General features: G+C 45.5%; 2 protein-coding genes across 6 annotated transcripts in view; one reads left to right on the forward strand and one right to left on the reverse strand.

Annotated features, from left to right (window-relative positions):
* The first annotated feature begins 6,812 nt into the window (after positions 1 to 6,812).
* Positions 6,813 to 113,224, forward strand: COL11A2 (collagen type XI alpha 2 chain). 5 transcript variants are annotated; one of them, XM_075259551.1, is made up of 67 exons: positions 6,813 to 7,075; positions 38,995 to 39,162; positions 39,238 to 39,448; positions 39,585 to 39,747; positions 57,830 to 57,961; positions 59,315 to 59,428; positions 62,878 to 63,087; positions 63,844 to 63,990; positions 64,227 to 64,415; positions 65,301 to 65,360; positions 65,763 to 65,804; positions 66,743 to 66,805; positions 66,889 to 66,963; positions 67,256 to 67,342; positions 67,432 to 67,488; positions 67,632 to 67,685; positions 69,590 to 69,643; positions 70,439 to 70,492; positions 70,581 to 70,634; positions 71,635 to 71,688; positions 71,775 to 71,819; positions 74,864 to 74,917; positions 75,000 to 75,044; positions 75,140 to 75,238; positions 75,325 to 75,378; positions 78,023 to 78,067; positions 78,680 to 78,733; positions 79,122 to 79,166; positions 79,262 to 79,315; positions 79,488 to 79,595; positions 79,682 to 79,735; positions 79,827 to 79,880; positions 82,592 to 82,636; positions 82,934 to 82,987; positions 83,772 to 83,816; positions 84,040 to 84,093; positions 86,386 to 86,439; positions 86,552 to 86,605; positions 86,696 to 86,803; positions 87,428 to 87,517; positions 91,209 to 91,262; positions 92,041 to 92,148; positions 92,453 to 92,560; positions 93,010 to 93,063; positions 94,259 to 94,312; positions 95,415 to 95,522; positions 96,408 to 96,461; positions 96,555 to 96,608; positions 97,078 to 97,131; positions 97,262 to 97,315; positions 97,459 to 97,566; positions 98,571 to 98,624; positions 98,746 to 98,799; positions 101,066 to 101,119; positions 101,316 to 101,369; positions 101,492 to 101,599; positions 103,161 to 103,214; positions 103,297 to 103,350; positions 103,771 to 103,878; positions 103,961 to 104,014; positions 104,183 to 104,218; positions 104,319 to 104,372; positions 104,462 to 104,711; positions 111,633 to 111,745; positions 111,825 to 111,893; positions 112,217 to 112,450; positions 113,071 to 113,224. In XM_075259551.1, the coding sequence occupies exons 1-67, from the start codon at positions 6,973 to 6,975 to the stop codon at positions 113,215 to 113,217; spliced, it is 5,613 nt and encodes a 1,870-aa protein (XP_075115652.1). In that variant the 5' UTR covers positions 6,813 to 6,972; the 3' UTR covers positions 113,218 to 113,224. The 5 variants fall into 5 exon arrangements, with proteins under 5 accessions (XP_075115652.1, XP_075115648.1, XP_075115649.1 ...); XM_075259547.1 differs by lacking the exon at positions 59,315 to 59,428; XM_075259548.1 differs by lacking the exon at positions 62,878 to 63,087 and having other exon boundaries at positions 6,814 to 7,075.
* A 25,291-nt stretch (positions 113,225 to 138,515) lies between these two features.
* The window catches only part of LOC142184805 (rano class II histocompatibility antigen, A beta chain-like), a 15,577-nt gene continuing 9,913 nt past the window's right edge, over positions 138,516 to 144,179 (reverse strand). Inside the window, exons 4-5 of the mRNA XM_075259892.1 lie at positions 141,462 to 141,575; positions 138,516 to 139,068 (exon numbers count right to left, since the gene is read on the reverse strand). Coding sequence (XP_075115993.1) covers positions 139,055 to 139,068; positions 141,462 to 141,575 — 128 coding nt within the window. The 3' untranslated portion in view covers positions 138,516 to 139,054. The remainder of the gene's footprint in view (positions 139,069 to 141,461; positions 141,576 to 144,179) is intronic.

Below are 144,179 nucleotides of genomic sequence, written 5' to 3' on the forward strand. Positions count from 1 at the left end.
AGTGACATCACTTGTCCTATAGGTCCGTGGTTATAGCAACGCAGTGTAATCAATGGGGGGAATAAATTCACATACCAGACCAACAAAGCAGAATTTCTAAAGCAATATATTTAGTAAAAGTCTTCATTTTGCATGAGCTACCAGTATAGATACGATCCTTGAGATGGGACAACACATTTCAGGCCCTTAGGAGACTGGTACCTGGCAGTATTGGTTCTGCACATGTGCAGAGAAGACAGTAACCTCCACCACAGGGCTTATACACAGGGGGCTAGGAAGTGAATATTTATAGAGAGGAGCATTTACAAACACAGTATAATATATAAATCTCTATTGATTAGATATAAAACCTTTCAGTTATAATTCTTTAAGGGCTAGTTCACACGTGAGTATAAGGGGAGGTTTTTGACAGCGGATTTCGCGTCCAAAACCTCCCCTTATAATGGTGGTCTATGGAGACCGCCGGGCTTCTGTTCTCCGCTAGCGGCGAGCTGCTGCTAGCGGAGAAAAGAAAGGACATGTTCTTTCTTCAGGCGGAAGCCGTGCAGTCTCAGTCGCGCGGCTTCCGCCCCCCGCAGCTCCCTCCTATGTCGGCTCATTCATTTGAGCCGACAGCAGAGGGTTAAGCCGCGACAGCGATGGTCGCGGCGGGCGGGTTTTGACAAGAGAGAGACGCGGCTCTGTATCAAAACCCGCGCGGGCAGTTCACGTGTGAACTAGCCCTAAGAGGGTTTATTAAAATAGGTTTTCTAAAATGGAAAAACTCTTCATAGACAGTCCAGGACTCGTCGTCATCCATGTTCATCCCATGATATGTATTCTGTCTTATTCACCAAATAATGACGATTCCAATGAAGGACCCAAGTTCTGGTGTCTGTTCACACGGCTGTGTTATCCCTGGATCCCCCCATCCTGGTTTCTTCGGCCTTTGAATCTTCAGTCAGAGTTCTTTATTGTGGCCGTCCTGGGATTAGACAATCTGTGCTATTGTAGTTGTGTACAATGAAAGGAGGGCGGCCATGTCAGCAACCACAGTAAACAGCGCTGTCTGAGCAGAGTCAGAGGCAGGTGGAGAAGGAACAACATGAATAGTCCCTGAAAGATTTAGGTGAGAAGGTGCAGACCGATGAATTGCTAATGTGAACATGGACTTACTTGTATGTATTAATACCCCCAAATAATATTATTATTATTATTGTTTATTTATATAGCACCATTAATTCCATGGTGCTTTACATTTGGGGGTTAATAATATGAACCCTCTTATTCTTTACCTTTAATCCCACATGTTGAATATCTTTACTACTACTCCCTAGCTGATTGTTCTCATATCTTCTTCCCAGGAACATTCATGTCTTCTCTCAAGCTGCCCCTACTGTCTCGAGCACTTTACCTTTCAGACTGTCACATACAAAGGTGAATCTATGGTAGAGGCAGTCCCTGGTTCGAGTACACCAGAGAGGCCACGTCGGTTCAGGTCTGCGTATGGTTCCCAAAACTTACACAGTGACTTTGTCCTCCAGTGTCTACAACATAAGAAGCAATGAGATGATAACAATGCTGGCTTGACTCAAGATGGCAGAACTGGACTCCCCCTACATTAGTCCCCTCTACTAAAAGTGTCGCCTGATATTCACTTATTCCCAGGACTTACAGTAAGGTAGAATCATAAGAAAATGGGAAAGTGAAATAAACTAGTAATATGAATTATGTCTGACAACACTGGTAAGAAGATACAGGACGGTGATGGTAGTCAGATGACGGATGATAGTCATGACAGGGACACAATGGAGCAAATGGATGACAGTGACGGTGATAGTGATGGTGACAATGAAAGTGATAGTGATGGTGACAGTGATAGTGATGGGGACAGTGATAGTGATGGTGACAATGACAGTGATAGTGATGGTGACAGTGATAGTGATGGGGACAATGACAGTGACAGCGATGGTGACAATGACAGTGATGGGGACAGTGATAGTGATGGTGACAATGACAGTGATAGTGATGGTGACAGTGATAGTGATGGGGACAATGACAGTGACGGCGATGGTGACAATGACAGTGATGGGGACAGTGATAGTGATGGTGACAATGAAAGTGATAGTGATGGTGACAGTGATAGTGATGGTGACAATGAAAGTGATAGTGATGGTGACAGTGATAGTGATGGTGACAATGACAGTGATAGTGATGGGGACAATGACAGTGATGGGGACAGTGATAGTGATGGTGATAGTGACGGTGATGGTGACAATGACAGTGATAGTGATGGTGACAATGACAGTGATGGTGATAGTGACGGTGATGGTGACAATGACAGTGATGTGACAATGACAGTGATGGTGAGAGTGATGGGGACAGTGATAGTGACAGTGATAGTGATGGTGACAATGACAGTGACGGTGATGGTTACAATGACAGTGATGGTGAGAGTGATGGGGACAGTGATAGTGATGGTGACAATGACAGTGATAGTGATGGTGACAATGACAGTGATGGTGACAATGACAGTGATGGTGAGAGTGATGGGGACAGTGACAGTGATGGTGACAATGACAGTGATGGTGATGGTGACAGTGACAGTGACGGTGATAGTGACAGTGATGGTGATGGTGACAGTGATAGTGATGGGGACAGTGACAGTGATGGTGATGGAATGGCCAATAGATAAGTACACAAACCGTTTAGGACTGACCCTGATATCTAATGTGCAATACTGATCCTAACACAGATAACAAGACAGCACTAGGACCTAGAGTGAAGAAAACCAAATTAAGCAGACCAATATACCAGTGAGTAGACAGGGGACATATGGTTTCCTTCTACCTATGGATAGGGGATAACTTGTTTAGATGGGAAAGCCCCTTTACGTTTGACTTACATTCTAGAAACTTACTAAGTCTAGAACAATATTTCCTTCCATAACTACAACTTGTCAGGTATTTTCCTAAGACTCCTAAATGTTTCAGTTCTATATTTTGCATCTATTTTCTGTTAGATTTCGGGGCCCCTTTGAAGTGGTTCCCCCTCCCCAGGTGTCCGCCTATGTGTAGTCACCATACACTATCTATAGGAGCGGCTTCAGACACTACTAATTGTGTGGTTTGTATTATGACTGTTCTCGGCAGACTCTGTAATCTAGACTCCATATGTCAGAATACTTACACTATATTATATTATGTTAATTATGGAGAGTGGAGAACCACATGTGCCCGGTCTCCGGGATATTGCACTGGCATTGTCCTATCTGCTTTATCTCCATGATATTCCTCCGACCATCTGGTCTAGGTGACAATGACAGTGATTATGGAAGGACAGAAGTGCAGAAAGCAGGTAGCCCTGCGACACAACCCTGTGCCATATTGTAAGTGAGGACGCCCTGTCCCCGGGAGTCCTGTAATTTCATGTACTCAGAATAGCCTAAACCCCAGACTTCCAGAGAGCCGTGTCCACACCATAATTACCAGGAATCTCTGCTCAGAATACTGTCTCTTCTTCACCCTACATCTGCCCATTTGCTAGATCAGAGTTGCAGTAAAGTTAGCGGGCACCACTTGTGGTAATGAAGACGTTTGGGGGTCATCTCATGTATGCTTACAAAAGACATATGAAAATATTGATAGCCCTCCAAAGTAAAAAAACCCTATGAGGACCCATATGGGCCTCCTATATGTGAGCACATCATCCTCATACGGCGCTGTGATGTCATGTCACTATTATACTCACATATTTTGGGAGTCGGGGGGTGTCTATATTTATTTAGGGTGTCTGGTCTGAAGTCTGAATTGGATTAGAGGATTTGTATTCATACTAAGATTTGGTGCATTGAGTATAGTTGTCCGCTATGACTTATTGTCAGTCCATACGGTATTGTTAATACATATACTCACCAATTTTGTAGTTAGTAAAATAAGTTCCAGTCCTGGACTTGGCCACGAGGTGCCGCTAAATCTGCCCGGACCACCCACTTTGGGGGAGGCGTTTGCTTGCCATGCCCCCTTTTCCCATCAGGACTACCTGAAATTACCAGGATTGTTGCCAGAATTTAGGGACTGTCCTGGCAAATTTAGAAGAGTTGGTCATTATGGCCAATCCCTCCAGGCTCTTATAGTGATGGCCTCCTGTAGAGCTGGGACCTCCCTGCACCACCGAGCTTTTATGTAGCGGGGTTTGGTGCTTTGGACAATTCTTTAGATTAGGTCACCTGATAATCAGCAGATTGTACGATCCTCTAGTGATCAGCGGTAACCTGAAGAGGAAGTCGCCAATTCCTCTGCAGCGCCCCCACAGGGCACATGAAGCATCACACATACTGAATCCTCCAGAACAATATTGCAGTAGCTAATACATGAGGGTCCTGGACAGGGTGTTCTCATCCTTTAAATTAGAATCCCCTAAAATAGAGGTCTCCAACCACAGGTCCGCAGACCAGGACTGGGCCATTTGGTTTTCCTTGCTGGTCCGCAGGGTGGTCAGCGAGTTGACCTCAGTCTTAGGGCTACTTCACATGGAGTCAAATGGGCCGGATTTTGACATGGAATCCGTGTCAGAATCCGGCTCAAAAAACCACTTCCCAAAGGCGAGCTGCCCTTTCTTCAGGCGACACCTCTCTCCTGACTAGGCCCATTGATTTGGGCCTAATCCAGAGCGGAAAGCCGCGACTGTCGGAAGCCATGACAGTTGCGGCAGGAGCATTTTGGTCTGGATTCTGACGTGACTTCAGGCATCAAAATCTGGACCATTTTACTCAGTGTGAATGAGCCCTTAGCTGGATACTTCACGCTAGGCCCCATTGCTATGGTAAAGTGTAAACTATCAGGTAGCATGGCGTCCTGTAGCTGCTAAGGCCGCACTACCTGATAGTTTGCACATTACCAAAGCAACGTGGCCTAGCGCGAGGTATCCAGCCTCAGTGTCTAGTGATTCGTCATGTCCGCTCAGATGCTGGTGTCACGATTGCCTTCCCCCGCAGAGTATCCCAGTGGAGCGCCATCCCGTCCACATGGCGGAGCCCACCTCTAACCACACCCCCATATGACCAAAGCCCCACCCCCACTCGGCCAGGCCATGGAACAATGGTCATGCTTGAAGCCGGTCCCTGGTGCAAAAAAAAAGATGGGGAATCTCTGCACTTAAAGACTATAGAAGAATGGTCTTCTGTATCCAACAACACCAACGCAGTGAGATTCGGAGATATTCATCCTAGAAGAACTGCTCAGTAAGGCGTTATCTGACAGCTTATATGGACCTGTAGAGACTTTGCGTCCCGGGATCCATGCACATAATATTGCCTTCTGCTTGACTCCTAATTGCCGAAACAAGCTAATTTATAGCCCGCAGCAGATAGTGTGAATTACGCCACAATGGCTGCTTACCCCTCTAGTTATTATACCATGAGCAGGAGATATTTCAGAAGAATACAGAATGGTCGGTGTGAATACGGGAGGTTGTACGATGTTTGACGTGATTCTTCCTGCCCCCCTTCCCCGTCTCCCTCTCCCACATGCAGCACAACGCAGAATGATTGTTTTGTTTCTAAATATCACGGAACAGACGAGCACCTTGAAATATTCTGTGGACGACCAAAGGAATTTAGAGCCATAAAGAATTATTGTCCCTGTGCAGTCTGCTGCAAGTCTAACTCGCTGTCCTTGTGTGTTCCTTATATCCACTGTTACCTCCAACATATGGGGGGGGGGGAGAAGCAGTGCCCCTCTTATCCATGGGATGTGCCCGGTATTGCAGCCCTGCCCTATGTAGTTGAACTGCAGTACCAGATGCAACCATGGATAGGTGTGGCGCTGTTTACAGAGGACAGTAGCCAGCTTTTCTAATATTGGTGACCCTCTGGCCTCTTCTACGGCTGCTTTCACATAACTCAACCATTTTCAGAACTATAAAAAAAACCCCAGATGTTATCCCTCCTAATGTATATCAGTCGGTGGATCCGTGTGCACTCCATGTCCGGCCACCTAACAACAAATCTGTGAAAAATGGATGAAGCCTGGCCAGCATAAAGATGACACCAAAGGTCTGTCTATTTGTATTCACAACACCATAGACTTGAATGGCCAAGATGAGAAAAGAAAAAAAAAATAGCGCACGCTCCAATTTTTTTTCGCCCTGACTCTCGGACATGTACAAGTCTACGTCCATTATATTGGGTCTGTTTTCTGTCCCTCCGATGAATAAAAAAAAATATTCAGGTGAAAGAGTCAGAAAGGTCATAGCTGCTATAAATATAAAAAATCGCCATACTATTTCCTAGGTGCAACTCACGCCTGTGTTCAAGGATCTTGTGCCTACATGTGAAATGGGATATTCGTTGCTGGAAAGTGACCGATGGAATAAAAAGTCCTAATTAATGACAAATATTAGTTTGTGAGTCGCCCGATAAATGCAATTAACTGTTTTCTGTAGAATGTAAGTCGCCGCTGTGTCCACAGGAGGAATTGTGAGGAATTTCACACACTCCTGCGCCACCGGCGACTACAGCCGGAGAGGGTGAAGGTGTGTGACAGATGAGGGGTCACCAGTGACTGACCATGTGGGCTACATTGGAAGATGGAGGAGGAGGGCAGAAGGTGACAGCGAGGAGAAGCGAAAGGTAGACGTAGAATTGCTGAAAATTAGGGAGGGATATTATGAATTAATGACAAAAGGAAAGTTAGAAGGTGAGAGCGGAGGTAAATACGGGAGAAAGTGGGTGAGAGTGGGTGTGTTTAATGAAAGGGAGCTCACATAGGGTCTCACCTCAGGCACCCCCCTCTCCTCCTCCCCTCCCAGCGCTGGGCAGCCCTCCTCTCCCCTCCCCAGGCTGTCTGCACATGGTGTAAGTAGAGAGTTTTCAGCAGTAGCTGCAGCCTGTCCTCTGCTCTCCTGTCCTGTCCTGTCCTGCTCCCTTGCACCTCGCTCCTGCTGATCCTGCGGCCCTCCTCCTCTCCCCTCCCTTCCCTGTACCTGGGCACCATGCCCCGGCCTCAGCCCAGGAGATGCAGGGTCCCCGGGGTGCCCCCTCTCTGCAGCCTGGCGCTGCTTCTCTTCTGGCAGCTGGTGAGGACCCAGGCAGCAGGTAAGACTGGCATCTATCATGCCATTTTGGAGGAAGGGGGGCAGACTGTGCCAGGGGATATCATCATTAGTGACGGGATAATTGGGGTGATGCAAGTAATGAGTGCCCACTTTGGTGAGAAATGAAAAATTGCATTGCAAAAAATTAAGTTAATCCATTTGGGTCCATTGATTCGATTGCCTATTTGGCCAAATAGTTTCTGCAGGTACCTATTAGAAGGACGTTAATGTCTCAACCTGGGGCTATAAGATATTTTGGAAGTTGGAGCTGGGCTGTCAAAGTCATCAATAATGACTCAGAGCTCCTGATTGGCACAGATTCCCAGACAGACAGACAGACAGACAGGGAGGCGTCCAATCTGCACGAAATGTCACTGAACAAAAACTAAATGTCAGTTCTGGAAACTATTAACCGTGATAGAAATGAAGATTCAGCAGCTATAAAATATATAGAAAAGTACAAAATATCAGGTGCGGCCAGTTCATCCGTCAGCGGGGTACAATGTATCTACCTGTCTTTGTAGTCAGACAGGAGGGGCCCTGGTGCAGTTATTGGGACCGGTCCACTCTGTGCGCTGTCATCTCCAATTCATAGAAAAAAGCTAAATGTAAAGAATATTTTGTCACTGTTTGTCACAGTAGTGAAGCAGCAGGTGGAGTATAACCCTCAGCATCCCTGCACTAAAGATGTCAATGACAGATGAACTTGGCAACAAGTCCTGACCAAAAAGAAGCCACAGGGAACTTCAGTCCCCTAATCTTCTGCAGGTCAGCGGAGGTCCACTGGGTATATTTAGGGGTGTTAGCTGGATTACAGGGCGAGAATGAACCACCTGCTGCGGCTCATAGACAAATTCCTTCTGGTTTGGGGTTTGGGAGAATTGTGTTACTCTGCCAGTTCTTGCACAATTTTCTGCTGCGTCTTTATATGGTGTATACAATGTATATGTAATATATGACTATGTATACTATGTGAATGTACAGAAAAATATTGTGGTCATTTGTTGTAGTCTATGGCATGTTGTGTCCCTGTCCTTATCCGGGTTGGATATTGTCACAAGAGTTTGCAAGTTGCTATCTAAATATTGCTAATAAATGTGTAAAATGTTGATATATTTGTGTGTGAGTGTACGTAGTGCTGCAATGACATCTGTACATGTGTATCGGCATTGTCTAAGGGGAAGATGCCTGACACCCCTGCCCTCGCCCCCGTACATAGCAGTGCATTGTATCTATGTGTTTGTGTAAGGATGCCTGCAGTGTATGTATAGAATAGCTGTGTGTGTACAGAGGCGTGTGTGTGGTGTGCAGGGGATGCAGGCGCACAGGGAGCCCAGGTAGATGTTGGGGATGTGAGGTATGTCTTGGAGTGCAGCCTTCATACCACCCTCAGTGACACTCATATCTCAGAGCAAGTGGTGCATGCAAGAGGCAGGTTTGATAGATTTATCATTGTGCTGGTATTTGCAGCATATGGTCCTGAAAATGGGGGGGAGGGGTCACAGACCCTGTATGATACCTCGAGGGGGTTAGGGGTAGGCGTGTGCCTGGGTCAGGTAAACCCCACCTGTCTTTAATGGCTTCAGAGAGTAAAGGGTTAACCACATGTAACAATCCCAAAATGTATCCCAGTGAGAAAGTTGATAATTTTTTGGGATTCAGGTTATATTCTATCAGCACTGTGGACCATTTTTGATCTTTTTGCTAGGATTTGTTTCTGAGCTTCTGAGACATTTGAAGAATTTTTTGCTACCATGAGACAAGTTCTCCAAAGACCAAATGATTGATTGGTTTTGTCATATAGCGGGTACAAAATATTAAAAGTGACCCCCCTGAACTTTTGCTCTGACGTTCCTACGGGCCGGAGAACAATGGAGATATTTTATTGTTTGAGCAGCCAGATTATTTCTCTGCTCGCTTTCTTTGTAATGAGCTCAGCACTGGCGGATGGAACAAGAGCACTTTTTATAGTGAGGACAGAATTTTCCATGAAGGCAGAATGAGATTTGAGTTGCACGAATCCATAAAAAAAGGTGCTGGCGGTGATCTCTGGGAAGGAGGAAATATTTTTTTCTGGCTCTCAGATTTGCAGGAATGCAAAGAGCAGAACCCAAAAAAAGTGAAAAGTGAGTCACGCAATAACTTATAGCAAATCCCTGGATATAGGTGACAGTCTGAGTGTTAGGGGGGAAGGTACAGATCAGGACAAAGACGCTATTTACTGGGACACTGGAGTTTGGAGCGGAAACCTAGTTGACAGCGCGTAGGTCTTTGATCGAAAATATCGGACCAGGGAGACATTGAGGGCCGGCGGCGCAGCGGCAGCACTTGTCAGCCGCTGCTTTAACACTTCAGAAATAATTAGCCTTGGTGTAAATCCAAGATGAGGAAACCTTCTAGGCCGGGGACTAACATGAGAGTAGATGACAGAGGTCAGGCCAGGACAGGGATATAGCAGGTGACTGCTTGCTATGTACAGGTGGGAGATGAATTCTTATACGGCTGGTCTTGGTTCTTTGTTGTGCAGAGTATTAGTAACATCAGTGACTGGTTTAGGGATGTGAATCATTACTCGCTACAAGTAAAGTCTCTTCTAGAAAGCAGAAAACTTAGAGCTAATTTGTATTCTTGTTTCCCATGGAGCATTGCACTAGACAACAGAGTCTCCTCAATGAGTCTCACTACCTGCAATCTATATAAAAGGTTCCTTACAAACATGGAGGCGTTCAGGATGGAGTACAAAGTGCGTGACTTTACCACATTGGGATGATTAGTAGGTCTCTTTATGCCGCCCCTCCTGTGTGATTGTCGTGAATGCCGCCCTCTGTCCTCTACCTGCCATACTAAGTGCCAGGGAGGGCTGAGGTCTGCTGAATAGTTTGGGAGAGGTGTCAGTTATTTCAAGGGAAGACAGCAGGAGAGCTGGGAGCAAGGGATGAAAGCGGAGCTTGTTAGGGGCGAGCAGCGAATCTGGACGTTCTTATTACAGTAGAGAGCAATATGTCAATCACCCGGGTCCTGAGAGAACTAGTGAGAGAAACCGCAGCAGATCCTCTCCGCTACTCACTGCCTGAAGGAGTAATACAGTGTATGAGAGATAGATAGATAGATAGATAGATAGATAGATAGATAGATAGATAGGAGATAGATATATTTATTTATTACGCTTACTTATATAGCGCCATCATATTCCGCAGCGCTTTATAGACATTGTCAGTCACTGTCCCACACAATCTACATTCCCTATTAGTATGTCTTTGGTGTGTGGGAGGAAACCCACGCAAACACAGGGAGAACATACAAACTCCTTGCAGATGTTGTCCTTGGCAGGATTTGAACCCAGGACTCCAGCGCTGCAGTGCTGACCACTGAGCCACCATGCTGCCCATAGATAGATAGATAGATAGATAGGAGATAGATAGATAGATAGATAGATAGATAGATAGATAGATAGGAGATAGATAGATAGATAGATAGATAGATAGATAGATAGATAGGAGATAGATAGATAGATAGATAGATAGATAGATAGATAGATGATAGATAGATAGATAGATGGATGGATAGATAGATAGATAGATAGATAGATAGATAGATAGATAGATAGATAGATAGATAGGAGATAGATGATAGATATGAGATAGATAGATAGATAGATAGATAGATAGATAGATAGATAGATAGATAGATAGGAGATAGATAGATAGATAGATAGATAGATAGATAGATAGATAGGAGATAGATAGATAGATAGATAGATAGATAGATAGATAGATAGATAGGAGATAGATAGATAAATAGATAGATGCATAAAATATGATGTGATATTATTACGATTTTTCATGTTTTACATACATGTCACGTGAAGCAGTAGTATCACCCATTGATTGGAGCTATATATTACATGGATTACATATGTTACACACATGACCATCACCACAACGTACCAGGCAATGTACACAGTTACCAAACCTACTACACGAAACCATGTTAATAAAGGTAAAACTTGACAAACGTTCCTGGCGCCATATTGTGACAGGCCCAAGTAAACAGTCAGGCCCCTACTAAATTAAGTTTGGCCAACTACGGTCCCCAAGACTGAATTCTGAGCCATGAAAAGCCTTCAGGATATATTTACATCCTCTAATGGTCGGGAATTACATTTTGTTCTGTGTTACATCCATGGAGGCCTACATATAGGATGAGTCTAGTTGGTTTTCCATTGATCCTTCCTGCCATAGCATAGTATAGGTAACTGGTATATCCGCCGCTGTGGGTATGTTCTGTACATATATAAAGGGTATATGCTGAGGTAAGACATGTATACAGGATATAGCCACGTGATGCTTTATGGTGTCTCAGGCTTATACTAGTATATCTACGTGGTATTATACAGAGACATATATATATATATATATATATATATATATATTACCTTCTGTAGGGGAATGAAATATAAAGAGTTTCTGTCATGTGTAACAGGAAGAATTAAAGGCATAATAATAAAAGGCCGTGGCCATGGCCGACTGGGAAGTCTGTGGTCTGACCACTGGTTCTATGTCTACGTCACTGACAACTTCTGACCATGGGTTTCATACTGGACCTGTTGTCAGCAGGTTGTCTCAGTCCTTAGGCCCTTCACTTGTGTTGCCTCATGGCTTTGGCTATTACATTAATCCTAATACTGATATCCCCTAATATAAAGGGTTACACAGAGACGCCATAGGTAATAATAGCCGGAGCTATTGGCTGTAATAAGGCGAGACACCTGTAGGCAATAATGACTGAATGGAAGGTATATTATATAAGAGGGAATATTATTGGGATCATTGATGGTGGTCGATATAATGAATCACTTAGGAGCAGTCTATGGAGAATCATCAGGTGTAACCTGGTGATGTTATATACGTAATATCATACATGGCTGTAATATACGCAGTATACATTCATGTGTGACATCACATCGTGCAGTTATAAGAAATAGATTTATAGATGAAGAAAACGAATTATGGAAAATGAGTCTACGAAATATAATATGGCGCAATGAGCCTCACAGAAGGGACCTCTATAGGAATTCGCTGGACGTTCCAGGGCCTGGTGTGTATATAATAAGCGGTGGTCGCGGCACATGATGTCTGTGTTTTCATTCCACTTTATGACAGATTGTCGGTAACTCGATAGATTTCTCTGCTCTTTGAATTAATGACGAGAGAGATCTGCAATGTGAAACGTCACTTAGGAAATAGCTGTGGGTGTGATCCGGGCTCAGAGCGTTCCTTTCACACAAAGCATAATGTGCAGATTATACTCTGCGTGTTGGCTCTCCTACAGAAATAGCAATTAGGGATGAAATGCAAGATGGCGGACCCATGGCCCGCAGTACTAATGCCATATACACAGCCCATAGCACCTACTGCTCTATGCCCTCCTCTATATAGCCATATCCAGTGCTATTATATAGATAGACAGCACACACATGTCGCCATTTTAAGAGACCATTACCATTACCAAAGCATTCGCCAACACATTGGATTCCAGGCAGTGACGTCATCACTTGGTGCCCCAGGCTTATGGAATGCTAAAGTGACTGGTTAGAAGAGCTCGGCCCCAATATCAGGCCCCATTGTTGGCCCGTCTAGAGTCTGTCACTAGAACCCAGGATCACCCCAGCCCTGCACATAGATAGGTTAGGGTTATCTGAATCAGCAGTGGTTCCCCCTTGTGAATCGCTGCATCCGTTGCGGAGATGTTGCCTTGTATGTCAATCTTCAGATGAATTCTTTGGATCAAGGAGGGAGTTGCCATTGATCCAGAAAGGGAAGCGCCAACACCCTCATTGCTACTAAGAACTAATTTGCAAACTGACATAATTGTGATATCTTAGCAATGGAAGATCCAATTAACAAGAGGAAATCAGCATTTGATTGAGGGGACTCTAACCTAATTGTGTGCGGGGTGGGGGTGCTACGCTGGTTATGGGGTGGGGGTGCTACGCTGGTTATGGGGTGGGGGTGCTACGCTGGTTCTGGGGTGGAGGTGCTACGCTGGTTATGGGGTGGGGGTGCTACGCTGGTTATGGGGTGGGGGTGCTACGCTGGTTCTGGGGTGGGGGTGCTACGCTGGTTATGGGGTGGGGGTGCTACGCTGGTTATGGGGTGGGGGTGCTACGCTGGTTCTGGGGTGGGGGTGCTACGCTGGTTCTGGGGTGGGGGTGCTACGCTGGTTATGGGGTGGGGGTGCTACGCTGGTTCTGGGGTGGGGGTGCTACGCTGGTTCTGGGGTGGGGGTGCTACGCTGGTTATGGGTGGGGGTGCTACGCTGGTTCTGGGGCGGGGGTGCTACGCTGGTTCTGGGGTGGGGGTGCTATGCTGGTTATGGGGTGGGGGTGCTACGCTGGTTCTGGGGTGGGGGTGCTACGCTGGTTCTGGGGTGGGGGTGCTACGCTGGTTATGGGGTGGGGGTGCTACGCTGTTTCTGGGGTGGGGGTGCTACGTTGGTTCTGGGGTGGGGGTGCTACGCTGGTTCTGGGATGGGGTGCTATGCTGGTTCTGGGGTGGGGGTGCTACGCTGGTTCTGGGTGTGGGTGCTACGCTGGTTCTGGGGGCATACTCCCTTCAATGCTATAGATATGTAGTTTCAGTTTCATACACTTTAGATAGCTGTCAGCTGAACGCGCCGCTTTGCCCAACATCGCCACTCTACTCCACCAAGTACGGTAGGCCATGTACTCTAAGAGACAGGAACTTATCTACCCAAGAACAAAAGGCCTGGGCAACGTTACCTCCCCAACATCTGCGATCAGGGAAGTGACAGGAGGCTCACATACACGTTACATGGTCAACTGAGCCCAACAAAAAATAGTTGGTTCAGCCATTTATGTGCATGGCCAGCTGAAGCCTGTATAAGCTTAGATCAGGCGGTATAAAGATGCGCCTAATCTGGATATACATTTGGTGCATCTGTAGACACTGTTAACTGTTGACCACTATTGGTTGGATTACTTTGTGGTATAATTGTGTGCCCGTTGTGTTATATTTTTGGCATGTGTTGGTGCATCTTAAGTCATTCCCATTGTAACGAAACCACAGCCGCATAATAAATCTGGTGCACAGTCTATACACCTGGTTTTTTTGGTTCAGGTTCGGCCAGTTTTCTGGCATGTTTAGTTTTGTAAATCTTCTCCCATATTTTTACTAATCGTGGCCCTAAGGTGGAAAGGTCATGTCTTTATTACATAGCAGATCATTGCGTCCAGTATCACAATCCCAAGTGCTATTAATGAATCCTAATAACATAATAAGTAAATATATCATTAACCCGCGTCTCCCTTACAATACTGACCTGTACTCCGGGGTTATTTGTAGGAAAACCCAATTGGCTACAGAAAGATATTTGTCCTGTACTAACGTCTAGGTAATTGTATCTTGCATATTGCATGTACCTATTATATGTAGCCATCAATATAACTTCCATGCCTCTTTCTTTTGAAGGATCGGCCCCTTCTTTTGTACAAAGTCAGTTTTTCAGATGATGAATCCCTACCTAAGTGCTAGAAAGGTGGTTTGGATCTGGTTTGGACTATGAGATTTGTGGCGTCAGCTGAATGTTGTACTTGTATTTATTTGGAAGCACAATCTGAGCCCAATTGACTTAAAACTGACAATCAATAGCTGTTGGTCAATGATGGATGTATTCTGAACAGGAATAGAGGAATGAACCTCTCCTTGTCACCTCTGGAAGCAGGCGATCTCTCCGAGGAACATCTTTATATACAACAAATAGTTGGTTGGGGCCATTACTGTCACCTCTCTTGGCCAATGCTAATCTAATGGGATGATATCTCACCTATGTCTATGGCTCTCAGATACTAGCCAATTCATGAATGCTCAGCCTAGTCCTGTTGGGGAAACTTTGGGGGTATAAATCTGCTAGCAATAATATAAAAGGAGGCCTTGAAGACGATTCCATTGGTACAAAAGTTTGCAATGATCCAATAAATTCCTGTGCTCTTTGGTTTGAAGGAATATCAAAAATTTCTTGAGTAATGGATTGTTCCATTCTTATAAAAATAAAAGTGGATTATCGTTAGTTTTTGTCATTCTTCATGTTGCCTGTTTATAAGGAATGGATCCCCATGATTGTCGTCCTGTCCTTCATCTTCATGGCGCCCGGGCTGTCATATCCCAATTGCGGATGAATAATACGTTTCATATCTAGATTTCACTCGAACACTAGAGATGTGTGATCAGGGGGCACCTTGTGCTTGTATGGAGTTACAGAGTAAGGGCAATGAACTGCACCTTTGCCCCGGGTGAAGGCAAACCAAGCTCTGCGCTCATCATTACACCCTCTCTGTGATTTGCGCCGTCGCGGGCCGGTTTACCAGGCAGTCATGTCTATCCTGAAATAATACCTGCGATCCTAGATAAAATAGTTGGCCAGCTGTCAGTGGAAAGGTATTCGCTGCTTAGAGAGAAGACTGAATACGTCAAATAGCAATTCACATGAGCCCCATGCCCCATAACCGCACACGGTAAAACCATATGGATTTCATTCCACAGACACACACGGCTACTGTTTTCCTTTGAATTTTCCACACGCTGGTATTCGGCTATGTCTGGCCCCATAGACTGATGTTTCAGGAAAGGATTTCTAAATTAGTGACAGGAATGTGGCGCTAAACAATGCAAGTTTTACAAGCCAATCATTCTAAGTGTTCGGGGTCCCTCTGCGTCCCCACCCAGGGTCCCCTAAAATGGCCCCTTTGAAATGGAAATATATAGAATTTTCTTAGGCTGAGTGGCGGTGAGCGCTGAGGGCATCCTCTGTCTGAGCTGAAGGAAGGATCTGACAGAGAGCCCATTGTGTGGACGGATGCACAGAGCTCCTGTTTATAGAACGCCTTCACTTTGGGAGAAGCTGGGGGGCTGAACGCAGCCAGGGAGGGGAGGTCAATATTTGGTTTGGTTTTAGAAAGTATGTGTCACAAAAAGATAGTTTTCAGAATCTCCTTGGCCTGTCTGTGCTGAACACTACGGTCCATTCACTGCGCTCCAGCGCCATACATCAGATGGGAACATGTCTAGAAATGTTAAGGATAGTCACTAATTCTACACTTGTCATGTCTGTAGGGTCACAGGATTATAAAAACGAGAAATAGATTTATTTTTGTACATTTATGTCCACAAATTCTATCCACTTGCGTCCTGTGGGTTAAAGTAGGCCTCCAGTCACTGGCAAAACTATAGGGGTTATAGTGGTCACAGCTGCGAGAAGACCCAGCCAACTAGCCAAGGCCCAGGACCCTCACCACCATCTTTGACCTCTTCTCTGATTTCCTTTGATGGCTGACATTCTGCACATCCTAAATTTATTAGCCCTATACCATATTGGAGTGAGAAGATGTATGACACACAGCCTTCCTCTGTCAGAAAGGAAACTCAGAGAAATTGGCCATAGTTATAGCCACTCATTGGACTAATGTCTGCTGAACCTTCTGATTTTGGTGGAACGAGTTAACCATGTAATGTGTACTAGATATTTGGCTGACACTCATTCTGCACATGTCAAGGGGAAAAACAATTAAGCATGGTGGATTGCAACATGTCCATGATTTTATTCTCCAGGGACATAAGAAATCACTGGTGCAGTCTGGTAGCAAAATACGCCACTCCTGCTCATAACACATGCACATTAGGCCAGATCAAGTGTGCATGTGTTTGTGGGATTAGCGAGGAATTGCTGTTGGCTATTGGAGGTCTATGGACAATTTAAGGGTGAGACTTCATAGTCCGGTGCTTCATGGAGACCCCACCCAACTTTGGTGGCCATTGATGTAATGTAATGTAATTACCTGCAAATGTATAGCCACAATGTTTCTGTTCCTTTAAATACAGCGCTTACTACTGTTAATAACATAAAGCTAAACCTATGGTTGTATCTCCTCGCGTCTTCCACAGGGTGTTTGTAGCAGTTAATAATATATTCCAAGGAAAATCTGCTGCCGGTAACAAGTTTATCCGATGACCCTCAAAACCGCCATTCAGTGCCATTCTTGAGTTATATACTCCATATTACTTAACTTTCTTGTGAGTCAAAGGACATAAGACAAAACCCAAAGCAGACCCCCCATTCCTATCACTATTACACGTCATGCATAATGAAAGTCGTCTTATATGGGGTAGGAAGATCTTTTGGGTGTCCTCAGACATCTGCAACTGCGACCTCCGTGACCCCTATCGTCATGCCCCCGCTGAGGATCATCGCAAGGGTCACTTGTGGATGATAAAAATAATAATCATAATACAATTCAATTTGTGGACAAGTCTGTGTTCAATCACTGAGACCCTGACGTGATCCCCCTGACCCTACACTGACAGCTGGTTATGGCTTTGGATTTACAAGCCATGAAAAATACGACTAGTCTCCATAGTGAATGTTTTTACGCTGCATCAGATTTCATACAGCTCAGTGTCTGTTCACACCAAGTTAAAGCCTTCCACCCAAAGTGTAAATTGGGAATATTACCCCTATATGATGTTGCTGAAAGGCTCCATATACGGCAATCTGTAGTCATACAGTGGTATATGTCACCTATAGATGACATAAAACACCGTATATAAGGCAGTCTCTATGGTCACTACGCAGTGTATGCAGATGTCTTCTTCCAGCTCTGTATATCAGCGTCAGACTAGCCCACCAGAATACTGGAGGATCCTCCATCTATAACACATAGTGGTCCAGCAGAAGACACCCAAATATGAAGGGTACTGTGGTCTATTTCCTTGGGGAACTGGAATCTTTATCTGGTTGGCCCAAAGAACCTCAGGAACGCTCTTGTACTCGCTTTACTTCTGGCACTGGTGGCAATTAATATCGATGTCCTATTCTTAGGATACAGTATTATAATGTACAGGGCCTTGCTGGGTCAGCTGGGTGATGTACAGTGCCGCACCTCCCATGAGGAGACCTGAAGCGACCGCCTCAGGCGGCGCTATGCCAGGGCCCCAGGGAGGGCGGCATTTTTGCTTACCTAAGCCAGTCCAGGACAAGCTGTCCTGGACTGGCTTAGACTTGCTGGACGCATGTATATATATATACCCCGTAGAAATTAGGTGACTAGAATATTAACCCTTTCAAAGAAAACACACTAAACCATAAAGTACGTGGTATATGTGGGAAGGCCACAGCTTTATTTATTTAGTAAACATTGTAAATCAAAATAAACCAAAATTAGACCAACCATGCCCAATCTTCAAATCCGGATCACTTTAACCTGAATGCCCTGCTCTAACAGCAGGCATGTAGTACTTTCTGTCAGCTTCCTGGGCATGGTAACCCGCCACCCAGCAGGCAGTGTACCCCCTACACCTGGCTGCTGGCCCCCCCACGCAAAAGCACTAATGCCCTCTCAACACCATCACGCAGGCCCCACAAGAATATGTCGTTACCAATGGGGTTCAAGTGTACCCCATCACGCTGCAAAAGACCACCATTATCACCCTCAAGATCCAAATGCCGTATTGACAGCCCTCCAATGGAGCGCACAAATTTAGACACTCGTATATTAAGAACCTTCCTGGCCCGTTCCAGGGCGGCAAGGTCCCTAGCACCCCTCCACGCTTTACGGGGAACAACCTCGGACCATACTAAGACTACGGAATCAAAAAAGTCATAGACTCGTCTCAAGTCCTGTTTGATCATTGTAATGAGTTCCGCCAGCTTAACCTGACCGATGTCATTACCTCCGGCATGAATCAACACCACCGCTGGACCACTAGTAGATCTGCTAGCCGAAACAATCTCCGGAAGTACCTGACGCCAGCGAAGTCCTCGGAAACCACGCCAGAAAAAATCAACATCAGGGAAACCAAAGGTAACGCCACCAGGACGAGCCCCAGCTCTCTGTTCGGCCCAGTACAGGTAAGAGTGACCAATCAACCAGACCGTAGGACGGATATCTGGAAAGACAGAAAAACCAAACGTGAGATACAAACGGTGAAGAGCAATAAAACAGTTAATCAAGGCCGAATCAGCATACCCAAAATGCCCAACGGACGCCGGACATCAGGGAGTCATCAGGTCTGGCCTTATGTAGGATCTGTAGCAGTCGGACTTCCAACGACCCAGACGTTTCACAGCTTCCTCACCCAGACCGCAAGCATCTGCGGTGGTAGCTGCACCAATCCGAAAAGAATGGGTCCCGAAATCCCGAGGCTCCAGACCCAACTCCACTAAACAGGCTTTGAAAACAGCAGAAAACTGGAAACGGGTAAGGGGGGAACCTGTCTCATGCACCAAAAAGGCCGGCGCCTGCGGGCGCCTAGCCACATACCCCTGCAAAAGTACAACAGGGCAAGGCGAAGTACCGGATCTCCCAACCGTAATCCAAAAACCCCTACCATAACAATCGGTCTTGGACCGACGCACACACAGTTTAACGTCAGAATCGGAGACAACTACGTCGCCCGCCGACAAACCCCCCGGCTTAGCTTTGCTAGGACTAACAAGTTCCCCGATACGCAGGGCCGCAAAGAAAGCTAAGGAAAAAGCGGCCCTGAAAAGCAACACCTCATAATCATCCCCACAAACGATAGCCAAAACCCCCAATAAGCGTCCCAACAAACTAACCGAAACTGGACGTCTACGATCACCCCCACCCTTCTCCTTCTTCCAACCTTTCAGAACCTGACTGACGGCAAAATGTTTTGTTATGTCCACCCTCCCGAATAACTTCAGCATGAAAGCTACCCCGGCTAACCTTTTGACTACCATGCTATAAGAAAAACCCTGACGGCGCATAGCCGCCAAAAAATCTAAGGAAACAGCTAATAATTCGTCTCTGTCTGCGGGTACCAAACCGCCCGACGAAGACAACCAGAGGACCCATGCAGCAGAATGACTCTTCCACGTAGCAGCAGACACCGATGCCCGAATCAACTCTAACAATTGCTCTCTGCCAGGCGCCACAATATATCCGGGCAGCTCCAGCCCACCGGGTGCGCGGACGGATGGAGGGAGTGGAACACCTGAAAATGCGAGCGAGAAAGGGCATCAGCAATCTTGTTCTCCACCCCAGGGACATGGCGCGCCCGAAACCAAATGTTATGGACTAAACACATCAGAACTAAACGTCTCAGCAACGCCAGGACCGGAGGAGAGGAAGAAGATTGACTGTTGATCACCTGCACTACCGCGATGTTGTCACACCAGAAACAGATCCTACTGTTAGCCATCCTATTACCCCATAGCTCGATCGCAGCCACGATCGGGAATAGCTCCAAGAGAGCCATATTTCTGACTAAACCTGAATCAAACCAATGCCTCGGCCAAGATCCCCTGACCCAGTCATTGGCAAAAATGGCTGCGAACCCATCACCCCCCGCCGCGTCAGTGAACAGCGACAATTCAGCATTGCAGACCTCTTCCTGTTGACAGACGGCCCTGCCATTAAAACTAGACAGGAAAATCTTCCATACACGCAAATCCTCCTTAAGGGAGCGAGTAACGCGTATGAAATGATGAGCCTTCTGAACGCCCTTTGTCGCCAGCGATAACCGGCGACAAAAGGCGCGGCCCATCGGCAACACCCTGCAAGCGAAATTCAACAAACCCAAGAGGCTCTGCATCTGATGAAGTGTAACCTTTTTTGCCGCGACAAACTCATCAACCAGGGAAACCAAATGACTAAGCTTTTCAGGAGGGAGCCTAAAAACCATATCAACAGAGTCAATTTCAATACCCAAGAAAGAAAGACGAGTTGTCGGGCCCTCTGTCTTCTCTTGGGAGAGGGGAACCCCCAGCTGTTTCATCAGCGATTGGAAGGTAAAGAGCAGGTATGCACAAACATGGGTACCACTAGGACCGACAAACAGAAAGTCATCCAAATAGTGCAGCGCCGATGGGATGCCCGTCTCAAAACGCAAACGCCACTCCAGAAAGGAGCTGAAGAGCTCGAAATAATAACAAGAGATGGAACATCCCATGGGCAGGCACATGTCTACAAAATACTGCTCCTTTACCATACAACCCAGAAGATGAAAACAATCCGGGTGCACAGGCAACAAGCGAAAGGCAGACTCTATATCAGACTTAGCTAACAGTGCACCTGGACCCGCGCTACGGACTAGGAGGACGGCACGATCAAAGGAGGTGTACGACACAGCCGCATCCTCCTTTGAAATACCATCATTGACGGATGACCCGGGAGGGTAAGAAAGGTGGTGGATGAGCCGGAATTTGCCGGCCTCCTTCTTGGGCACAAGACCCAAGGGGGAAACCCGCAAGTTAGACAAAGGGGGCTCAGGAAACGGCCCAGCCATACGACCCAACGCAACCTCCCTAAGTACCTTCTCCCAAGCCAAATCCTCATCCTCCCTAACCGACTTCAGATTCTGAGAGAGGACCAAAACAGAGGAGGGGTCGTGAGGGATGTAGAATCCGTGAAGGAAACCATCAAGCAGAAGGCTTGCCTCCTGCCTCCTGGGGTACAGTGCGAGCCACTGTCCCAGCACCTGCCCGTTCACCGGCGTTCTCCGCTGCGCCGGACGCACCCAGCTTGCCTCCAGACCGGTTACGGCGGAAGCACCGCAAGGCCGAGTGCGTTCCCCCACATATGGAACACTCGTGTCGAAATCGACACGTGGCATGGAATCGGCAATGCCCCTCATTATAAAGCCAGCAGGCACCGCTAGGCTTCTGGGCCGCAGAGCCGGGTTGGCCACCCGACCCGGCGGCGCTGGCTTGAAAGGGGCGAGGAAGAGAAGGGCGCTGAGCTAAAATCAACTGAATCCATACGTCGGCGGCCTTAGTGGCCCAACCGACAGAGGGGTCAAGAGCCAGGCGGCGACGAAATTCTTCATCGTACCTCCACCAGGCCGAGCCCCCATGCAATTTGTAAGCATTGAAAATAGTGTCCATATAGACAAAGAGCTCGGGGCCCTTAGCCGGACACGATTGACAGACAATATGGGCAAAGATGGCGAAGGCCTGCAGCCAATTGCCGAAGGACTTGGCCACCTTTGATTTACGCTCAGCGCCCCTCTCAAAGGAACGCTCCTTATCCACAGTCAGTTGCTCAGCTGAAAGCAGGGACCAAATGTCTATATAGTCCCCGCGCACAATCTTATCCCTGATCTCCGTGGGAACATGAGTTCCCAGCGGAGCTACCCCACAGTACATGGAATCCCTCACTAAACAACTAGCTGCGAGGTCCCTGGCCGGCGAGGGGGTCGCCCCCCCGGGTGAGGCTGTAGAATCTTGGATTCTTCCTTCCGCTACCTCAAGCAGTTTTCTAAGCATAGAAGTAAACTCCCCTGAACTAGCGTGTGTTGGAGTATGAAGAGGTGCCCACGCCGGAAGGCAGGCGTACTCACCGTCCTTCGTCCCAGCGGGGACCTGAAGAGGTTCGGCCGCCGCAGCGGCTGCAGGCGGAGGCAGCGCCTCCGGGCGAGGAGCCATCGATGTCGAAGGGGCCCTCCGCTCCGAAGCAGGTGGCGAGGTTCCGCGACGACTACGGCCACTGGACGAAGGGGCACGCGACCCGCCAGACAGTCTCCGGTCCCTCTGAATCCGACAATGCCTTGATCGCGAAGACGAACGGCTGCGCGGGGTACGTCTGCGGCTTCTTCTACTATCACGGCTTCTGCGATCACGAGAACCTCTGGACACCTCCTGGTGACGCCCACTATGGCGGCGGTAACGACCATCCTCTGAGGAAGAAGAAGGAGAAGTCACAAAAGCGGAAGAGCGCCTCCCAGATGACGTAACGGAAGGACCCCTGTCAGCCCGGCCCCGCCCCCACCTCCGCCTACGAGACCCGACGCGGCCACCCGAAGAAACCCCAGGGCCCCCCACAGCTATGGCTGTGCTGACCAAATCCGCCGGAAAAACAGGAGGGAAATTAATGGCAGACCCCAGGAGCCCCCCCTCACGATCTAGCAAAGAGAGGGGCGGGGCCGGGGCGGAGCCAGCGCCGACCAAGGGAACGCCCCTCTCAGAGGTGGGCCGACCCAACACAGCCCCAAGAACAACATCCCCACCCGGGACTCGAACCTGCCGCCTACCTGGGGGGTCCGACGCAGACCCGACAGCAGCAGGGGGAAAGCCGGCAAGCGCAGCTCCGTCCGCGCTGCCGGCCATGGTAACGGGAAGCCCCGCCCCCGTAACTAGGGGAGGGGCCGGAGCAGACGCCGAGACCTCTAAGCCGGCTCCCACAGCAGAGAGAGCCGGCGGCAGAGGAGACACGCCGGGCGCGTCATCAAAGAGAAGGGGAGAAGCCCCGCCCCCCGCCTCAGACCCGGGAATCGCAGAACCAGGGGCTGCGCGCGGGCCCGAAGCGGACGCCATTTTGGGAACAGGATGAAGGACAGGTAAGGCAGCCGCCCCTCCCCCCGTGGCGCCGGAGCCCGCACCCCGCCGCCCGCCGCGACCCCGTCGCTCACCTGACACGCTGGGACTATCTCTAACAGGGGGCCTACCGCGAACCGCCGCACCACCCAGGCTAGGACCACGGACCCCCCCGCGCGCCGGCGGGCTGGGGCTCAGGCGAGATGGCGGGCGAGACACCCGCTGAGGCCTGCCGTCCACCCGAGAGGGAGCAGCCATATCCACCGGGGCACCGCTTCTATGGAGCATATCCAGGAGCCAGCCATTGCCCCGACTAGCCACACGGTCCAGAATCAGCTTCTCCAGAGTGTCCGCCATTAGCAGGTCCTGTTCCTCTCATCAGCCTAGGCTAAGCAGAAGGTTAGCACCCACCTACGTGCCCCCTTCTTAAATAGACCCTTAAAACAACTCCTCCTCTACCTTTCATTCATTCGTCACCTTTTCAAAATATTTACAAACATCTTCTAAACCCAGCCAGCAAGTCCAGAGCCCTTTCCCTATACGGTTCAGGGCATCCCAGCATCACTGTCACCGAGCGATGGATTGGGGAGGCCGCTGGAGCCACGCCCTATTCGCTCCGCCCCCCTTCGATCCGCTCCGCTCCGCCCCGTCCTCCCGGGGGGGGGGGGACGGCTTTCTGTCGTCCACCTCGGGCGGCGAAAAAGGTAGGTTCACCCCTGGTGATGTAGACCGCAATGTCATACACACACGGGTGTAAACCAGGTCGATCCTCTGAGTAAAGTCTGATATATTCTGCATCTTAAAGCCTAAGACCTTCTGTGTTTTTCTGATCCGTACAAAAAAAAGCCATAAACTCGCCGTTTTGTTTTGAAATTTTTTGATGGAAATGTGGAAACGGTAGCAAGCCAGAAGTGGATGAGAACATAATCCACCCCAGCCCTAAGAATTTGGCATTCAGGCCTTATTAGAACCATCAATGCCTGGCCAAGAGAGCAGGATTATAGACAGAAGTGAGGAAACTTCACACATACTTTGTGCCGTTGTTCCGGCTCTTGTTTGTATTTTTTACAACTTGGCGCTTGTACTTTTTCGATCGTGAGGCTTAAAAGGTTCTGATTAATTGGGCTCATGGCTGAATCCCCACAGCAATGTTAGTCCCTAGTCTAAATTGGGACACTTAGGTCCCACCACTTACATTGCTTTGGGAATGGCCACTTGTGTGGGGTTTGCACTTTTGCCTTTTATCGGGAGCTGCATTTGCTGGGATTATAAGGTAAGGTAGTATCAGTAGTGCAGTACTAGTGGGAAGGAGAAGATCACACATCGAACATTCATATATAATAATAAACATACTCATTATTTTTCCAGATTCTTGGTGGATTTTCTTGCAAATGGAGGTGCACAAACCCCATTCACTTGCAAGAGAGGTATGATGAGCATGGATATGATGCAGACTTCAGTGCAGGCTCCAAGTGGAAATCTGCATCAAGACCTTAATGTGTGAACTAAATTTAGAATACCTAGTATTACACTACACATGAATATAACAGTGTTCTTCACTTGTGAATCGGGGCCTCACTGTTTTTGTCAATATGCATATTAACTAATTGGAGCAATAAGGGCAGTGATATGACTTCAAAGAGCTCTTTTGTATATTGACCAAAATGGCGGTATCTTAGCAATGGGGATATTGATTCATAAGGGAAAAACACCATTTAATATGGGTGCCACCAACCTATCTATCTCTGCTCAGCTGTGGTGAAATGCTGGTTCTGGTGACAGTAACCTATCTATCTGCAGGGCTGGGGTGATATTCTGGATCTGGTGACAATAACCTATCTATCTGCAGGGCTGGGGTGATATGCTGGTTCTGGTGACAGTAACCTATCTATCTGCAGGGCTGGGGTGATATGCTGGGTCTGGTGACAGTAACCTATCTATCTGCAGGGCTGGGGTGATATGCTGGGTCTGGTGACAGTAACCTATCTATCTTCAGGGCTGGGGTGATATGCTGGGGTCTGGTGACAGTAACCTATCTATCTGCAGGGCTGGGGTGATATGCTGGTTCTGGTGACAGTAACCTATCTATCTGCAGGGCTGGGGTGATATTCTGGTTCTGGTGACAGTAACCTATCTATCTGCAGGGCTGGGGTGATATGCTGGTTCTGGTGACACTAACCTATCTATCTGCAGGGCTGGGGTGATATGCTGGTTCTGGTGACAGTAACCTATCTATCTGCAGGGCTGGGGTGATATGCTGGGTCTGGTGACACTAACCTATCTATCTGCAGGGCTGGGGTGATATGCTGGTTCTGGTGATACTAACCTATCTATCTGCAGGGCTGGGGTGATATGCTGGTTCTGGTGTCAGTAACCTATCTATCTGCAGGGCTGGGGTGATATGCTGGGTCTGGTGACACTAACCTATCTATCTGCAGGGCTGGGGTGATATGCTGGTTCTGGTGACAGTAACCTATCTATCTGCAGGGCTGGGGTGATATGCTGGGTCTGGTGACACTAACCTATCTATCTGCAGGGCTGGGGTGATATGCTGGGTCTGGTGACAGTAACCTATCTACCTGTAGGGCTGGGGTGATATACTGGTTCTGGTGACAGTAACCTATCTATCTGCAGGGCTGGGGTGATATGCTGGGTCTGGTGACAGTAACCTATCTATCTGCAGGGCTGGGGTGATATGCTGGTTCTGGTGACAGTAACCTATCTATCTGCAGGGCTGGGGTGATATACTGGTTCTGGTGACAGTAACCTATCTATCTGCAGGGCTGGGGTGATATGCTGGATCAGGTGACAGTAACCTATCTATCTGCAGGGATGGGGTGATATGCTGGTCCTGGTGACAGTAACCTATCTATCTGCAGGGCTTGGGTGATATGCTGGGGTCTGGTGACAGTAACCTATCTATCTGCAGGGCTTGGGTGATATGCTGGGGTCTGGTGACAGTAACCTATCTATCTGCAGTGCTGGGGTGATATGCTGGTTCTGGTGACAGTAACCTATCTATCTGCAGGGCTGGGGTGATATGCTGGTTCTGGTGACAGTAACCTATCTATCTGCAGGGCTGGGGTGATATGCTGGTTCTGGTGACAGTAACCTATCTATCTGCAGGGCTGGGGTGATATGCTGGTTCTGGTGACAGTAACCTATCTATCTGCAGGACTGGGTGATATGCTGGTTCTGGTGACAGTAACCTATCTATCTGCAGGGCTGGGGTGATATGCTGGTTCTGGTGACAGTAACCTATCTATCTGCAGGGCTGGGGTGATATGCTGGTTCTGGTGACAAACTCTGTTCAGAAGGGTTTTACCACTATTGAAGCTTATCCCCTTCTCTCAGTATAGGGGATATGTTTCTGACCCTGAGATTCCCAGTGATGAGAAGAACATGGGTTCTAAGAGCCCCATGTGTAAGCCATACTGGTGTCCATGTTCTACGATGTGACATGTATCTTCTAAGTAGTTAGGTAGGTGGCTTTCCAGTAATAATAATCTTATCCAGATTTCCATTATACCTTCAAAACTATAGCACAAAAATGGCGGGGACACCTCATTTGCCAAAAATCTTATGGTAGTGCAACACCTTGCAGTATTTCAGGGTGCTATTCCCCAAACCTTACTCAGTGTAATCTGTACTGATATAATTTAGCTTTTATCTTCCGATTCCTTTAATTCTTGCTATTTTCTCGGTGCAGAATGTGTTACCGCTCCAGACTCTTGGGACCTTTCCATCTGTTTAAAGTTTTCTCGGAGTGTATAAAGTGATTTTCCAGAAGAGGTTATTTGTGCAGCCAATGCAGAGCTGTGACGGACGGCTGTATATATTATGTGGACTGTGTATGAATTACTGGCTAATCTAAGCTGCCACCTCTTCAGTGTCTCTATTAATCTCATCCTGTCTATTTGATGTGCAGAAATCTCAGCGGGGCTTTGTGTCTGTGTATAGTCTGTGCAGCACATCAGTCACCGGCCACTTCTGTCATATACGATTCCTCCTGTGCTATTTGCTTCCAGTATCATCTAGTGGTGCCCTGGTCACTGATAGTTCTCTATTATAATCTCTATGGACGCATGGGGCTAGTGCTCACTGCGGGGATTATGCCAAGGAGGTTCATTGTAACAATATCACTAAGATAGGATGTTACTTTATATGAAATCTGTATCTATGTCATGGCACAACTCAGATCTAAGGATGGAAACCCTCAGATTCCTTGTCCACATCTATTACACACAAAAACCAAGAAATATTCCTATAAAACTCCTATGTAAAAATATAATTACTACTGTATAAGGCCATGTGTGCATATATGTAGCAATTGTAGATATTTTCACAGAAGCCATAAATAACCAGTCACGTGATTGTGATTATTCAGATAATAGTGTTTTCATACAATAGAAGCATGTCCTTTCTTTTTTTCACTGATGTAGCATGAATGAATCACACCAATGAAAGGCTATGGGTCTATTGAGAAAAAATCACTGACATTTGAATGAGGTCTAATACTTCCCCTATATTCTAATATAATACTGCTCCTATGTACAAGAATATAACTACTATAATACTACCTACTATGTACAAGAATATAACTACTATAATACTACCTCCTATGTGCAAGAATATAACTACTATAATACTGCTCCTATGTACAAGAATATAACTACTATAATACTACCTACTATGTACAAGAATATAACTACTATAATACTACCTCCTATGTGCAAGAATATAACTACTATAATACTGCTCCTATGTACAAGAATATAACTACTATAATACTACCTACTATGTACAAGAATATAACTACTATAATACTACCTCCTATGTGCAAGAATATAACTACTATAATACTGCTCCTATGTACAAGAATATAACTACTATAATACTGCTCCTATGTACAAGAATATAACTACTATAATACTGCCCCTATGTACAAGAATATAACTACTATAATACTGCCCCTATGTACAAGAATATAACTACTATAATACTACCTCCTATGTGCAAGAATATAACTACTATAATACTACTCCTATGTACAAGAATATAACTACTATAATACTACCCCCTATGTACAAGAATATAACTACTATAATACTACTCCTATGTACAAGAATATAACTACTATAATACTACCTTCTATGTACAAGAATATAACTACTATAATACTACTCCTATATACAAGAATATAACTACTATAATACTACTCCTATGTACAAGAATATAACTACTATAATACTACCTTCTATGTACAAGAATATAACTACTATAATACTACTCCTATATACAAGAATATAACTACTATAATACTACTCCTATATACAAGAATATAACTATTATAATACTACTCCTATGTACAAGAATATAACTACTATAATACTGCCCCTATGTACAAGAATATAACTACTATAATACTGCTCCTATGTACAAGAATATAACTACTATAATACTACCTCCTGTGTACAAGAATGTAACTACTGTAATACTACCTCCTGTGTACAAGAATATAGCTACTATAATACTGCTCCTATGTACAAGAATATAACCACTATAATACTACTCCTATGTACAAGAATATAACTACTATAATACTACTCCTATGTACAAGAATATAACTACTATAATACTGCTCCTATGTACAAGAATATAACTACTATAATACTGCTCCTATGTACAAGAATATAACTACTATAATACTGCTCCTATGTACAAGAATATAATTACTATAATACTACTCCTATGTACAAGAATATAACTACTATAATACTACTCCTATGTACAAGAATGTAACTACTGTAATACTACCTCCTGTGTACAAGAATATAGCTACTATAATACTGCTCCTATGTACAAGAATATAACCACTATAATACTACTCCTATGTACAAGAATATAACTACTATAATACTACTCCTATGTACAAGAATATAACTACTATAATACTGCTCCTATGTACAAGAATATAACTACTATAATACTGCTCCTATGTACAAGAATATAACTACTATAATACTACTCCTATGTACAAGAATATAACTACTATAATACTGCCCCCTATGTACAAGAATATAACTGCTATGATAGTGGATGGATCAGTATGAGTTCACTGTTAGCGCTATTATTCGGGTACTAGTTGCGTTATACATAGCAGGACATACTAGTAAACCACCATTCAGTGCTTGGCCTTATTGCTATACAGTATGTGAGTGTCCCCCTCCCTCTTTCCAGTCCTCTGTCTGGGCTCTTCTCCCCCACCGCTGTCTCGCTGTGCCCAGCACATCCTATAATAATATTGTTCCCCTCCTTGTTCCAAATGAGAACCAAATGCCAGCAGAGACTTTACTCCCCAAGTTTCCCATCTCTCACACAATCCCAGACAGACTCCTGCCTTCCAGTGAGTACACAATGTCCCCCTGACATGCAATATCCCATATACACAAGCGGTGGTATACAGGAAGAATCCAGAAGTACTGCACCCATGTACAGATGGTATATAGAGCTTTGTATATTCTGTGGACATTGATGCTTTTATTTCCGTGTATACTCTTTATATAGATATGGTGAAGCCATCGCTCTGCATCTAATTGTTCTTCACATCCCTTATACACACTTGTGTATGTGTCAGGACATAGAATAGTGATGGTGGGTTTCTAAGTTCCAACTAAATCTCATTTACTTCAGAGCAGAAATACAACAACATTTTTGGAATTTCTTTTTTTTTTTTAAACCCCAACCCCTTCCTCCTTGCCCTCAGGTAACCCCACCTGAGTAGGAAGCAGCTGTTGGGGTTGTCTACTTGGGACCATATATTTTCGTTCTAAGGTTCCCCACCAACAAGCTCATTAATCCCTCTGTGTTCAGTTCTGATGTAACAAGTGTGTGGTTCCTCCTGCAGCACCCCCACAGGAGATTTGAGACATTGCACATTGTCTACTGAAATCTAACAAGATGTCCATGTAGTAAATAGAGTATATGTTAAAGATCCCCCACAGCAGTGTCGGACAGAAGTTCCTTTAGCCCATCAAAGGAAAGGATTCTTAGGATTTACCCTTTCTGTGTATAAGATACACATATTTCCTATTTTAAAGAGGACCTTTCACCCCTTGGGGCACATGTGGTTTTATATACCGCTGGAGAGCCGACTGTGCGCTGAATTCAGTGCACTATCGGCTGTCATGTTCTGTGCCCCGGGTGAAGAGCTATTGGTGCTGGTACCATAGCTCTTCACCATCAGAAGGGCGTTCCTGACAGTCAGGTGCAGCTCATTATTGTAGATGTGGAGTTCCGATCAGGTTTTACTGCAATTCAAGTCAGAAAAAAAAGTTATTGCTTTCATCTCCAGCTTCAAAATAAAAGTATTGCTTATTATATATTATATTATACAAGTAGTAACATTGTATCATTAGTTACATAGTTCGATACATATTCACTTTCATAGGAATCAATGGCTGGCTTTTTCCTGAATTGCAGGATCTGCTTCTGACGGACCATGTCAGCCATCTGTGAGGTCGTAGTCGTAGTCAGGGTTTGGCCTACTGACTGCTCAGCCCTTCCTTTATTACCAGAATGTTCGAATAATATTTTGTAGACCAGACAATACTTATCAGAATATTGCAGATTCCCGGTCTATTGTCACTCCTCTTGCCTTGTTTATTGAGGCCACGTTACTGTCACACAGTCTGTATAATGCATCGTCTTCTGGCCTTAATACTGACATTACAAGGTAATATTACGATTTATCCTGCATTATTATTTGTCCTTTGCACCAGAATTCTCTTCTTCACACCTAACATACTCTTTGTAGGGATGTTAAATGATGCATTCACCTGCAGCGGCCATTATGGAGCCTGTGTAGGGGCTTTCAGCTTCTTGTATGAGGATGGGAAATGCTCCTTGACCCCAGACAATCTTCAATGTCTATTTGTCTGCTTGAGACGTCTTGGGGGGCCTGAAGGAAGTGTAAGGAGGAGTGATGTAGGTGTCCTGCTGCAGCATCTCCTCTGCCTTACACCTGAAGCTTCTCACTGAATCTATTTGTTTGTAGCCTCATTTCCCAGGTAGCAGGATTCTCTTCTGGACATAGTAATGGTGATACCGTCCTTGGACTATTGTGTCTGCCCATATAGGTGTGCAGCTACATCACAATGTATAGGATAGGTTTATGCACTCACTGCAATTAATTAAATTGATCAAAGTCCCTTGTCACATTGGCATTTTCCACCGGTTTAAACTTTTTGGACTTAATTTCTTAATTTTGATTTATATTGCATCTTAAATCGGTTCTAGATCATCTCATCCGCCATGAGCCGGGGAGGGTAAGCACGTGTGTGCCTAAAGTCATTTATATACATTGAGGGGGAAACATGGACAATACTGATGTTTCGTGCAGGTCCTGAGAGGTTGGAGCCTGACAAGGAGGTAATCCATGTATAGATCTTAAGTACAGTATACTGACAGGGGCATAATGTGAGGAGGTGCAGAAGTGTAGACGCCCCTGGGCTCAGGAGCCTTAAGGGGCCCATAAGGTGTCTCTTCCCAATGTGAGGATGTCAGTACTATATATGATACGTTATACGTGAGTTGCCTGTCACAGATTTTGCAGAAGTCTCTTGCTATGCCTCTGTCTATTGACCTGCTCTCTTCCATCAGTTTTCCTCATCCCTCTCTTCCTCTCCTCCTCTCCTTCTGTCTCTTAGTCCCACTTGGATTGAGATATGTGGAGGGTAATGAGTTTTTCCTCCCTGGCTTCTGGTTGGAAGTCCTGCAGACTGAGAGAGAGTCGTGTTACTGGGAGTCTGCCATTCACATCAGCTCCTTTCATTAGTCGCCCCCTCCCCAGCTCCTTTCTCTCCATCGCTGTCTGTGTCTTCATCTCTCTTGTCCCTCTGACCTTTCTCTCCAAACTTTCCTCAACTCTCATAATTCTGTTTATACAAGAAATAAGCAGAGATCAGTGTAAAACTGGAGACAGATCAGTCTCACCTGAGTGTACAGGATACAGGTGACACATCAGTCTCATCTGAGTGTACAGTATACAGGTGACAGATCAGTCTCACCTGAGTGTACAGTATACAGGTGACACATCAGTCTCATCTGAGTGTACAGTATACAGGTGACAGGTCAGTCTCATCTGAGTGTACAGTATACAGGTGACAGGTCAGTCTCATCTGAGTGTACAGTATACAGGTGACAGGTCAGTCTCATCTGAGTGTACAGTATACAGGTGACAGATCAGTCCCATCTGAGTGTACAGTATACAGGTGACAGGTCAGTCTCATCTGAGTGTACAGTATACAGGTGACACATCAGTCTCATCTGAGTGTACAGTATACAGGTGACAGGTCAGTCTCATCTGAGTGTACAGTATACAGGTGACAGATCAGTCTCTTCTCTCTGAGTGTACAGTAAGTAATTATTTTTTGTCAATTACCAAAATGAAGTGAATGAATGGTGTGAGCTTTGCCTTTGGAGGAGGTTCCTGGAAGTGATCATATGACCCCTACAGATATCGCCCTGATCTCATCATCCAGTCTGTTTGTGGTGACATGAAGAGACAGACGGATTGGACAAGCAACATCCATGGAAGAACTGGGCTTAGTCCTCCAAGATGGTGGCGGGAACAACCTCCCTGCTGAGATCTGCCAAAAACTGTCTGCAAGTATCGAGAAGAACTGATGGAGGGCAAAGGGCAGAGGTCACACCGAATATTGATGGGGTTTACATTTCTTTCATTCTTTCATTCAGATAATTTTGTTAACTATATTAACACTTTGATTTCTGAGAGTATTCTTACTTTCCAGCATTTTTATCCACACCTAAATAAAACTTTTGTACAATACTCTTTGCAGCCCATGCAGTGCCACATAGTGCCATGTTACTGTGTCTGCAGACATGACCAGAGACCGTGCCAACCAATGTGCCTGCCTATACATGGTGTAAACATCACAATCACACTTATAGACACCTGCAACATAAAAGTACGTCAAGTGCACAGCAGTAGATTCCATTCCAAGGGCCCTGTAGTGTGAGGGTTTCTGCTCAGTGGTTTCCATAGTCTGTGCTCGAGCATTCCCTATATAGGCCACCTCAAGTTCCGGTCCAAAATACAAGTAGCCGCGACTGGATGCCAGTGCAGTGCACTCTGCTCCGAAACCAACTGAAGAATGAGCATGTCTGTTCTTTTGATTTCAATGGGAGCCGTTTTTGTGGTCAGGTGAATTTGGCCTCAAAATCCTGACCAAAACACTACGTGTGAACTCAGCCTAAGCATTATCTTACTCTCTGTTCTTAGTCTCACCAAACTTCAAGGTCTTTCTCCTTGTTTGAGCTTCACATTGCTGATGTTCCTCGGGTTGAGCTCTTGGGTTAATTATTGTTATTATTGGTCTTGAGGTGGTGGATTGTATTTCCTTATGGATGTCACTCAGCGTACAAGGACTCCATTTGCACAAGCTCCCTACTTGCTGCACCTTTTGTTTGGGGACTTGTGCAAACACTTTACTTCTGAATGTTCTTCTATGCTTAAGTGTCTTTTTTCTTCCATGTCTTATATGGAGTCTTCTCTGTAGCTTTATCTGCTGATTTTTAGAAGACAGTGGGCTCAGTTTGCCCCATATGAATGGAGGAGCAGATCATACATGTGCACTGCTGCCCCGTTCATCTTTATGGGACTGCTGGAGATAGCTAAGCAGATTGTTCATGCTCGGCTTGGATCCCCTTGTATATAGGAAACTACTGTTCTCAGGATTGTGGGGGTCTCCAGCAGTTGAACCCCCTTGAGTAAGTCATTTATAAGAGACATTTACTGTAAGGGGTCAGCGATCTCCGGCACTCCGCTCCATTCACATTTCTATGTAATTGTACATGTACATTTGTATGTTCTCACTGGTCCACATACATGCCTATGTATCATGTCCGGGGCTGCACTCATCCAGTGCTGCTCATTTCTTCGTCATCATTGCATCACTTAATACATTTACCAAACGCTTTGGAGCTGGGTTATCATTGCTTTTGGGTCTCTATGCCGGTCCCACACATGAAGCCATTTGCTACGTTGCTTTTCTTTAGCTGTATACGCCATTTCCTTGCATTTCAGCTGATACGGTTCACCTTCTCTTCGGATAATATTGTCATCCATGAATATATCTACATTCTACCGTCTTGTGGTCTTCGCTGGCAGAAAGTTTCTTACAGGACCAGGAATATGGAGATCATTCCTTACTGAGATAGTTCTGGTTTGTGTTGGGGAGATCTGGCGGAGGAAATAACCTTCTACCATTCCCTCCTCAGAACTCATACACTGACTATTAGCCAAGATGATGTTTTTCTCATTTGCTTTGATAAAGGTTAAAGAAGAATTTTTTGTCTGGAATTGAAGGAGCTTCTGATATCAGTCACACATGGCCAAGATGGCGGCATGTGGCTGTGGTCAGGAGTTACAGAAACAGTTCAATGTGGCTTTTCTGTGCTGTTTCCATAACTTCCAGAGAGGTAAATAAGGGTTACAATATTCCAGTATTCCAGTTATGGAAACAGTGTAGTTCACTGTATTATGCTGTTTCTGTAAGCCCTGTTTACTCCTATGGAAGTTATGGAAACAGCATAGAGCAACCATGTCCATTTGTCTCTGTTATTCCCAATAAACTCAGGGAAGTAGAGAGAGACGTATTCTTATCCCAGCCTGAGGACACATGTAAACTTAATATCTAGGAGAGTGGGAGAGCACCCAAAATCTGGGACTGTCCTGCTGAATTTGGGTTGGTTGGGAAGTATTCAGTATATAGGTGACAGATCCATTTTTTACGGTATACAGGTGACAGATCAGTCTCTTCTATCTGAGTGTACAGTATACAGGGGACAGCGTCTTCTGAGTGTACAGTATACAGGGGACAGCATCTTCTGAGTGTACAGTATACAGGGGACAGCATCTTCTGAGTGTACAGTATACAGGTGACAGTGTCTTCTGAGTGTACAGTATACAGGTGACAGTGTCTTCTATCTGAGTGTACAGTATACAGGTGACAGCGTCTTCTGAGTGTACAGTATACAGGGGACAGCGTCTTCTGAGTGTACAGTATACAGGGGACAGCATCTTCTGAGTGTACAGTATACAGGTGACAGTGTCTTCTGAGTGTACAGTATACAGGTGACAGTGTCTTCTATCTGAGTGTACAGTATACAGGTGACAGCGTCTTCTGAGTGTACAGTATACAGGTGACAGTGTCTTCTATCTGAGTGTACAGTATACAGGGGACAGCGTCTTCTATCTGAGTGTACAGTATACAGGTGACAGCGTCTTCTATCTGAGTGTACAGTATACAGGTGACAGTGTCTTCTATCTGAGTGTACAGTATACAGGTGACAGCGTCTTCTGAGTGTACAGTATACAGGTGACAGCGTCTTCTGAGTGTACAGTATACAGGTGACAGTGTCTTCTATCTGAGTGTACAGTATACAGATGACAGCGTCTTCTGAGTGTACAGTATACAGGTGACAGTGTCTTCTGAGTGTACAGTATACAGGTGACAGCGTCTTCTGAGTGTACAGTATACAGGTGACAGTGTCTTCTGAGTGTACAGTATACAGGTGACAGCGTCTTCTATCTGAGTGTACAGTATACAGGTGACAGTGTCTTCTGAGTGTACAGTATACAGGTGACAGTGTCTTCTGAGTGTACAGTATACAGGCGACAGTGTCTTCTCTCTGAGTGTACAGTATACAGGGGACAGCGTCTTCTGAGTGTACAGTATACAGGTGACAGCGTCTTCTGAGTGTACAGTATACAGGTGACAGTGTCTTCTGAGTGTACAGTATACAGGTGACAGTGTCTTCTGAGTGTACAGTATACAGGTGACAGTGTCTTCTGAGTGTACAGTATACAGGTGACAGTGTCTTCTGAGTGTACAGTATACAGGCGACAGTGTCTTCTCTCTGAGTGTACAGTATACAGGTGACAGCGTCTTCTGAGTGTACAGTATACAGGTGACAGCGTCTTCTGAGTGTACAGTATACAGGTGACAGCGTCTTCTATCTGAGTGTACAGTATACAGGCGACAGTGTCTTCTGAGTGTACAGTATACAGGCGACAGTGTCTTCTCTCTGAGTGTACAGTATACAGGTGACAGCGTCTTCTGAGTGTACAGTATACAGGTGACAGCGTCTTCTGAGTGTACAGTATACAGGTGACAGCGTCTTCTATCTGAGTGTACAGTATACAGGCGACAGTGTCTTCTCTGAGTGTACAGTATACAGGGGACAGCGTCTTCTGAGTGTACAGTATACAGGTGACAGCGTCTTCTGAGTGTACAGTATACAGGTGACAGTGTCTTCTGAGTGTACAGTATACAGGTGACAGCGTCTTCTATCTGAGTGTACAGTATACAGGTGACAGTGTCTTCTGAGTGTACAGTATACAGGTGACAGCGTCTTCTATCTGAGTGTACAGTATACAGGTGACAGCGTCTTCTGAGTGTACAGTATACAGGTGACAGTGTCTTCTGAGTGTACAGTATACAGGTGACAGTGTCTTCTGAGTGTACAGTATACAGGTGACAGTGTCTTCTGAGTGTACAGTATACAGGTGACAGTGTCTTCTATCTGAGTGTACAATATACAGGTGACAGATCAGTCTTTTGTGAGTGTACGGTGTATACAGGTGGCAAAACCATCTTGTTTTATTGAGCGCAGTGTATATAGTGTATATAGTAGGTGAAGATTTGTAGGGGATAGGAATGATGGATTCAGTCTCTATCTCGGATGTAGTACTATATGGCGGCATCTACATTGTATCTGTGATCTGTTTAGATTTTTGTGGTGCACATACGGTATGTATTGTAGTGTTGATATATATATAATGTATATACTGTATGTGAAAAAATACAAAACAGCAGAACAGGAAAGGGTGTATGCGAAGCTTCTGTGGATGTGGATTTATAGGAATGGGTACAGGGAAAGTTGTACTAAGAGCTCGATGACTATAACAGACGCTGCTGGCATTTTCACTGTGAAATATTTACATTCGCCAATTTCCATTCTCTCAGCCGCGCAGCGTCCAGACACCTGTGAGACTCAACCTCTGAAATTCGGAGGCGTCGTATAGTGAGGCATGACTACTGTGCCTCTGCAATGGCATGTCCTTATATTGGTGCATGGATATACCTAATGGCGATACACCAGATCTGGGTGTCTTGTAGTATTATTTCGCATGGTTGTCTCATTGGACATCAGACAGTTGATGTTGCCAGAGAAGTTACAGCCCGCCAGGCATTTCCCCTGCAGGAAAAATGCAGGATGAAGCCATTCATGTCATCCAAGGACAGCATACATGGGACAGCTCCTCCATTTTGGTGCAAAGTGCAGTGTTGTGAGTGGTGGACTCTGGTCTCCAGCATCCATTCTCTAATACGGCCTATGGTCAGGCTTCATAAGACAATTCCTCCTATAATAGTGAAGATATTCTACACCATTGAGTTGCTTTGCAGTAATAGAAGTTATTCTTGGCAACTCTCCTGAAAGCTCCGAAAAAAGGGGTGAACTCCTAGACCCCCAGAAGTGCAGGCAAATCTCCCGGGCTGCCAGGGTAATAGTCACTTTATATATGATGTGGTCTCTTTGTGTACTGTCATTGGGCGTAGCCAGCAAATATACTGACCATAGTGGTATGGTAATATACAAAGGGGATGTATGGTGATGTCCTGAATGGGTGTAGTCACATCTAGAAGGGACACGGCTTCACCCACACCTTTGTGTAATGTGCTGCACGTGCAATCCCTACAGAATTGCAAGCCAAATGTTGCCAAGTTTGGTATTAGCGCAGTGCTCTGCAGAACTACAAGAGGGTTTCATGGGAGATAATATATTCTCACCCCACTAAATCCTTCACCTCCAACATACTGCTGCTTCTCGGGTCCACGCAGTTCTCCAATCCTTAACTCAATATTTGGGAAATGGCTAGGAATGTCCACGGAGCCTATCAATGGCTGAGGTGGGTCACTGTGACCATTAGGTGGGCCACTGTGTCACCATTAGGTGGGCCATTGTGTCACCATTAGGTGGGCCATTGTGTCACCATTAGGTGGGCCATTGTGTCACCATTAGGTAGGCCATTGTGTCACCATTAGGTGGGCCATTGTGTCACCATTACATGGGCCATTGTGTCACCATTAGGTGGGCCATTGTGTCACCATTAGGTGGGCCATTGTGTCACCATTACATGGGCCATTGTGTCACCATTAGGTGGGCCATTGTGTCACCATTAGGTGGGCATACTCTGTGCCCAGGAACTGGAAAGTAGATGGGATGTGGGCAGAGAAAACCAGGGATGTCGATAAGGTAAGTACTGGTAAAAACGTACATGGCTGGACAATCCCATTAGTTGGTTGCCGTCGGTCTAGGCAAGATCGAGTACAATACCAGTTTTAGAGAACGTTGAGGTTAACCTATGAGCAAAGTCACAGACACCACCATGAGACCAGACACCATTTTCTAGTCCCTCTAGTCATTCATTGTATATAAAACCTTCATGGATTTCTATGTGACTAGTCTGCTAACCTCTTCTTATAGCTGACCCCGTGGACGTATTGAAAGCCCTACAATTTCAAACACAACCTGAAGGTGTAAAGAGGATCCCTGGCTTTTGCCCAGCTCGACGATCAAGCACTGGTGGAGATGTGGCCTACAAGATATCCAAGCAAGCTCAGATCAGCGCCCCCACGCGGCAGCTCTTCCAAGGTAGGTTCTGGCACACGGCAATACGTGGTGAGAGGGGACATTGGTCTAGAGAGCTAACACTGGCCTTCTGTACAGGTAAATTCCCAGAGGACTTTTCAGTCATGGCACTGGTACGGGCTAAGAGTGGCTTGCAGGCATTCCTCCTGTCCATCTACAATGAGCAAGGAGTTCAGCAGCTCGGGGTAGAGTTGGGTCGTTCTCCTGTCTTTCTTTATGAAGATCAGAGTGGAAAACCTGCTCCTGAAGACTACCCAATATTCAGCGGGGTCAATCTGGCCGATGGAAAGTCAGTAAATATATCTTTGGTACATTTACACCAAATTACTTCTTCTGCTTCCTCCATGTCTTCAGCCTCTCTCTCCGCATCTTTCACCCTCCTTCTGTCGTCCTCCTGTTCACTCGTCTCTTCTCCCACCATGCAGATGGCACCGTGTAGCTCTGAGTGTACAGAAGAAATCAGTCACCTTAATATTAGACTGTAAAAAGAAGATCACCAAGCCATTACCCCGAGGAAACAAGCCCATTGTGGACACCAAAGGAATCACCGTGTTTGGGACCCGAATTCTGGATGAAGAATCATTTGAGGTGAGCGGGACACGGGATTAAGTTCTCCAATTATCTTATAGGGATTGTTCTGCAGGAATTCCTTGTATCATGTACGTTTTATATTCAGACTTAATTTCTTCTTCCAGGTTCTTTAGACCTAAAGTATATATGTATGTTTGGTCTGCAGTCTGTACAAATTGGGGTCTGGTATTTGATCTGTAAATAGGGGTCCAGATCTGTGGTCTGTATAGATGGGGTTTGGTCTGCAGTTTATATAAATGGAGGTCTGGTCTGAAACATTTGGGGTCCATGGTCTGAACTTGAATCTTTAGAAATGGAGGTCTAGGCGCTGCATAAATAAGGGATTGGTCTTTAGCCTTATAGTCTCTTTAGTCTTGTCTTGGATATGTAGGAAATAAAGATCTGCTCTGAGACCTTTAAGAAGATGGAACTGGTTGGTAGTCTTTATGAATGAGATCTGATCTGCAGTCTCTATAAATGAGGCTTATTCTGTAATATGTGTGAATGAGGAATCTGGTCTTTGGTCTATATCTATGGGATAGTCTATGCTCGGTATGGATGGGGTCTCTGCTATGGACTGTATAAATGGGGCTCTGGTCTACAATCTGTATTTATGAGGGTATATATAGTCTGTATAGTCTTCTGTGTATATAAAAGGGGTGTCTGATCTGTGGTCGGTATAAATTGAGGGTCTGTCTTGCAATATGTATAAATGGGGGGTCTGGTCTTTAGTCTGAATTAATAGAGGTCTGCTGTGGAGTCTCTTTATATGGGGGTCTGGTCTGCATTCTGTATATATAAGGGCTCTATATCCATTGGGGTGTCTGATCTGTGGTCTATATGGAAGCCAGATAGAGGAGAGTCCTGTCCTCCTGCTTGTATAGATGGGAGATCTGGTATCTGTATATATCTGACTGCTGTAATCCTGGAAGTGAAAGGACCATAGTGGTGTTTTGGTGCCCCGGCCAGTCCAGTTGGCCCCGTTCTCTTTTCTATCACAGTATTATTGTAGACATTTTGTGATTTTGCAGTTGCTGTGTAACGCCTATCTTGCAGGGTCTACTACCACCAAACCTCTTTGGATCCACTTATACAAGTTATAGGGGCAGTTATGGTGAACAGACCCTTTTCGTGTCAAATTGCAATCTTGCTGATAGAAAATCAACTTTTAATTAATATAGAAATCAGCTTTTTGGCGCACCCAGGGCGTGACTATGCTGCCAAGTGCATCCAGTTTTGCCTGTAGTTGCCACCCAGTGCAGTCCTCTAATATAAGATGAGAGATCCCAATACACAGTACAGGGACTGCAGGTGACAATGGACGCTCTGATAGATACCGCCACACCTCAGATCATTACATATGGATTGCAGTAAACACAATATACAGTCTAGGAGAGATTTTGGAGCTGGTAAACTCCCTTTAAGGACACCCTGTGATGGAGGGAGAGGTTCTCTAGAAGTCTGTCCTCCCATGCTGTGTTCTGAACTCGGAGCTGACACAAATTCTGTACACGACGCCTGCACGCGCCTGCTAACAATATCCCATCACAAACAAACGCCACATCTCCGGGCCCAGCTGGCTGTCGGGGGCCGCTTTCCTCAGAAGCTCAGCCAGGTGACCCCTTGAGTCCTCTACTGTACGGCATTGTGTCCAAACCTGGCGCCTTCACTGACTCCTCTGGAAACGTCTTTAGGGCGGCCAGTGTCCTTCTCCAACTGGCACCGACCAGTGCTAAATAGGAAAAACTACCAGAACCTCAGCCGGGTGTCTAGAAGGCCTGAAAAGCAGCGAATATACCAAAAGGTACCTGATAAGGCAGATCATTACATATAGAGGTGTATGCTGTGTGTTATATCATGTCAGACTACAAGTACCTGCCGCCGCCCGGGCTGTGAATAGTCCAGAGACACAGCAGAGCCCAGATCCATCCCCTGCACAGGAATCTACCGTGTGAATGGCGACTTACAAGAATATCTCGCATTCGTAAAAGCGCATTTCTGGTTTTATAGGAACAAAAACTCTTCCAAGATAATGAAAAGCTCTCGACTCTGCAATATATCCGTGGCTCTCCACTATATCTGCGGCTCTACACTATATCTGCGGCTCTGCAATATATACGCGACTCTCCAATACATCTGCGGCTCTACACTATATCTGCAGCTCTACAATACATCTGCGGCTCTGCACTATATCCGCGGCTCTACAATACATCTGCGGCTCTGCACTATATCCGCGGCTCTATAATACATCTGCGGCTCTACAATATATCCACGGCTCTACAATACATCCGCGGCTCTACACTATCTGCGGCTCTACAATACATCTGCGGCTCTGCACTATATCCGCGGCTCTACACTATATCCGCGGCTCTATAATACATCTGCGGCTCTACAATACATCTGCGGCTCTGCACTATATCCGCGGCTCTACAATACATCTGCGGCTCTGCACTATATCCGCGGCTCTATAATACATCTGCGGCTCTGCACTATATCCGCGGCTCTATAATACATCTGCGGCTCTACAATATATCCACGGCTCTACAATACATCTGCGGCTCTACACTATATCTGCGGCTCTACAATACATCTGCGGCTCTACAATACATCTGCGGCTCTACACTATATCTGCGGCTCTACAATACATCTGCGGCTCTACAATACATCTGCGGCTCTGCACTATATCCGCGGCTCTGCACTATATCCGCGGCTCTACAATACATCTGCGGCTCTGCACTATATCCGCGGCTCTACAATACATCTGCGGCTCTGCACTATATCCGCGGCTCTACACTATATCCGCGGCTCTATAATACATCTGCGGCTCTACAATACATCTGCGGCTCTACAATACATCTGCGGCTCTACAATATATCCACGGCTCTACAATACATCTGCGGCTCTACAATACATCTGCGGCTCTACACTATATCTGCGGCTCTACAATACATCTGCGGCTCTACAATACATCTGCGGCTCTGCACTATATCCGCGGCTCTACAATACATCTGCGGCTCTGCACTATATCCGCGGCTCTACAATACATCTGCGGCTCTGCACTATATCCGCGGCTCTACACTATATCCGCGGCTCTATAATACATCTGCGGCTCTACAATACATCTGCGGCTCTACAATACATCTGCGGCTCTACAATATATCCACGGCTCTACAATACATCTGCGGCTCTACAATACATCTGCGGCTCTACAATACATCTGCGGCTCTCTAATACATCTGCGGCTCTACAATACATCTGCGGCTCTCTAATACATCTGCGGCTCTCCAATACATCTGCGGCTCTCCACTATATCCGCGCTACAATTATAAACTATTTTCAAAATCTGTCTTTGGCCTATCAGTAACATCTGTATCCGCTATAAGGCCTTTGTGTTGTCGCAGCGTTTATGGGAGACCCTCTAGAATATTGTATTTGTCCGATAAGTTATACTTGGCATTACACATTATATATATGCACTGGATATACGGCCAGAAGCTTAAACTATGTGACCGCTATATGGGGAGGTGGGGTGGGGGTGGTTTGGGATATAACAGTCCATGGAGTCTCATCTTCCTCTTAGTTGGTGACCGCTATATGGGGAGGTGGGGGTGGGGTGGGGCGGGTGTATTGGGATAAATATAACAGTCCGTGGAGTCTCATCTTCCTCTGGTTTGGTGACAGCTGGACACGTATTGGGCAGCGATCTCCACAGTGGCCTCTTCTTCTCCCAGTAGGATGTAGAGTTTCCGCTTCTCGTCTGGGATGTGGGCAGAGAGTCTTTGGTAGTAGACGGCCCTCACAGCTGAGTATTTGGTGCAGTGTAGCAGGAAGTGGGTCTCGTCTTCTAGGACCCCCTGGTCACAGTGCTGGCACAGTCTCTTCTCCCGTGGCTTGTACGTCTGCCTGTATCGCCCCGTCTCTATCTCTAGGTTGTGGGCGCTCAGTCTGTACCGGCTCAGGGTCTGTCTGTGCTTGGGGTGGCGTATTCTCTCCAGGTAGGTGGCCATGGTGTAGTCCCTTTGTAGGGATTGGTACACGGTGAGTTTCTCGAAGTTATTTATTTCGTTTCTCCATTCTTCAATGTACCGCTCTCTGTTTGCCTCTGTGGTCGCCTTTATTTCGGCCTTGGTTATCACCTGTTGGTGTTTTTGGTTTGGTGGTTGGCTGCTGTTTGGTTGGTGAGTGTCTGGTTTGCTCAGGTGGCTTAGCCATGCTTGGTGGTGGTAGGAGTCGCTCCCCTGGATGTGTGCCTGGAAAGCTAGCGCCCTCTTCTGTATGGTGATCCATAGGGGGAGTCTGCCTAGCTCTGCCCTGCAGGCCATGTTGGTGGTGTTGCGATGGACATGGAGCAGGTATTTGCAGAACTCCAGGTGGAAGTTCTCTGTTGGGCTGGAATCCCACTTTGACTGGTCTGGGTAGGTGGCTGGGCCCCAAACTTCACTGCCATAGAGAAGGATCGGGGAGATGACTGCGTCAAATATCTTCATCCAGACCCTCACCGGTGGTTTGAGGTGGTACAGTTGTCTTCTGATGGCGTAGAAGGTTCTGCAGGCTTTTGCTTTCAGGGTTTCTATTGCTGCTTTGAAGCTTCCTGATTGGCTGAGCTCCAGCCCCCGGTAGGTGTAGCTGTTGGTTTTCTCCAGTGTGGAGCCGTTCAGTGTGAATTGTGGGGTGGTGGAGGCTTTATTGTGGCCCTTCTTCTGGAATACCATGATTTTGGTCTTCTTCTGGTTTATGGGTAGGGCCCATGTGGTGCTGAATTTTTCCAGCACTGACAGGCTTTCTTGGAGGTCTTTCTCGGTGGGGGCCAGGAGTAGGAGGTCGTCAGCGTATAGCAGGAACTTCACCTCCCGGTCGTTCAGGGTGAGGCCTGGGGTTGGTGAGGCCTCCAGGGCTGTAGCCAGTTCATTGATGTAGATGTTGAAGAGCGTTGGGCTCAGGCTACAGCCTTGTCTGACCCCTCGGGCCTGTTGGAAGTATGCGGTCCTTTTCCCATTCACCTTCACACTGCACTGGTTTCCGGTGTAGGAGCTCTTGATGACGTCGTACGTTCTTCCTCCTATTCCACTCTCTAAGTTTTAGGAGCAGGCCTGGGTGCCATACTGTATAGATAGGTCTGTAGAGATGGGGTCTGGGGTCTGTATGGATGGGGCCTGATCAAGGGTCTTTATTTATTAGGTCGGTCTAGTCTGTTTTAGTTTAAGGGCCTTTTATTGTATTTGTGGTTCTAATTCAGTATTTTGGGGGGGGCGTGTCCTGTAGAAGTGGGTGGGGCATGTGACGTTGCGCACCACAACGCCTCCTTCTATTTTATTCAGAGTCTATTAGAGATGAAGCAGAAACTGAATAGAAATAATAATTGGATTCATTCATAAAACATTTTTCATGAGATCAAAGTACAGAAATAACGGAAGGAAAGCGGCGATGCAGTGAGCGAGGAAATCCGCCATGTAGCTAACAATGATATTACGTGGCACCGCTAGATGGCGCCATCTCTCTAGCGATAATCCAGGACCAGTTTCCACCAGGAGAGGGCGCTGCTGACCAGGGATTTGGCAATAAAACGAAACAACTACAAAATGGCGCCTCCTATCTAATCAGTAATCTCCTGGTTATCACTATGGAGCCCTCAGGTGACAGATACAGGAGCGCCCCTGCTGGTGAACTGTGGACATTACCTTACTGCAACTAATGTGAGGAAAAAGCTCAGTGTGAACAAGGCCCTCCTGATACTGCCATTGTGATCCTGCGTGTCAGATGGAGGAGCGCCCCCATGTGGTAGATTATTATAGGAGCGCCCTCTTGTGGTAAACTGCTGTAATTCACTTACATTATAGAAATCATAGTGGAAAGGCTCCCCCTGGTGGTGAAACTCGGTAATGTATCCTATGTAGTGCCCTCCTGTGGTGGAGAGTATTAGCAACCGCATTAGAAAATAACTGATCCAGTGACAGATCATAGTAACACATTTACTTTAAACTGAATGAGGAGCGCCCTCTTGTGGATTATAGTCATTAACTCACACAGTACAAATCCTTGAGCAGGAGCGCCATCTAGTGACAGGATATTATTATTTATTCACGTTACAAAATAATTAAGAACACATGAACTAGTAGGAGCGCCCTCATGTGGTGGATTATTATAATACAGTCAGGGTAGATGAGTATAGAGGAGCGCCCCCATGTGGTGGGTTATTATAATACAGTCAGGATAGATGAGTATAGAGGAGCGCCCCCATGTGGTGGATTATTATAATACAGACAGGATAGATGAGTATAGAGGAGCGCCCTCATGTGGTAGATTATTATAATACAGTCAGGATAGATGAGTATAGAGGAGCGCCCTCATGTGGTGGATTATTATAATACAGTCAGGATAGATGAGTATAGAGGAGCGCCCCCATGTGGTGGGTTATTATAATACAGTCAGGATAGATGAGTATAGAGGAGCGCCCTCATGTGGTAGATTATTATAATACAGTCAGGATAGATGAGTATAGAGGAGCGCCCTCATGTGGTAGATTATTATAATACAGTCAGGATAGATGAGTATAGAGGAGCGCCCCCATGTGGTGGATTATTATAATACAGTCAGGATAGATGAGTATAGAGGAGCGCCCTCATGTGGTAGATTATTATAATACAGTCAGGATGGATGAGTATAGAGGAGCGCCCTCATGTGGTAGATTATTATAATACAGTCAGGATAGATGAGTATAGAGGAGCGTCCTCATGTGGTGGATTATTATAATACAGTCAGGATAGATGAGTATAGTGGAGCGCCCCCATGTGGTGGATTATTATAATACAGTCAGGATAGATGAGTATAGAGGAGCGCCCTCATGTGGTGGATTATTATAATACAGTCAGGATAGATGAGTATAGTGGAGCGCCCCCATGTGGTGGATTATTATAATACAGTCAGGATAGATGAGTATAGAGGAGCGCCCTCATGTGGTGGATTATTATAGTACAGTCAGGATAGATGAGTATAGAGGAGCGCCCCCATGTGGTGGGTTATTATAATATAAGGAAAATGTTTGTTCTCGTACCGTGTTAGCCAGTGGGTTGGAAATATAAAAAACAAAAAAAACTTGCTAGTCTTCAGTAGTTGATCCCTTTTTAATGGCTGACAGATTACAACGTTTCGGCTTCTTTCTCAGGTAAATTTAAAACCATTTCTGAAGGAGCAGATGTACAAGAGGACACTGGGAATAGAATTCCAGGAGGAAGGGGGGGGGGGGGTATTAGTTATTGGTAGAAACAATGTAAACAAATTCTAGGTTCTTATCAGGTCTCAAGTCAGTGATTTCTGTAAAATGCCATAAAACCATGTGACAGATTTAACTCCTTCTCCAGTGTATGAAGCAGGGTCATAAGTTTACACTCATAAATCCGTTGCTCTTTCTTTGATTTGAAATTCCCTCCCAAAACCAAAACTTTCATGTGATCGGTGATATTATGATCCTCATTGCAGAAATGTTTTGACACGGGGAGGTCCATTCTTCGTTCTCTAATTGTATGGCGATGTGAGTTCATCCGCATTCTAAGCTGCTGTCCAGTCTCTCCAACATACAGATTATCAGTGGGACACTTGGTGCACATTATTACACTCCATTATGTGTGTTATAGGTGAACGTACCTGGGACTTTATATTCCCTGTTAGAGTTTGGTATCTCTATCCTGTCAGTGGTCAGTATGTGGGGGCAGGTTTTGCACCTTTTCTGTCCGCATGGGAATGTTCCTGTGTTAGTCGGAGGTGACAGTGAGCTGCTAATCACCATATTCCTGAGGTTTGGTGGCTGTCTGTAGCACAGGAGAGGGGGGTCTGGATATATGGATATTAGACGGTTGTCTTTTTGCAGTAGTGGATGTAATTTGCGTGTGATTCCTCTCAGTGTCTCCAGGTGGGGGTTATATGTGACAACAAGGCGCACCCGATTGTTCTCCTGTTTGGTATTGTATTTTAATAACTCTGATCTTGGTATTCTGGTGGCCCTAGTGATTTGGTTATCAATTGTTCTTGGATGGTAACCCTGCCTCAAGAATGTGTTTTTGAGGCCTCCAAGGTGTTCGTGTCTATCTGCAGGGTCTGAACATATGCGATGGTATCTGATGGCCTGGCTGTAGACAATGGAGTTCTTTATATGTTTAGGATGAAAGCTATCCCATCCTAGGTAGGTTGGTCGGTCAATCGGCTTCCGATACAGCGATGTCTCCAATTTGTTGTCCTGTATCTTGATGACTGTTTCCAGGAAGTTTATTTCCGAGAAGGAGTGATTGAGCGTCAGGTTGATGGTGGGATGGAACTGGTGGAATTGTTCATGGAAGGTTTTCAGCTGTTGTTCAGACCCAATCCAAATGATTAAGATATCGTCAATGAAGCGATAGTAGGCCCGAGGCCTGGTGGTGCAGGTGGAGAGGAAGTCACTCTCAAGCTTGGCCATGAACAGATTAGCGTACTGTGGCGCCATTTTGCTCCCCATTGTGGTGCCGGTCTGCTGTAGATAGATGCAGTCACCAATGGAGAAGTAATTGTGAGTGAGGATGAATTTCGTGAGTTTCACCTCCGATTCAGCATTCATACCTCGCTTTTCCATGAATATCTGGCAGGTGTTTACACCGTCCTGGTGTGGGATGTTGGAGTACAAGGATTCTACATCCATGGTGGCCAGGATGCTTCCATCTGGGAGACGACCTATAGTGGATAGTTTATTTAATAGGTCTGTAGTATCCTGAAGGTAGCTGGCTGTATCCTTCACTAAGGGTTTAAGAGTCCCCTCCCCCCATCCAGAAATCTGTTCAGTGAGAGTCCCAACACATGAAATGCTCGGTCTGCCTGGGTTCCCAGGTTTGTGCTGTTTTGGAAGCATATGTCACCTCCAACTAACACAGGAACATTCCCATGTGGACAAAAAAGGTGCAAAACCTGCCCTCACATACTGACCACTGACAGGATAGAGATACCAAACTCTAACAGGGAATATAAAATCCCAGGTAACTTCACCTGCAGCACACCTAATGTAGTGTAATAATGTGCACCAAGTGTCCCACTGATAATCTGTATGTTGGAGAGACCGGACAGCAGTTTAGAATGCGGATGAATTCACATTGCCATACAATTAGAGAACGAAGAATGGACCTTCCTGTATCAAAACATTTCTGCAATGAGGATCATAATATCACCGATCACATGAAAATTTTGGTTTTAAGAGGGAATTTCAAATCAAGGAAAGAGCAACGGATTTATGAGTATATACCTATGACCATGCTTCAAACACTGGAGAGGGGGCTAAATCTGTCACATGGGTTTATGGCATCTTACAGAAATCACTGACCTGAGACCCTGAGAACTGATAAGAACCTATATGTGTTTACATTGTTTCCATCAATTACTAATAACCTCCCCCCCCCTTCCTCCTGGAATTCTATCCCTATGAAACGTTCTGAAACGTTGTAATCTGTCATCATTATTAGTTAGCCATTAAAAAGGGATCAACTAATGAAGACTAGCAAGATTTTTTTTTTTTTTTATATTATAATACAGTCAGGATAGATGAGTATAGAGGAGCGCCCCCATGTGGTGGATTATTATAGGAGCGCCCCCATGTGGTGGATTATTATAGTACAGTCAGGATAGATGAGCATAGAGGAGCGCCCCCATGTGGTGTATTATTATAGGAGCGCCCTCATGTGGTGGATTATTATAATACACCTAATACACTGTGCAGTGGGACAGGAACTATGACAACGGAGACAGTGAAAAAAAAAAAAAAAAAAAATGGAAAAAGCCATTGGCTACCGAAAACATGTGACCTCCCAATTCATAAAAACAGCCGCCGCCATATTCATGTCATTTCAGTGTTGGAGTGATAGGGAGAGCTTGGTCTCAGGGCGATACAGGGCTTTCATAGCTTTGGTTAGGCAAATAACAGATCTTATCAGAGCTTAATTACATGATGCAGCGTAGCAGCAGGGGACGTGGGCGAGGACGTGGATACCCAGCTGTATATCCACTCCACAGTCCAGGTACTGGAGAGAAGCTGCCAGCACCCAATTTACTCTTCCTCCTCATACTCCTCATCCTCCTACAACCCCAGCCCCTATTTCTGAATGTGAAATTTATTTATTTTTTATATAAAAAAAATATTTCCATTATCTCCCCCCCCCCAGGGGGTTGCAACCCAATTTTTTAGGGCCCACCCCAAGGGCCAAAAAAATTAAAACACTGCTGTTTAAAGGCTGAAGTCACCCAAAGCGCCTAAAACTCTGCAGGTAGAGGCTGAAGTCACCTGAAGGGCCCCAATCTCTGCTGGTAGCTCAGCTTAAAGGGGTTGTGCCACGTCACATACTCACCAGTCTTCATTGCTGAAAAATCTTCTGTCTTCCGGCTTTGTTGCGTCATTGGTGGGCGGGGTTTACATATGCAAAGCCAAGCGGTGAGATGCCGCCGGCCCTGCGTGCGCGCTCATAGACCAGTCTAGCCTTCACAATGCGAATACAGACCCGGCCTCCGCCTCTCTCTATTACAGCAGGGCTCAGAAGGGAAGGAGCACTGCGCTTTTTAGCTTTTGGGATACAGATTTAGAGGGACTTTCTGGGCGCCATGATGTTTTGCAGAGCCCTGGAGGTGCCAGTAAACTGGAATTCCCCAAGAAGTGACCCCATTTTGTAGGGGAAATTTTAGGGTCTCTGCAAAAGTGTCATGGCATGCAAAAACCAAACCATCTAAGTCTGTGCTCCAAAAACCAAATAACCTTCCCTTCTGTGTCCAGCTGTGCCCTAATATCAGTATATACCACATATGACATTACATGCGTTATCCCGGTTACACCAGTGTCATACATGTGTCATACACTGCAGTTTGGGCACACAGCAGGGCGCAGAAGGGAAGGAGCGTGATGCGGCTTTTGGAATGCAGATTCAGATGTTTGGTATCTGGACGCCATGTCATGTTTGTAGAGCCTGTAAGGTACCAGAAAAGTGGATTCCCCAAAGGAGTGACCCCATTGTGAATACTGCACCCCTCAAAGAATTTATCAGGGGGTGTAGTGAGTATTAGTATCCCGGACGTGACTGCACAGCGGATGGCGAAGAGGGAATATGTAAGCTGTGCGGAGAACATTGCAAACACCAAATTCCCTACTATGTCCCAGTAGCTCCTATGATTGGGGGAGTCACTCTGGGAGTCACTTTGGGGGTCACTTCTGGTGTCGGTTCCCTCATGAGCTGTAAATCTGGGGTGTCCCCTGATATTCGCTTGCACAGCTTATATATTCCCTTCCTGCCGCAGCCAGTTGTATTCTAATAATTTGGCAATTTTTTTTGTCTTCACATTATTAGATGTCTTTTTCTGGTGATGCGGCCATATAAGGGCTTGTTGTTTGCGGGATGAGATGTATTTTGTAATGACACAATCTTGGGGGCCTACAACTTACTGATTACATTTTATTAACTCTTTCTTGCTGGATTAAAAAAAATAATTCTGGTATTGTGTTTTACCTTTAAAATTATTCGCCATGCAGTGTACAGTATAAGTAATATGATACCTTTATTCTGCGGGTCGGTACGGTTACGGCGTGCAGTGTACAGTATAAGTAACATGTGACCTTTATTCTGCAGGTCGGTATGGTTACGGCGTGCAGTGTACAGTATAAGTAACGTGACCTTTATTCTGTGGGTCGGTACAGTTACGGCGTGCAGTGTACAGCATAAGTAACATGTGACCTTTATTCTGCGGGTTGGTACGGTTACGGCGTGCAGTGTACAGTATAAGTAACATGTGACCTTTATTCTGCAGGTCGTACGGTTACGGCGTGCAGTGTACAGTATAAGTAACATGTGACCTTTATTCCGCAGGTCGGTACGGTTACGGCGTGCAGTGTACAGTATAAGTAACGTGTTACCTTTATTCTGAGGGTCGGTACGGTTACGGTGTGCAGTGTACAGTATAAGTAACATGTGACCTTTATTCTGTGGGTCGGTACGGTTACGGCGTGCAGTGTACAGTATAAGTAACGTGACCTTTATTCTGTGGGTCGGTACGGTTACGGAGATACCTCATATATATTATTTTTTTATGTGATACTAATTCTGTAGAATAAAAACATTTGTGGACATAAATCAATGTTTTTTGCATCGCCATCTTCTGAGAGGTGTAACATTTTTATTTTTCGGTTGACAGTGTTGGTTGGGGGTTTATATTTTGCAGGACAATGTATGCATTTTATTGGCACTGTTTTGGGGTACGTGTGACTTTTTGATAGCACATTTTGTAAGGTGAGATGGCGAAAAATCGCTACTTCTGGCAGTTTTTTTCCCGTTTTTCTTTTCCACCGTTCATCGTGTACATTAAATATTGTTTCATAAAGAAAAATATTTTTCTGGCACTCAAATATGGAAGTATTATTTATTTATTATAAGCATCAAAGTTATAATTATTAGTGTAACTCTTGATGCTTATAATAAATAATACTTCCAATTTGAGTGCCAGAAAGATCTTTTCTTTATGGACTATGGCGGTGAGATGCCTTTTCTGAGCATCTAATCCCCTCATACCAAGTGACGGATCATTATATCCAATTTAAATATTGTTTCAGTTTTATTGTACAGATTGTTACGGACGCGGCGATACCAAATATGTATTGTTTTTATTAATTTTTTATATAATTCATTTTCTATAGAAAGAAGGGAATTTTTGGGGCTTGATAACTTCATTAATTGTTTTAAAACAACTTTTTTTCCACTTTATTTTTTTTACTTTTTCATGTGTCCTTATGGGACACTTGGATCAGTGGTGATTTCGTCACTAATCCTGTATTATGCAAAGTGAGACACAGCCTGCACATGTCTCCCACTGCATAACAGGAAGTGAGCTGTGCGGATGGCACAGACTCACTTCCAGAAGACCCGGCAGGATCAATCAGGTAACAGAGGCTCAGGGCTGCCTGGGGTCACTAACCAGACCCCAGGCTACTTAGTACAGATACTGGCACCTCCCGATCTAACCGCGGGAGGTGCCGGGGGGGGGGGGGAGGGGGAGAAACTCCAGGAAACTGCTTGTTTGCCGTGATCATGTTTGATCACGGCAATCAAGGGGTTGAACGTTTGATCGGTGAAAGCACCGAACGAAGGTTATGGAAAAGGGTGAGAGCTGTTGGTAACAGCTCTCATCCGCTTCCGATTCCACCTGCTCAGCTAGTGAACGGGCGGAATTACCATGACGTAGTATTACTTCATGGTGCACTAAGTACCTAGAGCCCATGACGTAATACTACGTCATGGGTCGCTAAGGGGTTAAAACCAAAATTTTCATGTCATTGGTGATATTATGATCTTCATTACAGAAATGGTGTGGCAAGGGAAGGTCCATTCTTTGTTCTCTAATTGTATGGTGATGTGCGTTCATTCTCATTCTGAGTTTCTGTCTGGTCTCTCCAATATACAGATTATCAGTGGGACATTTGGTGCACATTATTACATGCACTACATTAGGTGTGTTACAGGTGAAGGTACCTGGGATTTTATATTCCCTGTTAGAGTTTGGTATCTCTATCCTGTCAGTGGTCAGTATGTGGGGGCAGGTTTTGCACCTTTTCTGTCCGTATGGGAATGTTCCTTTGTTAGTTGGAGGTGACAGTGAGCTGCTGACAACCATATTCCTGAGGTTTGGTGGCTGTCTGTAGCACAGGAGAGGGGGATCTGGAAATATGGATTTTAGACGGTGGTCTTTTTTGCAGTAGTGGATGTAATTTGCGTGTGATTCCTCTCAGCGTCTCCAGGTGGGGGTTATATGTGACAGCAACCTTCTGGACACCACAGACCTATTATATATACTATCCACTATAGGTCGTCTCCCAGATGGAAGCATCCTGGCCACCATGGATGTAGAATCCTTGTACTCCAACATTCCACACCAGGACGGTGTAAACACCTGCCAGATATTCATGGAAAAGCGAGGTATGAACTCTGAATCGGAGGTGAAACTCACGAAATTCATCCTCACTCACAATTACTTCTCCATTGGTGACTGCATCTATTTACAGAAGACTGGCACCACAGTACGCTAATCTGTTCATGGCCAAGCTGGAGAGTGACTTCCTCTCCACCTGCACCACCAGGCCTCTAGCCTACTACCGATTCATTGACGATATCCTAATCATTTGGACTGGGTCTGAACAACAGCTGAAAACCTTCCATGAACAGTTCCACCAGTTCCATCCCACCATCAACCTGACGCTCAATCACTCCTTCTCTGAAATAAACTTCCTGGACGCCATCATCAAGATACAGGACAACAAAATGGAGACATCACTGTATCGGAAGCCGATTGACCGACCAACCTACCTAAGATGGGATAGCTTTCATCCTAAACACATAAAGAACTCCATTGTCTACAGCCAGGCCATCAGATACCATCGCATATGTTCAGACCCTGCAGATAGAGACAAACACCTTGGAGGCCTCAAAAACACATTCTTGAGGCAGGGTTACCATCCAAGAACAATTGATAACCAGATCACCAGGGCCACCAGGATACAAAGATCAGAGATATTAAAATACAATATCAAACAGGAGAACAATCGGGTGCCCCTGGTCGTCACATATAACCCCCACCTGGAGACACTGAGAGGAATCACACGCAAATTACATCCACTACTGCAAAAAGACAACTGTCTAACATCCATATTTCCAGACCCCCCTCTCCTGTGCTACAGACAGCCACCAAACCTCAGGAATATGGTTGTCAGCAGCTCACTGTCACCTCCAACTAACACAGGAACATTCCCATGTGGACAGAAAAGGTGCAAAACCTGCCCGCACATACTGACTACTGACAAGATAGAGATACCAAACTCTAACAGGGAATATAAAGTCCCAGGTACGTTCACCTGTAACACACCTAATGTAGTGTATGTAATAATGTGCACCAAATGTCCCACTGATAATCTGTATGTTGGAGAGACTGGACAGCAGCTTAGAATGAGAATGAGCGCACATCGCCATACAATTAGAGAACAAAGAATGGACCTCCCCGTGTTAAAACATTTCTGCAATGAGGATCATAATATCACCGATCACATGAAAGTTTTGATTTTAATAGGGAATTTTAAATCAAGGAAAGAGCGACTGATTTATGAATACAAGTGCATGACCCTGCTTCAAACACTGGAGGAAGGGATGAATCTGTCTACATCCTACTGAACTGAGACAGCCATAAAGACACTCTGAACTGATAAGAACCTGGGAACTGTGGAATTGTTTACTTGTATAACCAATAACCTTTCTCTCTTCCCTCCTAAAATTCTATTCCCAGTGTCCTCTTGTACATAAATATGCAGCCAACAGAAATTGTTTTTAAATTTACTTGAGAAAGAAGCCGAGAGCTTCAAAACGTTGTATTCTGTCATCATTATTAGTCAGCCATTAAAAAGGGATCAACTACTGAAGACTAGCAAGATTTTTGTTTTTTTATATTTCCAACCCACTGGCTAACATGGTACGAGAACAAACATTTTCCTTATATTATAATACAGTCAGGATAGATGAGTATAGAGGAGCGCCCTCATGTGGTGGATTATTATAATACAGTCAGGATAGAGGAGTATAGAGGAGCGCCCCCATGTGGTAGATTATTATAATACAGTCAGGATAGAGGAGTATAGAGGAGCGCCCCCATGTGGTAGATTATTATAATACAGTCAGGATAGAGGAGTATAGAGGAGCGCCCCCATGTGGTAGATTATTATAATACAGTCAGGATAGAGGAGTATAGAGGAGCGCCCTCATGTGGTAGATTATTATAGTACAGTCAGGATAGATGAGTATAGAGGAGCGCCCCATGTGGAGGATTATTATAATATTTTCAGGATATTTAGTGTTTATAGCATTATAGAATTTGGTAAGATTTTTAATTAGTCTTAATTATACATATACAACTCTACAGCAGGTAGAGCTCCCTCTTGTGATGATTTCTGTCACTGTATTTCTATTATATAAATTAGTTGTGTTGCATTTTGACAATATATTCAAGGCTTAACCCCTTCCCTCCATGGGCAGTTTTAAAATTTTTGGTTTTGCTTCCCCTCCTTCCAAACCCCATAACTTTATTTTTCCGTTGACAGAGCTGTATGAGGGCTTAATGTTTGTGGGACAGATTGTTCTTCCTAATGGCGCCATTAATTATTCTGTACAATATTATAGGATCCTGGAATAAAATTTGGAATGGGGTGGAACTGCGGAAACAGTGTATTTGTGCGACTCTCTTTCAGGCTTTATTTTTTTCTATGTAGATTGTGAGCCCCACATAGAGCTCACAATATACAATTTTTCCCTATCAGTGTGTTTTTGGAATATGGGATGGAAATCCATGCAAACATGGGGAGAACATCCAAACTCCTTGCAGATGGTTTTTTGCCCTTGGTGGGATTTGAACACCAGGACCCAACGCTGCAAGACTGCAGTGCTAGCCACTGAGCCACCATGTGGCCCCCAGGCTTTATTTTTACAACATTTAGGGCTCATTCCCACGAAGTAAATGCATACTCATTTTGGCACAATACACGTGTAAAGAATGTCATTGAAGTCAATGGGAGTCTTATTTTTACACGTGTATTGTGCCAAAACGAGCGCGCGTTTACTCCGTGGGAATGAGCCCTTACTGTGCAGCCAGAATGAGCCATCACCTCTACTCTATTAGTCGGTACAATCCCAGCGATGAACAACAACAAAAGCAAACAAAGGCTTAGATAAAGGTGAAAACCCAATTGCTGATCAGGTAAAATTGTGAAAAGAGACAGGGTCACCATAAAAATATTGGCTAAATATCGGAGGACAGACACACCACAAAATCTGGTGAGCGGCAGCAACAATAGACAGGAACATATAAACATGCAGAAGTGTAACAAAGTGTATAAAACAGTAATATAACAATGTGTCAGCGAGCGGATAAGTATATGCAGAATAATATATAGTAACAATCCCCCTGAATAGAGAGAGAAGTCAGTGCAGGGGCATCAGGGAATACACACATGTAGCCGTATACACAAGCGCAAGCATGGCAGCTACATAATGAGGGGAGTGCAAGGCTGGAAACACATTACAAGTGACGGCATGACACAAAGATTAACACATGGAAGACTATGAACACAATAGATTGCAGAAATAATAATGAATATGCCTACCAAAGCTCAGGACACCCATTTCACCACGGATGGCTTCGTCAGGGCACAACACTTCACTGTTTTGTGAGCTTTAAATAGTCTCATGCCTTTAATTAAAAAATACAGAACAGCTGCGAGCGCCGTCCTCATTGGTGGCAATGGAGACCGCAACTGGAACCAAAGTATACGAGTGCACCAAAAGAAAAGTCACACGGTGCAAGAGGACGGGATGTTACACTATAAGGGTGAATTCACACTGAGTAAACGCTAGCTTATTCTGAACGTAAAACACGTTCAGAATAAGCGGCGTCTAAAGCAGCTCCATTCATTTCTATGGGAGCGGGGATACGAGCACTCCCCATAGAAATGAATGGGCTGCTTTTTTCACTACGAGCGCTCCCATTGAAGTGAATGGGAAGTGCCGGCGTGTACGCTCCGGCATGAGCAGAGCTTGCTGTATACGCCAGCACTCCCCATTCACTTCAATGGGACTGCACGGAGTGAAAGAAGCAGCCCATTCATTTCTATGGGGAGTGCTCGTATGCCGGCTCCCATAGAAATGAATGGAGCTGCTTTATACGCCGCTGATTCTGAACGTGTTTTACGTTCAGAATAAGCTGGCGTATACTCAGTGTGAACTCACCCTTAGGCCTGTATACAAATGTAACGAACTACATTTATAATTTATTCACTTAAAAATAAAGATCCAAATCTTCACCAATTTTTTTTTCTCGGATTCGCCATATTCTGACCATCATAACTTTTTTTTATCTTTCTGTGTATCGGGTGTCTTTTTTTTTGAGGGGCAGATGTATTTTTTTAATTAGACCAGTTTGGGGAATATGTTTCATTCCTTTTTACTCGTTGTTCCCGGCTTGAGGTCATATTGAAGTTGTGTAGCAGTGCAGGGGTTAATGGCGTTGTCTTCTTCCTCCGCAGGGTGATATCCAACAACTACTTATAGCAAATAACGCTCAGGCAGCTTACGACTACTGTGAACACTACAGTCCAGACTGCGACTCGGCTCTGCTGAACAGTCCTCAAGCCCAGGACCCCAACACACGGCAAGATGTAAGTACGGAGCACAGGCAGCGGGGAGGTGCACCCAAACTGGCCCTATGTCCTCTATGTCTAGGGTATCTCTGCTGTACATAGACTCATGATATAGATCACTCAGGTTTCCATTCCTCTGTCTGCTGGGGGCGCTGTATCATACAGGTGTTATTTGTCCCCAGCATTGACCAAAATGCAGAATAAATCTTAGGTGGTTGCTTCTTGGGCTCTGTTCACATCTCGTTTTCTGCTTCTTTGGGAGTATTTCCTACTATACACCTCTAAACATGTCACCGTATACCGTTCCAAGGTATGCCCATGGACACTTTTGGCACCTGCGGGTTTTGAACACATTCAATGTCTGCGCCTGGCACTTAGCTAAGACGTATACCAAACAGGATAGTGTGAATTGTGCCTAAGAGATGCTCCGATAATCGCTCACCCCCCACACATTGACAGGGGCTTGTTTAGGGTTATAACTCTCCTCTACTCTGTGCGGATCATGTTCTATATCATAGTCCACTATGGCCAATGGTCATTGCCAATATCTTGACTGTATTCTCTACAATCTGGCAGAAGTTGGTGCTGCCATTTCTGAGGAAGTGACAATCAGGTGATGTAAAGCCCTTTGGTGATCATATGGACATCATACAGATCGCTCTCCTCCAGAAGGAAGAACGCCGTCTCACTAGCGCCACCTATCACAACTGGTTTCCTTGCAATTTGCTGCTGACCATTTAACAAGCCTTGTTGTATGACTGGGGATAGTCGCAAAAGCAGACACCGGCACCTAATAGTCGTATTGTGGGGCTTGTTAAAGAGCAGGGCATTGGATTACAAGGTAGCCGGTTCCAATAGGGGGCGCTAACCAGACTGAGAGAGAACTATTTGCATATATTTTACCCATGAAGCATTGCTGATAAGAATCCATACACCCGCTGGTTCTCCTTAATGAGGATCAGTCCAAGATGGCGACCATGACATACACACCATAGACAGATCTCCATCACCGCACTGCTCCCCGTCTTCTATCTCTCATCTTGTTCTAGGCTCTTCCTTCCAGTATTACTCATGGCATATGATCTGTCTTCAGAGATTGAGTAAGATGAGATCCTCGGAGATCTTACTAACATCTGTGGTGGAATGAGGTGGAGACCTTGTCTTAGGACTTCAGGAAGACGATGAATCCTACTTGTGATGCTACCGTATATCAGATGTATAGATCATAAAGTTTGTGCCATCAGACCATAAGCGTGACAAGCCTCGGTCTCCGCCATCATTGCACCTCATCTCAATCTCTATTAACCATTTCATAACGGACTCTTTGTAATCTATTCCCTGTGCTGACTACCCCCCTCCGGCCACACGTAGTATGCAGAGGAAGAGGTGGAGTATTATGAATATCCATACTATTATGACAATAAGGAGGAAGGGACGCCTGCCCCACCTACTGACAGTGCCCCTGAAGGGGGCGCCATTGAGCAGGTAACCTGTGGGTGTCTGTACATTCTGGTGTCCTACGTTGCGTCATCTCATCTGGCATGTATTACTGTATAACTGGAGGCTGCCCAGCCAGGAACGTGGCTCAGGATTACAGAGATGTTCCAAATGATAGCAAAGCAAGAAAGTCAGCCCGGGTGCTGGGGTCACGTCTATCTGTACATTTATCTTCCTAAGCATGGAGCATTATATGTGTAATGTGCATTGTGTTCTGTCTCTATACGTCCCTATCGCTACAAGTCTTGTCTTCATTCATCATTTATTCGTTCCTTAAAATTTGCATTGTCGAGTCTTTACAATGTTTTTGTACAATAGTGACGGCCATTAGGAGCAATCTGGACTGCCAGATCTCCAGTATTCCCTTGAGTTCCCCTTTAGACTAAGGCCCCGCAGGATAGAAGTGCTGCAGGAAAGTCGTGGCGGTGACGCGTCAGGGATCTCCCCGCACTGCTTTGTACAGGGCGTCCTGCAGGAAAGTCGTGCCGGTGACGCATCAGGGATCTCCCCGCACTGCTTTGTACAGGACGTCCTGCAGGAAAGTCGTGGCGGTGACGCATCAGGGATCTCCCCGCACTGCTTTGTACAGGGCGTCCTGCAAGAAAGTCGTGGCGGTGACGCGTCAGGGATCTCCCCGCACTGCTTTGTACAGGGCGTCCTGCAAGAAAGTCGTGGCGGTGACGCATCAGGGATCTCCCCGCACTGCTTTGTACAGGACGTCCTGCAGGAAAGTCGTGGCGGTGACGCATCAGGGATCTCCCCGCACTGCTTTGTACAGGGCGTCCTGCAGGAAAGTCGTGGCGGTGATGCATCAGGGATCTCCCCGCACTGCTTTGTACAGGGCGTCCTGCAGGAAAGTCGTGCCGGTGACGCATCAGGGATCTCCCCGCACTGCTTTGTACAGGACGTCCTGCAGGAAAGTCGTGGCGGTGACGCGTCAGGGATCTCCCCGCACTGCTTTGTACAGGGCGTCCTGCAAGAAAGTCGTGGCGGTGACGCGTCAGGGATCTCCCCGCACTGCTTTGTACAGGGCGTCCTGCAAGAAAGTCGTGGCGGTGACGCATCAGGGATCTCCCCGCACTGCTTTGTACAGGGCGTCCTGCAGGAAAGTCGTGGCGGTGACGCATCAGGGATCTCCCCGCACTGCTTTGTACAGGGCGTCCTGCAAGAAAGTCGTGCCGGTGACGCATCAGGGATCTCCCCGCACTGCTTTGTACAGGACGTCCTGCAGGAAAGTCGTGGCGGTGACGCATCAGGGATCTCCCCGCACTGCTTTGTACAGGGCGTCCTGCAGGAAAGTCGTGGCGGTGACGCATCAGGGATCTCCCCGCACTGCTTTGTACAGGGCGTCCTGCAGGAAAGTCGTGCCGGTGACGCGTCAGGGATCTCCCCGCACTGCTTTGTACAGGGCGTCCTGCAGGGAAGTCATGGCGGTGACGCATCAGGGATCTCCCCGCACTGCTTTGTACAGGGCGTCCTGCAAGAAAGTCGTGCCGGTGACGCATCAGGGATCTCCCCGCACTGCTTTGTACAGGGCGTCCTGCAGGAAAGTCGTGGCGGTGACGCATCAGGGATCTCCCCGCACTGCTTTGTACAGGACGTCCTGCAGGAAAGTCGTGGCGGTGACGCATCAGGGATCTCCCCGCACTGCTTTGTACAGGACGTCCTGCAGGAAAGTCGTGGCGGTGACGCATCAGGGATCTCCCCGCACTGCTTTGTACAGGGCGTCCTGCAGGAAAGTCGTGGCGGTGACGCATCAGGGATCTCCCCGCACTGCTTTGTACAGGGCGTCCTGCAGGAAAGTCGTGCCGGTGACGCGTCAGGGATCTCCCCGCACTGCTTTGTACAGGGCGTCCTGCAGGAAAGTCGTGGCGGTGACGCGTCAGGGATCTCCCCGCACTGCTTTGTACAGGGCGTCCTGCAGGGAAGTCGTGGCGGTGACGCATCAGGGATCTCCCCGCACTGCTTTGTACAGGGCGTCCTGCAGGAAAGTCGTGGCGGTGACGCGTCAGGGATCTCCCCGCACTGCTTTGTACAGGGCGTCCTGCAGGGAAGTCATGGCGGTGACGCATCAGGGATCTCCCCGCACTGCTTTGTACAGGGCGTCCTGCAGGGAAGTCATGGCGGTGACGCATCAGGGATCTCCCCGCACTGCTTTGTACAGGCCACGAAACCCCTTTAAGTGATTCTCATCACATTTAAAGGGAACATATCACGCAAGGAGTCTTATGTACAGACAGTGTATTATAGACCAGGAATAACGTGACAGATAGATGTATAGCTCTGCAGGAAAATATTCAGGAGAGATGGAGATGAATTCTTTACAATCTCAGTTCATCTTGGATCTCGGAGTCCGGTGGGCGGTCCTAGGCTCCTAAGTATAGAAAATGAAGGTCTTAAAATCAATAAGATCCAAGTGATACTAAAACATATTGTTTGCTCCTCCTGCTCTATAGCAGGCTCCCTGCAGACCAGTAAGCCACATGGCAGATCCCCTTTAACCCTTTATGTTATAATCCTATTTTGTATCAGATATTCTATGTCATCGTTTCCCGTTATTTCTCCGTGTTTTCTTTGCCTGTTTGTGGTCTATTCCTAGACATGTATGTATTCTTCCTCCAGTCTCATTGTATGTGCACAATGTCTCAGCTTGTGTTCGCTTTTTGTACACATTTGTTATTTTGTGTGTTTTTTGGCGCAGTTGTATTGTAAGGCATGCATCCTATATGTCTTTATTCTTTGGGGTTCATTTACTTATTACACCTCTGGTCTAATTCTGGCCTTTTAATAATTGGGGCACATTTTGGGAGCTCCCATGTGCCAGAATTGGAATCTATCCCAGTTATAATAAATCTGATTGGCCAAGGTATCCCCACTTTGACCTGCCTTGACCCCCCTCTGCTCTGACCAATGTCTTAAAAAGTGGATACGGAGCAAAGTGGCGCAAATTTTGTGCAAATCGCGGCCATACGCCAGACATGCTCCACTTTGATGCCTGTTTTCTGGCATAGATAGCAAAGTAAATTCCCCAGAATATTTTTGCAAAAATTGTGTAATAAATAAATTGAGCCCAGGTTTTCCGTCCTGTGTTAATTCTCATGTTAGTTGTAGTTTTAATAATGTAAGTATGATGTCCTACTTATAGAATGTGTATGTAGAACATGCGGGTCACCGCCTTCTCCAGATATGATGTTAGGACAGACCTTTGTAGTCTTGATGGAACCGAGTACTCCATTACCACTCCTTGCTGGGCGACACCTAGTTCCTGCATCCATTGACCGTCGTCTGTTCATCACATGTTTTATTCATGTTTCTTTCTCTTTCTTTTTCTCCAATCCGTTTTTTTTGTCTGTGTCCCACATATTCTTCATTGTCACTACCTGCCCTGAAAACCCCATGTCCTCTTCCCCAACTTACCTGCCAACGGCCCATGGCAGAAAAACAAAGCCAAAAATCACAAGCCACCAGCCAAGTCGAAGCCAAAGGTGCCTCCTCCTGCAAAGAGTACTGGCAAAGCGAAAAATGGTGTTGTAGGCAAGGCCCCCGCCAAGCGAAACACCCCGGTGAAAAATTCTGTGGGCAAAGCACAGCCCAAGAAAAAGTTCGCCGCCGCCAAGAGGAGGAACGTGGGGAATAGTTACCAGCAGGTAGAGCAAAAAGAAAGTATGCAGATCCAAGGGGCGTGATCTGACATACATGACACCCGCTCCCCCTCCCCCACAATGATCCCATCATCCTATCTTTCAGGGGATATGGGTGTTCCACATGGAGATGATGATATTTGTTTGTCCTCGTGTTTTACTGGTGTTATTCCATTCTGTGCTTGCTGCTCCAAGCTTGGAGTTCATTCATTGTTGTCTGTGCAAAATAAGAGATCTCTGATGATAAACAGAACCCCCCTCCCCAATTCACCGTATACAAATTGGTACAAAAATAGCAAAGATTTAATCATTAGAATGACCCCCATAATACGGCCTTCACTAGCCGGTGCCGGCTTCTTCTGTTCCTTCAGGGATCTCATTTTTTGCTTTTTGTGTAACTGTTTTGTTACATTGAAGAAATGAATGAAATAATTCCCTCCCCCCATCCAGGAATGGCGGGACATCATCTGATGCGATTTACGATGGCGCTCATTATCTTCTGCCCAGCGGGCCGATAATGACTCGTCTGAGTAAATCTACAGTATGATGGGGAAGACTCTGTTCTCCTCACGTGTGAGGAATCAATTGGTAACCAACTAATGCTTGCAATTTTTATTTTGTTCCCTTCTTTTTTGATCTTCATTTGCTTGACCTTTGCTTCGCTTCCTTCCTCCTCCACTTCTTCCGTCTTCTTCCTTGCTACCTCTCCATGCTTCCTCCTATTTTTCCATCTCTCGATTCCTTACTTGCCCGGTTACAAAGGATCCTGCCCAGACCACTGAACCTATCTTGACCCCTGAGCCCATCGTATTAGAACAAAGCCCAGATTATACCGTGTCGCCACACGAGGAGGATGTTTATGAGGTTTGGGAGGAAGAACCTACTCAAGAAAGTCCACCGAGCCCACAGGTAACCACTGACTCCATTACCTGGCAGGGATGGACGTTACAGCACCCTATGGTCTAGGACATCTTCTTATACAGAGTCTTGGACCACAAATTCACCAACGAAGCTATGACCATCTCCACATTCTCTCCAATATATAAATCTATTCAACGCTCATGCAATACTTTTTTTTATCTTGCTTTTTTCTTCTATCATGCCTTTCCTTATCTGTATTCTCACCTTATTTGCCCCTCCATAAGGAAAAGGAAACTGCTCCTTCAACAGATGTCAAGGGTAGTGATTCCTTCATGGAGGAATATGTGACCGGAGAGGAGGAAAATCCAACAGTCGGGCTGGACTATGAGTATGTGTACAAGGACTATCATGAGGGTTCGGAGAGTACACACCTGGGTCCAGTCCTCTCTGCAGAGACTCCTGAGAGTGGAGGTGTAAGTCTCACATATCCAAGTCCATTTCGCATGAGAACATCAAATTCTACAATGTTTTTTACGAGACTCTGAGCACAAGTCGAAATCCCTCCCTCTCTGATCTCCTTTTGGTGTTTGTCATGTTACTTCTTACATCTCAATCCCTTTGTCTTGTTCGTCTCTGTTACCCCATTGTCCAGTTGCTGATTCTCATCCGTCTTGTCATTTCTCATTCCTCCCTTGATTTTTTTTTTTCCTGGAAAACCTTTACGACGTTGCCCACTTTCACCGTCTCGTATGTGTCTCCTCCACCTTCTGGATATGTGTCAGGGTCTTCTCCAGCCTTCACTCCTCTCCTCATGTCATCTATCTGTTGTCCTTGCTTTGTCTCTATGTCTCCTTATTGCTCAGATAGATGATGATGTCGTGGTGACATCACGTTCTAGTACATGAAGTCAGAATCGGAGTAATCCAATGGTGACTAAAGTCGTCTACAGGATACTTTCTGACTCTCGCTTATGGCATCATAGAATTCCCAACGTGCCCTGGAATTTTATGATATGCCAGAAGTGTGTACGGTATCTTGATATTGCAGCTTGGCTGATGTATATGCATTATGTAGCCAGCTATCACGCCCGCAGCCCTATGTCATTGGGGGCCATGTGTGCACTGATATCATGTGTAATACTTTGTTATCTGCATATCATGGATAATAGATTTATTTGTTTTGTAGTAAGTTGACCTGTAATATAAATGCACTGATGTAAATGCTATGAAGTATCACGGCATACTGTATGTGCACTGGTATATATTAGGAATCACAGGAGAAACATGCAGGAGAAGTCTTTGATGTCTGAGTGATACTAAGTAACTGTGTCTTTGTGGTTATATGTGTGCTACCCACAGGCTATCAGTGGTCCCCGTGGGCTGAAGGGAGAAAAAGGTGACCCAGCGCACTTGGAGTCGGTGAGTGCAATCGGAGAGCACATTATACACATGCTAATGGTTTTGTATCTGAGCCCGATAGCTTTAGGTGCCACATCTGAACCCTTCCCTATCTTAGTTAAAAGGTCTTGACATAAGTTTTTCTTTCTTTCACATTGTGGCAATAAACCAGTTTAGCCTTGTGTCTCAGCACCCTGGCTGGGGCTTATTGTTGCCCCCTTTGGCACCCCGCACATGGTGCACGTATCCCATCCATTGTGGACCAAGATACCATTATGGCTTCAGTTGTCTCTGTAAGTCCGTATAGTATCAGTTCTGTGTTTGGTCGCTGATCTTTACCTTTATACTATGTGGCCGATATTCATTGTAGCAGTTGTGGTAAATCCCTTATGATGATCCTGATATCCCTTTGGTTTTTTCCAGGGTATGTTGGTTGAAGGTCCTCCAGGACCTGAAGGACCTGCGGTATGTATACTGTATACTATTCCTATTAGTAACCTTGGCCGCACACATCCTAAATAATAGATTGTAATGACCTATGTACAAGGTTTTTGCATCATGTAAGATTTTATTATAGGTAACAAAGAACTTATATTGTTAAGGTGACAAAATGTTCCCCACACAAAAGAATAGAAAACAAATGAAGGGACACATAACAGGGAATGGCCATGAATAACAAAGTCTTAATGGGGAGGATTGTGAAAACGGACTTTGCCGATAATTATATGTCAGAGAGTGAAGGCTTACCATGTTAGCAAGAAGAAAGGAGGTGAGGCAATCCTACGTAAATAAGATGGCTGGGGTCGCCAGGGTTTATATAGTCCTATAGGTTAATTGAGATATTTTGTATTATTGCTTGTTGACCTGGAACAGAAGTATGGCTAGCTTTAGAGGTGGGATCTTCTGCAGAACTTTTAAGATTGGCCACCTGCCTTCAGAATGGCTTTGCTTTAGGACACAGCCACCACATGCACAATTGCAATGATGATCCCAGATCAGTTCCATGAATTGTTCCTGGTGAATTCTCGCTGGGACCAGGGATGATGGTAGGAAGGATTTTCATAGGTCTCTGCTAAGGAAACCTTCCTTGTCAGATATAATTGGACTGATTAGGTCTTGGCCCCATTGCTACAAGTATATTAGCTTCATATCTGTATATCACATGGGGGTTGACTCCTAGTCCCATATAAAAATGAGATTGCTTCTGCTAGGAGAGGTGTTTTTTTCACAAGTGCATTATAAAGTAGTCTTAGTAGGTGCATTGGTGGCCGGATTAGAAATATTACAAAGTATTTGAGACCTCTTTAAAATAAGTCGTATGGCCTGTCCAGTGTCTAGTAAATGAAGTCAAGTTTACAGATGTGCCTTGTATTCTCTTCACGCTTCCTTCATTTCATTAATAGGGTCAGCCCGGTCCCCCTGGAATCCATGGCCACCCTGGACCTGTTGGTGATCCTGGAGAGAGGGTATGAGGATTACCCAAAAGGGGTTACAAATACGTTTGCTGCCTTTCTTACAGAATATACACAAGCTTTCTCTTTTATTTTAGGGTCCCCCGGGCCGAGCTGGTCTCCCAGGTGCCAATGGCTTGCCCGGACAGCCTGGTAGCTCTGTTATGCTTCCTGTAAGTTTTCACACATTAATTTACATCATCTAGAAAATCTGGTATTGTGATTTAAAAAATTAGATTTAGTGGTAATCATTTTATACAAAAAGTGTGGCAGACAATTTATGATATGTAACATGTCTCTATTGCTTGGAATATTTTTGTAAAACACGACCAAATTTCCCTACAACTTTATTGTGGTGTAAAGAAGACCAATATTTTACTGAAGCTTGAACACTCCTGTTAGCTAAACCAAATCCTATGTCACCAAAACATATCATAGGATCATTTTGTCATTTTATCTTTGCAGTTCCGATTTGGAGCCAGTGGTGGTGACAAGGGGCCAATAGTTTCTGCACAAGAAGCCCAAGCAGCTGCCATTTTACAACAGGCCAGGGTAAGATTTATCTATTCCAAGACCCAATTCACACTATGAATTTCGTTAAAATCGTCTTATGTGATAACTCATAAATCGTGTTTCTATAGCTGGCTCTGCGCGGCGCTCCCGGACCAATGGGTTATACTGGAAGATCTGGACCCTTGGTAAGTATTGACATGGAATTTTCTATAAAGCTACAAAGAATCCTACTAAATACTAATATTGCCAAACAAAATATAATGTGATTCGGGTTCTGGTGCAAGAACTTTCTTGTGCTGTTCCCTTTATGATTTTATTTTGTTTCCAGGGTCCACCAGGAAGTCCAGGGTCAAAGGGTGAACAAGGAGATATCGGTCCTCAGGTAATTAAGTAAGCACAGAGACATTGCTATGTCACATCCGTAAATCAGACAAATACCTTCCATTTATAGAATATATATTCCGCTACTGCAGGAGACATTTATAGCTGAGAATATTAGATATGGAAGTTCTGGTTTGTAGCATGTCACACTATATAAGTGTAAAAGAATGGCTAGAAAAGAAAGGAGAGCCTGATTGATACCTTCATATATTTCCAATATATTGACAACATGGTGGCTCAGTGGTTAGCACTGCAGCGCTGGAGTCCTGGGAATGAATCCTGCCAAGGACAACATCTGCAAGGAGTTTGTATGTTCTCGCCGTGTTTGTGCGGGTTTCCTCCCACACTGATGGGGAGTAAAAAAAATCATATCCGATATATTAGGGTAAGTTCGCTTTGTGTTTCTGGAGCTGATTATGAGGTGTTTTCTGCCTTAAAATCTGCTCCAAAAATACACCAATCTGTCTTCCATGGTTCGGGAGGTAGTGACCGACACATTTTTCAGTGTGATAAAGAAGAAACATCCTGCTCTTTCTTATACCGTGACTTCAGGATCAGAAAGTTCACAGAAGCTGAAGAACGAGGCTGAAGGGCGAGGCTGAGGGGTGGAGCTGAGGGGCGAGGCTGAGGGGCGAGGCTGAGGGGCGAGGCTGAGGGGTGGAGCTGAGGGGCGAGGCTGAGGGGCGGGGCTGAGGAGCGAGGCTGAGGGGCGAGGCTGAGGGGCGAGGCTGAGGGGCGAGGCTGAGGGGTGAGGCTGAGGAGGGAGGCTGAGGAGGGAGGCTGAGGGGGGAGGCTGAGGGGGGAGGCTGAGGGGCGAGGCTGAGGGGCCAGGCTGAGGGGCGAGGCTGAGGAGGGAGTCGAGGCTGAGGGGCGAGGCCACATGTTAAGTCAAGCCCATTAAAGCAGCCGGTCACAGTACAAACCCAATGGAAATGATGGCAGAAGCCACTCTAGGTTTTCTATCACAATTTCCACAGACATAATTCAGCAGGACTCATACGTAGATGAATGCAATAATGTTTCAGCTAATCAATAATGTTTGGAAGTTGCCCAGTTATTTTTGGGTTTGCCACACTGCCCTAAATTGGCCATATTTACAACCATTGAATGTGTGTGGTGTTCTGAGCTTTTCCCAATGTCAGATTTTGGGGTGAAGGGAAGATGATGCTTTGAATGTCCTTGTCCCAGTCCTGGTGTTTTCAGATACGAGTTGTCTGGCAGGAGGTTTCTCGGCTCGGTGATATGGATATGCTGGAGACCTCCTCATGACCCAGCACTGATGGCGGCACAATCATTTCTATGTATGGCCACCATGTAATGCTACATCCATCTCTGGCCAATGGCTGGCCACCTACCAAGTCAGTTCATCACAGCATTCTCAACATCTCCAAAACCTGGCAACATACCTAAAGAATATTTTTGCCAATAGTCTAGCGGTAGCTATATTAGTCTAGGTGCACATGACCGTGTGTGTGGCCGGGCTGTGATGGAAGAGCACATGGATGACATCTGTATGCGCCCAGGCGTCACTCATACTTCCACAGTCCAGTCATTGAGCGTGGTCTACAGAATGGACAGAAATAAGAACCTGTCCTGAGTTTTGCTCCCAGCCCCATACACCAGAGCGTAAACATCCAGCAATGAATGGGTCAGTGCGATAGCCATGGAGAACGGACGTGTGCATAGTTAGTTTATAGGAAAATACAATCTGAGTTTCCTTTGATGGTAGTCGTAAGACTGTCCTCTAGCATTCTTCTGTATTTCGGTTTGGTTATAGAACAAGTAGCTGAACACATAACACCAATTCATTTTTGCCTTATAGTTTGCCTTTACCCAATACTTGTACATTTACTGTAAATCCATTTTTATATCATCAACGTAACACAGTGTTATCAAATTTTGTAGGGCCAAAGAGGACCACAGGGACTGTCTGGACCTCCGGGAAAACCAGGAAGACGGGTAAGGGCTAATGGCTCCACTTCTAATATACAAAGAGTTTTACAGAATCTGATAACCCTCAGGCTTAGAAGTTTTTTTATGGACACTCAGGCGGGGCACCAGGTTTAGAAGTGTTTTATGGATACTTAGGTGGGGAACTAAGCTTAGAAGTCTCGTATGGACCCTCAGATAGGACAACTGGCTTAGAAGTCTTGTCTGGACCCTCAGGCAGAGCACAAGGCTTAGAAGTCTTGTATGGACCCTCAGATGGGACAACTGGTTTAGAAGTCTTATCTGGACCCTCAGGCAGAGCACAAGGCGTGGAAGTCTTGTATGGACCCTCAGATGGGACAACTGGCTTAGAAGTCTTGTATGGACCCTCAGATGGGACAACTGGCTTAGAATTCTTGTCTGGACCCGCAGATGGGACAACTGGCTTAGAAGTCTTGTATGGACCCTCAGATGGGACAACTGGTTTAGAAGTCTTGTATGGACCCTCAGATGGGACAACTGGCTTAGAAGTCTTGTATGGACCCTCAGATGGGACAACTGGTTTAGAAGTCTTGTATGGACCCTCAGATGGGACAGCTGGCTTAGAAGTCTTGTATGGACCTTCAGATGGTACAACTGGTTTAGAAGTCTTGTATGGACCTTCAGGTGGTACAACTGGTTTAGAAGTCTTGTATGGAACTGGTTTAGAAGTCTTGTATGGACCCTCAGATGGGACAACTGGCTTAGAAGTCTCGTACAGACCCTCAGGCAGAGCCCCAGGCTTACATGACCTGTACGTCTTCTGATACATTATTTTTGTCTTAGGGTCGTTCTGGTGCTGATGGAGCTCGTGGTCTACCTGGTGAATTTGGTGCTAAGGTAAATATGTTATTTTTGACCTTGGCCATACCATAGCAGCACTGCCACGCCACATGATGTTATAATCTAATCTTTGTTTGTGTGTCAGGGTGAACGTGGCTTTGATGGGCTGCCTGGATTACCTGGAGAAAAAGGTCATCGGGTAAGAGAAATACTTCATTAGATTTCATGTCAGAATTGTATAAATAACAATGTGATAAAGTTTCATTTATGAAGTTACTTTCACATAACAGACCCCAGGATTAATAATTCTCTCACATAGGTTCTCCTAATCCATTATCAATGGTAGTATACTGTATATCTGGATAGGTTCTTTAATTCTTGAGCCCTGAATGACTCTGAGGAACATCCAGCTTATATACTAAGTTTCCTACAGACTGTAATTGACTACCAAAATGGTGTCCTTTTGACATACCTTTGGCTGGGATATAATAGTTTCAAGTGCCTCGTGTCAACACAGGATAAGGGAGATTTCAGGTATATTCCGGCATATTAAGGATACAGATTCTCAGAACTAGGCGGATGAAACACCTGGATCTTCTATGGGAGATCAGAACCAGAATCAGGGCACCATACAGCCGCAACACCCAGACCTACCGATGTCCATCAGACTGGGCTGTGAGCACCATATGGATGCACCCGCGCTCCTGTAGTTCATTAGGACTGAAGTTATAGCAACATATCATATAACGCTTGTACCAGAACCGGAGTTGGCTTTCCACACAGAGGAAACACCGAGATCTTATGTGGTGATCGTTCTATGGTGCTCTGTCTTCTGTTCTTATGAACCGCCATCTTATTGCATCTGCTATATAGACACTAGAACACCCACATTATACTCGTCTAAGAGAGGCCTAAGGACATGAGTGTATTTTTGTTGAAAATTTTTGTTAAAATAACTAATCCTATTAGATGAAGCCACAAATCTCATTCCTATCTCCGGTATCCTAACACCAAAGTGATGCCATTTATTGCAGACCTAGTCATTTAATTTCTCACAGAACTTGCAATCATTTCAGTCTTGAATAAGAACAAACTTTTCACGTTCCACAGTTCTGTCTAGAGAAGGAGAACTATGAAGTCTTGTTTGAGATAGAACCATAAGTTGCAGTTCCACTGATTGAGATCTCTTGTTTCTGTAGGGAGATACTGGAGCTCAGGGTCCTTTGGGTCCACCAGGAGAAGATGGAGAGAGGGTGAGTACTTACCTTGATGCTATTAGGTCACAATGTCATCTCAGACTTCGATCAATGGCTGATCTTCTCATTCGTATACCTCTTAGGGAAGTGATGGAGATGTTGGACAACGTGGACTTCCTGGTGAACCAGTAAGAACTTTTATTACATAATTTTTTCTAACCAATTATATAAAATATTTATGAGAAGATCTTATATTATAACATTATAGGACAGACCATTATAGGACAGACCATTATAGGACAGACCATTATAGGACAGACCATTATAGCACTGACCATTATAGGACAGACCATTATAGCACTGACCATTATAGCACTGACCATTATAGGACAGACCATTATAGCACTGACCATTATAGCACTGAGCATTATAGCCCTGACCATTATAGCATAGCAGTGACCATTATAGCACTGACCATTATAGGACTGACCATTATAGCACAGACCATTATAGCACTGACCATTATAGGACAGACCATTATAACACTGACCATTATAGGACAGACCATTATAGGACAGACCATTATAGCACAGACCATTATAGCACTGACCATTATAGCACAGACCATTATAGGACAGACCATTATAGCACTGACCATTATAGGACAGACCATTATAGCACAGACCATTATAGCACAGACCATTATAGGACTGACCATTATAGCACTGACCATTATAGCACAGACCATTATAGCACTGACCATTATAGGACAGACCATTATAGCACAGACCGTTATAGCACAGACCGTTATAGCACAGACCGTTATAGGACTGACCATTATAGCACTGACCATTATAGGACAGACCATTATAGCACTGACCATTATAGCACAGACCATTATAGCACTGACCATTATAGGACTGACCATTATAGCACTGACCATTATAGGACAGACCATTATAGCACTGACCATTATAGGACAGACCGTTATAGCACTGACCGTTATAGGACAGACCATTATAACACTGACCATTATAGGACAGACCATTATAGGACAGACCATTATAGCACAGACCATTATAGCACTGACCATTATAGCACAGACCATTATAGGACAGACCATTATAGCACTGACCATTATAGGACAGACCATTATAGCACAGACCATTATAGCACAGACCATTATAGGACTGACCATTATAGCACTGACCATTATAGCACAGACCATTATAGCACTGACCATTATAGGACAGACCATTATAGCACAGACCGTTATAGCACAGACCGTTATAGCACAGACCGTTATAGGACTGACCATTATAGCACTGACCATTATAGGACAGACCATTATAGCACTGACCATTATAGCACAGACCATTATAGCACTGACCATTATAGCACTGACCATTATAGGACTGACCATTATAGCACTGACCATTATAGGACAGACCATTATAGCACTGACCATTATAGGACAGACCATTATAGCACTGACCATTATAGGACAGACCATTATAGGACAGACCATTATAGCACTGACCATTATAGGACAGACCATTATAGGACAGACCATTATAGCACAGACCATTATAGCACAGACCATTATAGGACTGACCATTATAGCACTGACCATTATAGCACAGACCATTATAGCACTGACCATTATAGGACAGACCGTTATAGCACAGACCGTTATAGGACTGACCGTTATAGGACTGACCATTATAGGACTGACCATTATAGCACAGACCATTATAGCACTGACCATTATAGCACTGACCATTATAGGACTGACCATTATAGCACTGACCATTATAGGACAGACCATTATAGCACTGACCATTATAGGACAGACCATTATAGCACTGACCATTATAGGACAGACCATTATAGGACAGACCATTATAGCACTGACCATTATAGGACAGACCATTATAGCACTGACCATTATAGGACTGACCATTATAGGACTGACCATTATAGGACAGACCATTATAGGACAGACCGTTATAGCACAGACCGTTATAGGACTGACCATTATAGCACAGACCATTATAGGACAGACCATTATAGCACTGACCATTATAGGACTGACCGTTATAGGACAGACCATTATAGCACTGACCATTATAGCACTGACCATTATAGCACTGACCATTATAGGACTGACCATTATAGCACAGACCATTATAGCGCTGACCATTATAGCGCTGACCACTATAGCGCTGACCATTATAGCGCTGACCATTATAGCGCTGACCATTATAGCGCTGACCATTATAGCACAGACCATTATAGGACTGACCATTATAGGACTGACCATTATAGGACTGACCATTATAGCACTGACCATTATAGCACTGACCATTATAGGACTGACCATTATAGGACTGACCATTATAGCGCTGACCATTATAGCACTGACCATTATAGCACAGACCATTATAGGACTGACCATTATAGGACAGACCATTTTAGCACTGACCATCGTAGAACTGTTTTTTGTTCTGAAGCTGACACAATGAGGCAGATTTATTATGTTTTGTGTCTCAGACAACGAACATACCAGCCATATATACCAGCCATACATACAAGCCATGAAAAGAGTTGCATTTTTGGTGAAAGTCAGGATTTTTGCTTAAAAATTGTGCCCCATGTGCCACTTTTGGGTGCCATGTAGTGTTGGCAGTGCCAGATTTATTATAATATACTACGATTTTCTGGCATAAATGATGCAAGATATCTAAGCTAGATGTAGATTCCTGTCTAAGCGCTGGATCTCAGAGTAGTCGCCTAATTTATGGTGAGGCGTGCACCTTATCATAAGTTAGGCACAAACTGCATTGGGGCAAGGATTATCACGAATGGCGTAGGATGTGGTGTCTGGAAAAATCAGCCCCAATTGGTTTCTATATTGGTAAAAGTAAAACCCTTTCCTTCTTGCAATACCGCGGGCGGTGGAACCTGCAGCCTTTTCTGGAGAAAGATTAAGCACGATGAACTGTAACAGGTCTGAGCCTTTGTTTGCTCAGGAGACACCACCAAGGGTCACTAGAGGTGGCTTATTCCCTTCTCCCCATTGACAACACATGCATCCTTAGCCAAGCTGAGTGTGCATGTTTCACCAAGAGTTCTAAGAGATGTACAGCCACCTTACAACCTCAGTTCTACCGTATGTTATAATCCACCTTTGTTTATACCGCAATTAGTTGTCATCTTTATGTTTCCTTAGGGTGTCAGAGGTTTGCTTGGACCCAAAGGCCCACCTGGTATTCCTGGCCCCCCTGTGAGTAGATTCTAAATATATCCTGCATTGTATATCCATATGATGAGTACTTATCATGGTAACACCGCTCTTGTCTCTGCAGGGTGTAAGAGGTATGGATGGACATGTGGGACCAAAAGGAAACCTAGTAAGTTAAATGCTCTACTTCTCATTCCCTGTAGAGGGCGACACAACATATTCAGTACAAGGTGGTCTTATTTAATGTTCCTTTCTCTTTATTAGGGCCCACAAGGTGAACCTGGCCCCCCAGGACAGCAGGGAACTCCGGGGACACAGGGGCTTTCAGGGCCACAGGGAGCCCAGGGACCTCCAGGAGAGACGGTAAGCATGCATTTGTTTGGAATCTTATAGAGAAGATATGAGGTTAGTTGTACAACAGCATCTAACATTTATATATTTACTGACAGGGACCACAAGGAAAACCCGGCCTTCCTGGCATCCCTGGCTCTGACGGACCTCCTGTGAGTATACGCCAGCTGTGTCACTTTGGGTATCAGTGCATACTCTTGGGCATTTTCATAGTCTTGTATTTGTTCTTAATCCATCACCTGCACACATAGTCACACAGAGTCATCTACTAAAATGTGGGTTATTAGGGAACAAACCCACCACTCCCATTGCTCCACCAAATAACCACAGGCATCATTCAAGAATCCCAACTGAAATCTGCCGCCTAGTTATTAGACCAGGCCCATCGATCAGTCAGACCCCACTTGCCCCGGCTGTTGCCCCTGTCCAGACTATAATTAAGGCCCTACAGTACAGTTGGGTCGTCCTCGCTGATGGTTGCCCTGATGCATAGCAGGTCCATAACAGTTTTGGTCCCATTAGATCACCATGGCTTAGGTGTAGTGACCTATCTCCTTCTTGTACACATCATATTACTACATGCAGCCACAAAAATATCTTAGCCCATTATTGTTATTTCAACCAAAGACCATCTTCCTTTGTGCTCCCCCGATGTTTGGCTCCAGCGCCATCTCTGCTTCCACCTTGTTTCTCTACTTATTTTGCTCCTCTATTACATCTAACTACCCCTACTATCCTCAATCAGTTGGGCCAAACATGGATCACAGTGATCCTCCTTATGGCTCTTCATGTGGAGCTTTCTGGCATTTGTCACTCTTCTTTATGCTCAGACTACAGACATATGTCCCAGTATTGTATTCCTTATTATCACACTACAGCCATATTGTCCTGGTATTGTATTTTTGATGGTCTAACTATAGCCATATTATCCCTGAGTTTTGGTTCTAAGGCTATTGCTGGAAACCTCCTGCCTGGCCTGAAGAAGACATCCGCCCCGCGTCTAAGTGCATAGCCATTTTATGTCGTTGTTCATGTCCTTGGAGCAATAAACAGAACCAATTTATCTGAACCATCCACATCATTTATTTTTTATTTATTTTTATTTTTTTGTTTCTTACGGATCTTGCTGCCATTAGCACTCAATCATCTCCTGGTTTTTCTATTTATATTTTCCATCCCCATATTGCATTATTTATGATTTACTACATATAGTAAATCGCCATATTGTCCCGGTATTGTATTATTTATTATCACACTACAGCCATATTGTCTCAGTACCGTATTATTTATGCTCAGACTACAGCCATATTGTCCTGGTATTGTATTCTATATACGCAGACTGCAGCCATATTGTCCCAGTATCGTATTCTATATACATAGACTACAGCCATATTGTCCCAGTATCATATTATTTATACTCAGACTACAGCCATATTGTCCTGGTATTGTATTCTATATACGCAGACTGCAGCCATATTGTCCCAGTATCGTATTCTATATACATAGACTACAGCCATATTGTCCCAGTATCATATTATTTATACTCAGACTACAGCCATATTGTCCCGGTATTGTATTCTTTATACACAGACTGCAGCCATATTGTCCCGGTATTGTATTCTTTATACGCAGACTGCAGCCATATTGTCCCAGTATTGTATTCTATATACGCAGACTGCAGCCATATTGTCCCAGTATCGTATTCTTTATACGCAGACTGCAGCCATATTGTCCCGGTATTGTATTCTTTATACGCAGACTACAGCCATATTGTCCCAGTATTGTATTCTATATACGCAGACTGCAGCCATATTGTCCCAGTATCGTATTCTTTATTCGCAGACTGCAGCCATATTGTCCCGGTATTGTATTCTTTATACGCAGACTGCAGCCATATTGTCCCGGTATTGTATTCTTTATACGCAGACTGCAGCCATATTGTCCCAGTATTGTATTCTATATACGCAGACTGCAGCCATATTGTCCCAGTATCGTATTCTTTATACGCAGACTGCAGCCATATTGTCCCGGTATTGTATTCTTTATACGCAGACTACAGCCATATTGTCCCAGTATTGTATTCTATATACGCAGACTGCAGCCATATTGTCCCAGTATCGTATTCTTTATTCGCAGACTGCAGCCATATTGTCCCGGTATTGTATTCTTTATACGCAGACTGCAGCCATATTGTCCCGGTATTGTATTCTATATACGCAGACTACAGCCATATTGTCCCAGTATTGTATTCTATATACGCAGACTGCAGCCATATTGTCCCAGTATCGTATTCTTTATTCGCAGACTGCAGCCATATTGTCCCGGTATTGTATTCTTTATACGCAGACTGCAGCCATATTGTCCCGGTATTGTATTCTATATACGCAGACTACAGCCATATTGTCCCAGTATTGTATTCTATATACGCAGACTGCAGCCATATTGTCCCAGTATCGTATTCTTTATACGCAGACTGCAGCCATATTGTCCCGGTATTGTATTCTTTATACGCAGACTGCAGCCATATTGTCCCGGTATTGTATTCTTTATACGCAGACTGCAGCCATATTGTCCCGGTATTGTATTCTTTATACGCAGACTACAGCCATATTGTCCCAGTATTGTATTCTATATACATAGACTACAGCCATATTGTCCCAGTATCATATTATTTATACTCAGACTGCAGCCATATTGTCCCGGTATTGTAATCTTGCAGTATTGTATTCCTAGATGAAGCTCCCACCCCCAGTTCATCACATTTATTCTAAGATATTTGTCTTTTTCTTCCTCCAGGGTCATCCTGGTAAAGAAGGTCCTGGAGGCTACAAAGGCAACCATGTGAGTATCCGTCTTGTTGTCTCATCTACAGTGTTCTATAATCCTTCATTATGCGTCTTCTCCTCAGCTATTCCTTGTGACCCTCCCAAACACATGGATGCTTAGTTTGATGGAGGATACATGTGTTCCGAACAGGTTGGACGGCCAATCTCATTGGAATCAGGCCAACCTTTGTCTAATGTTTATGGTCACCTGTTAGATATTATTATAGTGATAGTATTAGAGCGATATCTTTATCCTTTGTAGAACCTGTTTCAGGTGTTAAGATGCTGCCATATTGTCGTAGTTTAACAACTACCCTAAAACGTTGATTTTTTTTCCAGTTGCATAGATGTTGTTCACATGGATTGCCGTCCATTGCTGTAATTGTAGAGTCTAGTGGTCAGTTCTGTGCTTCTTACATCCCACACACAGGTTCACCAATAATGGTTACTGACCCGTTTTTTAGCCTTATCATTACCAGTTTCTGTTTTCTCTTGGAGTACATTAACACTATGGGATTATATTTTGTCTCCTACGCCCCAATGTTTGTTCTGGTTTAACTATCAACCTTGCAAATTTATTGCAGAATCTTGTTCTTCACTTTGTAATAGTTTCTTCTTATCTCCTTAGGGTCCATCTGGTCCACAAGGTCCTATCGGTTACCCTGGACCCAGAGGTGTGAAGGTACGGGAAATGAAAGCTCTTATCTTATGTGACACATTATATACAATGTTCCTCCATTTCCCCGGGGTTCATCCTATTACTTAATATGTGTTTTACAAAGAGCGATGATCGGGAGAGCAAACACTGGAAAAACTCTTGTTCCCCATCATTGCCTAATGAAGTCAGCTGATGAATGAGTCTACGCTTGTCTGTCGCCTTATGGTAGCTTTTATGTTGTATGAGCTGGTGATGTCATGAAAGTTCTTTAGAGGAAGAAAGTCTAAGCAGTTGCATTCGTAATTGCTCATTCTTGACCTCCAATCATAGCAGTGACACAATAAATCTGCCCCAGTTCCTTTATATGGTCAGCGCCGATTCTTTGCTTATACCTTTGTCTTTGTCTTTACAGGGAGTTGATGGAATCCGAGGTCTTAAGGGACATAAAGGAGAAAAGGTGAAGACTAATCCTGACTAATCCTGTATACGACTGGTTACAGCTATAACCAATATACAAACCTTCCTAATCACATTTATTACCTATTTTGACAGGGTGAAGACGGTTTCCCAGGATTCAAGGGTGACGTGGGTGTAAAAGGCGATAAGGTAAGGATACAACATGGTAGTATTGTCTCTCTGCTCCACTACCTCACTCGCTGTGACGATGATCCTTCCATACTCACAAGATGCTTTTTTAGTTTTTACAATGCAGCATTGTCTGGGTTATGTGACAGTATATTATTCAGACAATACATGTGTTCTCAATATATTTGTTAAGGGTGAAGGTGGAGTCCCCGGGTCTAGAGGAGAAGATGGGCCTGAAGGTCCAAAGGGAAGATCTGGCCCTCCTGGTGATCCCGGACCCCTTGGATTGATTGGTGAGAAGGTGAGATGTGGTTGTGTCTGGTGCGTGTCCACAGTGAAATATTAATACACAAGACTGTCATTAAACATAGGTTTTTTTTCTTCTAGGGCAAACTAGGTGTTCCAGGCCTGCCAGGATATCCAGGACGACAAGGGACAAAGGTGAAGGAGGGTCACAGTGGACTATAACGGGCGTGCAGAACCCAGAAGTACCACGTGGACTCACGATCTGTTTTACCTTCTATCGTTACAGGGATCTCTCGGGTTCCCAGGATTCCCAGGGGCAAACGGAGAGAAGGGAGCACGGGTATGGGACATGTTATTATCTACTAATATAAGTACAGCCCATCCGTTCTGGAGGACGGCCTCAGAGCTACGATTTCATGTTCAATACATAGAAAGAATGATCTGCCATTTAGATCTACTGGAACGTGTGTCGCTGATTGTCCTGATCATCTCTGATGGCTTCTATAATATCAGTGTTATACAGTAGACAGATTGTTGGATGGATATTCCATATGCTCAATATGAATAACAAACTATAGTCACCACAGTAAAACATACACAGGACTGCACGGTAAGAATGCTCTCAGAAATAGAAGGGTTAATAGTTTATTTTGACAATGAAGAAAATGAAGAAAAGAGAAATGTAAATCCCATCAATATTTGGTGCAACCTTTGCCCTTTGCCTTCCATCAGTTCTTCTCGGTACTTGCAGTTTTTAGCAGAACTCGTCAGAGAGTTTGTTCCCGCCGCCATCTTGTAGAACAAGCCCAGATCTTCTGTGGATGTTACTTGCTCCAATCCTTCTAACTCTTCATGTCCTCCCAGACAGACTGGATGATGATGAGATCGGGGCTATATCTGCGGGGGCCGGATCATCACTTCCAGGACTCCTCCTCCAAAGGGCAAAGGTCACACCAAATATTTATGGGATTTACCATACCTCCCAACATTCAAAGGGCAGAAAGAGGGATAGAAGGTGTGGCAGCTATGTACGCTATGGCAAATGTAGCTCCACCCACTTTTATGTTGACTCCGCCCATTCTCATCTATGTGTCTCCACACAGTATAATGCTCCTACAGTCACTCTAAGATTATATACCCCCACAGTATAATGTTCCCCTCCAAATGCCCCACAGTATGAAGTCCTCATCCTGGTGTTCCAGCTTAAACTGGTAGTTGGATGGGGACATTAAACTGTGGGGACAGCTGGAGGGGGACATTAAACTTGGGGCAACTAAAGGCAACATGTTCCTCTACAGCTACCCCCATGGTTTAATGTCCTCTTCCAGCTGCCCCCAGTTTATTATCCCCTTCCAACTTGTCCCCAGTATACTGTCCCCATCCAGCCACCCCCAACTGTTTAATGTCCCCCTAGAGCTTCCCCCAATTTAATGTTCCCCTGCATCTGCCCCAGTTTAATTTTCCTCTTCATCTCCCCCTAGATTAATGTCCCCCCTTTCATCTGCCCCCAGTTTAATGTTTACTTCCAATTTGCCCCCAGTATAATGTCCCTGTCCAGCAACCCACACTGTTTAATGTCCTCTCCATCTGTCATCACTTTAATACCCCCCTTCAGCTGCCCCCAGTTTAATGTCCTCCTCCAGCTGCCATCACTTTAATACCCCCCTTCAGCTGACCTCAGTTTAATGCTCCGCCTTCAGCTACTCCCTTAGTTTAATGTTTCTCTTCATCTGTCCCAGTCTAATGTCACCTTCATCTTCCCCCCAGTCTAATGTCCCCTTCATCTTCCCCCAGTTTAATGTCCCCTCCATCTTCCCCTAGTTTAATGTCCTCCTTTCATCTGCGACCTGTTTAACATAATAAAACCCTGATACTCACCTCTCCCCTGCTGCTCTGTGGGGCGTCTGCTCCCGGACTGTTGAGGGAGCTGCAGGAGCGATGTGAATGATGTCATCACATGGCGCCTACAGCTCCCGGTCCAGAGCACACAAGGATGTTCCTCACACAGAGCGGTGCAGCCAGAGCTGTCTGGTGAGGGCTCCTGCTTCACCATCATATGGTTAAGGAGAGGATGCCGATGAGTTGATATGGGGACATACCTCCCACCAACCAGGGCAGCAGGACAGAACCCTGAATACGGGATTGTCCTGCAGAATCTGGGACAGTTGGGAGGTATGGATTTAATATGTCTCTTTTCTTTATTCACTTCATTTTGTTCATTGACAAAAATAAAATATTAACCCTTCTATTTCTGAAAGCATTCTCAACTTACAGTATATTTTTGCACACCTTCCTAATATTTTTGTACCATATATTTCCCCCCTGCCGTAGATATACAATGGGGCAGATTTACTAATGAAAATGAACTAGAACTACATTTATTACCAGTTTTAGGCTGATGCCCCTCATTACGGAGACGCTGCTTTTTTATTGCATATTTTGTTGCATCTTTTTGAGCCAAAGCCAGAAGTGCGTTGAGCAGAAGTATCGGAGCTTACTGTATATTTCCCACTCCTTCTTGACAATGGAGGCAGTGAGGGGGCTGGGCTGCGTTGATATGTTGGGTTCTGGGGATAGGTTCCCTTTAAGAGCCATTTCAATGTGCTGAAGATGAACATTTGACAATCGTCAAGGAAAATAACAGCAAATAATATAGAAAGCCAGCAAGCTTTCGACATTGTGCTGACTCTCTGCTATTACCACTAGAGGGAGTCTTATCATTGGATGAATTCAGTGAGGACCAGTATGCAGTGAGATCTTTGGCTCCCTCTAGTGGCGGCTGTATACCGTCAGAGCCTTATGTTTACATCTAGTCTCTGCACAAGATTTGGAGAAGCAGAGCTCTGGCTTTATATATTTCAATATTAATCACCATTTACTATTTAGATTGAAAACACAAGTTTAATAGCAAAGCTTCTCTGTAGTGTGTGGATAGATTTGTGTTAGTATAGATTAGTTATTGTGTTGTATGGCAGTATTATTAATGCTGATGTGTTGTGATGTTCTGTGATTTTCATTGTGTAAGAATATTGTCTCATTTTTATTTTCTAGGGTCTTTCTGGAAAATCAGGCCCAAGAGGAGAGAGAGGACCCTCAGTAAGTGATTTGATGAATATTCCTTTCACTTTGTTCTTTCTTAAGTCTCCCTATCCACACGTGCTATTCAACTCCACTATTTTTATAATCCAATATTTCACCACTTATCTCAGGATTTTATAACCAATGTCTGACACATCAGTGCCCGTCACATTCACACTGTCTACCCCAATAAATGGGTTCTAAATGACCCCTTTAACAAAGTTTGTTTATAATCTGGACCTCACCGTTACACTATTGTCTTGCAACACAGTAACTTGAATTTCTATATTTATAAATTCTCTCTTTTATTTCCAGGGTCCAAGAGGACAAAGAGGACCCCGAGGGGCCACAGGGAAATCAGGACCAAAGGTTGTGAATAAAATGATCTACACTGTTTCTTGTCTCCAATGTTGTGATGTTTCAGTCTGTCTAGTAAATGCTTATGATGATGGCGAGATAATGAAAATACTAAAGTCAAGAAATATTACTTGACTGAGAGAGTAGTAGAGGTTTGGAACAAACTGGCCGCAGATTTGGTTGGGAAATGTAGAGAAGTGAATATACATCCCTGACCTATACACATGTCCATCCTAAGATATAATGGTGGTAAGGGCAGTCTAGATGGACCATGTGTGCCCTCAATCTTCAGTGTTTCTATGAGATTATATGACCCTTAGGGCAGTCATAGTGCCTGCATACAATGTGTGATGTTACATTGAAGGGGTTGTCCATAATTACAAAAACAAGTCCTCCTTAATCCAGAAACAGTGCCACACCTGTCCATAGGTTGTATGCGCCATTGACTTAAGCCTCGTTTGCTTGTGTAGAGCAAAGATACAATGCCATGGGTTTAGTTAAAGGTTTGGAGTGGAAACTGTATAAATGATAGAGATGCCGATACTTGTGATCCCTGTATTATTTTATACTCTTACCCCCTTTAGCCTTTTCTTTTTTAACCTCATGGGGTATCCTGAACTTTAGTTTGGTAATGTTGACAGTAGTCAATGGCAGAACCTGCGTCTCTCTACAATCTGGTTACCGTCTATTGATGGTATTTATACCGTATGTGTATATAGTCATGCTGTTTGCCTGTTCAGCCACATTATGGTATATGTATATGATACGTACTGACCTATTTTGTTTCCTTCTATAGGGCACATCTGGAGGAGATGGTCCTTCTGGCCCACCCGGAGAGAGAGTAAGTTTAGATCTCAAAACATTTTCCCATAATACTTTCTACCATCTCATAGACCCAATAATAAGTCATCGCCCATCAGTCTACACTTCATGTGTCTGAACATCTTTGTATCTGATCCTCACTTTTCCTTCCCAACATCATCTTATATTATAATGTATTTTCCATGTGTGACATGATTTTTACATTTCAGCTTGTTCTTATGAATTTCCTTCTTTTCTTCCAGGGTCTTCCTGGACCACAAGGCTCTAATGGCTTCCCTGGGCCCAAAGGACCCCCTGTAAGTACATTGTGCAGTTTCCTGAACTATAGTTATGGTACATTATGGCACCCTAAGTGACCTTACATCTTATATACAATTTATCTGGCTTTCTCTTTGTTTTCAGTACTGGATACACGGTTTTTGTACCAGACACTTTACAGACACCATTTACATTGTATTTGGTCATATATTAGCAGAAGTTACATGTGCACATCCTAATCTGATCATGGCCGACAGCCGAGTGCTGGAGATTAAAGGGATTTCCCATAAATATATTTGTAGACAATTAAAGTTGAAACATTTTTGCAAATATAAATGATTAAGAATGTTGTGGAGTGGAGACATGTGGAGTCTCTCGTCTTCATAGGTTGCAGTGACAGGTGGGGCAGCCAAATAATTGTTCAGCATCTCCACCCAGGCAGGGCCGGCGTCAGCGCACGGCATAGTCGGGCAAGTGCCGGGGCCCACAGAGCCTCTGGGGGCCCCCCGGCACTTGCCTGTCACAATTTCAGCTCATCGGCGTCTGTCCGCCGATGAGCTGGAATACATACGCGATGCAGGAGCTGTGAGATCAGCTCCTGCTTTAAAGCTCCGGCCCGGCTTGCGTGTGTAGGCGCGATGACGTCATCGCATCACGCCTACACACGCAAGCCGGTCCGGAGCTAAGCAGGAGCTGATCTCACAGCTCCTGCATCGCGTATGTGATTGGAGGGAGAGAGAGAGGAGCGTCGGGGGAACGATGGAAGGTGAGTGTAAGTGTTTGTTTTGTATTACATATTAAGGTGAAACATAATGAAGGGGGCCCATGAAACTGGGGGGAAAATGAAGGGGAGGGAGGGAACGGCATGACACTGGAGAAGATGAAGGGGGTGGGGAGAGAACGGCATGAAACTGGGGACAAAGATGGAGGGGGCCCAAAGAAACTGGGGGGCAAATGAAGGGGAGGGGGGAACAGCATGACACTGGGGAAGATGGAGGGGGGGAGAACAGCATGACACTGGGGCAGATGAAGGGGGGAGAACAGCATGACACTGGGGCAGATGAAGGGGGGAGAACAGCATGACAATGGGGCAGATGGAGGGGGGAGAACGGCATGACACTGGAGAAGATGAAGGGGGTGGGGAGAGAACGGCATGGAACTGGGGACAGAGATGGAGGGGGCCCAATGAAACTGGGGGGCAAATGAAGGGGAGGGGGGAACAGCATGACACTGGGGAAGATGGAGGGGGGGAGAACAGCATGACACTGGGGCAGATGAAGGGGGGAGAACAGCATGACAATGGGGCAGATGGAGGGGGGAGAATGGCATGACACTGGGGCAGATGAAGGGGGTGGGGAGAGAACGGCATGGAACTGGGGACAGAGATGGAGGGGGCCCAATGAAACTGAAGGGGCAAATGAAGGGGAGGGGGGGAACGGCATGACACTTGGGCAGAGACGGGGGACATGAAACTGTGGGCAGATGAAGGGGGAGAACGTGATGAAACTGGGGACAGAGATGGAGGGGGGACATGAAACTGGGGGCAGAGGAAGGGTGTATATGAAACTGGGGGAGAGATGGAGGGGGGGCATATAATTTACAGGTGACTGTAGGAGGATTATACTGTGTGGGGGCACATAATAAATGAATGAGAATGGGTGGAATCAACATAAAAGTGGGTGGAGCTAAATTTGCAGCGCCGCACATTTTGCCCCTCTTTCTACTCTTTAAAAGATTGGGAGGTATGGCGTTGGTGACGCCACACTCCTGCATGACGTCACTCGCTTCATCTGCAACGCGCAGTGTCTCGACTCCCCCACCTCCTTTACAAGGGGGCCCACTGAGGCTCTGTCGCCCAAGGTCCCATAAAAACCTGGAGCCGGCCCTGCACCCAGGGAATATATTGTAGTAGACAACATAGAAAACTTTGGGTTGTTCTTACATTTATTTACACACAGTATGTTCCATCAAAAAGGAATTTTTAAGGCTGCATTCACATGGGAATCTGTTCGGTGCAGATCTGTTAGAAGTTTCTAGAAGAAAAAGGGCTGCTATCGATTTCAGTTAAAAACCCCATACACCTGATTGAAACCCGGTGGACCCCATTATAATCAATGGCGTCCCTTTGGTGTCAGTTTGAGTCTATCATATTTCCGTCATCAGTGTTTCCATATTTTTGGTCCTCCAATGGACCAGAATAACAGACCTCCTGGTGCATGTGTGAGAGGAGCGTAAGTGCAGGGTTGGCATGAGAGTAAACTTTTACACCACGTTTTACCCCATAAACAGAACCACATGGTTTGCAACACATGGTCTTTGTTCTGTTACAGGGCCCCCCAGGAAAAGATGGAATCCCAGGACATCCTGGACAGAGAGGAGAAGTGGTCAGTATTGTCTTTTTTTGGACAGTTGCTGTATAAACCTCCAACATTACCCTACAAAGCTATGACAACATCTAACATCTCATATAATAGCTTGTCTTATGTTTCTTCATAGGGTTTCCAAGGTAAAATGGGAACTACCGGACCCCCTGGTGTTGTCGGACCTCAGGTATGATACAGAACAGCACACAGTATTATCTCTTCTCATCTTGTCCACCCTTTGAGCCATGCCTAGCATCTCTTGTCTATTTCTATGTAGGGTGCTCAAGGTGAATCTGGCCCTATGGGAGAGCGAGGACACCCCGGCCCCCCAGGACCTCCAGGAGAGCAGGGCTTGTCTGGGCCATCTGGTAAAGAAGGTACTAAGGTGAGTAAATGATGAATTCTTCCTTTAGTGCCATCCCAAGTTTCTTCTTTACATTCACAGACAGTATAGTATTGGTGCTTGCACCCCTTTATATCACATAGTTATGGACTGGGGCGTTACTGTCCCAAATAGTCCTGTTGAATGGCATTTGTGTCTGAAAAAAATAAATAAAACTCCTTTATACTTACCCAGCAGCTGCTCCTCTGGACCTGGGGCGCATGCGCAGTGAAGTCAGGGTGTATGTCCAGGCTTCACTGCACAACAGCGCAGGTACCAGGAGCGTCAGAGATGAGTCTGATAACATTCATTACACTCATCTCTAGGAAAGCAGAAAGATTTTTTATTAAATGCAATCACAGACAACTTTACAAGGGGTCTATTAGGGGTCCTCTGGTCTATAAGGACCTATGGGTGGCTTAGTTCCCATAAAGATATAAAGATAACACAGGTCCATCAGACTCGCTCTATAATCTGATGTAGAACCATAAGGCAGGGTTGAATTGCGGCAGGTTCTATAGTAGGGGGACGATTCCTTGCCAACTCTACACATTCATATAATCTAGCTGACCGTATACTCTCTTACTAAACCTGTCTGACACCTCCCAATCATTCTTTCTTTCACAGGGAGATCCTGGAACCGTTGGTGTCCCTGGAAAGGACGGCCCAGCTGGTTTGAGAGGATTTCCAGGAGAGAGAGGCCTGCCTGGTACACCAGTGAGTATCTGACATGGGCACCGACATGTTCATCATTAAGAATAGTAGATGGGCTCTGACAGATTGACCAAAATGTGCACCAAAAACCTCAGCTTTATGTCTTCTGCCCTCTACTGTTGTCTAGTCTGTGTTTGTACATCAATAATAATAGAATAAGTAGTCACAGTATTATTATATCAGATATCCCATATCATTCCCTCATCCCTGATCCCAATGGCATAACTAAAGTCTTGTGGCCCCGGTGCAATCTTATGTCCAGGGCCCACTACCTCATCCCTACAGTGAATTCTTGATAGTAATGGTTACGGGTGCTAAATAGTTTAATCCACCTTAGTGTGGTCGGGGAATCTGGGGGTGTCCTCGGCTTATGGGCCAGATGGAAGCTGCAATCTCAGTACTGATGCCGGAGGTTATGGGCCCCCTAAGGCTACTGGACACCATTACAGCTGCACCCTCTGCACCCCCACATCATATCATATGAATGATATGTATACAATGATATATAGATACAAGGCACATTAGATACTACACTGACAGCATTTCTACAAGGAGAACATTCTGATGGCCATGACACTAGAAGATCATGTCCTAGAGGACGAGGTTATGTGCAAGGCAATGATCGCCTAGAGAGATATAACCTAATATATGAGATACAGTTATCATGGAGGACGCATGCTTCTTATGGATCAGTAAGCGTCTGTTCACATTGACGAATTTGGCAGATTTCACCTCAAAATCTGTTTCAAATTCTGTCCTGAAAAAATGTGCGGATTCCTCGGCTGATTCAGTTGCAGAAGCTTCATGGCGAAACGCTCGCATTATCCCCATTCATCTTCTGAGAGACAAATCCTTCACACGATGGACAGCAAATAGTGTAGAATAAACAGATTTTGCCTTAGGGGCCATCTTTTCACCTTAAAAAGTAGCGTTGCAAGCAAGAGAAATATCTGCAACAGGTGTGTTCGTACAGATGTGAACGGAGCCTTAAATGGGTTTTCCATGACTAAGATAGTGATAGCCTGTCCTTTAGTTAGATTATCAATACCAGATGGGTGGGGGTCTGACATCCGGCAAACCAGTGATCAGTTGTTGGATGAGGCTTGTTCAAATGCTGAAGCCTCTTCATTGCACATCAAGCACAGCGCCATACACGTTATAGTGGCTGCGATTAGTATTACAGGTCAGTACTGTAAATACACCATGTGACTCCTAAATATGACGTCACTGATATGTACAGCAGAATGGACGCTCACCAGAGCACCATGGTGACTCCAACCAGCTGATCGCTGGGGGCAATGGATGTCAAACCCACTAATCTGATATTAATGACTTATCCTAAGGAAATGTCATCAGTATTACACCCACAGAAAACCCCTGAAATGACAGATAGATATATATATATATATATTCATGTCACCTATTACTGGAAACATTGTATATTTGCCTGGTGTTACAATACATTGTTATTTAGCAGATTCTGCAAAAAGCAATACTCGGGGGGCGTTCACACTACCGTTGGTGTCCGCTCAGCAGTGTCCGGGGTTATTGTCCGTACAAGATTTTAGCAATGACACTCGCTGGTCTGTTTGCAATTTCCATTCATTTCAATGGGATTTTATCTCATGTCCTTTGTGTCCATTTACAACCAGGTCCGTTATTTTGGACAAAACTAATACTACATGCAGGACTTTTCTGTCCGTTTGAAAAAATAGATAGTAATTGTCCAGGTTTTTTAACTTCGAAGTCTATGGGCAACGGACAGTAACAGATAGATAGCCATCAGTTCCTGTGCGGTTGTGTATGTTATGATAGGTGTCCGTTTTTTGTTTTTTTTTGTTTTTTTTTTAAATGTAGATTGTGAGCCACATATAGGGATATAAGATATAAGGATATATGATATAGGGATATAAGATATAAGGATATATGATATAGGGATATATGATATAGGGATATAAGATATAAGGATATATGGTATAGGGATATAAGATATAAGGATATATGATATAGGGATATAAGATATAGGGATATAAGATATAAGGATATATGATATAGGGATATAAGATATAGGGATATAAGATATAAGGATATATGATATAGGGATATAAGATATAGGGATATAAGATATAAGGATATATGATATAGGGATATAAGATATAGGGATATAAGATATAAGGATATATGATATAGGGATATAAGATATAAGGATATATGGTATAGGGATATAAGATATAAGGATATATGATATAGGGATATATGATATAGGGATATAAGATATAGGGATATATGATATAGGGATATAAGATATAGGGATATAAGATATAAGGATATATGGTATAGGGATATAAGATATAGGGATATAAGATATAAGGATATATGATATAGGGATATAAGATATAAGGATATATGATATAGGGATATATGATATAGGGATATAAGATATAAGGATATATGGTATAGGGATATAAGATATAGGGATATAAGATATAAGGATATATGATATAGGGATATAAGATATAAGGATATATGATATAGGGATATAAGATATAGGGATATAAGATATAGGGATATAAGATATAGGGATATATGATATAGGGATATATGATATAGGGATATATGATATAGGGATATAAGATATAGGGATATATGATATAGGGATATAAGATATAGGGATATATGATATAGGGATATAAGATATAGGGATATAAGATATAGGGATATAAGATATAGGGATATATGATATAGGGATATATGATATAGGGATATAAGATATAGGGATATAAGATATAGGGATATAAGATATAGGGATATATGATATAGGGATATATGATATAGGGATATAAGATATAGGGATATAAGATATAGGGATATAAGATATAGGGATATATGATATAGGGATATAAGATATAGGGATATAAGATATAGGGATATAAGATATAGGGATATAAGATATAGGGATATAAGATATAGGGATATATGATATAGGGATATAAGATATAGGGATATAAGATATAGGGATCACAATGTACATTTTTTTTTTCCATTTAAGTATGTCTTTGTAGATTGGGAGGAAATCCATGCAAGCACAGGGAGACCATACAAAACTCCTTGCAGATGGTGTTCCTGGTGGGATTTGAATCCAGGACTCCAGTGCAGCAGTGCTAACCACTGAGCTACCATGTTGCCCTGTCTTTTTTTTTTTTTTAGTGGACACCAGTGGTAGTGTGAGCCCTACTTTAGGTTTTTTGTATCTTCTCCAGTCAGTACAAATAAATAATTCAAAATAGACAAAATCTTTTCAGGCTTTAAGAATATTGAATGCATAAGAATGGCCACTGCCTCTGAGATTGTATCTGAGAAATCAACTTTTCAATGCAAAAATACAAAGATTACACCTTGGTAGTGTCAGATATGTGTACAAGACTCCGTTTAGATAGGTAACAGTTTTATTTGTGTCAACATTTGACTAAAATTCTCCTTAAAATGTTGCTGGTATCAGTGTTACCTAGACTGTACATTGTGGCCCAAATCCATAACATTCTAGGTCTGCTCACAGGGGCGGACTGATAAACCATCTGTCATTCTAGACAATCCCCTGAACAAGCCATCGTGCTCTTTATTCCAATCCTTTATGTTTAGCTGTGTCTACTTACTATGTAAAATCACTAAATCTTTATTTTTCTTTGCCTCTTAGGGTGGTCCAGGTCTGAAGGGTAATGAAGGTCCGGCTGGCCCCGCTGGTCCGGCAGTAAGTTTTCTTCATGTGTTGTAGCCTACACTCCATTATATATTAGTATATTATACATTCTAAGCTCTGATAGATGTGTGCTTTCTTATCCATACTTTTGACTTAACATATACCAAGTTGTGTATCACAAGATGAGCAGCTTTTCAAAAGAATGTGATTGTGTTAAACACGTTCATAGAATTTCTATCCTATATGTGTCTATGTTTGACAATCCAGTGATTGCAATGAGATTTACAGCCGGTCAATAGTCTTGCTAGTGTGTCTAATATTGTATCAAAGGGAAAGAAATGGTTAATATTGTATCAAAGGGAAAGAAATGGTTAATATTGTATCAAAGGGAAAGAAGTGGTTAATATTGTATCAAAGGGAAAGAAATGGTTAATATTGTATCCAAGGGAAAGAAATGGTTAATATTGTATCAAAGGGAAAGAAATGGTTAATATTGTATCCAAGGGAAAGAAATGCTTAATATTGTATCAAAGGGAAAGAAATGGTTAATATTGTATCAAAGGGAAAGAAATGGTTAATATTTATTTAAACCATAAACATAGCTCTTTTTTCTAATCTGTTTTGATTGTCTGATTCTAGATTGTTTCTTCTATTTTTTTGTATATGATTATGGGGGCAGCCATCTTGCCTGAGCTTCTCCTCAGCTCTGTTGGCAGCATTTAGTTATCTGCTTTAGAGCATAGACATTGGAGTAGACAAGCCGTCACATGTGGGAAATAGCAATGGTTTTCGGTTCATTGAAGTTACTGACTGCTGATATTATCCATAGGGATCTCCTGGAGAAAGAGGTGGACCAGGCCAAGGTGGACCAATTGGGCCTCCTGGAAGACCAGGCCCTCAAGGACCCTCTGGTGCTGCTGGAGAAAAGGGTGTTCCCGTATGTATAAAAATGGGTGGGCATGACGTCCATATACCTGTCTACACATTTAGTGCAGAGTATATTTCTGTATTACTTCTATGTTGAGTTATCTATCATACAAGTCTTAGCTCATAGTCTGGTTGTCCCCATCCAGACCTGAGGAGCATTCTGGTGCACAAGTGACATGTCCATAGATTATTTCTTTCATCCAGTATATTTGCTCCATCAGATTTAACACCCACAAGATATACTACGGTGTATGATATTTATATTCTTACTCTACCGGATGAGTTACTGACTTTCATGCCTTATGTAATTCTAGGGAGAAAAAGGTCCCATTGGCCCTGCAGGCAGAGATGGAGTGCAGGGACCTGTGGGTCTTCCAGGGCCGGCTGGACCTCCAGGAATTTCTGGAGAAGATGGAGATAAGGTGAGGCTGATTGTGGCTGTATTGCAGATTATCCATAAAATCCCTAATTCTGTGTCATGGGCAGTTCCATTATAAGACCCCACAGTTTGCTCAGATGATGTCTAAACAGTTCAGTCCTTGCATTGCAGAGCTGCTGTTGTGATCCGAGGGTGCATGTCCTCCTTTTTTGCCACTCACACCACTCTTTTTGGGGAAATGGTGGAGGGTTGGGCTAGTCATGGCCCAATACATTTATTATCATTTATGCCAGAAACTGATGTAGATCTGATTCTCTGGCACTTGGATGGGGGAAGATGCCACAAATGTCTTAACAGTCCTGTGTCCCTTAATACATTTTTGAACTTAGTTAACGTCTGCCTAAGTTTTTATGTATATGTTGTGTTTTTTATATCAACCTAGATAAGGTCAGGAGTGTAATACAACGTGCTGATAATCTTATTACTTTGCAGGGTGAAGTTGGCGAGCATGGACAGAAAGGAGCCAAGGGTAACAAGGGTGAACATGTAAGTACCCAGATATTATGTAATGACCAGGAGCACAGCAGTTCCCTGGATTCTTCCTTTCCTGACATTTTTGTGTTTTTCAGCTTTTCAAGGCCGACATTGCACATTTAGCTAAACCCCCCCAATATACAGCATGGGGATCATTAAGTAGCCATAGCATGCAGCCCATGTGTACATCAGCCAAAGCTCGACAGCCTAAGCCAGTGGTTGTCATCCTGGCAATTTGCAGGGACTTCAGATCTTGCTCTTGGACCCTACAATGGTAGCATATTAAATCCACTAAGGGTCAAGTTAAGAAGTAGAAACAAACACAAACACTTAAGCCTTTTGTTTTACTAATACAGTGAACTCTCCCAATATTTCACTAACAATTGGTAAATTTGGTCAAAATTGAAAATTTGGTCTTAAAACTGACAAAATACCTATGAAGTGTGCCAGTTCTCGCATCACTGGCCAAGCCTGTAGACAGCCCTACCATATTTCTGGGATACCTTACCAGTCTTCTGAACACAATGTTTAAGCCATGATCTGTAATCCCAATCCAGAACCCGAGCTCAGTACCAGGGACTACTTTTTTCTTGTTGGGTGGTTATATAATCAGACACCTAACCTTGTTCTCCACAGTGGCCATTTTTGGTTGTCCATCATAATACCGCCTATTCTTACTTTCTTGCTTATTCACGCCACCATGATGGAAATGGGTTGTAAAAAATGGATCTGGTTTTCATGGTTGATTTGAATTCATGAGGGACCCATGTTCATAGACTTGAGAATATTCACTTAAGGATGGATGGAAATAGGATATCAGATAATATTTCCAGTTACTTATACAATATTCAGTAACAGTCTACGATAGGCGCATGGAGGCGGCTGCAGACTAATTTGCATCTATCATCTAATTGTTTCTAGATATTTATTAATATTCTGTCACTCTGATTGCCATAGGTTCACATTAAGGCCGCAGAGTGTGACGTAGCACCAATGTGCCCTTACCTTGTAGTGTTATATACACATATGTTAGTAGAATATACAACTCTTTTATATATTTTATTTTTACATTTGAATACATTGTATCTTCTGTTACGACCATATACAGTAATGCCTCCATAGTGATGTAAAGCATCTGCAGTGTATCATAAATGCCATTTTTTGTTATTAAAAAAGGTCATAAACAAACATTTTTGCTTATTCTCAGGGTCCTCCTGGTCCCCCGGGTTCTGTTGGTCCTCTTGGACAGCCGGGCACTCCAGTAAGTATCTCTTCACTTAAATGAAATACAATTCCTTATGTGGTAATGTCTAAAAATTCAGCGACTTACTTTATAAGAATTTATTATTGCCATACAAGAGTCTGATTTTTATAAAACAACAAGTAAGAATTACCTAAACATTATAATATTGTCATTGAAATATCTTTAGACGGGGTCAAAAATAAGAGCTAGTCGTCATACTGTCTACAATGACTGACACTGAATACATGGCTTTGACTTTAGAGGACACAAAAAGAAACAGCGTCAAAAGAACCAAAACCCAAATCATTCCTTGTGCCGAGATAAATTATGTAAGAAGGAGCTAACACAAAACGATATCTGTCATGTGATATATACGATCAGCCACTCGATGATCAGGGATCCTTATGTTTGCAGTGATTGGTTAGAATACAACTGCTGCTGCTTCCGTTTGGTTCAGGAATCTTCCTGATTGGTTAACGCTACACGACAATCACTACTACTTCCTGTTACAGTGATTGGCTAAAATCTCAAGATTGTGACTTCCTGTCAGTTGAGAATTCCTTCAGGCCTGCTTTATCCCCTGTCCATTAATTAATGGGTAACAATTAAGTCTATGTCCAACAATTAAGCCTATGATCCTACCTGTAGTCTAACCTGACATCACCATTCGCTTTCCTCAGTCTTTCATTGATCTCCAGATCTACTTCTCAGAAAAGCAGTTAAAATAAATTTCCTAAAATTAAAATTAACATTAGAGAATGATAATAAAATACCCGTTATAGGACCATGTTCATGTAGAAGACCTATATGGTATACGGCGAGTCTTCTCCTATGACATATATATACACTATAAGACGTATACAGTCTGTGTTATGTCTTCACCAGGATGTATAGTAGAAATTTTTGGAAACTCTCATTTTCCATATTCACATTAATCTTACAATCGCCCATTAAGGGCACGAGGGACAAATGCCCCGTGGACTCCACTATTTGGACACTATGTGGCATTATTTTTTTTCCAAAAACATGTGGCCCCGCACCACCAACCTGACATACCCAGTGGCAGCCACAGGCCTTGATCTGATTCTGATTTGACTAACCAGTTTTTTTCTCTATTCAGGGTGCTGATGGAGAGCCCGGCCCTCGTGGACAGCAGGGAATTTTTGGCGCAAAAGGAGATGAAGGCACCCGAGGTTTCCCAGGTTCTCCTGGACCCATTGGATTACAGGTAAGATGTATGGGCTGCTATACTGCAGATCTATCATGGCTACTTTCATCAAAATTGGTTTCCATTGCAAATTGTCCATTATATCTGTGTTGAAATGTCTCTACAGTCTCTAAAGTCCCACAGGTGATGGATAACAGTTATAAGAGCTGTATATATCATTACATGGCTATCCTATGGCTATCCTATATATGGTTCAGTGTAGTATTGTATATAAGGAGGATACATTGTTAATGCAATATCAGATTATAATATCAGAAGTCAGAGCAGCAGCAAATATTTGGCAATTAGGTTTCCTATTGAAAACAGGAAGTTCAGCCATTTTGATGGAAACCGATGGTAAAACCTATCATTGGTCAATATACCATGAATCCTAGTGATAATAGATGATCTATGTAATGTCAAGATAGTGGCAAGAAGGTACCGAGGAAATAAGTCCTGCACTGTCCCATTAGGCCCTGCACTGGGATTTATTGGGCACAAGACTGATCTCCTGACTTCTGTCCCTTTTGCATTGACGACTACTGTTACATGGGATTTAGGAAGATCATGACTGGGTCTGCTAGATCAGAGAGGGGTAAGAAGAGCAGGTTCAGATATAACATGATCCAAGCAAGGCTGAATAAGGGAACACTATGTGTAACTATCGGATCAGTATGAGAGAATCACAGAACGTGTGGGCATACACTGTACAGACGCGGGAATAACTACAAAGAGTAGCAAGAACTGGCTTTACATTCAGGATCGACTCTCTATATAAAGTATATTAATCCTGCACAGCAAAAACAGCGCCCTAAGATGCTCAGCTCTGCTACATCTACATCAGAACTACAATCCTGACATCTCCTAGTATTATGTAAGGTTACCTGTTTCTCTTGTGTGTTACAGGGGCTGCCCGGTCCATCTGGTGAGAAGGGAGAAACTGGCGACGTTGGTCCCATGGTGAGTGTGGTCATGTAACGTACACTGTGATGAGCCAATCTGTCTCTGGTGCAGACTATATTCTTATCTATATTCCCCTCTGTTGTTATACAGGGACCACCAGGACCACCTGGACCTCGTGGACCAGCCGGACCTAATGGAGCTGATGTGAGTTATTACTGGTTGCAGCCCGTATGTCATTGCAGTCTGTATAAACCTATAAGCATTGTATGGCTTAATATACCAGTCACAGAACAGAAAGTGAGATATCCAAAGCCCTGCAGAAGAGCAGACCTAAGATGACTATACTCATTAGATAAATGTTGTCCATTACCCTGCGCTGTGTTTATGGGGGACCCTTGTCCTTACCTAAGGAAAGTGTATGAAGAATGTTTTATTTCTACCCATTCGATCCTTTCTTTCTATGGAGGTGTTTGGTCGATCCCCTCTCCTCATGTCAGCTTGATGGACACATGTCCATGGTGGAGTTGGGTGGGTAGTGGCTGACAAGCCTTGCATGTGTATGGCCACATACTACATGGCCACATACTACCTTTTAGGTGCAGCAGTCTTAGTAAGTCTGGGCCTTTGTCTTTACATATCTGAAATCTCGTAATGATTATGTCATTCTTTGCAGGGACCTCAAGGTCCTCCTGGTGGAATAGGAAACCTGGGACCACCGGGAGAGAAGGTAAGTCTCCTTTATTTATTTATTTAAATATAATTAAAAATAAATGTCCAAGTAAAATTGGAAACGATCCAAATAAGCGATAGGAACTGTCTTATTGAAAGAGATATCTACTTATCTTTACACATTATAGGGAGAACCTGGTGAGACTGGAGTTCCTGGTGTTCAAGGAGAACCTGGACCTAAGGTGAGCGGTTCAGGAATTTTAATATCTATGTCTTGCCGACATGACGTCAGCTCTGGTTCTGATGAGAACATTACATGTGACCCAGCTGTGATGGAATATTAGGCAGTAAGCTTCATGTCTTTACCTTCGTCTTTACTTACCAGGGACCACGTGGAGACAGAGGCGAAAAGGGAGAGTCTGGGCAACCAGGTGACCCCGGACCCCCAGGAGGAAAGGGACCTACTGGTGATGATGGACCTAAAGGAAACCCGGTGAGAACAAAGACTAACCTTACAGAGATTCATTTCTACAAATTGGATGAATATAACAGTCTTGCACTGCAGGAGTTTAGCTGAAGTTTAGTAAAACAAGTATATAAGCACGAACAGTATATAGCCTGTCCCTAAAATGTGCCAATAGTGTCTGGCCAGGGAGGTTTTGTCCTTTTGGACCTCAAATAGTTTATTGAATGAAGGGTCTGAAAAAGAGCAGCAGCCCCTGTGCAGGAATTGCATCTCAGCCCCATTCACTTAGGTAGGACTGCGTGGAGGTGCATCCTCGGATTGGTGAGGGGTCTGTTGGTCGGATCCTTGCAAATCAAATATTAAAGGAGAATAAAAATATTCAGAAAACTAATCGGCATAGAGCCCTAATATAAGAATAAGTACCGTACCCCTCAGTTTCCCGCGGCTTCAGCCAGGTGTTGCTTGAATCTCCATTCTTGACAATTGAGGCATCACCTGTCTTAGATGATCACTTTCCAATGCACCTGGGTGGTGTCCTCCATGGGGTTTCACAATATTAAGACTTAGGTATTCCAGTCATGTACACATATACTGAGATAAGTCTTATGGGGGAGGGTCACTATAAGCCCAGCAGCCCCTTCATCCTGATTGTCCTCCACTGCTCATGGAGTGATGGGATATTCTAGTGATATGTCATTTATATACTGTAGAGGGGAGACCTTTGTAAGACAGACATAGAATCGAGATAAATGTTGTTTGATTCATTTGACCACCAACCCATAAATTGGTCTTTTGCCCAAGAGATCAACAGCTGATTTCATTTTTGGTGTGTTGGACTTTGGCTGTAAAATCTAATGTTAGGACACGATCGTCCTGCCTCCAGGAGGGTAAAGAAGAAGCATCTGATGAGCTTTGTTAGAATCATTTGTGCTGGTATAGGGCGAAACTACAGCTGAACATCAGGCGGCATATTGATAATTCTGTTTTACATACTGGCTCATTAAATAATTACAATCTCTTTGATGTTTTAGGGTCCTGTAGGATTCCCTGGAGATCCTGGACCCCCCGGAGAGATGGGACCCAGAGTAAGTATGAGGCACAGTATAATTAAACTGGGTCAATATCTGGAAGTATTAGGCAATGGATATCACTATAATGGTAAGTAAAGCGTGGAACTGATTTCTATCAATGATTGTTATCTAACAGGGACAAGATGGAGCAAAGGGAGAGCGCGGAGAAGATGGCGAACAAGGAGAGGCGGTAAGTGAACGTGACTCCAGTGACTTCTCGTACATCGGCCGGAACAATGGTGCTTCACAAATAAACGGTAAAAAAATAAGAGGTCAGTGTAGACAAATGACTTAGAGGGGTTGTCCATGGTTATGTGATATACAGTCCATGGTCATGTGATATACAGTCCACGGTCATATGATATATAGTCCACGGTCATGTGCACGGCTCGTTACCAGGCAGATGTCTAATTACTGTGTTGTGACTATAACAATTGCCTGTGTGTCCATCACATGACCATCGACTGATTTTTATCCACTAAAAGTAAGCAAAATGAATGACAACAAGCAGAAATCTTGAATACCGCAAGGATTTTGGTACAACCCCTACACACAGGACAATATCTGCCTCCTGCTTCATTGTATATTCCGATCTGATATTGATGACCTATCCCCTATCTTTAGGATAAGTTAACAATATATTTAGCCCCCAAAAACATTATTTTTATATCTCTGGTGTTTTAGGTTAGTTAATGGTGATATCGCTGATAGTTCTGATGGGTTTTCTGGTGGTTTATAGTCGTATTTCCATGAACAAAATCATATTAGTTCTGTAGATAATTAAAACTTGGGAATTTTTGCAAATAAGTGCTGAATTCTAAAGGTTTTCCCTAACCATCTTAATAGTGACAGTCTGTTGTCTTGACCAATGGGTACAGCCATGAATCAAGGACTTCTCTATGGTCTGGGACTTGTCAGAAACCCAGCTATGATTCCTTTATTGTGTCCATTAGGCAGGGACATGACATGTATGAGAAGATAACCCGACCACAATAAGGACATCATGGCTGGTTATCAGGAGGACACTATATATATGAGAAGATAACCCGACCACAATAAGGACATCATGGCTGGTTATCAGGAGGACACTACATGTATGAGAAGATAACCCGACCACAATAAGGACATCATGGCTGGTTATCAGGAGGACACTACATGTATGAGAAGATAACCTGACCACAATAAGGACATCATGGCTGGTTATCAGGAGAGGACACTACATGTATGAGAAGATAACCTGACCACAATAAGGACATCATGGCTGGTTATCAGGAGGACACTACATGTATGAGAAGATAACCTGACCACAATAAGGACATCATGGCTGGTTATCAGGAGGACACTACATGTATAAGAAGATAACCCGACCACAATAAGGACATCATGGCTGGTTATCAGGAGGACACTACATGTATAAGAAGATAACCTGACCACAATAAGGACATCATGGCTGGTTATCAGGAGGACACTACATGTATGAGAAGATAACCCGACCACAATAAGGACATCATGGCTGGTTATCAGGAGGACACTACATGTATGAGAAGATAACCTGACCACAATAAGGACATCATGGCTGGTTATCAGGAGGACACTACATGTATGAGAAGATAACCTGACCACAATAAGGACATCATGGCTGGTTATCAGGAGGACACTACATGTATGAGAAGATAACCTGACCACAATAAGGACATCATGGCTGGTTATCAGGAGGACACTACATGTATGAGAAGATAACCTGACCACAATAAGGACATCATGGCTGGGTTTCAGAATACAGAAAGTTCCTAAATCCATGGTCGTATCTAACCAACCAATCATGACAATGTCACCACTAGATGGTTAGAGAAAATCCTTAAATCTTTCCATATTTTTTTAAATGATACATATTTACAAAAATATTTAGTTTTTTTAATATCATCACACATCTAATGTGTAAGAGAGTGAGCGGATTCTTCCCTGATGACAGATGTTTGGGGAAAGTAAGATCAGGCATGTTAGATGTTGACATTCCCAATTCTATGTTGTCTTGGGAGATAAACCATCACCAGAGGAGGCTGTTACACCGACACACAGAATACCAGGCTAGAAAATGGTAGTGAGCTGTGCTTTATACTGGTGGCTAAAAAGCAGAATCGTAGGTGGCCCAATCCCACATGGTGGTCACTTACCAGGATCAAGCACCAGCCGTAGACTAAAAGGAAGTCTTTACCTGGCCATGACGGCTGCTCAAGTCCTGGTCAGTCTTTGGTGGCTGCCTTCTTGTAAGAATTATCAGGACTGTCTGTTGTGATAGTGCCCTGGATAAAAAACTAACATAATATAATACAGTATGATATACTATAATACGATACAATATAATCTGGATCTTCAGGAAGGTTTCCTTTAAATACAATCTTAGCACGAGTAAGTGTACAATTTGTAAGTACTTCTATCTTGTACTTCTTCATCAGGGATCCCCTGGTCCTACTGGAGAGAACGGACCCCCTGGACCATTAGGAAAGAGAGTAAGTAAACTGTGATCATTTACAATATACTTGATCTTATGTTGTAGTTTCTCTGGATTCTGACCTTTCCGATCTCCATCGTTCTGACGTCTTACAACATGTGTCCTATACATGATGGTATAAGTAGACGTCAGACTTTGGGTCACTTCTATACACTTATATAGTTGGTATTTATTGGTGGTGTCTTCTCTCTTAGGGTCCTGCTGGTCCATCTGGTCCTGAAGGTCGTGCAGGAGAAAAGGGAGCTAAGGTAAATGTGCTGGATCCTACCAGATCCTCCGGATCTACAGATACATGTCATCTGTTAATGAAGGGTCTGATATAAGTCACAGCATTAGATTGTCCCTTATCACATGTTACGTCTGCTTTCAGGGTGAGCCCGGTGCTTTGGGACCTCCTGGAAAGACTGGTGCTGTGGGACCTCAGGGAACTCAAGGAAAGCAAGGACCAGAAGGACTTAGAGGCATCCCTGGAGCTGTGGTAAGTAATAGAGAGGACAAGTGCAGATATAAGGCAGCATGCAGATTATGCAAACATTTATCTGCACCCAGCAACATGGTGTGAACGCTTCCTTAGCCTTGCCAAATTTCCCTTTCTGAAGCCAATATATCACCAGTACTTCAGGTCTCTGTCCACAGCAATCCAGAACTAGAGCAGGGACATTCTCTTCACCTTATTCACAGCTCCAATATGGCTACAAAACCACTAAATAATGGGCTGCATGTAATCCATAGGCCGGCTTCAGATAGGCTCATGATCAGCACATTCTGGTCTCAGTTATAGATCAGCGGTAGCCCGTGCTCTTGTGGATTCACTGAACTGGACCCAAATCACTAATGGACCCCCTAGTGATCAAAGTCCAATTTATAAGAACCACAGGAGCAGGGGAAGACTGCCGGACGACCTCAGTATTAGAGGCCATGACAGTAAGGATGGGGTTACTATGTAGTGGCTGATATATAATGGAGAGCCGGCCAGGGCAGTGCCAGTGAGAGGTAAGAGACTCTGCTCACATCTGCACTGGTTAATCCCATTGTAATGTTCCATCATCTGCAAAGGACAATGCAAATAACAGACATGGCAGACACCAATGGCATGTGATGGGTCCCATTTTATCAGACAGAACAGTGGATCAAGCTGCTTGATCTGGTCTTGCATCTTGTCTTGCACTGAAGTCTCCCAATGCTGGTGTGAACATAGGCTAAGAGTGGGGTGTAGTGTCCCTGGATGTATTACATAAGATGTGTTCATGTCTATGCATGTTCATAGTGTATATGTATGTGTGAACATATGTGTAGTGAATGTGCATATGACTGTAGTGAGCATGTGTGTGTCTATATGTGCATAGATGTATTGGTCTTGCATATGAATGTAATGACTAGGTATATGGGTATACGGTATGATAGACAGTGGTGAACACTTTGTGGCATGCTGTGTGTGTATATATATATATATATATATATATATATATATATATATATAGATATTCATTCCCTCACTCAACAATTAATAAGAGAGGAGGTTTTAAACCGGGGCCCCACGTGGTGTAAATGCCATGGCAAAAAAACGCAGCCTTCTGCAATCTTTGCAAAGTGAATGGGACTCTAGTAAATCCCATTCACACATTACAGAATAATACGAGCAGCGGAGATGCTGGGATTTCCAAAACAGTTGTGGTTTTCCCTGCGGACTTTATTTGAAAAGCGCTGTGGGAAAGAACGCGAAGCATTGCTGCCATTGTTTATCCCTCAGCGCTTTGCTGCAGCCTGCTCCGTGGCACCTGAGCCTTAAGAAGTTTTGCACAGTATTGTCTAGTTACACCTCTTCTGCAAAGGGAGACACAGGGCAACAATCTGCCAACAATAAATGTTAGATTTGTCTTTACATCAAACAACTCATCAGCTCTCGCCTTATGATTCTTATTGGTTTGCTGCCCTGGACAGTTCCTACTTTTGTCAGAATTCGTGAGGTTTAATATCTCCCTGCCTATGATACACGCTCTCATTTATCGCTACGTAATGCAGTTTTGTGTGGCTTCTAGGGTGAACAAGGTCGGCCAGGAGCAACCGGTCAAGCTGGACCTCCTGGACCTGTGGTAAGTGGAACAACTGTGGATTTACTATATACTGTATATAACCTATTATGGGAGAGTATATACTAAGCTGTCTGTCCTCTAGGGTCCTCCTGGATTGCCTGGGCTCAAGGGAGATAGCGGCCCTAAAGGAGAGAAGGTGAGAAACTGCAAAACTCTTTATATGACTGTATTTGTAAAGACTATGTAACATATATATGAGTAACTACAGCAAACATTACAACACATAGTAATACACAGCACAACACGTCATCCATGTAATGCATCTTCTACAGCACCAGTCTCCTTATATTGGGAAAAGACACCTTCTGGCCCCCACGAGGCTCCTGGGACTTGGTGTACCTCTGCACCCCTTCACGTTAAATCCCTGCTCTAAATAGAACTAAAATAGAAAACGTTTCTAGGCATTAAGACGACTGTTCCAAATACGAGAGAACTGTGTATGACATGGACATGACGACATTTTGATGAGTCCCACATAATAGTCTAATGGTATACGCTGCTTTGCACTATGATGACAACAGTAACAGCAGAATAACTCACCTTCATCATTGTTTAGGGTCATCCTGGTCTTATTGGCCTCATTGGACCAACTGGAGAGCAGGGCGAGAAAGGTGACCGGGGTCTTCCTGGCCCACACGGCATAGCTGGACAGAAAGGAGAACCTGTGAGTACAGTCATTATTATACATATGTCAGATATTTATGGGCCTTATCCCATGTCTTACTCTGCTTTTCTTCCGACTCTAGGGTATTCCTGGTGTCACAGGTCCTATTGGCCCACCAGGGTCTGCCGGACAACCTGTAAGTCCCTTCATCTGTTTTTCTTTTATTGCTTTTTTACTATTGTATCACTATTGTAGCCCCATTAGCGCTCAGCTAGACAGCGCCACAGACAACGTCAGTGCTATAGGATAAAGTGTTTCAGATGAATTATATTGGTGTTCTGACATTTCTCATCCTTATTTATAGGGGTCTCCCGGTCCTAAAGGAGCTAAGGGTGCTACAGTGAGTATACGCTATGGTTTATGGCTATTTCTTGCAGAGATTACTCCTATTCTCTAGGCTGTCCATTTTGTTTTCTTACTCATCTCTCCATAATTAACAGGGACAAGCAGGACCCAAAGGACAGAAGGGAGTACAAGGTCCACCTGGAGCCCCAGTAAGTGCTACGTCAGTCTGACGGATATAACTTGTGCATGTATATTGGATTGCACCTATCTAATTCCCTGCTGTCTGTACATTGTCCAGGGACCTCCAGGCGAAGTCATCCAGCCACTGCCATTCCAGATGCCCAAGAAAAATAAGCGCTCCATTGATGCGAGTCAGATAATGTCAGATGAACCGGCTGGGGATTACGCAGATGGCATGCAAGAAATCTATGGATCCCTTGATGCTATTAAGAAAGATATTGAGCTAATGAAGACACCCTTGGGAACAAAGGAACACCCAGCCCGCACATGTCTGGATCTGCGACTGTGTCACCCTGAGCTGCCTGATGGTAAATAAGAGCAGAAGTAATGACTATTATCATATTATCAGGCAGTATTGAGTATACAATATATTATCTGGCAGTACTGACCGTGTTATATTATCTGGCAGGATTGAGTATATACTATCAGGCAGTACTGAGTATACAATATACTATCAGGCAGTACTGAATACTGTATATACTATCATGCAGTACTGACCATTATCATATTATCAGGCAGTACTGATCATTACGGCTTAGGCCCTACGTTGCAGAAACGCAGCTTTTTTTGTTACAGATTTTCCTTCATTTTTTTGAGCCAAAGCCAGGAGTGGAGTGAGTAGAAGGTAGAAGTATAAGACCTTCCTATATATTTCCCATACCTTTTGTGGCCATTCTTGGCTTTGGCTCAAAAAACTGCAACAAAATCTGCAACCAAAAAATCTGTGTTTCCGCACATGGGGCCTCAGCCTAAAGTGGGATTAATGGAACAAAGGAATATTATAAAATATCGGATACACAGTACTATATATACACACATGGACAATTTTCCAATATACTTTCTATATCAATTCCTCATGGTTTTCTAGATCTCTAATTGCTGTCGTTCATTCTGTTACATCTAGTGGATGAAATTCTGAGCATGACTATATTCTATACAGTCCATGGTCATGTGATATACAGTCCATGGTCATGTGATATATAGTCCATGGTCATGTTATATATAGTCCATGGTCATGTGATATACAGTCCATGGTCATGTGATATACAGTCCATGGTCATGTGATGAACACACAGGTGCACGGCTTCTTATAGTCACAGCACAATACTGGTGACAAGCAAGAAGAGATTTAGAAACCTGTGAGGAATTGATACAGAAGGTATATTGGAAAAATTTGCAACTTTTTATTACACAAACAATAACATTTGTCTCTCAATATTGGTCTGAAAGTAGCCGACCCCTTTAAAGAAAGCCTGTCACCAGAACCCAGCCCCGCAGATAGATAGGTTATGGTCACCCTAATACAACATTGTTTCCCTGTCGTCCCTACCAGCGGCACAATGTGGGGTATTTCGTGCCCCTGTGTGCTGGTAGGACAGGCGGAATTTTAATTAGCCATGTATTAATTTCACATGGCTTGTTCCCTTTAAGAGGGCACAGATACCTCCCCCCTGTGCGTTTTTTTCTGTCCTGTGTAAAGGATCGGACAGGTGGGGAGGACTCTGTGTCCTCCTAAAGAGAAAGAGTAAGAAGAAGTTTCAGGTACTTACCTGCTCAGACCTGTTCAGGTGTCTTCAATGATGCACTCTGCCCCTTTGGACTTCTGTCGGTCCTGCAAAGAGAATAGGTAAGATTAAAGTTACCTATTTTGCCCACCTCCCTCACGCAATCCTACCTCCTGTTCCCCGGCATCCAGTCCTGCTGGGCTTCGGAGCCGCGCGCAGCCAGCCGGCGTGTTCGCGCGGCTCCATGAGGGGAACTTCCGGTTTTCGCGGAACCTTTCCTCTGTGTAGGAGGGTTCCGGCCGGTCGTTTAGAAGTGTAACACCGGCAACTTCCGGTTTTCGGCATTCGCCGCTCCGGGACCACGCGAACAGCAGCGTTGGACACTGGAGGTCCTCAGGAGATTAAGGTACGTGCCAATGTAGTTGGCTCAAAGGGGGAGCGTGACTTGAAGGGCTAGGAGTGTTATGAAGGGCAAAGGAACGGAGCTTTTGACTAAGGCCACGCCCCTTCCGGATATGGGGCTGTAAAAAAGGGGGCAGGTTGCATCCCTCATTGCCTGCTAGTCTAATCCCTAGCTGGTTTCTCCGCTGTGGCTTGTGGTTACCGCTTCAATCTGCATTTATTCTACTGCAAACTCTGCTGAAGGTTGGTAAGTGGCCTGCAGAAGCTGGGTGAGTCTCCTCATATGGTTCCTTGAATGTACTCCTCTGATGTTTCATATTCCATGCTTAGGTATCGCTGAAAGCTAGCTTCTATTTGTCATGTCTTCCTCTTCTACCCCTCCCGGGGATCAAGTAAGACGGAAGAAGTCTTCTAAAAGGAGACACCTGGCTTGCATTGATTGTGACGTTCCACTACCTGATGGTAGGTGCGGTTTTTTCGTCTGCTAATTCTCCCAATGGTGGGAGTATCCTGAATGTCATTGTTTTGCCTTTAGGCTATGACTGGTCACGCTGCCAGCAATGCAGGGGACCTCTGCGGGAGGAACCCGTTACCAGTGATATGGTAGCATGGGTCAAGGAGTACATGGTGAGTACGGTTGCCGCAAAGAGGGGAAGGGTCCCCTCCGGCTTCTAAGTATCCTTGTGTTTTTTGCAGGATGATTCTTTAAAGGATATCCGTACTTCACTGGCTCAGCTCACCAAGAAGCAGCGCGTGGAAAGGCGTTCTGCTTCACTGCCCTCCCTGGAGCGCCTCCAGGTGGAGGAGGTGTCCATATCATCGGACGATCAGTCCTCCTGTACCAGCAGACCAATTTTCCATCGGGAAAAGACTAATAAACTGCTGAAGGCCATCCGGTCGTGGGACCAGGTTGGCGAGGGGGAAGCCTCTGCGTCCACCTCTGGGAAGCGGAGGGTTTTCCAAGTGGACGCCTCCATGGCCAGCCTAATGGAACAAGAATGGAAGCAGCCGGAGAAGGCTTACGTCACCACCAGAGCTTTCAAAGCAGTGTATCCGATTGATCCCTCCCAGCTGGATCGCTGGGGTCCGCCACCCAAGGTGGATTTAGCCATCTCTAAGCTTTCCCGTCGCACTGTCGTGCCCATCGATGACGGGTCAAATCTTCAGGATTTGCTTGATAGAAGAGTGGATTCAACGCTCAAGAAGGCGTATTCGTCTGCTTCAGCCCAGGTGACGGTGGGCATCGCCTCAACGGAAGTAGCTGATAAGCTTCAAGCCCGGCTGGACCGCCTGGAACGGGATATCGACTCCGGGGTTAACAGGGACGACATCCTGGCATCCATGGGGGAGATCCGTCTCGCTACGGATTTCCTGAGAGAATCGGCAAGACAGCAGGTGAAGCTGGCTTCCAAGGCCATGGCCCTCAATACCGCCGCCAGGAGGCTCTTGTGGCTCAAACCTTGGCGGGCTGATGTCGCCTCCAAGTTTTCTTTGTGTTCCCTCCCCTTTCAACCTGGGAAGGTTTTCGGCCAAGGGCTGGACGATCTGATGGAGGGATTGGCTGATGGTAGAGGGAGATCACTACCACAAGCAACCAGAGAAAGAAGGCCTCCCCCTTCTAGGGGTCGAGGCTCCACGTCTCAATACAGGCCTCAACAAGGAAGCCAGAGACGCCCCAGATACCGTCCGAAAGGGGCGGGTCGCGGGATCCCCAAGGAGGACCCTAAGAAGAAGGGGTTTTGAGGAGACGCCGCTCTCTGTGACCAGCTCTCCCGTAGGAGGGCGCCTTTCGAATTTCCTTGTGGCATGGCATCTTCACATTCTGGACCCATGGGTCTTTCAAGTTGTTCAGCGAGGATACGCAATAGAGTTCTCCCATCCTCCGGTGGATCGTTTCATCACTACGCGGGTCTTACCAGCCCTACAACAAGACTGCCTGGAGGCTTCCGTCGCAGAATATCTCTTAAAGGGGGCCCTGGAAAGGGTCCCTCCTCCCGAAGTGGGTCAAGGAGTTTATTCACCCGTGTTCTTGGTTCCAAAGTCCACAGGAGGGTGGCGGATGATTATAGATCTTCGGTTCCTCAACCTCTTCATAAAGAAAAAACCTTTCAGGATGGAGTCCATAGACTCAGTAACCAATTTCCTATTGCGCAACGAGGTCATGGTCACCCTGGACCTGAAGGATGCCTACTTACATATCCCCATCTTCCCGCCACACAGGAAATATCTACGTATAGCCGTTCTTATGGCTGGTCACAGAGAGCACCTACAGTTCACTGCTCTGCCATTCGGCATATCGTCAGCTCCGTATGTATTCACCAAGATGGTCGCACCAGTTGCCGCCGCTCTCAGACTTCAAGGCCTCTTCGTGGTTCCCTACCTCGACGACTGGCTTATAAAAGCTCAGTCTACTTCAATTCTCCATCACCACCTCCAGATAGCCATCGCCTTCCTCCAGGAGTTAGGTTGGCTGATCAATTGGGAGACGTCAGAAATAGTGCCATCCACCCGGAAGAAATTCCTAGGGTTTGTTCTGGATTCCCAGAGCATGCAGATTTTCCTATCTCGTCCAAGGCGAGCAAAAATAGAAGCTTCGGTTCGGGGCCTCCTCAGGTCCCGATGGATCACCATTCGCACCGCCATGCGGGTCCTAGGCCTGATGTCTTCTTCAGCCAAGGCGGTCCCTTGGGCTTTATGGCACTTGCGTCCCCTTCAGATGGAAGTGTTGAGAGCCTGGAACGGATCTCCACGGGGACTGCACAGGAAGATCTGCCTTTCTCCCGGTACCCGTCTTTCCCTCAGATGGTGGAGACACCTGAAAGACGGAAGGTCCTCGGTTCAACCTCGTTGGACCCTGTTGACAACAGATGCGTCCCATTCGGGATGGGGAGCCCACCTGGACGGCAGGACTGTCCAGGGTCTGTGGAGGAATCCAGAGGTAGGAACCTCCAACCTGAAGGAGCTAAAAGCAGTGTATCTGGCGCTGAAGTACTTCGCCCCCTTTCTCGAAGGGAAGGCAGTCAAGGTCCGGTCAGACAATATGACGACGGTAATATACTTGAGCAAACAGGGCGGCACCAGGGTTCCAGCCCTACTGAGAGAGGCGAACTTGATCTTCACGTGGGCAGAGAAGAATCTGACCCACCTATCCGCTGTTCACATCAAGGGCTCCCTGAACATAGTAGCGGATCAGTTGAGTCGGGGTATCCCTGTATCAGGAGAATGGTCTCTCAATCAAGACATATTCCATCAGATTGTCCAAACATGGGGCCTTCCGGATGTCGACCTCATGGCAACCCGACTCAACGCCAAGGTGGAAACCTTCTGCTCTCTGTACCAGGAGGACAATGCCTTGGCAGTGGATGCCCTGTCCATCCCATGGAGGTTCAGGCTGATATACATTTTCCCTCCAGTTTCCATCATACCCAAGGTATTGATGAAAATCAGACAGGACCAAGTCTCGGGAATTGCCATAATCCCGTTCTGGCCGAATAGGACTTGGTTTGCCCAGCTCATGTGGATGAGTCAAGGCAGGTATTGGAGGCTTCCCCCCCTCCCAGATCTGGTGACACAAGGAGAGCTGAGACACCACGATCTGAGGAGATTCAATCTGACAGCCTGGAGGTTGACCAGTCCCTATTAAGGAATAGAGGACTGTCTCAAGGCGTCCTAAGGACTTTAGCCAGCGCCAGAGCCACCTCGACCAATAAGAATTACCGTAGGATCGGTAATATTTTCCAGGCCTGGTGCACGGAACACGAAGTGGACTCCTCCGATCCCCCTGTGAGGGCGATCCTGGATTTCCTGCAGGACGGCCTAGACAGAGGGCTTGCAGCTTCTACCCTGAAGGTACATGTAGCCGCTTTGTCCGCCTATCTGGGGAGGCGGTTGTCTCAGGATCCTTTAGTGAGCACCTTTATCAAAGGGGCAACTAGGCTGAGACCAGCAGTTTCTGCTCCTGTCCACCAATGGGACCTCAGCAAGGTCCTAACGGCACTTTGTGTTGCTCCATTCGAACCTCTGGAGGAGGTGGATCTAAAGTGGCTGACCTATAAGGTATCTTTTCTCCTCGCTATCACCTCGGCAAAAAGAGTAGGGGAGCTTCAAGCACTCTCATCGGAAGCTCCTTACATTGCCTTCTTTGAAGACCGTGTTCAGTTGAGATTTCTGCCAGGATTCAGGCCGAAAGTTTCTTCTAGGGCGAATGTGAGTCAGCTCATTTGCTTGCCAACCTTTTTTCCCGTGCCCACTTCCCCTGAGGAGGAGAAGTGGCATACCCTAGATTTAGTCCGGAACCTGCAGATTTACCTTCAGCGCACACGCGCTTTCAGGAGATCTGAGAACTTGTTAATAAATTATGTAGGGGGCCATAAAGGCCGCAAGGCTTCTAAGGTCACCATCTCTCGCTGGGTGAAGGAAGCAATCAAGTTGGCGTTTGTGAGTCAGAACTTACCTCCGCCGACCGTCCTAAGGGCCCATTCGACGCGGGCAGTATCGACCTCTTGGGCAGAGGTCAAGGCTCTCACCTTGGACCAGATTTGTGCAGCAGCATCCTGGTCTTCAGAATTGACCTTTGTGAAGCACTACCGACTTGATCGGTATGGCTCAGAAGCTACTGCCTTCGGGCGTACTGTATTACATTCTGCTTGTGTTTAATCTCCCACCCTTATGGGGATTACTTGCTATTTCCCCACATTGTGCCGCTGGTAGGGACGACAGGGAACAAAGGATTATGTAGATAATCTTGTTTCCCTTAGTCCTAACAGCGGCACAAGGATTCCCCCCCTATTGTTGTTTATTTTGGAATGTATGTATTATTACTTGTTATTTACGCACAGGGGGGAGGTATCTGTGCCCTCTTAAAGGGAACAAGCCATGTGAAATTAATACATGGCTAATTAAAATTCCGCCTGTCCTACCAGCACACAGGGGCACGAAATACCCCACATTGTGCCGCTGTTAGGACTAAGGGAAACAAGATTATCTACATAATCCTTTGTTTCTTCCTGTGAATTGTTTCCTCCATTTCCATGATGTGATGTTATTATCAATATGCAAATAATCTATTTGGAGCAATGAGATCGTTGTCGTTGCTTCAGATGCCCTTGTTGCACCAAAGAGCTCATTTGCACATTGACAAACACAACAATATTTCAGTAACGGAGGCAGCAAGGGAAACCTATGTATCTGCAGTGTTAATAGGAGTTCTGGGTTCTGGTGACAGACTCCCTTTAAAGGATAAAGTATTGTATCTCTAGCACACTCCCCCGTACTCTGGAATTAGTTACTGGCATGGTATAATAACATTGTCCTTCCCCTCAGGTGAATATTGGATTGATCCTAACCAGGGCTGCACTCGAGACTCTTTCAAGGTCTTCTGTAACTTCACAGCCGGTGGAGAGTCTTGTATCTACCCCAGCAAGGACTTAGAGAAGGTCGGTCACAAGGAATGTACACTTAAGCTAAAGTGGATGAGATATGACATTGATACTCAGCAGTTTGATTTTCTTTTAGGTTAAGATGTCTACCTGGAACACCGAGAAGAAGGAAACCTGGTACAGCAAGTTCAGGAGTGGTCGGAAGGTTAGTGCAGATAATGGCTGCTTGGAAACTTGTATTTCGTGATATCCCGCAGTGTTATGGTATCACAGTCATAGATACTGTATGTGCAGATAAAGAATCAGCCAGTCCATGAAGTTTTATCATTTAGATTCAGGTCTCGCTCATTGCTTTGCATTGAATGAGATCCATGGTGAAAATCTGCAGCTCGTCTACAGTCCATGGCAGATTTCTTTACACTGTTTGTTCATTTTTTTGATTGTATTTTCTTTTATATATTGGCTCTGCCTCATCTCCGTCCACCTAAACTTAATCTCTTTCCTCTTTATTTTGTTAATTCCTTGCAGTTCTCTTATGTTGACTCGGACAATAACCCCATTGGTGTAGTTCAGTTGACCTTCCTCCGCCTGTTGAGTATCGCTGCTCGTCAGAACTTCACATATCACTGCCACCGCTCTGCGGCCTGGCACATGGCCTCTGCCGACAGCTACCAAAAAGCATTGCACTTCATGGGTGCCAATGATGAGGACCTTTCCTTCCACACAAGTCCTTACATCAAGGCCCTCAGAGATGGCTGTTCGGTAAGTAGAAGCCATTTATTATAGGACTATATTGCCAAGGACTTGGCTTTTTGGTATAAGACCAGAACCTAACCTCATACTGAGGAGATCTAATACAGTCCAAGGTTGAAAACCTGGTGGCTAGAGATGTGCAAATCGATCTATCAATGGGCCACAAAGTTTAGATTACAGCAAATCTGAAAATTCTAGCAATTTGAATGAATCCCTGACCATGGGGGTTGACATAATTTGCAGACAGAGGAGGAGGACATGATCTCTGCTCAGACAAAATTGGAGGGGTTGGATACAATTCTAGGAGATCTCAGAGGACACAACATTTCAGGGCAATTGGGGCATTGAGTACACAACTTTTCAGGGCAATTGGGGCATTTGCTGACTTGGAATGAATTTGTTCAGGCCAATGAATTCTGATTACTAATTCAATTGTATCAGACCTGAAATGAAATTTGCAAAACTTGTTCATCTCCACTGGTGGCTAGTTTGGGTTAGAACAGGCCTAGGATACCAGATGTTATTCTACAATAATGATGAGGGTCACAGCTGATCCCATAACATTGGGTAACGTGTTTGGCCTAGGAGTATTTTTTATAACTCACTGCATTCTGTATTTCCATTTACAGATGAGGAAGGGCACCGACAAGACCGTGCTAGAGATCCACACCCCACGCGTAGAGCAGCTTCCTTTGACGGACGCTATGTTTATGGACTTTGGAGAACCCAACCAGAAATTTGGATTTGAAGTGGGACCTGTATGTTTTATGGGCTGAGGCAATTCACAAATAGAGACAATCCCCCACCCAACTGCACCCCCTTCTTAAAAAAAAGGAGATGTCCTACCCCCTTTTCCTTCATTCCTGTACACCAGTATTCGAGAAGCTCAGCTGATGAGGAGCAGAAAGCAAGTCCTTCCAACGAGGCGGTACACAAGACCAAAGGCCCCGCTCAACCCCCGACAAAGACCTAAAGCTGGGTGGATATTCTGATGACCAAAGAAAGATTTTTTTTATCATAGACTTTTAGCTAGAATTATTTGTGGCTTTTTTTTTTTTTTTTAATAAGAGGTAAAGACGACAGTCCCATGCAGAAAAAAACGAAAAGGGTGTGGACATCCCATGTCCTGCGACATTCCCATTGTGGACACCTTGAGCCACTTTTCTTTGCCCATAAAGAGCTTTCTCTTTCTTAATGTTTTATTTCAAGCTCTTATGTCTCCAGTTTTAAAATGAACACATGCAGATTCTTAAAAAAAAACCAGGACTCTATTTTTTTTTCTTCTGTGGATAAATGAAAGTTTTAAGTATTATTTAAAAAAAAAAAATAAAATTTGTTATGAAGTTCCCTTCTCCCTTTCACACAACATGGGAAAACTAGGAATAGAAACAGAAGTCCTCAACAGATACCAAGACGATCGAAAAATCTGTGAACCAGTTCTTACTATCACGATGGTGCTCGGAGTAAAGCTTTTGTTTTGTCCAAAAAAAAAAAAATCTCCCAGGTGCTCAGAGTATTACTGTGTAATGTTTGTAAGTATTTTTTGTATTGTAATATATAATCTATAATTTTGCTGCTTTTTATTTTTATTTGTTTTTTTTTTTGTTCTTATTCTTGCGCATGTCCATACGTGACTCCCTGCCGGCCACTAGCCGTTCCCTGCCGCCTCCCCCTACTGTTCCCTACCAGCTGTTCCATCCACTCCATGTTCTCCAATCTGCTCTGTGTCTATAGTTTCCTCTTTTTATTTAAATAAATAATGTGCAAAAGGTGAAATCCACAGAGGAATAAAGTGGCAGGTTGGGTTCTTTTCTTGAGTCGGGTTCTGCAAAAGCAACATTGCTCTACAGATTGTAGCAATGCAACGAAAGCAAGTGCGGGGTTTGTTACAGGAAGTTTCCCTGCACGATGCCGTCTGCAGATCAATCACTACATTTTGCAGGGTAAAAATATTTTTCTAATTTTTGACAGTTTAGGGGTTACTGATAGTAGTCCTGTATGGTCTTCAGTGTTTTAGTGAGTTTTCACCATAGGCTGAAATAGGTGCAGGGTCTTGTTGGCAGTGGCCAGTCTCTTCTCTGGCTGTATAAGCCTTCATACATGGTGTCCTATCATTATTCATTATTATTATAGCCACCTTATGGATGGAGTCTGCTCTCACCCAATATTAATAGTGATTCGAATACCTCACTCCCATAGGATTGAATGGGAGTGGGCAAACAGCAAGGGGTTAAGTGCAGGCAGCCGGCGCTCCCTTTCATTCCTATTGAGTGAGGTATTCGAAACTAGAGTTTCGATTACTATTCGCTCATCTCTAATGATTACTATTAATGGTTTCTTTACATGCCATCATGCCAGGAGAAACTCTAAGGGAGCCTTCACACAAAGTAAATGTGCACGTGTTTTTGCAAAATACACGTGTAAAAATAAGACTCCCATTGACTTCAATGACATTTTACAGGCATATTTTTACATGTGTAAAAAATATTATTGAAGTCAATGGGAGTCTTATATTTACACATGTATTTTGCAAAAATACACGCGCGTTTACTCCATGTGAAGGCTCCCTAAAATAGCCGACACATAGCTGAGAAAAGCTCTAGCAATCATAATATCAGAGATTTAGGAAAACCAGACTCCAAATCCAGGTTATGATGCAGCTAAAAAGATCCCTGACATAGACAAAGAGAGATCTGTGCACCATAAAGAAAGCTGCTTTCTGTCTACGACTAACATCCCGTCAGCAATAACACAAGCAGCTAGTCAGAAGTAGATAGACTCTCCTTACATTCACCGTGAGCTGTCTGAGCCTCAGACTCCTCTATGACCAGTGAGCAGGCCGAGAGCACAGAGCAGCCAATCTGTGAATAAACATGCAGAGGCTGTGAAGATCGACCTGTCCCTCCCCTCTCCACTTCTTATCGATATGTTCCTGTCTTGAGTCTGTTGGTTTTTAAAGACTGACCTTCCTTATTAACAGGAAGCGAACAGCAAATTAGAAAGGACACGCCCTTTAGAAAAGTTTTTCAGACAGAAAACAGAATGATTGTGGACACAGACTGAGTTCTCTGAAACGTTAGTGACCACCTAATACCTTCAACCTGGTGGACCGAGGCGTTATTATTGATGTGCATTATAAGTAGTGGTCTAGGTTGGTTCTATCTCTGGAGTTCTAGAGGTTTCATCAGTAACACTTAGGCTAAGGCTCCACGGGCCGGAAGCGCAGCGCTAAAGCACTGCGGGAAGAACCGCGGTGTCAACACATTGGGTTCTTCCCACGCCGGTTTGAAGAGAAAGTTCACAGAGTTTTCCTCCACAGACATTCTCTTACTATGGGAATGCTGTAGATATAATTGACATGCTGTGATTTTCAAAACCGCAACGGTTTTGGAAATTGCAGCGTGTCCGCGTTGCGATTTTTTTTCGCAAAGTGGGGATGGGATTCGCATGAATTTGGCTAAACTGTCAAAATAAAACAACCAATGGCAGGACATTCATCAGCACCGAGGCTGACCGCTATACCATTCTGTACACGCTAACATCATGTCTCATGAGTATCAAGTCATCACATATGGATGAGAAACATTAAAATGTATTTAGAGATGATGTAAAACCATCTAATATGAATTATTAAAACAAATACCTGATATGGTTATTATTATATTGGTAATTATCCCTTTAGTAAGAATGACAATATACATGCCAAGACGTATAGCTTAAGGGGTGTTACTAAGGACTAACAGATTGCTGATCTATCCTTAGGATACATAGTTACATAGTAGATGAGGGTGGATAAAGACATTAGTCCATCAAGTCCAACCTATAACCCTACAATAGGTCATTAATGTATGAGCAGTGGAGGTCAAACAACAAGGACCTCGGCCGATCAGCTGTTTGAAGAGGTTGTGGCACTTATCAGCACCGTTGCCTCTTCTCTGGGGTCAATGACATCGCCATTATGGGTCACAGCTGAAGCCTAGACCAATTCAAGTGAATGGGACTGAGCTGCAGTAACAAGCACAACCAGTATTCTGCAAGAACCAAATACATTACATTTTTTTGCAATCACTACCTGACTGTGACCTGCAGTCAAAGATTACAATTACTTCTTCAACAATGCGGGTGTTTGATGAGGACTTAACCTAGGTAATGGCTTAGAGGGGCGTCCTGCTTTAGACAATCTTTACTTCTTAAATTGGTCCCTTGACAATTAGCAGATTACAAAGCGATCCCCTGCTGAAACCAGCTGCGAACTATGGGGAACCCTGACAGTAAGTGTTCAACCTCCTTGCAGAACCACCAAAGGACAAATGAAGCATGAAGTAGCACCCATTTAAATGAATGGGTTGTCTATGAAACGTAGAGCAGGACAGGTCCTCAGGGACAAGACAGGTCCTTCAGAGCAGGAGACACCTTTTGTAACTGCTCCCAATCCTAGCCATGAGATAAGGATCCTGAACAGAGGAGTTCCCTCTATAAACTCAGAATTCTCTAATAGCTTGTTGGGGTTTTCCAAATGATGGACCCCCTTTAAGGCAAACGGATAGATCATCAGTATGAGATCAGTTGTGGTCTGACGCCTGGACTACATATTTACTAAGTTTTCAGAAGGGAGTTCCCAAAAATGGAGACAAATTCCTTATGCCTTGCCCACTTATATAAGACACAACCCCAACCTATGGCATTATAAACATATAAACTGGTACCTGACTCTCTTCAGCACATCCCAAAAATGACCCAGACCCCCTAAACAAAGTGTCATGTGAATAAAGCTGAGGCCACATATTACAATAAAGTTACATTTTTTGTTGCATATTTTGTGTGTTTTGTCAGGAATGGTTTGACAAGGAATGGGGAATATAACGGCAGTGCTAGTACTGCGGCTCAGGGGTCACAAGGTACCAACTTGTAGAATGGGGCTACATGGTGATTTTTGCCAAAAATTGATGTTGTGTGTGTAAACATTGCAACTAGGGTAAGTGAATGGGACACACTGAGACCCCCGATCAGTGCTAAATTTTATTGCAATTGAGAGTAGTGGTAAACTCATAGTCTTGCATTAGTTGTAGGGTGACACATTGATGTGGCCAGTGCTATTGTGTAGATATAGTACGGAAAAAAGCACAAGCCAAAAAAAGGAAAAATCATCTCAAAACACAAAATTATAAAAATAATATCAATTTATTTCCAAATAAATATCACAATATCAATAAAATCTACATTTCTACAGCAGGGCAGAGGGAATTGCCCAAAAAGACAAAAGAGACTGAATTAAAAAATAAAGTGCCTGAGCATAAATCCATATAATCCAGTCATAGATGACCAGTATATAGCGACCCAGTAAGTAGGATGGCTCCTAGGATAATGATTAACAATACAGAGAAAAGTGAGTCTGACTACAAATCAAGAAGGAACCAAAGTGCAAAACCTGCGGCTTACTACAAGTCCAAACCTATAATGTAGCATGTGAGTGGAATATACACACTATATATATGATCAAATCTCAGATAATATATAACCTGTACCTAAGATGGATATAACAAGTATCCTTATAGTGTTACCGTATCAATAAGTGAAACCAATACGCAGATACTGAGGTATAATAAAGGCAAAGTATAATGAAGTCGGGGAAGGAAGGGGTCAAGTATCTGAAGCCATGAGGATACAGGGATTAGCTCAGCACTTATAGAACATACGGGACATATGGACGCACCGCCCTATCTGCCCTATCCGTCACATATGGGTCGCTATATACTGGTCAGATACGACTGGATTATACAGATTTATGCTCAGGCACTTTATTTCTTAATTTTGTGTCCGTCTCCTTTGTCTTTTTTGGTGATTCCCTCTGCCCTACTGTAGAAATGTAGATTTTATTGATATTGTGATATTTATTTGGAAATAAATTGATATTATTTTTAGAATTTTGTGTTCTGAGATGATTTTTCCTTCTTTGGCTCGTGCTTTTTCCGTATTATATGTAACTGTGGCCGAGGCTGATATGAGTTACTGTTTATCGCAGTGTCATTGTGTAGCCTTAATGTTGCACATGTGATAGAATTAACAGCTCAGTAATTGAACACATCTCAGGTTGCGATTACTTGAGAACACGTTTGGGTAAGCAGCGGGATAACATGGAGACCTTCCCTATCACAGACCTGTGAAACTGCACAAGAAACCTGACAAGATGATTTATGAGTCAGACAAGATTTCATGATTCTCCATAACCTGCCAGCTTTGTGTGCGGCGTCTTCTGAGCTTGGCTTGGCCTTTACAGGGGGGAACATCATTTAGAGATCCTAAAATGGCCTCGTAATGAAGACTTGGAAATTCTGCGCTAGGAAACCGCAAAACATCCTTAGAAGGTTACACCATGACCTTGTTTCTCCTCTGCACCATGATATACCTGTATATGCATATATGTGTAGGTACTAGTGTGGTAGATACATGACAGCGATACATATGGATTGTTATCAGAGGGGTTACATGTAAATCATTCAGGTACATGTATACGGCACGCCATACTAATCTACAGAAACATATTGCATAATAGAAAAAAATCCACAATCATTGTAAGGGGAGCCCATCAGCAAGAAAATCCAGCTCCAGTGCCCTATTGTGATCAGAGACATCAGCACAGTCCAATTACTTAGGAAAATGGTCACTTGATTTTTGGGAAAAATAAAAAAATTCTTTCATATGCAAATTAGAAAAAAAAAAAGTGCATTGTCTTGTGGCCAAGTGCAGCTGGACGTCGGAATAGTCTTCAGCAGCGCTGCCCTGAAGCTCAGGCTTGTGAAGTGCGGACTCAGAAGACGGCAGACCAGTCACACTACTCCGATGCTAAGCCGCGCGGGGCCAAACCGCCGTTAACTATTGTCTAATTGACTTATTAAAGAAAGAAAGATTATGAATGATAATCTGTTTTCCCTTAGCCCAAACAGCAGCACAACTGGGGTATTCCTGCCCCTATGAGCTGTTAGGACAGGTGGAATTTTTAATTACCTAACAGCTTTTGACCTCTATAAGAGGCCGGAAGACCTGCTCCTCCCTTGTGTTAGTAACAAGTATGATATACAGAGCAATCTATGCCAAGAGCTACACACACATACACAAAATCTGTACAATAGCACCTCTTAGGGAGGGAGCCTTGTGCTGCTGTTTGGGCTAAGGGAAAACAGATTATCATTCATAATCTTTCTTTCCCCCTACGCCCAACAGCAGCACAACTGGGGATTTAGCAAGTATTATCTCCCCTAGGGCGGGACCTCCTGGCAGGCCGATGCCAAGACGGAGTGCCCAAATGCTGTAGCATCGGCCGTACGCCAGTCCAATCTGTAGTGTTTGGCAAAAGTCAGCTGTGAGCTCCAAGAGGCTGCAGCACATATCTGCTCTAGAGAGAGGAACCGTGTCTCTGCCCATGATGTCGCCACTGATCGGGTGGCATGGGCTCGTAAGAAATCTGGAACAGGAAGATTCTGAGCCCATAGGGAACAGCTGATAGCTTCTCTGATCCATCTCGACAGGGTTACCTTTGATGCTTTAGCGCCTCTATTGTGGCCAAACACATTAACCAGAAGATTCTCTGATCTTCGGAATGGTGCTGTACGATCCAGGTAGATACGTAGTGCTCTTACCAGATCCAGTGTGTGTAGCTTCTCCTCCTGCTCAGTGGCAGGGGAGGGAAAGAAGCCCGGTAGGGTGATCACTTGATTGGTGTTCTGAAGTGTGGGTACCTTCGGCAAGAATCCTGGGACGAACCTTAGCTGTACTCTGTCAGGAAAGAAAGTTATGAAAGGTTCGGAGGCTGCTAGAGCCTGCAATTCGCCAACCCTCTTGGCGGAGGTTATTGCCAACAGAAAGGTCACTTTAAATGACAGGTACTTCCAGTCCACTTCAGATAATGGTTCGAAGGGGGGCGCACATAGCCCTTGTAGAACCGCGGCCAGGTCCCACCTGGGGACAGGGGGCCGTACCTGGGGGCGGAGCCTGGCAGCCCCCCTAAGGAACTGTTTGACAAGAGGATCTTGTGATAACCGTGTCTCCAGGAGAGCAGATAGAGCTGACACTTGAACCTTGAGGGTGGCAGGTACTAGTCCTCTCTCCAGGCCGTTCTGTAAGAACTCTAGGACTGCATCTCTGTCTGGATCGCGGTGGCTGCCTGTACACCAATCTCGGAATATCCGGGCGATCCTTTGGTAGCTCTGATTGGTTGCCTCTGCTCTTGAATGGGCTAAGGTACTTAGCACTCCCTGGGACAATTCTCTGTCTGCGCGTATGGCGCGGTTAGCCTCCAGGCAGTAAGGTTGAATTTGTCTAGGCCCAGGCACGGCTGACTGTTCAGTGACACCAGGTTCCTGACTGGTGGAAGCCTCCAGTAGTTCCCCCGACTCATAAGGATAAGGTCGGTGAACCATGCCCTTTTTGGCCAGAACGGCACGATCACTATTGCCGAAGTCTGGTCCTGCCTGAGTTTCGCCAATACCTTCGGTATCATCGGGATGGGAGGGAACACGTATGCCAGTTCGAACCTCCATGGTATTGACAGGGCATCCACAGCCAAAGGGTTGTCTTCCCGGTACAGGGAGCAAAACCTTTCTACTTTGGCATTGTGTTGGGTGGCCATCAGATCCACCTCGGGGAGACCCCACCTCCTGCTCAGGTAGTGGAAGATGTCCTGGTTCAGGGACCATTCGCCTGCGGTCGGCCGGCCTCTGCTGAGTTGATCCGCTAGGATGTTCAGGCGGCCCTGGATATGTACCGCGGCCAGCTGGGAGAGGTTTTGTTCTGCCCAGGAGAAGATCAGGTTGGTGACTTGCATGAGCGAGGGGGACCTGGTTCCTCCCTGCTTGTTGATATAGTGGACTGTCGTCAGATTGTCTGATCTTACTTTGACCGCTTTCCCTCGTAGAAGTGGTGCAAATGACAGAAGGGCTCGTTGAACTGCGGTAAGCTCGCGCCAGTTGGATGAGTGCGTCCTCTCCCGCTGATTCCATGTACCTTGAACCGGGGTCTCCCCCAGATGAGCTCCCCAGCCTGTGAGGGAGGCATCTGTAGTCAACATGGTCCAGGCGGGCTGGACCGAGGACTTCCCATCTCGCAGATGGGTCCACCAGGGCAAGGTTTGCCGGGTGCTGATGGTTAACTGGATTGGCTTCTGTAAACCTGAAGGACTGTGATTCCAGACTCTCAAGATCTCGTTCTGTAGAGGGTGCATATGCCATAGGGCCCAAGGAACTGCATCTAGGGCAGCGGACATCAATCCGAGGACCTTCATCGCCGTCCTGATGGTGACCTTCCGTGTGGAAGACAAATGATGTGCCGCCCGAGCAATTTTCCTTTTGCGAGGAGAGGGTAGAGAGACCGTCATGTTGAGAGAGTCTAGAATAAGTCCCAGGAACTGAACTCGTGTTGATGGCACCATCACTGACTTCTGCCAGTTTACCAGCCACCCCAGCTTGTCTAGTAGAGCTACGACGGTCTGCACCTGCGTGGTAAGAACCTCCTTTGAATGAGCCTTCAGAAGCCAGTCGTCCAGGTACGGGACTATGAATATGCCTTGAAGGCGCAGGGCGGCAGCGACCGGAGCTATGACCTTTGTGAAGGTGTGGGGGGCGGAGGATATGCCGAACGGGAGGGCTGCGAACTGGAAGTGCGCCTCTTTCCCCTGTATGTCTACGGCAATCCTTAGGAACTTTCGGTGTGCCAGAAAGATGGGTACGTGGAGGTAGGCGTCCTTCAGGTCCAGAGTGACGAAGTGATCTCCAGGGTGCATGAAAGGTAGTACTGACCTTATGGTTTCCATGCGAAACCGCAGCCTGCGGATGAAGTGATTCAGATACCTGAGATCGATGATCATACGCCACTCGCCTGATGGCTTGGGGACCAAGAAGACTGGAGAGTAGACGCCTGTGCCTTGTTCTGCGCGAGGAACCATCTCTAGCGCGGCCTTGTCCACGTACTCCTGAATCAATCTCTCCAGATGAAGTTGTTTGGGGCCCTGAAGAGGGCGGGTTCTTACCATCTTCTCTGGCGGCTGGGAAACAAAATTAATTTTATAACCTTCCTGGATCATCTGGATGACCCAGGGGTCCCGAATATTCTGCCGCCAGGCCTCCACATAGTGGGAAAGACGACCGCCCACCCCAGGGGAGGGGGGGGGAGTAGGAAGGGGGGGTGTACTGAGAGGGAATTAGAAGGGGGACATTCTTACGGCCACGAGATGAGCCCCGACCTCTTCCTTTCCCGGATCGCCGCTGGCCTCTGGTGCCTCTTCGAGTGCCTCTTCCTCGAAAGGAGGTACTCCGACCTTCAAGGGGCTGTGGCAGGTTCTTGCTCTTAGAGTCGGCCCAGCCTTCCATGATGTGGTCGAGCTCCCTTCCGAACAGCCGTCCGGGCTCAAAGGGGAGACCACAAAGGCTATTTTTGGAAGTAAGGTCAGCCTTCCAGGGCTTCAGCCATAGGGGTCGGCGAGCCACAGTAGCCAGTGCCATGGATCTAGCCGCCAGACGGGTCTGAAAATGGGTAGCTTCTGTCAGGTGATCCACCAACAGCGTGATGTCGGACACTGCCGCGAGGAGATCATCACGATCCACGCCGGAATGGATGTCCTTGGCCAGGGATGACAGTTCTGCGCGTAAGCCAGTTGCTACCTCATTCGCGACCATGCCCAAAGAGGCCTGGGCAGAGGCGGACGAATATACACACCTCAAAGATCCTTCGACTCGGCGATCCATGGGGTCCCTGAGGCCCGAGCCGTCCTCTGATGGAAGGATGGAGCGCCTTGATAACTTGGCCACGGCGACGTCCACCTTTGGCAGGGGACCCCACGCCTTTAGTTGACTCTCAGAGACGGGAAAAAGTGCCTTGAAGCGTGTGGATGGCGCAAAGGATCTCTCCGGGTGCCTCCATTCGCCCTCCATCAGGCGGAGCATCTCCGAAGAGGGCCTGAAGGTACGAGACCTACGGCTAGAGCCTTCCCCGCCTTCCCGGTCTCGGATTCTTAGGGTCTGGAATACTCTGGACATTTTGTCCAGGGGAAAAATCTCCTTCTCCTCCTCCGTACTAAAAGACGACTCCACATCCCTGAGGCGCAGCTTTTCCAGAGGCGGCAGGGACAATTCGCAATCCAGCCGTGGCCTCTTGGCCAGGGAGACGGCTTCCATTCTTTTCATGGAGTCCTGGACGTACCCCTTCACCCAGGACACCATCTCTCGCATGGGAGTTGTTTCAACAGAGGGGGCCCTGCACCCCTGACAGAAGCGATATTGGGAGTCATCAGGCAGCGGCACTCTACAAGAAGCGCACGCCAGATGCTTCCTTTTGGAAGTAGCCTTCCTTCTAGGCAGAACAGTGGAGGAAGAAGAAGACATTCTGAGGAGGAAGAAAGGATACACTAACTACTTACTGCACTCAGAGATGCAACTCTCCAACCTCCCTCCCCCAAACCTTAGTCAATGAAGACAGTTCTCCAGCACAGAAATTGACCAGGGAGCTTCACCAACTGATGTGCTTGCAACCGGAGCGACAAGCACTAACTGAAGCTCTAAGGGGACTTAAATAGGCCAGGGGGCGGGGTTTTGCCCGGAGCCCCGCCCAAGGGGTAGGGGCTACAACGGAGCCAGAATCTCATGAAAAAAAGGGGAGGGGAGAAGACAGGGGGAGGGGGATCTGACCCAGGTATGGTCCCCAGGACCGGGGGACCCCCCTCCCGAACTACCGTGCAATGCTCGTGTCTAGGGGTTGTTCTCTTCCCGTCCGCCGCGAGACCCGCGCACTGCACATGTGCGGCGGACCCTGTTAGACGGCGGACCGGAGGAACCTGAGAAAGGTTCCTAGGTCTAGCGTTCCTAGGGGAAAGCCCCGACCCGGCGCCCCAGCCGGACAGGAGCGTGCACGAGCCGGCAGGGTCCCCGCCGGGAGAAGGGGACCTCTGCTGAAAAAAGAGGATGTCCAGAAAAAGATCTTCTGCTGTCAGGTACCGGTGGGGGAGAGTAGTGGACCTCTATAGGAGGTCAGAACATCTGCTCCCCCCCTGACCACCTGTCCTGTCCCACAGGACAGAAAAAAACACAAGGGAGGAGCAGGTCTTCCGGCCTCTTATAGAGGTCAAAAGCTGTTAGGTAATTAAAAATTCCACCTGTCCTAACAGCTCATAGGGGCAGGAATACCCCAGTTGTGCTGCTGTTGGGCGTAGGGGGAAAATGCATTTCTCACAACAATCTTACGACCATCCTGCAAACTTATTATAGGACTGTGCTCTACAATACATTGATCACTACAGGGAGCCTTCACATGGAGTAAACGTGCATGTATTTTTGCAAAATACACCTGTAAAATGTCATTGAAGTCAATGGGAGTCTTATTTTTACATGTGTATTTTGCAAAAATACATGTGCATTTACTCCATGTGAAGGCTCCCTAAGGTGCTGGAGCTGGTTTAATGGGGATTTTCTTGCTGACAGACTCCTTATAACTGGAAATAAATCGGGCATGATATACTAATAATATTAAAGGAATAGAATCATCAGGACATATTGGGATACATGTACATCATAGACAGGGGCCCCCCTTCTAAGTGTCCGGACAGAGTGGCCTCTGCCCTGTATATAAAGTAGTGTAATAAGAGCGTCACATGATGTATAAATAAATTACTGCACAATGAAAAGTAATAGAGATAACAAGACTCAAATATGCGGCCTCCTGCGGCGCCTCCTTCAGTAGGGATGATTGATATGTCCTGTCTCAGGTCGCTTTTAGCACTCATTATACCATATTTTGAAGACTAATTGTGATATTGCTGATACGTCCTTAGATACAGCAATGTTGCAAACCCAGGATCTCCCCAGATCATCTGTCCCCCACCATCTCCTCTGCCAGAACTATACAGTACATGGAGCCAGTAACAGAATGAGTCCTGCGCAGTCATACTATGGCACAGCCACTCAGGGGTGAACCTGCCCTTTTCACCGCCTGAGGCAGCCGACAGAAAGCTGCCCCCCCGGGAGGAGGGGGTGGAGCAGAGGGGGCGGGGCAAAGCGAAGGGGGTGGGATTAAGTGAAGGGGGTGGGGCTTAGCAGCGTTCGCAGGCAGAGAGCAGGCAGGGAGCGCTGCTCTAGCGGCCTCCCCAATCCACCGCTCGGTGCTAAGCCAGTCCAGGACAGCTTGTCCTGGACTGGCTTAGGTAAGCAAAAATGCCGCCCTCCCTGGGGCCCTGACATAGTGCCGCCTGAAGCGGTTGCTTCAGGTCGCCTCATGGGAGGTGCGGCGCTGCAGCCACTACACAATAGCGAACGTACGAATGGAAGTCGCTTGATATCGCACACGCACGTGTGGATGAAGACTCAAATATTTGTTGCATTTGTTCTAAACATTACACTATACAATTCTTTATTGTGTGCAGTTATTACAGGATTATGCATTCCCCGGACATTTTACGTGTTTTCTCCAGACTTTGGACATCATCACTTTCATTTCAATAATTGTGTAATAAATACGGAACGCGGCTTCGCTTTCTTGCAAACTGAGGCTTTCTGGGAGGGAAGGGGAATTCACGCGAAAAGTCCCGACCAAAAATAGAACAGAATCAGCCAATGGGAAGAGCCGAACATGTGTCATCATCTGTTGCCGGGTGAGAGGCAGGATCAGACGGCTCGGAACGGACAACTGGTGCAATTCTGTATCTAGCCAAAAGGGGGAAGTAGTGAACAATTAGAAAAATGTAGGAGTTACTGTATTTATAACAGTGGATTTACCTGGACAAGCTTGCCGGCGTACAGGATCAGTTTTTGATGAGATTTGTTCAGGTTTTCTGATGTTGTTTTTGTGGATCACGAGGAGACAAAAAACCTAAAATGTCGTATTCCCATTTAATCCAATCCTGGTTTTAGCTTTAATACAGTAAACCTGAGAAGTAAACGGAGCCTGTGCTGGCGCCAAATAACTGGGGTCACCCGGGCCGCACTCACAGGCCGCTGCTCACTGTGCTGCACAACTGTAGTATAGTAGGGGAGATCGTCCAGATACTGTAGCAGGTCAATCACGGCCGCAGTCGCAGGGACAAATTATAATACGGGTGATACAGATACAGGGAGTGACTGTTGAGGGGCACAGGAGTCTACCGAAGATGGGTTTTGGACAAACTTCGTTCAGTCCAAACACATCTGAGCCAGAACTGCTATTGTTATACTCTGGGGTCTCGTCAGATCTCAGAATATAATAATCAGAGGCCCGGGGGAGGGGAGCAAACATACAAACACTAGTACTCACCTCCCCTGAGTTCCAGGGCCTGGATCCCCATCCTCTTTGGGCCTCCTGAATGACATCGGGGACGCTGGAGCCTGTGATTGGGACTCAGCAGTTCCTGATTAGAGATGAGCGAACAGTAAAATGTTCGAGGTTCGATATTCATTTCGAGTAGCCCCTCAATATTCGACTACTCGAATCGAATATCGAACCCTATTATAGTCTATGGGGGGAAAATGCTCGTTTCAGGGGTAGGCAACATTCGATCAAATTACACTTACCAAGTCCACGAGTGAGGGTCGGGCTGGATCCTCCGAGAAGTCTTCTCCGTGCGGCGTCTTCCGGCTCTTCATTCACTCTGCCAGGCATCGGGCACTACAACAGGACATGAGCAGTCGGCTCTGCCCAGGCCCGATGCCTGGCAGAGTGAATGAAGAGCCAGAAGACGCCGCGGGGAAGCTGCACGGAGAAGACTTCTAAAGTTAGGAGAAAAACCAGCGTTGATTGGCCAACTGTATAGCATTCTGCCAATCAATGCTGGTTCTGCATCGAACTTTTACATTCGAATAGCGAGTGGTACTCAATCGAATACTACTCGCTCATCTCTATTCCTCACATCATTCAGGGGGCTGGAAGAGGCCCAAAGAGGACAACACATATACATAATTTCTTATGTTTACTCACCTCCCCTGGGCCCCCACTAATTATACATTGGAATCTGAAGAGACCCCAAAGTATAACAATAGCATGTGGGCAGTGAACCCCCAAACTTTTGTGTTTAGTCAAACCCAAATTCATTCATTATACCTTGAGAAGGGGCCCCTATGGCACATTATACTGCGGGGAGGGCCCCTATGGCACATTATACTGCATGGAGGGCCCCTATGGCACATTATATTGCATGGAGGGCTCCTATGGCACATTATACTGCGGGCAGGGCCCCAATGGCACATTATACTGCATGGAGGGCCCCTATGGCACATTATACTGCGGGCAGGGCCCCAATGGCACATTATACTGCATGGAGGGCCCCTATGGCACATTATACTGCATGGAGGGCCCCTGTGGGACATTATACTGCACGGAGAGCCCCTATGGGACATTATACTGTCACAGGGATCTTTTAATGCTTTCTGAGCAGCTATGGTAATGGTCCCCTTCATCCGCCCCTGGTGGAGCATCTTTTTTCATTGATGCCTCATAGACTTCAGTCCTTATAGAAATGTCCTATTTTTTTTTTAAATCTGTTAAACCATCAAAAAATAGTCATGTGAATGCAGACATTGGAATCAATGAAGAGAATTTATCAACCCCTCTATGCTGTTTTTTTGGCATAAAGGGGTGACCATGTGTTGCCTCTTTGGTGCCAGGCCCCCTCTTACACCATCGATGTGCCACATCCTTTCTTAAGCACGTCACTCGCCAAGTGTCAGATTGTGGATGGCCGGGCCAGGATGCCTCAACCCCACATATTCATTATAAGACATGCCTAGGCCGCCATTGTGGACATGGGCTGGTGACCAAGTTGTGAAGACGCCGGAGTCTCTTTATAATCTGCTCTATTCTGCACGTCGGGGGTCTTATGGTGTATGAAGTGCCAGCCTTAATAACTCTGCCCCAATCTGGTCTACAAACATGATGTTTATGTGGGTGAGACCTTAATTATTGGGTTACTCCATGGATTTTAGCAGTTGCAATGCAAATGGTGAAAGCAGAAGAACATCCACCACGTATATTGTAGTGTAAATGACTGAAGTTTTATAATCCAGAATCAGCCGCATGTGAACTTACCCCAACTATCAGCTAATCTCTTATTACTTGGAAAGGGTCATTGACTATTAGTGTATAGCTCTGTCATATACCATAGCCGAGCTCGGCTTTACAAAACCTTGTGACTTTATGGAAAGCTGGGTGTTTCTGAAGCAGAAAGTCCCTGGCAGAGGAAACAATGACAAGCTCTGCAGACAGACTCGCTGATCGGGTTCCTGGCGATGCCGCCCATTGCTGCCAATGACAAACCTTCTTACCCTGCAGTCAGTTGTCGCTGGGTAAAGACACAGAGCAAAGTGTTACTACAGAGATAAACCATTGGGGCGGCAAGTAGAGGCGGCAACGCACAAGTAGATGTCGCTCTGCTGCTACTTACTCTGCAAACACTTTTCTTGCTCACACAATTGCTCTGCATCCCCTCCCGCACCCTGGGGAATCTGTACTGAAGGGATAATGTCATGGGGAGAATTTCTCTATGACGTATTTAACCTGTTGTGTTCAAAATACATTGATTCATAAGTAACAAGAATGAGGAGTTAAAGGGGTTGCCCAAGACCCAATGCTAACGGATGATAGGATAGGTACACAGGATAGGTCATCAGTATCTGATCGGTCAGGGTGCATCGACCGGAACCTCCACCGATCAGCTGATTCAGATGCCAAGGTATTTGGCTGAAAGCAGCTCTGCTCCTATTGGAGTGAATGTGATGGGAGCAGAGGTGCCGTTCCCCTGTACTATCACTACAGCAAACTTCTCTATACAATGGGACAGATTTACTAATAGTGTTTAAGATACTAAGTCCTAAACTGCCGCAGATTATTCATGGTGTCTGATAAATCTGGCGTCTAGTCTAAGATTACACCGGTTTTTAGATGGCTTATAATAGCGGGCACATTTTTGGTACAGTGTGCTGCAAATTAGGCTGATCCCTGTGCAGTAGGGTCAGGCTCCTTTCTGATAGGCCGATCCCTGTGCAGCAAGGTCAGGCTCCGTTCCTGATAGGCCGATCCCTGTGCAGTAGGGTCAGGCTCCGTTCCTGATAGGCTGATCCCTGTGCAGTAGGGTCAGGCTCCGTTCCTGATAGGCCGCATCCTTTTATCATGAAAATCATTACAAAATTTAAAACACTTGATAAATGTGGCGCACAAAGGGTTAGACAGTATTTTGGTGCAAATTATGGCAGATTTCTGGTGCATTTAGTTTGATAAATCACAGCACAGCATACATACAGCACACATATACAACGCACAGCATACATACAGCATACAGTATATATACAGGTCATGTATATACACCACATAGATATACTCTCACAGCACATACATACATGTCCTCCACCACAACCCAGACTCAGATCTTCATCCTCCACCAATTCCTCTTGCACAAAAGACTAGGGGTGCATTTACACATGGTAAGGAGTATCTTATAATCTCGGGCTATTATTATTTGGGGCATTGCAACCCATCTTTATACCTTTTTGATACAAAATATTTGCCATGTGTTGGATGATATTATTGTCTGTCCCCGTGTATTTGTGATAGGTATTTTTAAAACATTCCGCATTATTATTGATGTATTTTGAGTAGATTTTAGATTTATTTGTAATTTGTTTAGTTTTGAATACAGAAGATTGTTCATGTGGATCCCCGACTGCCCCAGGGTAGTGATGGTGACCAAAAGTTGTCCGGTGTTCTTCTTCTATCCCTCATTGCATGTGTGTCAGCATTTCTCTTAAGGTTAAAGGGATGATATCACTGATCCTGCAGTTGTCCCTGCTAAAAATTTTGTGGCCTCCCCAAAGGGCATCAGAAGGCAACACAAATCCATTAGGAGCCTTCAATGGCAGTTTTCAAAATAATACATTGTCTTTGCTTCAAGCAGTAATCATTCATATTATGATGCTCACATAGACGTTCCAACATGTGCAGGGGGCTGTGAAGTGACCCAGGACGGAGGAACCAGAGGAGGTAGATGAGCCCCGGAGGAGGTAGATGAGCCCCGGAGGAGGTAGATGAGCCCCGGATTAGGAAGATGAGCCCCGGAGGAGGTAGATGAACCCTAGAGGAGGTAGATGAGACCCAGAGGAGGTAGATGAACCCCAGAGGAGGTAGATGAGCCCCAGAGGAGGTAGATGAGCCCTGGAGGAAGTAGCTGAGCCCCAGAGGAGGTAGATGAGCCCCAGAGGAGGAAGATGAGACCCAGAGGAGGTAGATGAGACCCAGAGGAGGTAGATGAACCCCAGAGGAGGTAGATGAGACCCAGAGGAGGTAGATGAGCCCTGGAGGAAGTAGCTGAGCCCTGGAGGAGGTAGATGAGACCCAGATGAGGTAGATGAGCCCCAGAGGAGGTAGATGAGCCCCAGAGGAGGTAGATGAGACCCAGAGGAGGTAGATGAACCCCAGAGGAGGTAGATGAGACCCAGATGAGGTAGATGAGCCCCAGAGGAAGTAGCTGAGCCCCAGAGGAGGTAGATGAGACCCAGAGGAGGTAGATGAGTCCCGGAGGAGGTAGATGAGTCCCGGAGGAGGTAGATGAGCCCCGGAGGAGATAGGTGAGCCTGGGAGGAGGTAGATGAGCCCCAGAGGAGGTAGATGAGTCCCGGAGGAGGTAGATGAGACCCAGAGGAGGTAGATGAACCCCAGAGGAGGTAGATGAGACCCAGATGAGGTAGATGAGCCCCAGAGGAAGTAGCTGAGCCCCAGAGGAGGTAGATGAGCCCCAGAGGAGGTAGATGAGTCCCGGAGGAGGTAGATGAGACCCAGAGGAGGTAGATGAACCCCAGAGGAGGTAGATGAGACCCAGATGAGGTAGATGAGACCCAGATGAGGTAGATGAGCCCCAGAGGAGGTAGATGAGCCCCAGAGGAGGTAGATGAGTCCCGGAGGAGGTAGATGAGACCCAGAGGAGGTAGATGAACCCCAGAGGAGGTAGATGAGACCCAGATGAGGTAGCTGAGCCCCAGAGGAAGTAGCTGAGACCCAGAGGAGGTAGATGAGACCCAGAGGAGGTAGATGAGTCCCGGAGGAGGTAGATGAGCCCCGGAGGAGATAGGTGAGCCTGGGAGGAGGTAGATGAGACCCAGAGGAGGTAAATGAGACCCAGAGGAGGTAGATGAGCCCTGGAGGAGGTAGATGAGACCCAGGGGAGGTAGATGAGACCCAGAGGAGGTAGATGAGACCCAGAGGAGGTAGATGAGACCCAGAGGAGGTAGATGAGCCCTGGAGGGGGGTAGATGAGCCCCGGAGGAGGTAGATGAGCCCCACTTGGTGTTGGAATTGGACCTGCACAAACTGGGTGGAGTACAAGCCTTGCTGTGTTTGTGGACTGTGGCCTCTGCAACTCAAACCATTGACATTGAACTGTGGGTGTGTTCACACTGAGAAATTTGAAGATGAATTTGAGGCAGATTCCATCTCAAACTCAGCTCCAAATTCTGCCTGAATCCAGTCTGTATTCATTTCAATGGGAGTCAATTGCAGGTTTTTCTCCTGTTGGATTTTTCCTCTTGCGAATTCTCCTTTAGCAGATTTTTTAAGCCACCAGAAGCCTCAAGCTCAATCCTCAGGCAGATTTCACCTGATAACTCCCATTGAAGTGAATGAGAGGCAGAAAATACCGCCAGTTGCACGTTTTGACTCAGATTTTGATGTGAAAATGGAAAAATCAGCTCAAAATCCTGAAACTGAACTTTTTATCTAGAAAATATTCCTGAGACTAAATCCCCATGTAACTATTCACATATATATAATAATATTTAGATAAATAATAATAATAATATAATAAAGAAACGATGTGGGAAAATCAGCAGCAGCGACGCATCACAGTTCTACCTGCAGCGCTTTTGATGGAAAGTTCAGAGTTTTCCTCTGCTGACCTTCTACTGCAGTTATCGGCTCCCTGATCCTCCCTCCGTCCTGGGCTGCAGGTGACGCATTGAGGAATAAGAGCCAAGAGTTTATGTCATATGGTTATGTCATATGTATATATCATACTGTACAATTACATGTCTAGTTATGTTCTGGATATTTTCATTCTTTATCACAGCAGGTTTTTTGCTCAGTGTGTCGGTAGATCTTAGTCTGAGGGTCCTGAGCCCAGTAATTCTATTTTGTATGGTGATATCTCTTTGTATTTGATACTGCTTGCATGTAGATATCTCTGTTGGCTTGTATACTCAGCATCTAAGCAGCAGGTTGCAGCCGCCATTGTTTATGCACCGGCTACGACATGGACTCTCTAATCCACTGTGACACTGGAGACTTTTCTCCCCGATGTCTCTTACAAGTCTCTTGTTCTTGCTTTCTGTAGTATAATGATGCAGAGCAGCAACATCTGCACCCACAGTGCTCGCACAATCCAATCTCGGGACTTTTCAACAAAATTTACTGAAAAAACATTACTCAAACACAGTGGTTTTATAAGACATCTGCTTTCCTAACACGGGGCAGTCAGACCTCATACCCAGACATTAGTTCATAAATTGTCAAAATTCACCAACAAAAATGACACACCTACACTAACAAGGCCGGGTAACGTTATGGTAGAGGTTTTTTAATGAAAGTTTTAATTTTCCCTGAAGACGAGTTACAATGGAAGATTATGTAGATAATCTGTTTTCCCTTAGCCCAAACAGCAGCACAAGATGGGGGTATTCCTGCCCCTGTGTACTGTTAGGACAGGTGGAACTTTTAATAAACTAACTAGTTACCCTCCCATAAAAGGTCCAGGAGACCTCCCCCTCCCTGTGTTAGTCTCCAAGTACCATACCGACTATAATAATTTATCCTTTAACAAGAAAGGGAGGGAGCTTTGTGCTGCTGTTTGGGCTAAGGGAAAACAGATTATCTACATAATCTTCCATTCCCCCTACGCCCAAACAGCAGCACAAGATGGGGACTTAACAAGTAATACCCCTTCTAGGGAGGGCGATCCTGACAAGCAGAGGTCAGGATAGAATAACCAAAGGATTTTGCCTTGGAAACATGCCAGTCTAACCTATAGTGTCTGGCGAACGTCAAGTGGGAAGACCAAGATGCAGCCGCACAGATTTGGTCTACTGAGAGGGATTGCCTCTCTGCCCATGATGCAGCCACCGACCTGGTAGCGTGGGCTCGCAAAAATTCCGGAACCTGCAGCCCTTGTGACTGTAAGGCCACTGAGATGGCTTCTCTGATCCACCTCGACAGAGTGGGTTTGGATGCCTTGACACCTCTGTTGTGACCAAAAAAATTGATGAGCAGGTTTTCTGACTTACGGAATGGGCCTGTTCGGTCCAGGTATACTTGCAATGTTCGCACCAGATCCAGACTATGCATCCTCTCCTCCCACTCCGAGGAGGGAGAGGGGAAAAAAGTGGGCAAGGTTATAGTCTGGTTTATATTTTCCACTGACGGAACCTTGGGCAGAAAACCTTGAACAAACCTAAGCTGGACTCTGTCTGGAAAAAAGACTGTGTATGGCTCTGATGCCGCCAAGGCCTGGAGCTCACCCACTCGCTTGGCCGATGTGATTGCCAGCAAAAAGGTCACCTTCCAAGAGAGGTACTTGAAGTCCACTTCAGCTAAAGGTTCAAATGGAGGGCCACATAGCCCTTGCAGGACCGCAGCTAAGTCCCATTGGGGAGCCGGGGGCCGAACCGGGGGTCGGAGCCTGGAGGCCCCTTTCTGGAATTGCCTTATAAGAGGATTCTGAGACAGTCTAGTCCCCAATAGAGCGGATAACGCCGAGATATGTACTCTCAAGGTGGCTGGGGACAATCCTTTGTCCAACCCTTCTTGTAAAAACTCCAGGACTGATTCGATAGATGTTGTATCGCACTGCCTCCTGGCTCCCCAATCGTTAAATACTTGGGCGATCCTCTGGTAACTACGATTGGTTGAGTCCGCTCTAGAGTGGGCCAGTGTTCTTAAAACGGCCTGGGACAATCCTCTGTCTCCACGTACGGTGCGGTCAACCTCCAGGCAGTGAGGTTGAACCTGTCCAGATCCTGGCAGAGCTGACTGTTTAGAGTTACCAGGTTTTGGACACACGGAAGCCTCCAGTAGGTCCCTCGACTCATTAACATGAGGTGGGTAAACCATGCCCTTTTCGGCCAGAACGGCATGATGACAATGGCCGATGTCTGGTCCTGCCTGAGTTTTGCCAACACCCTGGGAATCATTGGAATGGGAGGAAAAACGTATACTAGTTTGAAGCTCCAGGGTATTGACAGGGCATCGATCGCCAAGGGATTGCCGTCCCGGTACAGGGAGCAAAACCGTCCCACCTTGGCGTTGTGTTGGGTGGCCATCAGATCCACCTCGGGGAGACCCCATATCCTGGTAAGCTGTTGGAAAATTTCCGGGGACAGGGACCACTCGGCTGTTGTCACTAGTCCCCTGCTTAGTTGATCTGCCAGGACGTTGAGGTGGCCTTTGATATGTACCGCTGACAGCCGGGACAAATTCTTCTCCGCCCATGAAAATATCAGATCGGTCACCCGCATCAAGGAGGGGGACCTGGTGCCCCCTTGTTTGTTGATATATTGGACGGCTGTAGAATTGTCTGTTCTTACTCTGACAGCCTTCCCTTGGAGATGGGGAGTCAGAGTCCGTAGTGCCAGAAAAACTGCCGTAAGTTCTCGCCAATTGGAGGAGCGAGTTCTCTCCTGCGGGTTCCATGTTCCCCGTATTAGGGTCTCCCCCAGATGCGCTCCCCAGCCTGTTAGGGAGGCATCTGTGGTCAACAGGGTCCAGGAGGTCTGGACCGTGGACCTCCCGTCTTTGAGTTGGGACCACCATTGTAGTGATCGACGGGCACTGATGGAAAGCTGGATAGGCTTCTGAAGTCCCATGGGACTGTGGTTCCATACTCTCAGGATCTCGAGTTGTAACGGGCGCATGTGCCATAGAGCCCAGGGAACTGCCTCGATGGTCGCGGACATGAGACCTAGGACCTTCATCGCTGTCCTGATTGTAACCTCCCTGGTTCGGGATAGGTAGTGAACCGCTCGACCAATCTTCTCCTTTCGAGGAGAGGGCAGGGAGATCATCATACTGAGAGAATCCAGGTTGAACCCTAGGAATTGAATCCGGGTAGATGGAACCACTACTGACTTTTGCCAGTTTACTAGCCAGCCCAGTTCGCTTATAAATGCCACTGTGATGCTCAACTGCGTGGCGAGGAGCTCCCTTGACTGAGCTTTTATTAGCCAATCGTCTAGATATGGGACAATAAATATCCCCTGGAGGCGCAGGGTGGCTATGACCGGGGCCACTACCTTTGTAAAGGTGTGGGGGGCTGAGGTTATACCGAACGGGAGAGCTGTAAACTGGAAGTGATGTAATCTTCCGTTTAGATATGTGGCAATCCGTAAATATTTTCTGTGTGGAGGATAGATAGGAATATGGAGGTATGCGTCCCTCAAATCCAAGGTGACGAATAGATCTCCTGGCTGCAGAAAGGGGAGAACCGACCTTATGGTCTCCATCCGGAACCGGACCTTGCGGATAAATTGATTTACATACCTTAGGTCGATAATCATGCGCCACCCTCCGGTCGATTTTGGCACTAGAAACACGGGTGAGTAGACGCCTTGCCCTTGTTCGTTCAGGGGGACGGGTTCCAATGCAGCCTTGTCGATATACTCCAACACAGATCTTTGCAGATGAAGTTGTTTGGTGCCCTGAAGAGGGCGGGTCCTCCTGCATCTGTCTGGAGGAAGGGAAAGGAAGTTTATTTTGTAGCCTTCCCGTATAAGTTGGAGAACCCAAGGATCCTGGATCTGATGGTGCCAGGCGGTTAAATGTAAGGAGAGACGACCCCCCACCTTGGCCCTGCAGGCAAGGGGGTCGTGACAGTCAGAAGGTGGATCTTTTCTCACCACCACGGGAGGAACCTCGACCGCCTCTTGGGCCCGAGGGGCGCCTACGGAACTGGCCTCTAGACATGCCTCTGGAGGGGGCGTAGCCCCGAAAGGATCGTTGCCTGGATCCTGTAGACTGGGGCAGGTTCTTACCCTTAGAATCGGCCAGACCCTCCATTATCCGGTCGAGTTCGCTGCCAAATAGCCTGCCGGGCTCGAATGGCAAGGCGCATAAATTAAACTTGGAGGCATTATCTGCCCTCCAGGGCTTAAGCCAGAGGGGGCGCCTTGCGGCGGTGGACAATGCCATGGATCTTGCGGCCAGCTTGACCTGGTAGAAGGCCGCCTCCGAGAGATAGTCAGACATGAGGGAAATATTTGTCATGGCCGACAGCAAGTCGTCCCGATGGACCCCGGAGTCAATATCTCTCTCCAGCTTAGAGATGTCTGACCGCAGTTTAGCGACCACCTCGCTAGCCGCAATGCCCACTGAGGCCTGTGCCGAGGAAGAGGCGTATACACGCCTCAGGGACCCCTCCGCCCTGCGATCCATCACATCTTGGAGGTTAGAGCCATCCTCCGCTGGTACCACCGTGCGCTTTGACAGTTTGGAGACGGCTATGTCAACCTTGGGCGGAGGGCCCCAGGAGCTGGATTGTGCCTCGGATAGGGGAAAAAGAGACCTAAAGCGTCTAGACGCAATGAATGGGCGTTCAGGGAACCGCCATTCAGCCTCCAGCCTTTTTACCAAGTCTGGGTCCGCCCTGAAGGCTCTGAGAGAGGTAGATGGAGCCTCCTCAGCCGCCTCCTCCAACTCCTTAGCCCGAACCACTCTTAGCAGTTTGGGCATCCTCTCCACCGAGAATACCGGCTTAGATGGGTCCAGGTTGTCCTCCGCCGAGGATACCTCGTCCAAGATCTGGAGACCCTCCATCGGTGGGAGAGAAGGAGGCGAATCCAGCCGTGGTCTCTTGGCCAATTGAGAGATAGAGAATTTCATCTCTTTCATCGACTCCTCGACGAATTCCCTTACCCAACCGACCATGTCACGTACAGAAGTGTCTTCTGAGGGGGGACCCCGACACCCGCGACAACATTGGTAAGCGTAGCCATCAGGTAAGGGGACTTCGCATTTGGCGCAGGCAAGGTGGCGACGCTTACTGGAAGCCTTCCTTTTAGGGTTATCCGCCACTGAAGAGGAGGATGACATCTAAGGCAAAACATATTACTCATTATTTCCCTTACCTTTGCAGCCTCTACCCTGAGGGCTCACCAGGGGGCATACATCACCTTTTGAAAGGAATTTCAGCACCTGTGGTGTCAGGAAATTTTCTTCTACTTTCTGGTTGCCCAGGGAGAGTAGGAACCTGCAAGCTAAGCAGACAGGCAACCTACTCTGGGCAGACCAGGAAGAAATAGGGAGAAACGGGGGTGGGGCGAACCTTAGCTCTGCCCCCTTCCAGCGCCTTCCACCATTTTATTGCTAGCCTAAGATGGCTAGGAGGATGGAGTGGAGGGGGACACTATCCCTTTAAATCCAGCACAAAAAGCGGGGTGGGAGCGCTGCTCAAGCGCTCCCAAAGTCCGGCCGAGCGGGGACGACGGTCCGCGCATGCGCGAACCGGATTCCCGCGCATGCGCGGGAAGAAAGGAAGTCCGCGGAGCACCAGCAAATAGTGCCCGCGGCGAAACAAGGAACCGCATCTACAGTTCCCCCCCGGCAGCCGGACGAATGGCGCCGCAGCGCCGAGAACAGATACGCTGCCTCACCATCCCCCCCCATCCGCTGCAGCACAGATGGGGCCGCGCCAGACCGGAGAAGGCAGGAGGCGCCGTCAGGGAGGCAAAGAAAGCCCCAAACCCCCGGTAAGACTCTGATAGCAGCAGCACAAGATGGGGGGAGGGGGGCTAGAAAAGGGAGATTTCCTCCAAAAAGAAAGAGAAAATGTGTGGGAGAGGAGGAGACCTCTCCCTCCACCTGTCCTGGTAACAGGACAGAAAAAAACACAGGGAGGGGGAGGTCTCCTGGACCTTTTATGGGAGGGTAACTAGTTAGTTTATTAAAAGTTCCACCTGTCCTAACAGTACACAGGGGCAGGAATACCCCCATCTTGTGCTGCTGTTTGGGCGTAGGGGGAAAAGGCAATCCAGAAGAAAGCAAGTAAAGAGATGCTGAGACGTGAAATACCATAAAGGAGCCTTTAATTCTGTGTCTGTCTATGCTTGGAAAAAGCACAACCCCATAAATAAAAAAATACACATTATATCAGTACTTGATGGAACAACCCGAATGCTGGTGTGAACCCAGCGTCAGAGTAGGCAATGGTATAAAATAAAGAAATAAATATAATCTCCCGCCATTCCTGAGTAATTCTAGATTGTGTATTTCATAGCACTGCCTATTCTTATCCACCATAGTGAACATCTGGACAACCCCTTTTAGTGTATATAAAATAAAAAACAATAACTGTGCTTGTCCTTGTTCTTTAGAATTATCTACAGAAAAACCTGCAAATAAAATTCTGAGATAATGGAAAAGTGCTGAGACGGATAAAACTTCTGGTCACTGTCCTGCCATTATCTATACATGTGTTTGCAGCGGTGACGCAGATCATTGTCCTTTTATATCAATGTCCCCCACTGATGGCTTTGAAGTTCAGGGGGGTCTTAATCTCTGATAATAAAATGTGACGATCTTAGAAGCCAAGATGCAGAATAGAAGGCGCTCACTTGGTTGGTCACATGGTCTCCTTGTTTAATGTAGGAAATCTGAAAAATAAAGTGAACATGGAGATTAGCAAATAACTGGAGAAAATATTATCTCTTCAACGTGGAAATAACAGTAAGGATTTGGCGCAATGTCACAGAAGGTCACTGGAAGAGGGGCAAGTCATAACAAAATGTGGCCACTCAGATTAGGATTAGAGGTGTTATGGTGGTGATCCGGTCAGACATCCACGTATAGATGAGTTATGATGTCTGGATGAGACTGTAGCCCTGTTACCCCTGTGGATTGGGGGCTTTTAGGATCCCCAGTCATCACACATTGATGGCTATATGAACTAGGCCGCCAATGATTAGTCTGCGTTTTATAGCATGTTCATTTTATCTGCGGAAACTTTGCATTTTCCCATAGACTTATAAGAGGAAAGGCAAAAATAAAAAACGCAGAGGAAAAGCAGTGAGAAATCCGGTGTTATTGGCTTTAGCACAAGGACTGCTGTAGTGGTTCTTACTGTTCGCACACACTGATCTGCAAAAAACATGTTCACACATGAAAAATTCAGCAGGAAAGCATTACAAATGTAAAGGTTTTGCTGCGTTTTCTTTTTGCAGTGTTTTGCTGTATGTGGTCTTAGTTTAAGGCTATGTTCACATGGAGGAATCTTCTGTGGATTTGAGAGGCAGAGATCGTAACTGGACGCTGAAAATAATCGTCCTGCTTGATCTTTCTGCAGATCCCGTGACTTCAGACTCCTGCTAACTAGTCCTATTGATGCCGGCCTATTCAGTAATGGAAAGCCGGTAGGAATCCTGCAGTCAAGAAAAGGTGATGGAAAATGACGCGGAGGACACAAGGGGCACTGGAGCCACAAATCGGTAAATGTATTTCTAGACTACACCCTTGGTAGTGCCCATAAGATTTAGGGATGGGAATACCTCTTTAATTAGAGCCTGAGGATACCTTCACATGGAGTCTACGCTCCGTGTATTCTGTCTACGCTCCGTGTATTCTGTCTACGCTCCGTGTATTCTGTCTACGCTCCGTGTATCCTGTCTACGCTCCGTGTATCCTGTCTACGCTCCATGTATTCTGTCTACGCTCCGTGTATCCTGTCTACGCTCCGTGTATTCTGTCTACGCTCTGTGTATCCTGTCTACGCTCCGTGTATTCTATCTACGCTCCGTGTATCCTGTCTACGCTCCGTGTATTCTGTCTACGCTCCGTGTATCCTGTCTACGCTCCGTGTATCCTGTCTACGCTCCGTGTATTCTGTCTACGCTCCGTGTATTCTGTCTACGCTCCGTGTATTCTGTCTACGCTCCGTGTATTCTGTCTACGCTCCGTGTATTCTGTCTACGCTCCGTGTATTCTGTCTACGCTCCGTGTATTCTGTCTACGCTCCATGTATTCTGTCCACCCTCTGTGTATTCTGTCCATTTTACACATGTAAAATGTAGTTAGCCATTGAGTTCAATGGCTTGTTCGTATAACGCGCGTCTTTTTGCAGAATACACGGAGCATAATCTCCATATGAAGGCACCCTTACGTTATAAATAGTTGAAGGAGTTCAGCTCCTGGGTAGGATGCATCACCCACATAATTATTGTTAAACTTATGCTCACTTTGTGGTCTCTGTAATGAAGTTTCAACTATAAAAACAAAATATCAGTACGATTGCGAGTTCTTAGCAGCAAAATAGGGGTGGGGGATACTTAACATTCATGAGACAAATCATAGACAGAGATGTTACTTATATACAACACAATGGGGGAAATTTATCATAAGGGGTATATTTAAACTCAGTTTTAGGCTGGGTCCACACTACCAATTCTTAGACGTGAAATACAGTTCATGTGTGTGCACCGGATTTACTGACCTGTACATTATGTCGGGAGAAGGACCACAATGAAGATTGCTGTGGTCTGATCTTAGACTCCACCTTCTTACAGGCGAGCCTCCGGCAGAACCAGTGTTGATTGGACGAATGCTGTACACTGGCCAATCAACGCTGGTCAATTCATTCCTATGAGGAAAAAAGTAAGCTCCCTCGTAACAGCAAGCTACCAGCTCTCCCGACTAGCAAGGACAAGCCTGCGGCAAATCAACACTGGTTCTGCAGCAGGCTCGTCCTTGCTAGTCGGGAGAGCTGGCAGCTTGCTGTTACAAGGGAGCTTACTTTTTATCAGCGCAAGCGCTGTGCAGTTAAAGCGCACGGACCCCATAGACTATAATAACTGCACAGCGCTCCTCCTAAACACTCTCCTCCTGCTACTCGTGGACTTGGTGACTCTGCTTTAGTCTAATAGTGGTTTCCCCTGAAACGAGCATAGACTATAATGGGATTCAATATTCGATCGAGTAGTGGAATATTGAGGCTCTACTCGAAACAAATATTGAATCTCGAATATTTCACTGATCGCTCATCTCTATCTGTTACCTTTTCGTCTTCTCATGCAGATCCCAACACCAGCAATGAGAAAAACTGTTCCCAGGACAAATCCAACAATTCCAGTCGCCATCTTATTTTTGGCCGATTCTGATTTCTGTGGGTCTGTGGTAAAAAAAAAAAATGAGCTGGATTACTTTAATATACAAGTAAAGAGTTATAGGAAGGGCCAAGATGGGATCAGAACAATAAAGGTCAGAGAAGAACCGCCTGCCCGTGACTACTTAGTTCTAACGATCCAATCCATTTCATGTTCGCTGACTTTATACATATTTTCCATCTCTGCCTTCTGAGACTCATGACGTGTTAGTATTTATGGGGCCGGGGCTATCAGCGCTTGGAGTCGGCCTCGGCTTGTGGTGCAGTTTATGTTTTCATTAGTTACATTGTCATTATTTGTGTTGAATTTTCTGTTTTTATGGCGTCCGCGCTGTATTAGATCTGACATGGCCGTGTTTATCTGCCGGGTCATTCAGATTTCAGAAATGCCACAGATTATATTGGTTTTAGGTTTTACCGCTATTACTGAATTAAAAGCAATTTTGCAAATAACATTATTATTATTAAACTTATTTTTTTTATACATATACAAATGACTTTAAATCTTTCTTTTTTAATTTTTAATGTTCGCACAAGTGATTAGAACCTTAGATTGCCTTATTACCTGTACAATGCACTGTAATACTTCTCATGGTGAGGGAAACAAGGGATTGAAGGGGGGGGGGGGGGTGTTCTATTCCCTTAACCACCCTGATGCCATGATCGCTATTGATCACAGTACATGAGGGGTTAAGTATTTTCAGATTTCTGCAGCTAGTTCCTGTGCCTGCTACAACTGGCATACTAGTATGGCATAGAGCGTTAAGGGGTTAAAGGGACTCCATCATCAGAGGAATCAGTATTAATCTAATGACAACCTTCTAGGACTTCTTCTACACTTTCCAAAGATGCATTAATTATTCTGCATTGCAGCTCCACTTTCATGAGAATTCTGTTTTTTTTTCTTATACAAATTAGCTGGAAAGACCTTCAGGATCGTCTCCCCGGATAATGGCCACTAAATGTAAGCAGTGTGACTAAGTGGGAGACGTCACTCAAGCAATGGGGGAGGGGCTGGGTGGCAGCTAGGAGCAATTATTTAGAGCAGAGAGTGGAGCCCTGGTGGGAGAAGAATCCGCCCTTTAATGCCAAGGCCCCACGTTGCAGAAAAGCAGCTTTTTTTGTTGCAGATTTTGTTGCGGGTTTTTGAGCCAAAGCCAGGAGTGGATTGGGCGGAAGGAAGAAGTAGAAGAACTTCCTATAGATTTCCCATTCCCTTTGTAGACATTTTTGGCTTTGGCTCAAAAAAGTGCAACAAAATCTACAGCAAAACCCCTGTGTTTCTGTAATGTGCAGCCTCGGCCTCAGGTCCCTTTTCAGCTAATCTGCATTAGAATAAAATCCTGTTTTTCATAAAAATGCAGAAGAAATGTATCTTTGGAAAGTGTAGAAGCAGAAATGACGGCTGTGTGTATGGGCCCGTAGTAAGGAGGGGTCTGTAATTTTATCCGCAATTGCAGATAAAAACGGCGGTTGTGTGCAGGGAGCCAGTGTTTGCACTTTGTTTTAGACATTATAAAGCAAATCTGCTCTCATCTACAAGGCTATACATGACCTCTAGGAGACGATAGATTTTTTAAGATTGCAGTTTTTCACTATAATTCAAGGACTTTATTCTTAGTCAATCTGCATTTGCAGCTGCATTTTTTTGTGTTTTTAGGACTTTCAAGACTTCAGCAAAAACATTAGATCAGCTGATTGGCAGTGGCGGATCCAGGGTTTGCGGGGCCCTGGGCAATTGACTTTGGCGGGGCCCTACGCGCAGCGCGCCGCAGCAAATTAGGCCCCGCCCACTTTTATGTTGACTCCGCCCATTCTCATTAATTTTTCATGTGATTCCACACAGTATAATCCTCCTACAGTCACCCGTAAATTATATGTCCCCCCTCCATCTCTCCCCATTTTCATATACACCCTTCATCTACCCCTAATTTCATGTCCCCCCCTCTATCTCTGTCCCCAGTTTCATGCCATTCTCCCCCTTTATCTGCCCACAGTTTCATGTCCCCCCCCGTCTCTGCCCCAGTGTCATGCCATACCCCCCTTCATCTGCCCCAGTGTCATGCCGTTCTCCCCCCCTTCATCTGCCCCAGTGTCATGCCATCCCCCCCTTCATCTGCCTCAGTGTCATGCCGTTCTCTCCCCCTTCATTTGCCCCAGTGTCATGCCATCCCCCCCTTCATCTGCCCCAGTGTCATGCCGTTCTCGCCCCTTCATCTGCCCCAGTGTCATGCTGTTCTCCCCTCTCCATCTGCCTCAGTGTCATGCCGTTCCCCCCCTTCATTTGCCACAGTGTCATGCTGTTCTCTCCCCCTTCATCTGCCCCAGTGTCATGCTGTTCTCTCCCCCTTCATCTGCCCCAGTGTCATGCCGTTCTCCCCCCCTTCATCTGCCCCAGTGTCATGCCGTTCTCCCCCTCCATCTGCCCCAGTGTCATGCCGTTCTCCCCCTCCATCTGCCCCAGTGTCATGCCGTTCTCCCCCCCTCCATCTGCCCCAGTGTCATGCCGTTCTCACCCCTCCATCTGCCCCAGTGTCATGCCGTTCTCCCCTCCTCCATCTGCCCCAGTGTCATGCTGTTCTCCCCTTCCATCTGCCCCAGTGTCATGCT

This window comes from Leptodactylus fuscus, chromosome 11 (assembly GCF_031893055.1).
Source record: "Leptodactylus fuscus isolate aLepFus1 chromosome 11, aLepFus1.hap2, whole genome shotgun sequence".
Lineage (NCBI taxonomy): Eukaryota > Metazoa > Chordata > Amphibia > Anura > Leptodactylidae > Leptodactylus > Leptodactylus fuscus.

Coding starts and splice junctions, on each gene's coding strand:
- COL11A2 (XM_075259551.1), top strand. CDS start 6,973: ATGCCCCGGCCTCAGCCCAGGAGATGCAGGGTCCCCGGGGTGCCCCCT. Junction 69,644..70,438: donor CGGGAAAACCAGGAAGACGG/GTAAGGGCTAAT, acceptor TTTTTGTCTTAG/GGTCGTTCTGGTGCTGATGG. Junction 82,988..83,771: donor CAGGGAAATCAGGACCAAAG/GTTGTGAATAAA, acceptor TTCCTTCTATAG/GGCACATCTGGAGGAGATGG.